We start from the raw sequence: 111,326 nt of genomic DNA, 5'->3' as shown, positions 1-111,326 counted from the left end.
AATTTATTATTACTTGAATTGTTTATTCGAGGATATTATTCAAAATTTGGCAATATTCTCATATAAGATTACTTGTAACCAAACATAATAATCTTTTTCTAATATCATTTTTTCCAAGTAATTTTTCCACCAACCAAAGATGATAAAATTTACTTTCCTCCACAATTATTTTTCCAGATAAATGATTCTCATGAATTGTCAAATTACCCTAACCAAATAAACCCTGAGATTCAGATAAAACCAATTTAACATGTACTATTGATCTTTATCATGTGATTAGGTGGAGATAAGGACATAGTATTGACCCAGTAAACTGGGTGATCAGAAGAAAACAATTAAAGCAATCCCAGTGATGTCTCTCAAAACTATATTAGTTTGTATTGCTTAATTATTTTTAAATTTGAAATAAATTCAAGGAAAACTCAACGGAACAAAAAAAAAAAAAAAAAATCCTCTTACTTGTTAAAAATATCTTGGATGTTCATCCGCCACCCCTTCCTCCACTACTGGCATGCTGCTTCACACCCTCTTCGCCGTACCGGTCATAGATACTCCTCTTCTCACGATCCGACAGCACCTCATATGCTAAAATTCGTAAATTTAGGCAAAAAGACTAGATTATGAATATAAAATCAATGAAATTTCGTCATCTATAAGGAACAAAGGAATGAAAAAAAGCTGAAATCCCCCGGCAAAAAACGATGAGATTTTGAGGGCAAGAAGAAAAAGGAACTGATCACATTGCAGTCCTTTAAACAAAAATCCTCGATCCATACCATTGTTGATCCTCCGTGAATCTCTTGTTAGCCTCCTCGTTTCCGGGGTTCTTATCGGGATGGTACCTTCAAAGCGAGCTTCCTGTAGGCCCTCTTGATCTGCTCCTCAGAGGCTCCCTTCGAAACTTGCAACACATCATAATAGTTTTCCTAAAATCCCAAAACCACAAATAAAGGAAAATTTATCAAAATCCAAAGCGATTCGAATCCAACTATTCAAGAAAAGTAGCCGAGTAGGATCGTAATGGTACCCCCCGAATGCGGCAAAAACGTGTGATACAAGGAAGACGAGGAGCAGAAGCCTCGTCCTCGGCAGCGCCATCGGAGTGTGGAAGAGCTCCGATCTCCGAAGGTTCGAATCAAGGCTTATGAATCGAGAAATTGGGGGCTTCTAGATCGAAATCAGGGTTCGGAGAGAGGTGGAAATCGCTCCTATCGGCCGCAAGCGCGCTCTCTTTCTCCCTCCCTCGCTCTTTCCCTCTCTCTCAAGAACGCCTTTGGAGGGCGAAGGCGTCAAACGAGTCGTCTCCGTGTAAGTGTATCTCTAGAGACGGACAATGAGAGGAAGCGATTTGGTGTCATACCAATTGGAACTGGACACGTGGAGAGAGTAGCCGCTGTTGTCCTTCTTCCGCCGTTAAGCTGCTCCAGCGGTGGAGATCGCGGGTCGCCCGGGGGTGCCCCTAGTGATGAACGTATCCAGTATGGGATTCCGCATGGGAAATAAGGATAACCAGTTTCGTGATCTACCCAGAACCCTGCTTGGCAGAATACGAATGGTATCGGTTGCACTAATAACCTAACCTAGAGGACGAGCATACGATGGAAAAAAATATCCGGGTCCATGCTTTTCTGTTTGGCCAAACAATTTTTGTTTTTGATCTCAAAATGTGTACCATTACCCATGAAGATTGAAGACCATCATTCAAAATTTTTTTATCTCCCGTACCGAGCTCTTTCCTTCACTGCTAAAAAAACAGAAACTCTTTGTCGTCCGAGATTCATTTTGTAGATACCATTCTATATAGAAATTATTGATATCTTTATAATAAGATTGAAAATTTTTTAAAGGAAATGCATTGGAAAATCTTCTAAAAACGTCTCAATCCAATCCTGAAGTTACTTAACTAATTCAATATGAACCGAGCTCCATCTAGCACCTAACACCATTAAAACACTGTCATAAAGGATGTTGTTACCTTCTCTATTGTATAAAAAGTTTCTATTAAGTTAATCAAAGTTGGGATAAGTTAATCACGTTAGAAATCATCCTTGAGATATGTTATCCCAATTTGGATAAATTCTAAAATTATCTCTCTTCGTGATCTATTAGTGGCCCGAGGATGGTGGTGAGCTCTCTAGCATTGGCCTTTACGAGGAATTGGCAGCACTCCACAATGTTCTAACAACTTCTATAAGGCCGGAGCAAAGTCGGGAGTACCCTCGGCTATGGAGACTAGAAGAGTGAAGTGAGGGAACATGGATGGGACTACACTGAGGTAATCATCCTAGAAGGCCATCTTGGTATCAGACTCTGTGGACTCGTATGGTTCGCGAAAAAAATTTTTCTTCTCAGGAAGAAGATGACTTATTATAAAATAGCTTATGTTTGGATGAACATCTATTTTTCTAAAAAACTATATAAAATATCTATTACACCCTTAGTAGATATAAAATCATACATTTTTACTCATAAACTTTATATAAATATTAATATTATATTTATATTAATATAAATATAATATTAATATATTATAATATAATATTAGATCATAATAATTTATTGTATTAATATAATACTAATATATTAATATTATATTAACATAATATAAATATTTTAATATAATAAATTTATTAATATAGATATAAATATGATATTATATTAGTATAAATATTATATTAATATAAATATTAAAATAATATTAAAATATAATAAATATTAATATTATATTTATATGAATATTAAGATAATATTAATATAAGCTTATATTACTATTCAGTATTTCATCCTAAACATCTATTGATATTTTACTAAATTTTAATTATGGATCTTAAAAGGATATTTTAGGAAAGAAAAAAATACTACCACTTCCCATGTCATGGGAAGTGTCAAAATCCATCTTCTCTATGAATTTCTACTCTCTATGAAATGTGAGAAGTGACTTCCCATGGAAAGTACTTTTTCCACTCTCTCTCTTCTTAAAACTCCAACCAAACAAGAGGCACCTTCTTTACTTCCCAGAAAGTACCTCTTCCCTCCCTCCACTTTTCGTCAACCAAACAAGTTCTGTATATTGGTGCCTCCGGTGTAACACCCCGGCCCAAAATCAGCCACAGCCCAAACAAAAAAAAAAAAAAAAAGGGAAAGAAACAAGGAAGAAGACTCCCGAAGGGAGTCTTCTTCCTCCGTTCAACGGCTTCCAATCGGAGTCGGAGACAAGCTCCCTCCGGCCCTATTTAAGGAGGAGATCCCTCCTCTCTCCTTTCCATCGAAAATCCCGGGGCAAAACGGCGGCAATCGCCGAAAATTTCTCACGGAGACCCATCACTGTGACGTCCAATTTCTCGTCGGAAAAGCTTCACCGGCGACGGAGGTAAGCCTCCTCCCCTTCCTCTCTTCCTCCCCTTCCTTTCCGTGCTGATGTGCATGCTCGCCGGCGACCGGAGTCGTCGGATTTTGTTACGGAAGAAATCCTTCTTTTTGCCGTTTTCCATCGCCGGTGGTCACCGCCGACCACCGGTTTGGCCGCCTCTTGCCGTCGGATCACCTCTCTTTCAACCGCCGACCATCCCCACGCCGGTTGCACCGCCGGTCGGCCAATCAGGGAGGGGATCAAAGATCTCCTGTTTCGGTCAAAAATAAGCCACGAGAAGAAAAGAAAAGAAGAAGGAAGAAGAAGAAGAAAAGAAAAGAAAAGAAAAGAAAAAGGAAAAAGAAAAGAAAAAGAAAAAGAAAAAAAAAGAAAAAAAAGAAAAGAAAAAAAAAAAGAAAAAAAGAAAGAGAAAAATAAAAATAAAATAAATAAGAAGAAGAAGAAGAGAGAAAAATTTTCTCTCTCTCCTCTCTCTACCTTCTCTCTCCAATTTCTCTCTCTAGATTCTCTCTCTATTTCTCTCTCTAGATCTTTCTCTCTTTTTGTAGATTTTATCTCTCTAGAATCTTTCTACCCTCTCTCTGATTGCATCACAGACCCTAGGATATATTTGAAATAAAAATATGATGAATTGAGATTACTCCGAAATTCGTGCAGTAGATCTGATCTCAGTCCGATCCTATTCGCAATTTGTAACACTTGATTCATATTGAGTCATCCTGATAGGATCTCTGATGGTCTCGACCATGATTGCCTCATCGGAAGGATACGAAGATTCTCTCTCTACTTTCTCTCTCTAAAATTTTCTCTCTCTTCATGAATTTTCTCTCTCTAAAAGTCTTATGGATCAGTGGAGGATCCTGATACATAGACAAATCCTAATTTTGATTAATCCTAAGAGAGATCCTCGATTTGTGTATTAGGATCAATTATCGATAATTTTTCTATATGTGATTTTTATATTGATCAGGGTTATGAAGAGATGATTGTCTGCATATGATATCGAGTGAAATATTTTGTTAAAAAAATTCATAAATCAAAGAAGAACATTGATTCTGTGCTTGGATCAGTCACCGGTAAAGGTAAGAGTTCCTGTACATGATCACCATTATAAATATGCTACTTTACTGTTGGTCTTGCATTATTGGTTTTGCATCGTCGGATTTGAAATCGATGAATTTATTATATCTGAGATATTGTTATTTGATTTTGATCATGAGTATATTATGTCAATATATATGTATCAGAGATTGATGGCATGATTATATGGATATGACATATTTGAATTGATCATAATGCAAGACAGAATTGATTTGATGAAATCAACACATAATGATTAAATGAAAAGAAAGAGATATATGGTATAGACTAGTCTTGTCATGTGGAACAGCCCGTCAGGAGCTTATGCCTAGGACAGCCCCCACTGGCTTACAGGTGGATCAGCCGGCCAGGAGCTCATGCCTGGGACAGCCCGCCAGGAGCTTATGCCTGGGACAGCCTCTCACGGGCTTTGGTACGTGGGACAGCCGGCCAGGAGCTCATCCTGGGACAGTCTTGAAAGACTTTTTAAGTGGATTCAATCCGGATGATGATTGAGGTATAGACTTGGATAGTCCAGAGCCAGAAGAAAACTGTTAAAAATCATGTGATTATAAAAGGAGAAATGAAAGATAAGACATGAAACAATTGTTGAACAAAAGTATTTCACCTGTTAATATATGATGATGCATCTATTTTAACAAGACAGAAAATTTATGAATGTTTGCATTATTCTGGACATTGAACATGAGATTTTATATTTTATTGCTTATTCTTATTTTCAGATTATATTACTATATCAGTGTGATATGAGAATTCTTACTGGACTGTAAAGCTCACACCCTTCATCTTTCTTTTTCTTCTCAGAGATACAGGACGTTCATGATTGGCTATGGCTTAGATTTATGGGTGAGCAGATGGATAGATAGAGTATCATAGTACCTGATCAGAGGATTGAAAAAATTTAATTTGTAATTATGCAAGATTTTACGAATTATTGTTGAAATTAATTGTGATGGATTTTAAGATTGTAATGATTTATTTTTGGCCTTGCATATTCTTTAGGGCTTGCTCTAAGGAGTGTGCGGCCATCACGTATCTGACTCGGGTGTTGGGTTCGGGACGTGACAGAATGGTATCAGAGCTTAGGATATGATCATTAGGGATTATGATATATGTGATAGGATATGATGGAATAATATCAGAGCTTAGGATATGATTATTAGGGATTATGATATACGTGATAGGATATGATGGAATGGTATCAGAGCTTAGGATATGATCATTAGGGATTATGATATATGTGATAGGATATGATGGAATAATATCAGAGCTTAGGATATGATCATTAGGGATTATGATATACGTGATAGGATATGATGGAATAATATCAGAGCTTAGGATATGATCATTAGGGATTATGATATACGTGATAGGATATGATGGAATAATATCAGAGCTTAGGTTTAAGATCACTAAGATTATGAAGTGATATCAAAACTTTATGTAAGATCAATAGGATGTGACAGAGTTATATCTGAGCTTAGAGCTTAGGTTACGTTCAATTGGAGATAATGATACAAGTGATTAGGATATGACAGAACAGTACTAGAGCCCAAGTTTAAGGTCACTAGGGATTGTCATATAAGTGATATCAAAACTTTGAGATTATAATCAATAGAGTATGATAGATAATATTAGAGTCTGAGGTTATAATCATTAAGGATGCGATAGAATGATATTACAATTTAGGTTATGATCATTAGAGAATATGATTTAAGCGGTATTTAAGCTTAAGATTATAATTATTTGAAATTATGACTTTAGTAATATTTAAACCTAGGTTATGATCATAAGGAACATGATTGACATAAAAGAAAGGAATCAATATTTGAAATTTGAATCAATAAATACTATGATGAAACTTTATGTATAAGTGGTATATGATGACTATAATAAAATTGATAAGTTATATCTTAGATTTCAATTAGTAAGGTTGACCTAAGTATGAAAAGAGTTGACCTTGGAATAAAGTGGGAGATATTGATAAGATATATTGAGTATACTAGAGGATTTTGGAATGTAAAATTTATATGATTGAAGATCATGATAATTTTTTTTAATTTCGATGATAATTGTCTGAGCATTATAAATTTTGGACTTATCAAAGAAAGTTAATTAGGGTATGGTCTAAGAAGAAATTACATCATATAAAAGAAAAATATTTTTGAACACTGAACCTATAAGAGGTCATATATGAAACTCAATCTTAGATGAAAAATATACTTAAATTTTATTATGAGAATATGAGATACACATTTTGGTGAAATCTTTGGTTACTCAAAATATCATATTTTGAATATGATTTCTTGATCTTTCAAGTTGTATTGAATTTCAAGTCAAAAGTTTACTTTTCTAAGTGGATCAAAAGTATTTTGATATTGTTGTTAAATTAAAGAAAAAAATTGATTTTATCAGAGTATGATATATAGGTTATGATGAAATCTTTAATAATTCGTATTACTATCTTTGGATTACATTTTAATTTTTCTTGTGATTGTTGAAGATGGTGAAGTGTATTAATTATTCAAGTCAAAGTTTGGATTATTTTTTTAAATTGAACTAAGACATTTTGTTAGTGTTAAATTTTGAATAACTTATACAAGAGACAAGATTTTGTATGAATTTATTGATTAATATTAAGGATTGTGATAAAGAGAGATCTACAAGAAATAATCAAGTTGATTCTACTTAAGGATGTTGGCTTGAATTCTTCTAGTTTGTCAAGTTAGAATTAATTCTTTTAAAAAAAAAGAAGATTGATTTAGGAATTATCTAAATGATTGTAAGGTAAATCTAAGGTTAACTCCAATTGATTCTAGATATGTTGGATTCTTGAAGAGTGATGAAACTTATACAATAATTTCAAACATAGAAAGTGGATCAAGATTTAATATGCTATACCCGAAGATAGTAAAGATAAAGAAACTTAAAATTTTGTCCTAAGTCTTATATGAAATTTGAAAGTTAGATCTATTCTGGATTGATCTAACGTATAAGGATATTTTTATCTTTGATAGACATATATAATTTGATAAATTAAGATCAGAGTGCGCAGCAAAGCATGATGGATTAAATTGATTAGAAATATTAATCTTTTAAATCAAAAGATATTATGATGAAATATATTAGTTGCAAATAAGGAAGGATTTTATTGATAATGAAAGGATGCTACAGATTTTGATCTAATCTGATCATAGCCGGATAATTTTTGTCAGTAGGTTGTTTCATTGTAGATAATGTTAAGAAACTTTAGATATTTCAAGATTATTAACAGCTTGATAGTTCTGATATTAGTTCAAACTTAGAATATCTTGACATAGATCTCATTTTTTTTTTTAATTTAATATTGTTATTTGAACTGATATAGAAGATTGAGATTTTTCTTAAGATGAGAGTCTATATATAAAATTTGTTGGAAGATCAAGTGAAGAAAGAAATCGATGATTGTGAAGAGTGCCCGATGTTTGATCTTTATTTATTTTTCTATCAAGGGTAGCCTGAGATAATTATGAATTTGAGTGGAATATATTAGACAAATAACGGTGGTATATTAATACAAGTCCAAAATGTTATAGTTCTTCAAAAAGTTGAGAAATCAATAAGAGGAGATGAATTTGAAGTTTCAAATAATTTTTGTTATAACAAGATCATGAGAAATAAATAATATATAAGACATTATTGTAAGCTTGAGAATGGTATGAAGAATGTATACCTTGAAATATATCTCAACAACATAACTTAATTTCGAGGACGAAATTATTTGAAGGGGGGAGAATGTAACACCCCGGCCCAAAATCAGCCACAGCCCAAACCAAAAAAAAAAAAGGGAAAGAAACAGGGGAGAAGACTCCCGAAGGGAGTCTTCTTCCTCCGTTCAACGGCTCCCAATCGGAGTCGGAGACAAGCTCCCTCCGGCCCTATTTAAGGAGGAGATCCCTCCTCTCTCCTTTCCATCGAAAATCCCGGGGCAAAACGGCGGCAATCACTGGAAATTTCTCACGGAGACCCATCACTGTGACGTCCAATTTCTCGCCGGAAAAGCTTCGCCGGCGATGGAGGTAAGCCTCCTCCCCTTCCTCTCTTCCTTCCCTTCCTTCCCGTGCTGATGTGCATGCTCGCCGGCGACCGGAGTCGCCAGATTTTGTTACGAAAGAAATTCTTCTTTTTGCCGTTTTCCATCGCCGGTGGTCACCGCCGACCACCGGTTTGGTCACCTCTTGCCGTCGGATCACCTCTCCTTCAGCCGCCAATCATCCCCACGCCGGTTGCACCGCCGGTCGGCCAACCAGGGAGGGGATCAAAGATCCTCTGTTTCGGTCAAAAATAAGCCACGGGAAGAAAAGAAAAGAAGAAGGAAGAAGAAGAAGAAAAGAAAAGAAAAGAAAAAGGAAAAAGAAAAAGAAAAGAAAAAAGAAAAAAAAAGAAAAGAAAAAAAAAAAAAAAGAGCAAGAGAAAAATAAAAATAAAATAAAATAAGAAGAAGAAGAAGAGAGAAAAATTTTTTCTCTCTCCTCTCTCTACCTTCTCTCTCCAGTTTCTCTCTCTAGATTCTCTCTCTATTTTCTCTCTCTAGATCTTTCTCTCTTTTTGTGAATTTTATCTCTCTAGAATCTTTCTACCCTCTCTCTGATTGCATCACAGACCCTAGGATATATTTGAAATAAAAATATGATGAATTGAGATTGCTCCGAAATTTGTGCAGTAGATCTGATCTCAGTCCGATCCTATTCACAATTTGTAACACTTGATTCATATTGAGTCATCCTGATAGGACCTCTGATGGTCTCGACCATGATTGCCTCATCGGAAGGATACGAAGATTTTCTCTCTACTTTCTCTCTCTACTTTCTCTCTCTAGAATTTTCTCTCTCTTCATGGATTTTCTCTCTCTAGAAGTCTTATGGATCAGTGGAGGATCCTGATACATAGACAAATCCTAATTTTGATTAATCCTAAGAGAGATCCTCGATTTGTGTATTAGGATCAATTATCGATAATTTCTCTATATGTGATTTTTATATTGATCAGGGTTATGAAGAGATGATTGTCTGCATATGATATCGAGTGAAATATTTTGTTAAAAAAATCATAAATCAAAGAAGAACATTGATTCTGTGCTTGGATCAGTCACCGGTAAAGGTAAGAGTTCCTGTACATGATCACCATTATAAATATGCTACTTTACTGTTGGTCTTGCATTATTGATTTTGCATCGTCGGATTTGAGATCGATGAATTTATTATATCTGAGATATTGTTATTTGATTTTGAGCATGAGTATATTATGTCAATATATATGTATCAGAGATTGATGGCATGATTATATGGATATGGCATATCTGAATTGATTATAATGCAAGACAGAATTAATTTGATGAAATCAACACATAATGATTAAATGACAAGAAAGAGATATATAGTATGGACTAGTCTTGTCATGTGGAACAGCCCGCCAGGAGCTTATGCCTGGGACAGCCCCCATTGGCTTACAGGTGGATCAGCCGACCAGGAGCTCATGCCTGGGACAGCCCGCCAGGAGCTTATGCCTGGGACAGCCTCTCACGGGCTCTGGTACGTGGGACAGCCGGCCAGGAGCTCATCCTGGGACAGTCTTGAAAGACTTTTTAAGTGGATTCGATCCGGATGATGATTGAGGTATAGACTTGGATAGTCCAGAGCCAGAAGAAAACTGTTAAAAATCATGTGATTATGAAAGGAGAAATGAAAGATAAGATATGAAACAATTGTTGAACAAAAGTGTTTCACCTGTTAATATATGATGATGCATCTATTTTAACAAGACAGAAAATTTATGAATATTTGCATTATTCTGGACATTGAACATGAGATTTTATATTTTATTGCTTATTCTTATTTTCAGATTATATTACTATATCAGTGTGATATGGGAATTCTTACTGGGCTGTAAAGCTCACACCCTTCATCTTTCTTTTTTTTCTCAGAGATACAGGACGTTTATGATTGGCTATGGCTTAGATTTATGGGTGAGCAGATGGATAGATAGAGTGTCATAGTACCTGATCAGAAGATTGAAGAAATTTAATTTGTAATTATGCAAGGTTTTACGAATTATTGTTGAAATTAATTGTTATGGATGTTAAGATTGTAATGATTTATTTTTGGCCTTGCATATTCTTTAGGGCTTGCTCTAAGGAGTGTGCGGCCATCACATATCCGACCCGGGTGTTGGGTTCGGGGCGTGACATCCGGTATGAGGGCCGGTTTGGCATACGGAGTGTCAATATATCCTCGGTGCCGTATATTGGTTTAATATCGATATGGTATAGTATATCCCGTGTCATTCGGTTAAATACCATTCGTTACGGCATGTTTTTTTGGCGGTATCATGAACTTCCACGGGTAGGCAAAGGATGCTATCCTGTAATCTTAACAAAATTAAGCAGAAACCCATATCGCATTTGAAATTACTTTGTGTTAGCCACCAACAGCTGCGCTTTTAGTTGTTTGGAATCTCATGATAAAGACTGAGATGCGGCATCATGACATCTCTATAAGTTCACATGTGAGAGCTCCTATCATTGATCTGTATAGGTTTCCAGATTTTGTTACCAATTTGACTTGGAAGATTATGTCATGATTTATTCTCCGGAGCTGGACTGAAATTTCTTAGGCTCAGATTATCAGATCATATTCATAATGGAGAAGGCTGCATTTAGTGCAGCATTGTGATCCACTGCATCCGGTGAATTCCATTGTAATATCTTTCACTTCAATGGTACTTCTGGGATGAGCATTTTTATGCTAAGTTTTATATTGTGGGAAGGGTTCTCAAAGTGTCAAATATAATGGATGAACTCTGCTATCAGCAGGATGAAAGTTTGGTTTGTGGAAGACCGAAGGCAAGAATGGTGTCAAAAGGCAACTCAACATCTTAGGCTCGGATATTGAAATTGCTGATTTCTTATTTCAATTTGTTTAGGATCCGACAAGTGTTTCTTTGGAAAAAGTTTTCGAGGAAAGTCAATCCTAGAAATTCGATGTAAGGTTACAAAATTGCTGCATTTAGCAACTTGGCTTTCGGCTTCTTGTTTTGGGTTTGGGGGTGTATGTAGGCATGGTACCATCTATTGTTTCAGCAATACTTTTAATTTCAGTGGATGTGGAATTGAAGGCTGAAAGCTCTTTTAGGAAAACTGTCTGCTGAGTTTCGTGAATGTTAATGCAAGTGGGGAATCAAGAGTTTTGAGATTTGTGATTCAGTAGAACATTTTGGCACGTGTCTATGTTTGATGATGAGCTTTTTTCTTTTCTCTTTCTTAGAGTAACCTTCTGGTTGTGAGCAAAAAAATATAGCTTGAAATAAGATCCAAAGAGACATGCGTAGAAGTTGCGAGAAAGGATACTAAAATGTTTGAATAGCATTAGAGAGAGCCCTAGATGGGAGTACTCTGTGAATGAGGATCAATATAATTGACCCCAGGTGGTTGGGATAAGGGTTAATGGTTGTTGTCATGGTTATGATATGGTTGTGAACACAATGCTTTGATACGAGGGAATATTTGGGAGGTTACGTAGTAAGCTTTCCCCCTTCTTGATTCTCAAAGAGGAACTTCTCTTTCATAGCAAGTTCCCAACTCAAAAGAGGAGCCTTGCTTTCATTTAATTTAATGTTGCTTGTGGCGGTGTTTCGGAGGAAATTGAAAATTTAAAATTTTTTCTAATCAATTTCGATCAAACCCCTAAGGCTTTGAGTTGTTTAGTCCCATGTTGGATAGGAAAAAATTTGAGAAAGAATTTATATTGAATATTTTTTTCTTGGGCTTTATAAAATTTTGGGTCAAATCATACGTGCGTACACAGCCCAGCACATGACGGGCCCATATTTTATTATTTTTTTCTTTTATGACCTTTTGATATCCTTTTTCTTTATTCAATTTGGGATAAATACCATACTTTAATGTTGCTTTTTTGCCCATTGATTTTCTACCCATTAGATCGATTAATGATTTTCTATCCGGTAGATCGGTTAATTACATGATTAATATTTTCAATGTTAGATTAGCCCAAGCAGTTAGTTCTTGGACCTATAAATTATGTCCTTTGTTAAAGTTAGGGGATGAAGAAAAAGTTCTCTCCTCTCCTAATCCAATCTCTTTCTTTGGTCATCTTTTTCTCTCCTAAACTTTCTTCTTCCAAAATTTTCTTTATCTATTTCTTTGTTTTCCATCTACTGGAATGAAGCTCTATCATTCTCTTCATAGTCGTGCCCCCACGAGGATCGAGAATCATCTTAGGACAGTACACTGCACACTTCCGGTTTATAAATTTTTAGTTTAATTCAATATTAATTTTATAATAGATTTTGATTGTTAGTAAAATTGAATCGTCATCAGTTCTCGTGGAAAACAAATTATATTGCATATTCCCAACAGGTTGAACTTCAAACGGGGTGGAAGCGATCTTGATCAATGCTTAAGGACATTCGATAAATCGTGTCACCTCTCATTTGTGAAGGAAATAAAATCAACTGTTTCCAGCCAGATATTTATTTTGGAACTTGAGGAAAGAAGCTATTCAGGAAAAAACTGAAGTAACTGTTTGCAGACTATTTTGCATTGTAGTTTTATCAATATATAAAGGCCAGTCTGTTTCATTATTGTGATAGCATAAAATCTTCCACAAAATCCTTTTTCTAATACTGAAAGTCATTTTGGTCATATTCTGTTTTTCCAGACTCATCGAACACAGACCTGCTGCATGTCATCAATTGATCTCAAAAACATGCAACTCTGCTTATTTGAGATTCTATTTCTGTTAATTTTGCTTCAAGTACTGTTCTTTGTAAAAACTTATTGTATATTGTCAAAGATCTTCTGGACTCTGCTGGTTCTTGACAGGTTATGTTAACTTCCAGCAACTGAAATTTTTATGGCACCAACCAACACATGTAGGTATGTTCTGTTTCTTACTCGATCAAGATTTTACTGACAGTGACATGTTGGTTGCTTCAAGGAAAAACAATTAATAAAGCTCTTAACAAATACTAATATTTCTGGGGGGTGGGCAGAGGAGGAATATGTGAAGAAAACTGCACCAAAATAAGGTATGCAATTCGACGGATATGTGAAGAATACCAGAAACATTCACATTCCTCTGCTACCGTCGCCCATTAAGTTGTTGGCCATCAAATAACATCGGTCGAGGACAGCTCAATGGACCAACAGGAGAATTTTCTTCTTATTTCCAAGTCCAACATCTATATTTGGATGACTATGCAAAGTGATGACTGTATTTTATGTTTTAATGCATTTTTTTTTTTTTTTGAGGTTTTTCTTTTTTTTTTTTTTTTTTTTTTTTTGAGCATGGTGAAATGGAGAATAATATTTTAACCATTTGGGAGAATTGCTCACAACTTGATCGGAAGTATGAATACAACTGTTTGTTTGTTTTTGACTGATTAATGGGAAATAAAGCATGAAAATATCCGCAATTTTGTCAACTTGGAATGTGATGTAACGGCATTTATTTTTGGTCGAAAGGATATTCAGAACATGTTTTCTCCATGCAGAACACATGGCATATACCATCTGACAGATCCAAATACTGTTTCTGTTATACGTAATTGTCAAGAACGTGGATTTCACCCTCATGAGGTGCCTTCTGATGATGGCATGGCAGCCGGATCTATGCACATTGTTTGCATGTCTACATGGAACCCAATCTTAAGTTTGATGTCATTGACCCTCATACCTCATAATCACCCATTGCACTGAAAGTTCTTGTTCACTTTCAGCAGGCAGGAGGGTCACAAGATAGCATATGGCATAGCATCAAACTTCCGGGATCTTGCTTTAGGTTTGCCCGGTTTATTTGGTAATTGACTGCTCGCAAGTGTTAAGAATTGCCGATCATTTCAATCCACCAAATTATATTCGGAGCCTCTGCTTCTGCTGAGGGTTCTATGAAGCTGAACATACTAGGATGCCTGGGTGGTTTCTTCAACTTCACAAATGGTTGGCATTATCGAACATATATAGGTCATCTAGTATTCATGTTTATTTGTGCAAAAGAAATGATGAATCACACCAAAAGTTCTGAATTATTTTGGGATTTTCAATTTCTTTTCAAACTTTAATTTAGTGCAATCAGGTCATCAAATTTTTAAATTTTTTTCAATTAGTACCTTGGCTATGAATTTCATTAGACTGCCATGATGGTGTGATTACATGCTGTCACTTGGCTTATTAAAAATTGCTGACTTAATCTTGACTGGTATGCAAAAAAAACTTTGAAATCCTTCCCTCCCCCTTTTCTCCCCTCTTTTGACTAGTATTTCACTTCTTAATTCCGTCCCTTCTTCTCATCCGGCAACTAGAGACTGACGATGGCTGTTGAGCGAGCAGCAAGAGTGAGAAAAAAAAAAGCAAAAAAAGAAAAAAGAGGGAATGAAGAAGCAAGTTACTAATTATTATAATGTTCTTGATCCCTGCAAATTGAAATCTTTCCTTCTTCTCACCCAAAACACAAACAATGGGTCAAGAGATTAAGAACAGAGAAAATAAAGGTCGAAAAAATTGACAATGGATTCTAATCTATTACCTGGGGGCTTTTGAAAGCTGATTTTTTTTTTTTTTTTTTTTTTTAAAAACTTGACAATCTATATGACAATATTTAGAGCATATGATGTAGTAACTCATTATAAACACTTCTATTTTCTCTTTCTTTTTTTTGGGGGGGGACAAGGGAACCTAAGAAACCCAAGATAAGAGATGAAGAACCTTACAAAGTAAATCTAAGAAAACCTCATACCTTAGTCCATAACATCCAACTTCTTGAACTTCCTGATGGAGAAAATGAAAGAAAAGAACTAATAACTAAATACGTACCATTCCTCCAAATCAAAATCATTCAATTTTTTTTCTTTAAATCAGAAACTATAACTTCAAGAAATTAAGAAACAAAGGAACAAAGATGGAAAAAAAAATATAAAAATGTTTGGATCCCATTATCTGAACTATCTTTTCTTACATAATCTATCTCATCCTTTCTCTTTTTTCTCACCATTGTCAATTGACTGTCGTTTGTCGTCCAAGGGAAACACCATAAGGAAAGTTGGGATTGGGACGGAAATAGAAATTCAAACCCTAATTGGAAAATAGGAGATAAAAACTTATCCATATCATCTTCTTCTGCCACATCAGCAAGTCATATAATATTGTATGATCTCTCTGCGACGGCAGCCAAACAGAATTCACGATCAAGATCTGAATTGAAAATTTTGAAAAGTTCGATGATCTAATTACATTAAATCAAAATTCAGGAGGAAATTGAAAACTCTCAAATAATTCAAGATTTTTGTGTGATTAATCCTAAAAGGAATATGGTTTTGTATGCCATTCGTACAGCTACAAGAGTTCATGCTAGATGTAGCCACTGTGGAAGAAGCCTCTTCACTGGTATTTAAATATTTCCAGTCATTTCTGGATGTGTAGTAGTTATTGTGGAATCAATCTCTTCTCTGTTGTTCATCATGTGCCTGTGGTTTATTGTGGTTTCTTTCTTAACAATCTTTTTGTTTGGTCATTTGGCATTTTCCTTTTCCAGCCATGTTTGGACTAGCTATTATTCCATATCAATCATAGGTTTTCTTTCTACCCTCATTTACTGGCTTGGGTTGGTGAACTCAATGATATCAATTGTAGACCACATAATTAACTGCTTATTTATGCTTGGCTGCCACTGACATGGAAATGACAGAATGGTTTGATTTAAAGAATGCAAAATGACTGTTCCTATATGTTTTGCATGCACATCTTTCTCTCTTCTTAATGCCTAGTGACCACCCACATGAAAATTCAGTTGATTGGCTCAAGGAAGGCAACAAAATGGTTCCTGTTTGTTTGTGGTCCGGAGGATCTCTTTGTCGGTTTATAAATGATGTCATGAATTGATGCATTTGGACGTAGCAGGCCAGTGACTAAAATGTCTATGGGTATGGATATTTATGCATAGATGCATACGGCTATGTGCTAGAACTACCAAACTTGGTGGAGGTTTTGATGGCGCGACCCTTTTAGACCCAATCATTCAAACCAAATGGCTTCTACCGATAAGATATTTCTGTTGGGAATTCTAAGATGATTTAAAAAATTAAATAAATTAATAAATTTTATTATAAAAAAATTATAATAAATTTATAGAATAATAAAAAATAAAAATAATTAAATTCAAAAGTACGTTGAATATTGCCCTAAGGCATATTCATGTCTCTTGTGCAGAAATATCTTATAAAACCATCTCAAGATATGATCGAAATCCTCCGATTGCGAACACGATCGTGGAAGAGATTGATTAAAACTCTTCCAGCATCAAAAAAAATATTGAAATAAATAAAAAAATATTAAAAAAAACTTATAAAGAAGAAGGGAAGGCTCTTAGAAGGCTTATAGAATTAGGTCACAAAAATATTTTTTTATAGACAACCAATTTGATCGTTTGTGGCCATTTATAACCATTGGGATTTTTATTGATTCATCAAGATCTTTGGGAAGGAACTCAATGGTTAGAATCTTTAAAACAAAATCCAACGATCATAAAATAAAATTAGATTAAATGCACATGATCATTGGTAATTAGGAGCTCGACAGTCAGAAATTAAAATCATGATAATAAAAAATTAAAATATTTAAATAATATAATTAAAAATAAGATTAAAAATGTTTGGAGAAAAATCTTTAAAAAAATTTGAGGTTTTTTTTGGATTCTCTCCAACAATTTCTACCTATTATTATTGCAAGTAGCAAGCCCATTGTTTTCTAAAATCTAATGATAATTTTCATTAAAATGATGTTTGGTTCGCAATTGAAATTAGAATTGGAATCGAAATGGCCAAATTTTTCAAAGTATTTGATTTGTGATCAAAATCGAAATCAGAATGGCCAAATTTCTCAAAGCATTTTATTCCTAATTGGAATCAGAATCGAAATGAAAATTTGAATTCTTAAAGAAGAATAGGGATTGAGTTTTAGATAAACTGAACCATTCTCATTTCAACCTAAAATTAAAATTAGAATGAAATTCTCTCCAACCAAATAATTAAAATAAAAATCATCTATTTCTATTCCGATTTTAAACCCCAAATTCCTTCAACCAAACGCTCTCTATAACTTAAGCTGCCATCTTCTGCTGTTCCGTCTTTCATATCTTAGCAGCTTCTCTTTTTCTTTGTGCTTAGTTTTTGGCGTTCAAGTATAACTACCAACTAACTCGGCCGCAGGCGTTAGTGTTCTTGGTGATTAAAGGTGGATCAAACAGGACAGATGGGCGAAGAGGTTTGTTATGTTGCTATGGTATATATATATTTTTAGGAAGAATTATAAAAACAAGAACAGGAGATCAAATTTAAGATGAACGCATAGTTTTTGAATGCTCAAAATACCCTTGTTATCAAAATACCCCGTCCATCTTTCTTTAGGGTTCTAATCTTTGGAAACCTTCCAGTCTGTTGATCCATGACCATGTTTAGGAGCTGTATGACCTGATTTTATCAGTCAAAAGTGCCAAATTTATTAGTCATTCGTCCTAAAGTTACCAGTCCTAAGTATCGAGTCCACTGACCATTTTTTTCCTCAAAATATATCAATGTTGAGTATTGGTGGTACTAGTACATCCTACTTTTATGAGTGCAGGGCATAAAGCTAAACTGACCTTTCATTGCAGTTTTACCAGTTTAAGGGTGCATATTTAGTAATTATTGATACCAATTATGTTCCTCTTGATTTTTTGAACATTTATTCACATATGGTATGATATGTCTGATTCATCGAAAAAGGGAAAAACTTGGTATTCCTAGACAAGCAAAAAAGAATTTGATGTTGACATCTCAACATCTTCCATTCACTACTTTATAGTACATTTCACCCATTTGAAATAAGGTTATGTTCCCCCCAGCTTGAATGAAATTTTAACCTATTCCATCTTGGTGACCAAAATCTGTCCTCCTCCGGTTCTCCTTTTTATTTTCGATAGTAGAAAGGTGAAAAGGGCACTTTATGTCCTTGAATGTGTAATTATCGTTAGAGGTAACTGGGCATTAATGGCTAGGAAGTCATGGATGATAAGGACCATCATACATTTCTATTTTTAGGAGAACAAAAGAAAAAAAACTCAAAAAGCCCCCCTCCAAACTTGCCTGTGTTGCTTCTTGATTGGTGGAAGCCCGGTGAAAACATGTCATGCTCAATTTTTTAAATTAGTTCGAACTTTTAAAAACAAATTGTTGAAGATGAAACCATCTTGAATCGAAGCTATAAATCTACATATTGAAGTCCAAATGGATACTAACCGATGTTGCATCACTTGATTGATAAAAATTATTATGGTATAAAATAAAGGACATTATTAGTCTCATATTGATTGGAATTAAAAAAAACTCTAATTTATATAAAAGAGAACTATCCTTTCTATATTATGCGTCTTTTAAGGGATAAAATCATGATGCTCTAAATGATCAAGATCTACTGAAGTCTAAAGATAATCATGAGTCAAAATGGACAATACTTCACGTGTCGAACCATGAGTCCTTATCTGCAACATTGGCGCTATAGGAATGGTGACTTGACTGCAACATTGGCACTATAGGAAAGGTATCATCCTCAATGGATTATGAGATTTTTTTTGCCTAAATATCACTCTCAATGGACTGTGGTGCTTCTTTCGTCTAAATATCACTTTATGAGAGTACACAGAAATGATCCGTAGAGTACACAGATTCTCTCTTGACTGGGAGACTATATTATGGTGTAGATCTACATAGCATCATTAGTTCTATATTGGTTGAAGTCTTTCAAGAAAATTTTTGATTTATATAGGAGAGGATCATCTTTTTCATATTAGGTATCTTTTAAGGGATAAAACAACTGATTGACGATTTGGCAACAAAAATTAAGCCGCCTCGGTTGGCACATGCATTAAATAAAATGACAAGAAACACATGCATTACGCAAAGTGTCGCACTAGAAAATGCATTCATTAGATAAAATGACAAGACAATGAGATGCTAACGAAGGCATTAAATGTTCACAGTTCCCGTGCAGCTAAAAAGAAAAAGGAGTTACAGCTCCGGGCCGTCCCTGCTTGCACACACAGTTTATGTGCTGCAGATGGTAACGCCAATCATATATATAGCACAGAAGAGGCGAAACACCATATTTTCTTTAAAAAAAAAAAGACGGCATTCCATAGTGCTTGCTGAGTCTTGGGATCGAGTCATATTAGTCAATGCAAATTGATCAGTTACATTCTTACCTTCAGCTTTCTACTTTCCTTTGTATGTTTTTCACCATGCTTGGTTGAATCGTGTCGGCACCACTGTTAGTTTTCAAAGGTGTTTTATTGTAGCAGCGCAGCATTTACCACCCCTTCCTCCCTATTTATTGGTGCACTGTGCAATAATTTCTCGCTTTATGTGAGAAAACTCTATTTGCTTTCTATTTTTCAGGATTATAATGGTCTGTAGTACACGAGGAATGTTCAGCTTTGCTCAGCCACAGTATGGGTCTGTACTGCCTGTTTTAATGTATTGGTGTTTGGGGTGGGGTTTCCTCTCTGGCGCTTTCACTGTTTCAACCTGCAGGATTTCTCATCTTTGTATTTGGCATTATCTCATGGAGCTTTTGTTTGTTGCTGGTCTCTAATCCATCTTGGCACTCTAGTTACGCTTTCATGGGGCTTGTTGTTCCCGCCCTGGTCCACAAGCACGTTTTTCTTGCGTGCAGTACTATTGTTTCAGGAGATGTAGCATCTGCTCACCTTACACTGCCCGGGGCCTCCTTGTCTTCTTGCAATATCCTCTAATTATCTTTACTCTATATACTTTGTTATTAACTCTCGTATGTATGGCCAGGGCTTCTTATCACTGTTGCGTTCTGTATGGCCCTGTCTCATCTTATTTACTGGGCTCGTCCTGGTGTCTTTTGCTGCGCTATAGGACTACTGTAATTTTATGTGAGTTGCACTATATACTGTGCTCTTTACAATTTAAAGCTTTCATTCCCACCAAAAAAAAAGTGGTGTTTTATTCTATTTTTTTTCAGTAGCTTGTATTTCCCTCCCTCTCCCTCTCTTCCCCCTCATATAAGTGTTTGTTTAGCAAGGATTTTTTTTTTAAATAAATGTCATGCTGTCTTTTATTATTTTTTTTCAAGACATGATGTAGGCTGCTGGAGTTTTTTTTTCTCCATTTTTTATGATTTTCAAAAGGTTCAAACTTTAAAAACCTTTATGTTTTGAATAACCTCATATTGGATAATTTAATGCAAACAAACATACGTTTCATAAAATCTAATAGTTCGAGGTCTAGGGTAGTTTGTGAGTTTTGGATCGATTTCACACAATCGCTTGGCTTGACCAGCCGGTTAGTCATGTTGTGCACGATGCAGATATACACGTGGTTAACATTTTGCCTACACTCCTATTTAATTCAAATTATAATAATTTTATATAATTTAAATTTTGAAATTTAAACTTGAGCTGCCTACCATTTCGATTTTAATTTATATTTTGCTCTTGCATCTGTGACACTGGCACTATTGGCCTTTATAAGGTGCATGCCGGCATAGATAGGCTTTTATGGCTTTAATGAATCTTGAGGTAGTCGTTAATAGCCCATGGAAGCCAACATTATTAGGCTTTGCAAGCCACCGCCATAGGCAGGTATTTATGGCCTTCATAAGGCAGTCTTGAGGCCTTTGTAAGTTTCTTTGGAGAGAACTTAGACTTGACGTCTTTACCTTCGAATAAAACAGTAAGCTTTGTACTTCTACAGAAATATTATTCTTCTCCCGTATTTCTCTGCTTTCCTTCTAGATAATTGAAGGAATCTTTTGGGTCAGATCTCCTTATTATACTTATGACAAGAGGATAAAACTAAGCTAAGTTTAATGTACCTCGAAGATGATATCATGAATACTTATACAAGGAAGCAAAATTCATTCCTAGAGCAATATTCCTACTTATCTTGATTCTAGCTACGCCTTAATATTAATTTTAATGAAGTTTTGGAATTAACTATTTTAATTATTGCAAAATTAGCATCATATTATTGACAGTCTAAGAAGAAAAATTCACTATTTAGTAGTTGCTAGAATTTGCATGCTTTGAAGTTCTAAAATAAATTCTATTGTCGATTTAAAATCTGAAATTCCAGTATACATCTGCTGCTCTGAAATCGGTGCATAAAGATGCTGTCGATGTTATATTTCCGTTATATAACTTATTTCTACTGTTATCGAGAATGGTACAGAATTTTTTAGAGCTCTCGTCTCATACCAGTATTGTCATTTAAATTTTCCCCACATGAAAACCTTTTCCAACTTTATATTCCGTTGCTCTGTAAACATATGAGAAAGTTCTGTTTTTTCAAAATAAAACACCTTCAGTATTTTGTTCTGGAAAACAGCACAGAAAATATCAGTTGGTTTTCAAATTAAATCTCTTTGATTCTTCTGTTCAGCAAACTTTCCCAAAAAAAGGTTGGTTTTAACTAAAATTCTTTGGATCTTGCTGGTCCATAAACTGTGCAGAAAACCTTAATTCAGTGTTCATGAATAAAATTCATTTTTAAAACCTGCTGTTCTGAAATGCTGTGCAGAAAAGTATAATCCAGTTTTCGCATCAAAGTTCCTTGAAAACTTCTGCTTTGAAACATGTGCTAGCATTATGTAGAATTAATTAATCTTTCTATGAAACCAACTTATCGAAAGACCATATTTCTTGAAAAAAAAATTATGGAGAAAATGAATCCCATAACCTAATGGTCCATTTGGTTAGAGTTATTTTGGCATAAAAAAATTAATTCCACATCAGATTACCATATTTAATATAAAAAATAGAAAAAAAAATAATAAAAAAATTGGTGGATCCCATGTTTATTTTTCAGAGAGAGAAGATAACAAATACCATGGGTTTGGTATTTAATAAATTTTCAAGTGCTGTCAATCTTTATTGACAAAAATACTTCGAATAAAACTATATATATAATTATTGAATTTGTTTGATATTTTTTAAATTTATTTAATAAAGAGTTTTTATAAAAAATTTAAGATGCAGATGGTATTATAAAAAAGGGTATGTGATTATAGTCATTATATAAAAACTGATGAGAAATGATAATGTTATTTTGATATTAAAAAATTATTTTATATTAAAAAGTATATTTATAAATTTCATCATATTCCTACGTAGGATTACACCCAACCAAATATAATAATATTTTTTTAGTATCATTTTTTGAAATAATTTCTGCACTAATCAAATATAATAAAAATTATTTCCTTCTATAACTATTTTTTTAAATAAATAATTCTCAAAAATTATTAGATTACTTCATAATCTGGCACAACCCAAGCAAACATATCCTCATTTTTTGTGTACAAGAAGAACAAAAAAGAGGGCCGTTTAATGGGAGCAGTGAGAGTGACAGTGACAATATCACATAAAGGAAGGACAGACAGTGGATTCAAGAGATGAGATAACTTCACCTCAATTCATTTACGCGTGATTGAGCTGGTCCCGGCACCCAACTTTCATCCCCTTCTCCTGGCCTTTCTCTCTTTATTAATGCCCTGTTCCATATCTCCAATAATTCTAACAGCCATAGATTTGAGCCATTAGTGATGGTTATAGGAGGTAGCAAATTGAGGTAAACTTGGAGGGCTCTCTTTGGTCCAACACTGTATAGCGCGATAAAATGTGAAAGTTGGACACTGACAAAGTGACTTTCCAAGTAAAATTGTGTTACCAAGTCATTCATAAAAAAAAAAGAAAAAAAAATAGCCTTTTCTGAATAATAAAATTAATATATTATGTTCATCCATTAATGGCTGAATGATTTATATGTCTTACTTTACTCAGGAAGAAAGGGTTTTATGTGCATAAAAGCCTTTTATAAAATTTCAATGTTGCTGCTAAAACTTCAGTTTATAAACAATTATACTCATCTTTAAATTGTTCAGAAAAAAAACCATCCACAAATTTTCCCCCTTTTTTCCCAACTAGGGATTGACCTTGGAGATAGAAATTTTTAGTATGACCCACTCATCAGTCCTCTATTTTCATCTTAGATAGAATGCTCCAGTATGAGTAGATTAAAAATTAGAAAAAAACTGAAAGGTGAAATGGCTCCTAACCCTAAAAGAGAAAAGGGGGCGTTGGGTGTGGGTGGGGGATCACTTTGGATAACAATTAATTAGCTATTTTATTACTATTCTTAATTCCTCTTAGCATACCCGGAATGAGCTGCCAAACCGGGTTTTCTGTGCCATACATCATGTAAGGAGTCCATGTAGGGTCTTATTACCTATTTTTTCGGGAAAAATCAGATTGGAGCAAGCTAGGAGGTATATAAAAGCATTTCCCCTTGGCAAATTAGTGAAAAAAATTGTAGCCATTCTCTTACATGAATACATAACATATGCATCATTCATGGCTAAATGATTGTTAAAAATGAGAGAGTATCCAACCCACATCCTGACGCATGTCATGCATCTTGCTGATGCACATGGCATCAACAAGTGCTGGGATAGCAACATGTTGATGCCAGTCCCTTCACACTCAAGTTGTTGCACGTAAAAAGGGCCGCAGCATGGTGCTGTTAGCCTAGTTCCATCTACCCCGCACTCACCCATAAGCATTATTATTTGGACCAGTCATAACTTAATGGCGTCTATTCTCCTTTTCCACTGCAATTCATATAAGTAGGAACCCAGTCCACGCCCTCGGTGTCAAGTCCCACGGAAAGCTTGGAAGGGAGGGAGAAATCTAAGCTCTAGAGGAGATGGGAAGAGCCCCATGCTGTGAGAAGGTGGGGCTAAAGAAAGGGAGGTGGTCGGCAGAAGAAGATGAGCTATTAATGAAGTACATCAAAGCTCATGGAGAAGGCTCTTGGAGATCACTGCCAAAGAATGCAGGTATCTCCTAAGAAACAGGATCGTTTCTTTCTTCTTTTATTGAGCAGCATCTTCTTTATTCTAGATCTGCATCTTTGCCTACTCTTCATATATGACTCATTGGGTGTGGCCATCTTTTTTTTACTTCGTATATGCCTGGAGATGTGCCATCCTAGAGCTTTTCTCTTGGTTTTCTGATATTTATGAAAGGCTTGCCAAGGTGTGGAAAGAGCTGCAGACTGAGATGGGTGAATTACTTGAAGACTGACTTGAAGAGGGGTAACATCACGCAAGAAGAAGAGGAAACCATCATTAAGCTTCGCTCTTCCTTGGGAAACAGGTAGTCGAAGGTTTTGTGAGTCTACTTTCTTCTTCCATCGATAGGTCATTGATTACTTTTTTTCCTTCTCTGTAGTTAGTATATCTATATAGCTTCTTTCTGAAAGTTCTCTTGCCTTATCTCTCCTCTGTTTTTTTTTTCCCTTCATGTTCTACTGGAAAATTGTTTCCTACATCGGTATGTAGAAGGAAAAGAGAATCTAGATGACTCTGTGTCCTTCAAAATGTGGCATGAAAGCAAGTTGCAGGAAGTTTTTACCTTTTTGTTCCTGGAGAATTTGCTGCCAATAGGTGTATCCACCTCTTTGGAATGGTTATGACAAGCTCTCTTTCTTAATTTCCCTTTTTTTCTTTTAGGTGTGAATATGTGTGTTTGGTAGTTGTGCAACTTCATGCCACCAGTCCAACAGTTATTGCATCTCAACTCAGGCACCTCAAAAATCTAGCTGTAATAACCTTAAAATCCTCTAAATTGGAGGATTCTAACTAGTTTTGTTGGTAAGGCTGATGAGTATTTACATCGATGACATGGGTTCCTATCCTTTCTCACCTAATTTTAGCATATTCTCACGTCCCAGTTTTTTTTAAAAAAAGAAAAAAAAAAATCTACGATGTCTCAATAAAACATGTGAACTAATGGTCACCTAAGACGAAAAGATGATCATCATTCAGACTAAGCCTAAATTTGATGAAAAGACAATGTTATGATAACATTTTACTTTCATAGAAATGTTCAAATATTTTTCCCATCAAACACAAGGTCCTATTCTTAAAAGCAAGCGGCCAAAGCCCTCAGCGTATGAGAGTTGTTGAGCCCCAAAAGAAACTTCGTGAATCATGAAGGTGCCCTTTTTGTTGGGTTTAGAGTGGTCACAGGTTTGACAGTAAACATTGCTGTCAAGATTTGTCCTGCTGTCATCACTATGTGTCCATATTGTCATATCAACAGCAACATCCCTTGTCTTGTGACAATATTAATTAAAATTTCATCAACATCTAGCTTAGGTGGAAAAATTCAAATTTTAAGAGAAAACGTCAAGGTCTATAGGAACTCGGAATATTATGTGCATACATTATCTATGAGAAAGCTGGTTAACAACGACTTTACTTACTACTAAATAAATGTACAATCAACGTAATATGCAATCCATCTCTACATAATTATGCACCATATGAGATGATAGACATGAAACACATAGATACATATTCATGTGATTTGTTTCAGAAATATGTTTCCACAATTTTTCATTATAATTTGTGTCTAAACTAACATTTTCGTATCTCATGAGTTTTGTAAGGTGATGATAAATTAAGTTAGCTCCATCGTGGAACGGAAAAAGAATGTTGCATTGAGTTTCTTCACTGTACACCTAGATTTAAATATGCTCCTAATATTGTGATGCCAAAGTTGTACCAAAGGTCATCGATTCACCATGATACATGCATGCTCCACCACCTATGTCAAAGTTTCAACTACATTGCATTTAATGCCAACTATCTAACTTACCCCAATTCAGGTAAATATTATTAGATAAATTTGTTCTTCTTGTTCCCCACCATATTAAATATTGCTTCAACATGAATTTGTGCATGTATGCAACTTTAGAGGTTATATTAAGCAAGCAATAATAAGAAGGTTCATGTGTCCCTTTTTGTTCTACTATAGGTGGTCGGTGATAGCCAAGCATCTCCCTGGGAGAACTGATAATGAGATAAAAAACTACTGGAATTCCCACCTTAGTAGGAAAATCCACTCCTTTCACGATGCCGATGGTACCCGAGTTATTGTTGGCCTCACCACGATCGGTAGCAGCGGTGGAAAGCAAAAGGGTGGTCGGACAAGGAGATCAGCAATGAAGATCGGCACCACTTGCTGGAGCAAGAGGAAGGGAAACCATGAGAGAAATGGTGAACATCCAATTTCCTTTGTCCATGACAGGGAAGGTGAGAGCATGGTTTGTAACTTGGACCATGACAAGAGAAGTTCTACAGAATTGGTTAATCTTGATGAAGGGGTGGTGTTTGAAAGTGGTTTAATTGACTTCAATGAGCAGATGAGCCCAAGCCTTTTTGTAGACAGCGGATTTCGTACAAATAATGAGATTGAGGGTGGGCTTTTTGGTGCAAGTCACGACAGTGGGACCATGAACTTAAGTGAAGAGAGAGATGCAAAGGACAATATCCTTAATGATGATGGGGAAGGTGTTAACCCTTGTTCAAAGGAAGGGAGGGAAGGGGAAGTGGTGGCCTTGGATTGGGAGGAGATGATGTGTCTGGAAGTGGATAATTTCTTGAATTGGGAGGGGATGTGGGATGGACCAAGAGAAATGTGGCCATGTTTATGGGAGTCTGATGGTGGGAAGTCTGATTGCCAAGAGGTGTGATCACGTGTGACAATTTTTTTGCTAGGAGGCTTCTTTCAAATGTCTCAAAAATGGCATGTGGACCAGAGACTGCTTAGGGAGCTTGAGAAGATTATTTCAAAACTTTTGCTTATGTCTTATTGTATGTTTTGTTCAAGTGGCCTGTCTGGTTGGTTCCATCTTCCAACCAGAAAGAGAATTGTAAATATCTAGTAATGCTAGAGACTAGGAACTTTTATATCTAGCAAGCATTGCAGCAATAATTGCATTATATTATTATTATTATTATTTTGGCTTAAATCTTTGGATGTCGTTAGTCCCAGTGACAATATATATTATTCCCTTAGGTATATCATTTAGTAATACTAGCCTCACTAACAATTAGGAATCATCATAAATACATTAACTGGTGTGCTTCTTAAACAAGTGATCTTGCTTCTCTATCTCTGAAATTATATACCAGCTGATCAAAGGATTATTCTACATCTGAAAAAAAAGAAAAGAAACATTGTTGATCTATTGCAAAAGTCTGTATGTACTATGAATCAATCAAAAGCAAGATGCTATGCAAAGATACTACACAGGTAGTGATATGACTGCTGCTTTATTTGCACCACAAATTGCAAGTGAATTATGCATGGTCACAACCCCACTTGATAATCTCAAGAATAGCTAGCACCTTACTTTAGGATTTTCTCCTACAAGAAATCATTAGATCAATAAAATTAGATAAGCATGTAGTGTTTGTTCAAGGCAAAAAATATCTACACACATGCAGTTTTTGACCATTGACATTTAATTATTAACCCTTGAACAATTAGCTTGCCCTTTTATGTTTGGTCATTAGATACTATTAGACCTATTCTTACATCTACCTGGAAGCACAAGAGACAGAAACAGAATAAACACAGCCCGAAATAATATTTCATTTAATCTTTTCTCTCTTAACTATATTACAGAGGACTCACTCTTTATATTCAACCTACAACTCAAAGCCAGCCACAAAAGGTCTTTCAAACTCAAACACCATGTGGGACTGGTACCCTTGTAGGACTTTGAACGCCTAATCTGCAAGCCAAATTCTCCAAACTTAACCTTTTCCATAATTAATCCCATGTTATGCATTCATAGCTGAACGGTTAATTCCTTTTAAAACTTAAAATACCAGTTCATGATAGGTTTCCAAAGAATTTTAATTAATCCGATGTTATCCTGTGCTTCGAACCCCCCCAAGAAAAAAAGCTCACGCTAACTTTTCTTATCCCCATAGTACTTCCAAAGAACATTCAGAAATTCTTTGTACACCACCTACAGTGTAAAAAATCTGATGTGGAGTCCGCTTCCTCCGATTGGACCACATAACCATCGCTTCCCGATGCACATTTAATATCTGCAGGTTGGTATTTTCATTTAAAAATTTTGTCCAATGAAAATATCCTTTATAACTTCCTGATATCTTATATGACTTCCTATTATATGACTTTCTGTGAATATATATGACTTCCTGTGAATATATATGACTTTCTGTCATATGACTTCATATGAATATATATGACTTCCTGTCATATGACTTTCTATGAATATATATGACTTCTTGTGAATATATATGACTTTCTGTGACTTTCTGTGAGTATATATGACTTCCTATGAATATATATAACTTTTTGTCATATGACTTCATGTGAATATATATGATTTCCTGTCATATGACTTTCTATGAATATATATGACTTCTTGTGAATATATATGATTTTTTGTGAGCATATATGACTTCTTATGAATATATATGACTTTCTGTCAATATATATGACTTTCTGTGAACATATATGGCTTCTTGTGAATATATATGACTTTCTGTCAATATATATGTTCACAAGAAGTCACATATGTTCACGAAAAATTATATATATTCATAAAAAATCATATATATTCACAGAAAGTCATATATATTTATAAAAAATTATATATATTTATAAAAAATTATATATATTCACAAAAAATTATATATATTCATAAAAAATCATATATGTTCATAGAAAATTATATATATTCACAGAAAGTTACAGAAAGTAATATATATTCACAAGAAGTCATATATATTCACAGAAAGTTATATATGTTTACAGAAAGTCATCGAAAGTTATATATATTCACAAGAAGTCATATATGTTCACAAGAAGTCAAAGAAAATCATATATGTTCACAAGAAGTCACAGAAAGTCATATATATTCACAAGAAGTCATATATATTCACAGAAAATCACTTACAGAAAGTTATATAAGATATCAGAAAGTCATAAAAGATTTTTTATGAAGAGATGTCATAATTTTAGATAGGGATATTTTTGTCATGCAAAATTTTTAAACGAAAATGTCAATCTGCAGACATTAAATGTGCATCACGAAGTGGTGGCTACGTGGTCCAATCAGAAGAGAGGTGCACTCCATGTCAGATTTTCTACACCGCAGGTGGTGCATAAAGAGTTACTCAAGAACATTACATCAAACTTAGATAAGATCCAATATCAATCTAGGGTTGGATTTTGATTTTCCCAAAATTCTAGTCCTATTTCTCCCTTATGTCTAGTGACAATAGCAAAAGCCTTCTGAATCCAACGTTGCATTTGGTAGTTGGCAATTTGGGGCCTACCATATTACTGCGTTTCGTATGTCTTTTAAGTGACAATCGGGATTGCCTCCCAAGAGGCAATCTAGATTGCCTTTAGGAGGGATGGCTATCCAGATTACCACATAGTTGGTAATCTTGTAATAATTTTTTGGACAAAAATATCTTAAAAAAATCCGAACGATCTTCTTCCTCACAATGGACAGCGAAAAGAGGGAGGCCAAAATCAGCGCCCTCCTCTACAAAATTCGACCGACGACAGTCAAAAACCAACCGATCGATGGACCGCCGTCGTCTCTTTGACGCTCTTCGTTGGGGAGCGGTGGGTGAGGTGACAGTGGAGCTGGATGAGATGCTCTTCGTCGTCGTCTCCTTGCTCGTACTGGCGGGCGACAGAGTTGGATGAGGCGGCAATGGGGTGCAAGCCTGAGGATGTGGTGACAGCTCTTTATCGGGGGGCCGGGGTGCGGTGCTGGAGGCACGACGTGTGGGGGGCCGCGGAGGGTGGGATGTGGGGGATTGGTGGGGTGGGTGAGAGTGGCGATGGAGGCAGCTGCGGGGGGACGCGGGGTGCGAGTTCGCCAGGGGACTAGGAGGTAGTGCAGGAGGGTGGGAGGAGGCGCAGACAGCCGGGGGGAGGTGCCAGAGGTGCAACGGACAGGGTGCTACAAGGGGTAGGGTGTGCAGAGCAGCTGGGGGCTGTCAGGAGTGGGGGGAGGGGGGTGTTGAGGTGTGGCGTGCGGGAGAAGGAGAAGAAAGAAAAATAATAATAAAAATAATAATAAGTATTAAAAAATAATATTTTTTTATATAATAATTTTTATCATTAAAAAAATTAAATAAATAGTTTAAAAAGTTAAACTAATAATTTGATTTAAAGATTTTTGAGAATTTGATGTTACATTATTAATAATCTAATTGTTATACCAAACATGTCAATTAAGATTTTCAATAATTTTACTGCAACATTATCTGCATGTACCAAATACAGTAATCAATATTACTAGCAATCTATCCAGATTGTAGGTAATCAAGATTACCAGATAATCTAGATTAAGATTATCCGGCAATGCACCAAATGCAACCTAGGAGCTTATATCCTCTGACCTGCGATACTCTAAACTTTTAATAAAATATTACACCAATTCATTGCAAAGCTTTTAAGATTCTTATATGATCTTTGATGAAGTATATGGAGAGAACTCGAATCTATCTTCTTGCTCCTAGGAAAGATTATGTTGGGTTGCATGTTATTGTTCGTGCAATTGATAAACCAAACAAACAAAATGCATGAATTGTTTGTCATTGGCTTCCAAATTTATAATTTTAAAAAATCATTGCATGATGTGTAATATATAAAAGGACAACAAAGCTATAAAATATATTATTATATTAACTAAAGGCAGATATTGACGGAGTCTATGACTTCATAGATATAGTTGGTTCATTAAAAGCAAAAGAGAGGCCAATGAATCAGATTTAAGAGCAATGCTTTAGACCTCCATAACCCACAGGGCAGGATGATTAGAGAATGTCATTCACCTCATCTCTAAGAGTTTATCTTATCACCCAAAGTGAGTAGTTGTAGTGTTACTGTAAATTTAATATGCGAAGAAAATAGAGGTAAAAATAGTATGGATAATATTTGTCCGGATCTATTTTCGTATCCGAATCAATCCGAATATGAACAGAAATTTGAGTATTTGATTAATATCTGTATCCATATCCATTAAACAAAAATGAATATAGATGGACAACTATCCGATCCATATCCAAATATCCGAATCTGTGTAACTTTATATAATTTTATATAACACTTATTAATTTTTAAAAAAATATACAACTATATGAACATGCTGTTAACTTGATTTATCATCTATTTAGTAATTTTTTTAATTCTATAGCTATAAAATTTAATTATTCAACTAATATTCATAATTATATCTATACTTTCGATATTTGAATTATATTGATATCTATTTAAAATGAATATGGATATGAATTTTTGTATCTAAATAATATCTATATTTATATTCATCTGACAAAACAAATATGAATATAAATAATTTCAATCCTAGAAGGAAAATATTCTAAAATTTTTAGCCTTCCTAGTTATTTGTTCACATATTTAATGCTATGCCCCATAAAAGTTGGAATGTCTCCTTTTTCCCTATTGAACATGACTACTTGAAATTGCGGTTCCTTGCATTGAATATTTCATAATTGGTGGAACATGAAACAGTTGAGAGCTTTCGACAACATCTCAAGTACAGAGAGCACTAACTCAATTGAGCTAAGCTTTGGCAATGCTTTCTTTAGATTGTTTTCTACTTACAAATGCTGGATGTTTCTTGGTTTGGTAGAACATAAGCAAAGATTCGGACTTCTTCTTTCCTATGAAGCCTTTCAGAACCATCCCCTTTGCTGCGAATCACCTCATCACTGGTAAACATCATTTGTCATTAATGTCTTTTTTTTGTTTTTTGAAGGGAGATCATTTGTTATTCATGTTGATCTTCCTGCGACTTAGTTTTTACCGCATCGAAAGTTTCTTGAATGGGAACCAAACCCATCACAAATAAATAAATAAATAAATAAATAAGTAAAGGGTGATTTCTCTTTAAATAAGCATAAAAAGACTTAGAGCTTTTTTTACTGCTTTTGGAAATAAGTTAGCATTAGATATGTTTATAAACCAAGAAGAAGGATACAAATTAGGATAATATCTAATTTATTTCCTTAGCCACGTTAAATCAAATGAGGATAGTATTTTTCACTATCTGATATAGATTTGATCAGCATTAAAATTAAAAAAAAAATTCTTTTAGTTTTGGTTTTATTTATTGTTATTATAATATGCATGTTACTTGGTCAAAAAACTAAATTTATTTTTCTCTCGTTGAGCAAGAATAAAATCAACATAAGAAACAATGATAGGATAACTGTATCTTTAAAATTAAAAAAATATTTTCTCAACTTTAATCCAATTTTACTTACACCTATGTACTTCAAAAAAAATATTAAATCGATCCTTTCAGTTATCGAAATATTTCAATATAGTCCAGTCATCTATCTCCGTTAATAAAATGGCATCATGTAACCATCACATGACACCATTATTTTATAAAATGATAAAAATATCCTTATTTCTACTTCCTCTTTCCTTCATTCTCCCTCCTCTCTGATTGATTCCCTCTTCCATTATCGGAGATCTTCTTTCTCTCTCCTCCCCTTTCTCGCCCATTTCTCCTCCTCCATAGTAGCTCCTTTCACCTTCACCCATTTTTCCACTGCCTCTCATTCCTCCTCCTCCTCCCTCTTCTCTAATTGATCTCCTCATCCTTTATTGTCAGCGTCCCTTTTCTCCCTCCTCCTTCCTTCTTCTCTTCCTCCTCATCCATTTTTTTTCTTCCACGATGATTCTCTCCACCTCCACCAATTCCTCCACCACCTCCTCTTTCTTCTCCTTCCTCCCTCTTTCCTCCTTTCTCCTCTCTAATTGATCCCCTTCTCCTCTATTGCGATATCCCTCTTTCTTCCTCTTTTTCCTCCTCACCCATTCTTCTCCATGGGAGCTTCCTCCACCTCCACCCATTCCTCTATCGCCTCCCCTTCCTCCTCCTCTTCCTCCCTTCTTCCTTCTTCCTCCTCTTCTATTGATCTCCTCCCTCCTCTTCCTCCAAACTGTCTATAAGCCATCTCCTTCCATGCAGCCCCCCTCCTCGTTCTCATCCTTTTCTTTTTCTCTCCCCCTTTCTCATCCTCTTCCTCCCTTCTCTCTGATTAATCACCTCCTCTCTTCCTCCTCTTCAAGCTATCCATTAACGATCTCCCTCCATGGTGGCTCTCTCTTCCTCTTCTTCTTCTTTCTCCTCCAAGTCTGTCCATGAGTAAAAGATATTTCTGTTCATTAAAAGAAAAAAATAATATCATTTATTGATAAGTGAATGATTAGATCATATTGAAACATATTGATGACTATGGTCAGTTTGATATTTTTTAAAGTATAAATGGTATATGTAAAATTAAGCTAAAGTTGAAAAGATGTTCCTATATTTTTTAAAAAAATTAAATAATTTTTTTAATTTAATTATATAATTTTATATTTAAAATATTTAAATAATTTTAAAATTTTTTAACATGTATATTCTTTCAAACATTCAAATTTGCATAAATACCCTTTCAAAATTGATATCTGCATGTATACCTTCATAAAATATCTTTTTTTGTATATATACCTATATCATCTAATACCATTAAAAATTAACGATTTAAAATTAAAATGACTAAAATATCCTTATGGATAGATGTGCAAAAAAAAATTTATAGAGATATATATGTAAATAGTAATTTATTAAAGTATTCACATAAATTTGAATATTTGGAAGGATATATATACAAAAAAATCTTTAACATAAATGCATCTCTCTTGGTTTGTTAATTTTTTTCTTATTCTAATAGAGAAAAATTAATATATAGAATTAAAATAATAAATTTATTTGATTTATTAATTTATATAGATAAACTGATCTTTTTATCAAATGATAGATTAAAATTATTTTATCTAAAAAATAGACATATCGTAACTATCCATGTTTCCTCTAATATATAATAATATGCTTCTAAGAAAAATATCTAAACCTAATATTAGATGAATAGCTTATATATTTGCATTGAATAGATATAGTTGTATATTTGGACATTATGTAATAATAAAAATTTATAATTTTATTATATTTTATTTTAAAAATTTTTATCAAAAATATCTTTGTGAAATATATAAGATATATCATGCTATTATAAGATAGACATAATCGTCCCATTTTACATAAAAATAAAATATAATATAGTATTTTAATATATAAAATATTATATAATATCATCATTATGTTGTTATATTATATAATATGTTACTATATTGTAGAGTAACAGGGTTTGAATCCATCTAGATAAAATAGATAAAAATTAAATTAAAAGTTTTTACGTGTATATCCTTCTAAATATTCGAATTTGCATGAATATCCTTATAAAATTACTATTTGTATATATATTCTTATAAATTTTTTTTGCACATTTATCCATAAAGATATTTTAGTCATTTAAATTTTAAACTGTTAATTTTTTAACAGTATTAAATGATGTGGGTATATTTATAAAAAAAAGATATATATACAAAATAAATATTTTATAAGGGTATACATATAAATTTAAATTTTGAAAGTATATTTACGCAAATTTGAGGGTGCATATAGTTACACTTTTTGATTTTTGTTTTTTAAAAAATATTTTTTATTTTTTATTTATTTTTACTATAGAATAAAAGTAAAAAATATGTTTGGTAACTACGTTGCTATAAAGCAAAAAGCAACCTTCAGGGATAGCAGGCGAAGAGCTTGATGAGGGAGAAAAGTTCAGAAAGAGAGGGAGAAGGGGGTGGGGAGGTGAAGAGCTCGACGAAGGAGAAGGATTCGGACACTTACTTTTTGATTTGGTATTTTAGACGTGAGGAAGAAAAAAAATATTTTAAAAAATAAAAAATTTTTACTTTACATATAAAATAATTATTTTGATTATTTTGATTTTGATTTTTTACTTTTCATAATATTATCAAATATTATTTTTTAATTTTTATTTTTTAAAAATTAAAAACTAAACAAATATTTTTTTAATAATTAATCGAACGTCTTCTCAATGTTTAGGAAGGTGTATACATAAAAAAAAATTAATTTTAGCTGTCAGAAGGTTGGAGACCGACCGTTATTTCCGTTATCACCTACGGTTTGTACAGAGGCCGTTATAACATCTGATAACGGCGTCACTAAAACCCTTGCTAAAACGCCCTCCTCCCTGGCATCTGCGGCTGGGCTTTTGCCGCCGCCGCTGAAAATGCTCAGGAGACTGGTCGGATTCAAAGCTTCGCCTCCTGGCCTCTCCTCCTCTGGTGAGAGACCTCCCAAAACCTAACGCTAACCCCAATCCTAATCTCACGGCTCGTAATCTCTTAAAACTCTCTGCTTTTCGAATCTTCGTAGGTAGGAGGAGGGGCGTTTCCGAAGTCGCGTCCAATTTCCCCTTCGCGAATGGTAGGGAGGGCTCCAAGACTCGGTAGGAACTCCTTTTAGGGTTTTTTTCCTGGCAAAATTTTCCGTCCTGGATCTTCTTTCCGGGCCTTAGTTCGGTGTTCTAGTTGGTTTCCCTACGAATTTGGTGAAGCACATCGGTTTTTGGCACTTGTTTTAGGGTTGTTGGGTGATGCAGAACTGAAATTTTGGGAGGAGATATTGGACGTTTCTGTTTACAATTTTATCACTATTAGCCCGGACTTCTAACAAGGATTTGGACCCTTTTTTCCCTCTCTCTCTCTCTCTCTCTTCTATTTCTGGGGTGTAATATAAGCAATCATATGGTTTCAAAATCTATACTTCATAGTTCCTCGTAGGTTGTTGCAAGGTTGTCAGAATATAAGGATGCTCGAAGGTGGTCTAGAGTTTTATCTGGCTTTTGTTTAGACAAGTAGCAATAGACCAGTCGAAGCCACCTGTTCTGAATGGTGGTAAGGAGATTGCATTTTGCAAAAACTGATCTATTAATCTCTGTTGAACCTGAGAACAACCGAGGTGCTAAAGAGCATGATTAAACACTGGTTGCTATCCATCAGTGGGATGGTTGTGTGATTATGTTCTTTAGCAGGTTTAACAGTATTTAAGGTGTTTATTTCTGGAATTATATTAACCTCCTCTGATAAGTGCCGCGGTAATATTTTGTGAAGAATGAGATTAGCATTAGGTGGAAGAAAAGGCGACAAGGAAATATTTGATATAATATGCACATGATTAATATGGGTCAAGGATGAATTCTGCAAAGGGTGGTGAAGAAGAGAGGAAACAAGGAAAGAAAATAAAATCTGACTTAATGTTGCATTTAGGGATGAACAAAAATCGAACCTGAACCAATCAAACGGTGAAACCGAACCAAACCGCAGGTTTCGTTTGGTTTAAAATTTTATTTGACTTAGTTTGGTTGATTCTTGACATATAAAAAATAGATTTGGATTGGTTCAGGTTTGTTAGTAAATAAAACCGTTCTCAAACCGAACCGGACTGGCTTAATAAAATGACATCATTTTGATTAGGGTGTTGTTTATGTTGGAGTATTAATGTATTAGAAAATAATTCTGGATTTATGGTGTTGTTTATCAATTTGGTGTTGTGTTGATTAGCCTTAAACCCTAAGTGTTTTACTTACTGGATTATTTATTTTTTTTGTAATGTGTTGGAGATCTTTATCTTAATCTTTAATGGTGGTATTTGTTTAAGAATTTCATTTTGTTAAGTGACAATATCTTATGTCAATTTAATTTATTTTACTTGATAAATTTTGTTGATGGTACTCTTATGTGAAAAGGAAACAAGTCTTCTTGAATCACAAAAATAATAATAATAATAATAATATAAATCGGTAAACCAAATCAAACCGGACCATTTAAATCATATTGGTTTGGTTTGGTTTCAATCTTCTATTAGTCCGATTTGGTTTTTAGAAATGTCAAACCATTTAGGACTGGTTGGGCTTAGGTTTGAGCATGAAATTGGTCCAAACCGGATCATGCTCACCCCTAGTTGCATTATTCAGAGGCATAGGCTTCACATAGAAACTTATGATGGAAAAGAAATCATAGAGCCAGCCTCCAAGATTTGCCTATATCATGGCTACCTTCCTTAAGATTTTGACTCTTGTTTACTGTATGATCAACAACACTATCCATTCACGTGAGTCGTTGCACCTGGTGGCATTGTTGGTCCCATATATGGTGCATTTGGATTTTCTTACATGACATTTATTTTGTCTCAGATGTTCCACTCTTATCTTGTGCTGATACTGATGCTATCAAGGGCCCGACAACAGTTATTTTTTACCTTTTTACTGTTGGCCTCATATATGATGCAGTTAGATTCTTTTACATTACAATCGTTTTGTCTCAGATTTTCCATAAAACATTGACGCTGTTATCTTGTGCTAATATTGATGCTATCAAGGGCTACCTTTGCATAAGCACACTGCACCATTTCATCCAATCTGAATCATATGCCTCATTGATGGCTCTTATTTGTAGTAAATGCAGATGTAGCCAATCCAATTTATATTGGTGTTGGTTCCTACATTTTCTTTATCATGGCTTTTAAATTCTCCCTTGCATAATAGTACTTTCTTTCCATTCATGTTAAGGATAAGCTTTTATTTCAAACATTTTCCCTTTACTGTCATTTTGCAAAAATCTCCACTTATTTGTTAAAGGAAAGTTTATCTCCTTGCTGATCTATGCTCAAGCTCACTTTTTATCCTATTTTTATTCTCTCCTTTGGTTTCTTATCCAAGCATCTTAGTTTCGATCAGTGTCATTCATGCTGTAAGTAAAATGCTTAACATGTAGTTGGTCTTTATTTGACCATGTAAAGTTTCACATTGGAAGTGCCAAATTTTTCTCCCTACACATTGAAAAGGCCTTCCACTTTGTTGGCTTTCTTATGAATGTTTTGTACATAATCATTTCTTTTTCTTCCAAGTTCTAATGTTTATACACATTCTGATGGTCATTTCAGTTGCAACATCTTGATCTCCTTGGAAACAATCTGAGGCTTTGATTTTTATCAGTAGTCACATGTTTCTGAGTTAGGTCCTGAAATTTATTACAATGGTGATTGTGGAGAATTTGCCATCAACTATTCTGAGTGTCTTGTTCACAACAAGACTGCACTGACTCTAATATCCCTATATATACCAAAAAACAACACTGCAGATGATATACAAAATGAGTGGATTCTAAATTAATGCTCCTTTTGATGGGATTACTTATTATGGTGGAGTTAACAATTTTGTCAGATCTTCTTCTGAGATGCATGATATGAGGCCATGGAGGAATTTGCACACCGCCATGTCTTCAACATATCAGTCATCTTCTCCAAAACATGAAGTTGAGGTGGCTGAAAATCTGAAGCCTTCACCACCAAATTCCATTGGAGATGCAGATGCCTTTGCTGAATTGGGTCCATCAATATCAGAAAGTGATGAGCTCAGCTTTGGATTGACAAAACAAATGCATGAGGTATCTTTAATATGCCTGCCACATTGGAAGGTCCATTTTGCCCCTTTTATCACGTTTCATCCCATGTATGTCTTACAAAGTGTATCGGCAAATGGTCATATCTATTGTGTGCAACAGCATAGACCGACTTCAATTCTCCTCTGGCATTGACTTTTCTCTATCAGAGGAGGTCGACTTGTTTTATGAACCACAGATTGTGAGATCCATTGAGATTTATGCATCGTGCTATGCATGTTTCACTTAGGGTGACTTCTGACTTCAGAATTGCCATATTATTCGATATGAAGGACCTCCAAGGATACCTAAATGCATGGATCCCAGAAATCCACTATGATAGTGTTTGGTGATCCAAATGGGATCACTGGTGATCTTACCAATCGTGTGGGAATATGATCATCAGTGATCTAAGATCACTAATTTGATAGGTCACCGTCCAATGATTAAAGATCCTCAGATATCCATGAGTAATTTGTTTGGTATTCTATGAGAATCCAAGATCACTAACTATATAATACCAAAATTATCCATAATATATTCATAAAAATATATTTATTAATCATATATAATATATTATAAATAAAATTTTATTATATTTATTAATATATTAATAATTAATAGATTCTATAAAAATATATTTATCAGTCCAAAAATAATATTTTTATTTATACTTATAATATATTATTTATTAATATGAATATTTATTTTGATTAGAAAAATAATGCAAATAGAAGTAATATATTAAAAATTTTTATTATATAAATACAAGGTACCATAAGATATTTTTATTTTAATTTAAAATTATCATTGAATCTTAATATGGCAAGAATAATATATATCATAAATATAATATATAATATCAATATAATATAATATATTTATATATAATTGATGTAATATATTAACGGTATATTGATATACCAATTTTTTTTCTAGATTGTGAGATATTTTTGTCCTTATATTTCAGCCTAAGATCACTGTCTGGGGGTGATATTGGATTTCCGATCTCAAGGCAGATACTCCATCACTAGGTTAGGGGGTGATTTGAGGAATGAGATTAATTTAAAATCACTGTTACATAAGATCATCATGGTGCAACCAAATGCGGTGATCTCATCATCTCCATCTACATCACTTTTGATCTTGGATGGATCATCCGATACCAAACGCCTCCTATAACTTCATAAAGACATGATATCCCTAGGAAAATGCCTCACATGATGACTTCCCTCACTAGGAAGCAGTCATCCAGGTACAATTTCCAACCTCGAAGATTGTAAGAATGTTTTAAGTACCAAAATTTAAGCTGAAAAGTGGAAATTTGCAGCTAACACTATTGAAAAACACGTGAGCTTTCCTCTATAATTGTTGATAAGATACCCTCAAATATCAGCCTCCTAGATTTGAGGGAAGCAGTCTCAATATGGAGAGGTTCTGAGCGCTTCTATGAGAACTGACGATCATCTTACCAGCTGCCATGTTAAATTTAAGGTTTATGCCTTTTTTTTTTTTTTTTTGCAATTTAACTGCCAAATCTTATTGATTTAGCTGCAGATTTGTTTTATATTAAAATATGAACCATCAAAATTTTTCAGAGTGTGGAATCAAAGGAGAGAGCACTTGGAGCTGAGCGGATTACTGTGAAGAACTGTCACTTACCAGTCCGAGGTGTTCGATCCCTAAAAATCCAAGGTGCTCAATCCCCAGAAAATGTTGCAGTTAGAATAACCAACATTCGCATTGAGATAACTGAGCCAGCATACACTCAATGTGCATGTCATGCGGGCATGTGTTGGGTCTTGCAAGGACAGAAGAGGGTGCTGTTGATGTCATGTTCAGAGTTAAGGATAGCTCGAGTGCACAAACGATAGTGAAGCGGTAGGAAACCTGATCATCATTTCTTTTTCTTTCCCCATTTGTGTTCAATGTCTCTTATTAGACCTTATTTTGTCGATGCATGTAATTTTCTATGGCGTACTGCTGTATTTTCTGCATCTCTTTTCTAGTTACACATATGGACACACGCAGAGACAATCACTTCCAGAACATACTTGTTTTTTATTCTGTTCTTCCTGAAAATTTGTGTTCATCTCCCTTTTATGCACACATATATAGATGTATGTAATTGCTACCCCAATTCACTGTTCATTTACCTTTTTTTTTTCTCCTTTTCCAGTCTGAATGATGTTTGCCTTGATCATTGTCAATGGTCGGCTCAGTTGCTACCAGAATTTGGCCAGAATTTAAGGAGCAAATTATCTGATTCTCAGTGGTCGACTGGGTCACAGATTAGCAATTTCATTGGGGCTTCTCAAAAGCATCTCCGCATGAAGCAGATCTATTTGGAAGACCTAGAAGAGCTTCACCATGCTATATTACACCTCAGGGATAAACCTGTTGACATGAATTCATAGATTTGTCAAATCTCTAATGTACTTTCTTCCACATTCGCTATCTGCTTACGGTTCTGCTCTCAGAATGGAGCACCCATCTAATTGAATTTACTTGAAGGAAAACAGGTACCAATTTTATACCCTTGAATTGAATCTACTTCGAACTCTTGATTCTTGCACTTTTAAGTTTAAAAGTATATCACTCTTTTTAAGTTTAAATCTCTGTTAAACCATGTTTGCGGAAAATTCAGGAATGAGACCCGCAGATTACTGTCATAATACAAGTTTAATATGACCGTTAAACTAACTTGCTAATCTTGACAAACTTTTCAAATTGAGGCCCAAAATTCTAGTTCTTAAGCATTTGTACATGGTACTGTCTCACTGTTGTGGTCATGTTATAAAGCTCCGTCTTTCCACAGCAGTACATCTTAATTTAAATCCTGTTACTGCAAAATATCAATCATGTGCGTATATTTGTCTGCCCGGTAATCTGAATGCCTCGATTGCACGCTTGCATGTATGTAATCATGCACGCATTTATATGTGTATGTAGGGCGTGTGTGTGGCATGTGTTTGGATGTGCATGTACCTTCCACATGCAATGCACATGCACATGTGAGAAATGCAAAATAAAAAAATAATAATAATAAAGTAGGGAAGATTGCATTTATTTATTTTATTTTACTTTTTGTCTTCTATGATGAGACCTGTTGGAGTCTAAAACTAGAGGAGTTTGAGGATGTGATTTTTCCCCCAGATTCTGATATCATCTGGTGGTGCATGCAATAATTTCTCCATCTGGTGATTCTCGGCACGTCTAGGAGAGAGGCTTCAGGCTCCCAGATTGGCTGCGCGGTGTCAATATTCGGTCAACAGACCTTAGCCATTCTCTGAAGGTGGCCAACAGGAACCCAGTGGTGTCCACTAATTGCAGCCTTGCACTATCGTGGCAGTTTCTTCATATAATAGATTTTGAGTGTTATATAACCAAAAGAATTTGTTTTTTAAAAAATAGTACCATCGGATCCTCATGTCACTAGAAAATTATGGAGAATCCAAACGTTGATTTATCTAACGATTTATATAAAAGCATAAGTTAGTTTAGTGTCTTTTTATTACCATCTTTGGTCTATTGCATGATCAAACTAGAGAGGATGGAATGAAAAGCAGATATATCTAAATAAACTATTAAGGATGTAAAAATTAAGAATAAAATATGGAGAATTGGTTGAGATAATATAGACATGTATAGCAAAAATCTGAATGAGTTCTGATAAGAACATATTTTCCGCTCTGTATAGAAGGACGTAGGAAGAGAAGAAAACGTGAGGTAATATGGTTAAAGGTTGTCAGAAAAGCAAAAACGAAATGTTTGAAATAATAGTAAAGATGATCTTACATGGAAATTCCGAGTAAATGAGGTTTCATAAGGATAGTCCTAAATAGATGTGATATGTTTTGATGGTTTATGGTGATGCTCTCGTCTAATCATCGTGGAGAATAAGAAGGGGGTTTTTGCACGTACATTATTGCAATGTTACATGAATACGTTTTCCATGATGCTAGTATGTATGGTATTCAAAACCTTTTATATGTGCATGTATACCTATCATGTCACAGACCCTGGGTCGTCTTTAAGTTAATTAGGGTTTACCTGAGTTAAAAAAATTTAATAAGCCTTGTGATTTGACTGTTGTGTCCTTAGTTAAATAAATTGTTAAGCACTCAAGTATTTTATCATTGGATCAAGGGTACATAAATCTTTTTATTCTTAAACATCGACTTTTTGACAATACCGGATGGTTGTGCGCGTTGTGCGCGCGCGCGCGCGCGTGTTTTGAAGATGTCGGATGGTTGGTCAACCATAGGTTTTGAAAGGTACACCTACAAATTGTGCTTTTGGAAAGATACCTGTGTAAAATTAGATACTTATGAGAGTATACATGTAAAAAATTTGAAACCTGATAAAACTTTACCTTTTGTTTTTGTGTGTGGGGGGGGGGGGGGTGGGTGTGGAGGGTTGTCGAAGAGTGTCAAGGAGAAGCAAATTTTGTGTCTTAAAGTCACATGCATTTTTGTGTGACCAGGTCGCTTAGCAATATTACAAAAAAAGAAAAGAAAAAAAAGGCTCATATATTAGCATATACTGAAGGAATGGTTTTGAAGTGCAATTCAGGGTAATTGAGTGCAGCTCGAGGGAGCATGACAGCTTAACATGTCTAAATTCTACGATATTTGAGCTCGTAAGTCCACATACCAGTCTCAGTTCCGGCAGTCAACTGGTGAGAAGGAGACCCATGGACCTTTCTCGCACCGGCACATTTTTTTGATTTTTTCTTATGCGGACGATCAAACCATTGTAATATGAGCAAAATCCAGAAAATCCGAATATAAAATATTTTTTTTATTTTAATTATTTAGTATATTGGACGTTTGTTGTATTGGCTGCGTTTAGGCCCACATGGTGTGGGTTGATACAAGAGAAACACTTAGTGCACCGCCCGCGGTGCAGCTCCGCACGCCCTGTTCGTGAAAAAAAAAAAATTTTTCTCATGCTGCACCCAGCCCCACGTGTGAGCCAATTACTGCGGGCCGCGGTACACTAAGTATTTCTTGTGGTACAGCGGCCGGGCAGTTTGCGCCTTTACGGCCGGTAATGTTTGGGGGCCGACCTGGGAAGAAAAGAAGTTCCTTGTATTGTCAAGATGCAATTGCTGGGGATTGGGCCAAAGGTTTGAGGCTTGACTGGCCCAGGCCTGGAAAGTAGACACATTGGATAAGTGTAATTTTTTGTACATCATGGATGGTATAAAAAATTCAATATAGAGTGTACCATCTCATCTAATTGATCTATGTAGTCATCATTTTCTAATGTATATTTAATATTTTATAGATCGACTTTTGTATGATGAAAATATTTCTACTTCGGATGTCATATTTTGACCTCGAATATCATAATATCACCTTGGATGTCATAATTTTTTTCCAAAAAACAAAAGTATTTTCATCATTCAAAATTTTCTATGACGAAAATATTTCGGTTTTTTATAAAAAATTATGATATTCGAGGTTATATTTTACCTCGGATGTTATAATATGAGAAGGATATTTTTGTCCAACCACTTTCCAATGCGTATTTAATGCCCACAGGTCGGTTTTTTCATTTGAAATTTTTGAATGACGAAAATATCCCTGTATTGTAGAAAAATTATGACATTCGATGTGAATATTATGATATCCTACAGGTCGGATGTCATAATTTTTTGCAAAAGATAGAATATTTTCGTCATATAAAATTTTTAAATGAAAAGGTCGATCTACAAATATTAAATATGCATTGAAAAATGGGGACTACGTGGGCCAATCGGACGAGGTGGTGCACTCCATGTTGCATTATCTTCACCGCCTATAGTGTAGAAAGAATTTCTCCATTTGATAAATTGGCTGTTCGAGGATCAAGGCCCGGCTCAAGCTTGGCCCAGTCAATTTTTTTTATTTTACTTATATTATTTGTTTATATTTGATGCGCGTGAAGATTTACTTGAAAATTATATATATATATATATATAGAGAGAGAGAGAGAGAGAGAGAGAGGAGCGTTGGGGTGTTGCCAACTGAGCTCCTTAAATGAGTTTGATTGAGGAGCATTGGGGTGTTGCCAACTCAACTTCTCAAATAAGTTTGATTGTGCCATCTGGATAGAAAAGCATTAAAAATCTCCATCGATTTAAGGAAGCACACTACGAAATGTCACGACTCGAGCCCTTGCGGCTCTGCACGAGCACGGTGAATCCCAGCCATCGTCCAAACTTTTCTATTCGGTCGCTCCAACTCGACGACCGCACGAGCACCGGCGACTACCCACAGCCGGAGTCGGGGAGGAGAGGCAAGGGGGTTGGTGGCACTAGAGCCGGGGGAGGAGAGGGACGGTCACTGGTGCTCACGCGGAGCCGCGGAGGCTCGGGTTCGTCAGAGTCGAAGGAGGGGACAGCGATGGGGCGGGGCCGCGAAGGGAAGGGGAGGGGGGTTGGTGGTGTCGAAGCCAGGGGAGGGGAGGAGGTTTGCTGATCGCGCGGAGCCGGATGTGGCACGAAAGGCAGGTACAGCACGGATGGCAGTGGGGTGGGGTCTAGGAAGGGGAGGGAGGTCGTCGATGCTCGTATGGAGCTGTGCGAGCTCGAGTTCGCTGGAGCCGAGGGAGGAACTAGGAGGGGATGATGATGGGGCGGGGCCGTAGAGGAGAGAGGCGGGGGTTTGGTGGCATCGAAGCTGGGGGACGTGGCAGGGGTGGGGGGTGGGGGCGAAGACGGCGGAAGGAAGGAAAGGGAAGGGAAAAAAAAGAAAAAAAGAAAAGAAAGAAAAAAAATATTTAGGGAGGGAGAAAAAAATATTATTATTTTATCACTAATAATAATTTAAAATATTATTTTTTGAAGATATTAATTTAAAAAATATTTGAGGAGGGAGAGCAAAAAAGAAAAAAGTAAAAAAAATATTATTTATTATTCAATCGAAGAAAAATATTAATTTTAAAATAATAATAAAAATATTATTTTTTAAAATATTATTTTAAAAATACTATTAATAATAATAACATATTTTTTAAAAAAATATTTCAAAAAATTAATAATAAAATATTATTTTAAAATAATAATTAAAATATTATTTTTTAAAATATATTTTTAAAAATAATATTTTTATTATTAATTTAAAAATACTATTTGTATAATAACATATTATTTTTAAAAAATTAATTCAAAAATTAATAATAAAATATTAATTTTTAAAAAAATATTTTTAAAAATAATAATATTATTTAAAAAAATATTATTTTTAAAATAATAATATATTATTATTTTTAAAATATTAATTTATTATTAATAATAATTTGAATAATAATAAAAATACAACAACATCTGAAAAATTGGACAACAATATGTTAAAAATTATCTTCGTGCATCCGACCCTGCACAATGCGTGGGTCTTCAACTAATTATTGTTGATATATAAAATTAATAAGGTAATAGATATATTGTAAATTATTGACCATATTTAATTATTTATATCTTTTATTTTTTATAAAATATTTTTTTGCTATGTTTTAATTTTTTAAAATAAAAATAGGTATGAGCTTTAGGCCCACCTCAATCTTGAAGCCTAAGTAGTAAGTAAGAGCTAGGTCTAGGCCTTAAAGTTAAGCCCAACAGCTAGGCTGGGCCAAGGCTTAAGTAAATTGTGATGATCTTTGAGTAACGCCGACTAGGCTCAACCCATGACAAGTCTAGTACATCTTAGCGTAGATGTGGCACATACGAACAGTTACCCATGCTATTCATATATATTTAAAATAGAGGCTCAACTCATGCATTATAGCCATTGGTACCGATGATACTAACATTAGTATGTTGGTAATCATTAAAATTCGTTGCTTAATATGCAATACATATTAATTTGATAATATTAATGTATTCAGATATCATTAAAATTTATTAGCAATAGAAGTTTGACTATTAAATATTTTATTTATTATAATTTATTATATTATTATATTATATTTTGAGATCTATTAAAAAATAAAAAAATATTTGGATGCTAATGGTGCAAATATTAATGACAAGACTCCCAAGCTGTGCAAAGTTGAAGACAATATTAAATGATGAAAATATTAATTCATTTAAATTTACTATTTAATATAAAATAAAAATTTAATTATATTATTATTATTATTATTATTATTATTATTATTATTATTATTATTATTATTTACATTGTCACATCATATTTTATGAGCAGTTGGAAAATTGAAGAAAAAAATTGTATTGTGTGCACCGTTCCAGCCACATGGCAACATCAAACCACATGCCAACATAGTTTGATGTTGCCATTAGCTTTTATCCAAGAACAAGCGTTTCCAGTAATAATATTTGTTTTTGTTCCAGATTTTTTTTTTTTTTTGATAAATTTGTTTCTTTCTTGCATTTCTCGAGAGACTGTATTCTGCATCCTATACCAAAACAAAAAATATTGCACTTGACAATTTCATAGAAATATTTTGTCAAAATAAAAGAAATGTCAATAGACCAATCAATTAAAATAATTGTTTATTTTGCCAATTAGAGTATCCAGGAGATCTATGAAAAGTCCAGCATTATTAGGTCATCATAAAAAATTCACGCAAATAATTACATAATAAATGCATAGCGTTCTGGCGGACCGCACGCTGCACGGTGTGCACACGTGCTGACTCATAATTTCAGATCATTTACTTTTCTTTTTCTCGATAACTATAATTAGCTCAAAATCCCTTGATCAAGTCATCAACCCTATCTAATCCAAGGAGGTAACCTGACCGGGTGCAGGGCTCGACAGTTGAATTTTATAGGCTCCAGTCATCGTCCTTCCTTGCCGTCCTCCTTTTCACACCCGATAAAAAAAATAAACAAACATTTGGAGAGAAGAAGAGATCCGAAAGAGAGAGCGAGAGATGGAGAGATCTCAGATTTCGGTATTGTTCTTCGGAGCCCTAACCCTAGCTTTCTTGTTTGTCTCCACTTTCGCCGACGACGATGTCTTCGTGCTCACCGAGACCAACTTCGAGAAGGAGGTCGGCCAAGATAGCGGTGCCCTCGTCGAGTTCTACGCCCCTTGGTATCCTCTGATCTCATCTTTGTTTCCAGAACATAGAAAGTATTGTCCGATCTCGTGAATCTGCTGTTGTTTTTGTTACTTTCCCCGCATACTGGTTCTTGATAATTGTGTGATTGGATTATTGGGTGGTTGGCATCAGGATTTGTAGATTTAGGGTTTCATGCGTAGATCTTGATGTCTTGGAGCTGTGGAGATGGTGTTGACTTGATTTGGATGTAAATTTTTTATTTTTCTTCTTTATGTAATTTATGTGAATGGATTATTTTTGGAACCGTTTGGAAGAAAACGTCGACTTATTGCGCCATCTAATTGGTGGGATTTCTGAAACTTAGGATTTGTATTTGTTGGATTTGTCGTTTTACTTGATTGGGATTTGTACTTGTACGAGACTGCTCGGTTAGAAAGTTGAATCTTTGAGATGGTTTTTATAACGACATGTTGTTTCATATCGAGTCTGTGGATACAGTTGAAATTCTCCAAGGTCTGATCTTTTAAATTTTCCAGGTGATGTGGCTAGAATTTGTGCTTGTTGTAGACAACTTGGTAAAAGGATTAAATCTCTGAGAAGGGTTTTTAGCTTTATGTTGTCTCATTTCTAGTCTGTGATGTTCAAGTCGCTCAAGGATCGAATCTTATATATTTAGCCTAAGCTTTTCACGGATTGGCGTGTCATTTATTACCATGTAAATGGGCGATGCAGATCCCTTGCCTGTCATAAATTACTATGTAAATGGGCTATGCAGACCCCTTGCCCGGCCAGTTGCATGCCGCCATGTCAGTGTAACTTCATGCACATGTGTAACCATAGCAGTACCCCTCTTTTAGTAAATTGTTGAAAAATGCCTTTTGTGGTTTGTTTATTAATCTTTCATCTTTGAATATTGGTTGTGAGGTATTACAATTTACAGGATAGTGTTGGGTTGGCAGTGGTATTGTAGTTTTCTTCTTCTCTTGTTCTTGATGTTTCAAACCACTTTTAAAAATATAAGGACAAAAGTAGCTGATTTTGGAAGTTTGCATAGCACAAATAATACTGATTTAGCCAGTGAAGACTCTTATTGTAATGCTCTCGGTCTAGTCCTTGTAATTTTTTCCCGGGCAGATGTCCTAACACAATTGCAGTCTTTTTTTGATGAGACTTTTCTGTATTCTTCACTCCGGAAGTTTTCACTGTTTATTTACCTGTTTCCTTAATGGCAGGTGTGGGCATTGTAAGAAGCTTGCCCCTGAGTATGAAAAGCTTGGTTCAAGTTTTAAAAAGGCTAAGTCCATTTTGATCGGAAAGGTCAGTCTTGTTTCTAATTGCATGTACATGTTGTTTCCATATCCAGTTGACAGTCTGTCAGATATGCTCGAATTAAACAAAAACAATATGACCATAGAAAAATTTAGCTTTTTCTTGATTAGATTGGACAAACAAAACTTGACCGCCCGAGCAGATCTTTATAAAATACTTCTGATTGATTATGAAATTGGTGTCACTTTAACTTCTCTTTATTGTTGTAGGTGGACTGTGATGAGCACAAGAGCCTATGTAGCAAATATGGGGTTTCAGGATACCCAACAATCCAATGGTTTGCAAAAGGCTCCTTGGAACCAAAAAAGTGAGTATAATATTTATTATTGCTCCTCTGCATTTCTTTCATTTAAGTATTTATGGATTCATATGTGACACTAACAAATTGATATGATTGTGGAGGTATGAAGGCCCACGGACTGCAGAAGCGCTTGCTGAATTTGTAAATAACGAAGGAGGTAATGTGTTATTTTGTGATGCGCAAGGGATGCATTATTGCAACTTATGGCTGTTGTATATGTTAATCTTTAGCATATCTGGAGTTGTGGTGTAGAGACTGATTAATATTAACAATCTTGCTCCTGTACAGAAGATTCGATGCTTTTGTCAAAAGGATGGTGATTAGGTCTCAGTGCCGGACCCTGTAGGTAGAGCTTACTGACATGGGTCAGGTTTGCATAGTACACCCTTGTACCAACGCATGATATGCTGCTGGAGGAGAAACTGCAGCTATACCATGCATCGTTATAGTATTGTATTGAGCCCTCATACCATACGGTACCTTATCAGGTCAGTGTGGTAGGCCTGGTACAGCACAAGTTGATATAGGTAATTTTGGGCTCATTATTGTTGAAATTGAATTAAAAGGGGCACAGGCACTTGGCAAAAATTTATGTGATGGAAACTCAAGATTGTGTCCCATTCTTCTTGTCCTATTGGCACAGTTGATGGGCTGTAAATTAGCAATTCTAGTTGGACTTCTGGGGAAAGGAGTCATGGTCAATGAAAGACTATTAATATGCTATCATTTGTTGCAGATGAAACTGAATGTGCCTTAGCTTATATATGAAACATTAAGCAGGAGAGAAAACTGCCAATCTGTTGTTCAATATATGAAATAACACACAATTATGCTCGAATATTAGTGATATGCTTAGTGACATTGGAAAAAGGTAGTATTTTGCACATGCATTACATGTGATGTATTTAAGATAGAAAAAAACATATGATGTTGGACATTGATCCCATTGATTATGATTTTTTTAGACTGTGTTGACAAGCATGCTCCCTGTTTACCCTCATGTGCTAAGTGATTTTCTCTTAATTATTTGAAAGGAAGTTTACAAAGGCATAGATGATAAAAAAGGTATCCATCTAAAATGAGGAAAGGAAGAAGAGAGGAACCCTAGGAGTGCGCTCATGAAATTTCTTGATGGAGATGGATATGTCAATGTGGAGGTGGACATGAATAAGCAAGGAGTAGAGACGTATGTGCCCCACCCAGAGTTTGAGTTATAACAGGGAATATAGTGGGACTTATAGATGGTAATGAGGTGGTATGATCGCTTCATAGTTTTTAAAGCTCTGAGAGATTTCTTTGATGCGAACAACTGGAATGTCGTAGACTGCTTTTTTGCTCAACATAGAAAGCTACTTGGTATCTGATCTTCCTTTGACAAATGAGGGCTCCCAAGTTATCTAACAACATCCGTTGTGTATATTATTAGAACTCTGTCAGCCAACATTCACCAGTAAGATTCAGTCACATCTGGAAGGATTTTTAGTTATCTTTCTGTTTCGATCTACAACAAACATCTGAAGCAGTCACATAAGGCTCAGAAGTCTATTGTCAAACTGGATCTGACTGGCTGTGTCTACAGACTTGCCAAATGACCTAGGCATGCTAGTGTTGACACTTGACCCTACATGAAAACTGAATATGGGTATGAAATATGACTCCAACTGGTTGCAAATACTCTTGGACATGGGTGCCTATCATCTGAGAGCACAGATGGAGAGCGAAGAGCAGAGATGGAGGGGAGGAAAGAGGAAGCAAAGATCTTTTTTTTTTTTGTGGGGGGGGGGGACGGGGGGGTAGGGGAAGAGAGAGAGATGGTGGCAGCTGGGGTTTCATATCACCCACCTCTGATGAGGCTGGCTGCCACTGGGCTCGATTAGGATGATTGTGTGGCTGGTGGATGGAGGAGAATGGCCCCTCTCAATTGTTCTGCTTGATGAACAGCTCATCCAAGGAGGCTGCAGGCAGGCCCAGTTTGAACCATCAAGAGAGATGAGAGAGGGAAAAATGCTTAAGGTTAGGGCACTTTATCGGTGGGCTGATGGCACTTTTATTTAATAATAGAAATAAGGTGAATAGCTGTAATGTCATCCATAAATTGAAAAATTTATGTCGCTGCTGCTGTTTCACATGCAGTTTACTATTTAGATCTACCCTTGTTTAGTGCAAATTTACTTTTTAATCCTGACTTATTTATAGACAAAAATAAATTTCTATAAATCAAATATAATTATATATGCTGCGACCAAAAGATTTCAAAATATGCATCATGTCTGAAACAATATTTGATTGAGATCACATTCCACATACTCCTATCCATATTTATTTCCCTTTTTAACTGAGTCCTCATTTCCTTAGATTTTGGAATATGATGGATCTGACCCCTAGACACATCCTGCACCTGATACCCATACCTGAACCTATTAACATAGCTGACTGGGGGCTGACTTGAATTTGATCATCAAAGCAGATCCATTCAACCTAATACACAAATCTAGTTAAGAAAACTTCAGTTGGTGCAAGCTGAGCTGCTCAAAATGTATATGTGCTAATGATTCAGATCAAATCCAACTTTGTGCTGTTCAGAGATTCAACAGCTTAAAACATGCCAAAAAAAAAAAGTGTGTCCAAAAACAAGCATATGTAAACATAACACCAAGAAAAAACACATAATCACAAGAAAAAGATACTAGCATGAAAAATATGGTTATGCTCCCATCTGACTTCATTTCATTATCTAAATCATACTTGCATTTAGTACATCAGTATTAATTTTGTATTGTTCTCGTTGTATGTTCATAAACTTAATCCAGAAGTATGCATAGGAAGTTATCTTATTACATAGTTTAGAGAGAAGTTATCTATCCATTACTGCTGCCCTGTTATAGGTAGTTGCTGAATGAGATACGACATTATTTGGTATGACTGTGTTTAGACATATTCATACTTTTTGTTTTCCTTCCATCTAACATTTGAAACAAGATGGTTCCCACGAGTTTGTACATTTAAATCACTCTTTTCCTATTTTCCAGTTTTATGAACTGGAAAGATCCCTATATCATCTTGTATTTCATGGGATAGTTCATGCATGCCAACAAGTGGATTAAAAAAGAGTTGATGTTAACCTAACAGATTTATTAGTCTATGATTACAGGGACCAATGTGAAGGTAGCAACTCTTCCTTCCAGTGTCATAGTGCTGACACCAGATAACTTCGACCAGGTTGTTCTTGATGAAACTAAGGATGTCCTTGTGGAGTTTTATGCACCATGGTTAGTTTACCTTAGCTACTGTTTGGGCCTAGCTATGTTCACTTCATTGGATTTTTCACTTGTTGACATGTAAAATTATGATTGTGTTCCAACAGGTGCGGTCACTGCAAAAACCTTGCTCCTGTAAGTAAATGAATATAACCTGTGAAAATTGGAAAAAGAATGGCCCTCTATGATAAGTAATAGCATATCATGTACTTTATGTTTTCTTTAGCTTTACTAGTTCTTAATCATGTTTTGTTTCTTTATAGACATATGAGAAGGTAGCTACTGCATACAAGTTGGAAGAGGATGTGGTAATTGCTAACATTGATGCGGACAAATACAGAGATTTGGCTGAAAAGTAAGTTCAGAATTTGCAATTATGTTTGCAAGTCACCAAAATTTTAAGACCAGCAGATATTGCAGGACTCGTTTGGTTTGCGGAAAAAATTTTCTTCTCAGAAAGTAATTTCTTGGGAAGTAACTTTTAAGAAGTTATTTTCTGAGAATAGGATTTTGGTATGTTTGGTTGACCATGGGAAGATGACTTATTATAAAATAACTTATGTTTGGATGAACACCTATTTTCCTAGAAAAATTGTGTAAAATACCTATTATATCCTTAGTAGATATAAAATCATACATTTTTACTCATGAACTTTATATAAATATTAATATTATATTTATATAAATATAATATAATATTAATATATTATAATATAACATTAGATCATAATAATTTATTGTATTAATATAATACTAATATATTAATATTATATTAACATAATATGAATATTTAATAAAATAAATTTATTAATATAGATATAAATATGATATTTTATTAGTATAAATATTATATTAATATTAATAAAAATATTATATTAATGTAAATATTAAAATAATATTAAAATATAATAAATATTAATATTATATTTATATGAATATTAAGGTAATATTAATATAAGATTATATTACTATTCGGTATTTCATCCTAACCATCTATTGATATTTTACTAAATTTTAATTATGGATCTTAAAAGGATATTTTAGGAAAGAAAAAAATACTACCACTTTCCATATCACGGGAAGTTCAAAATCCATCTTTTTCATGGGTTTCCACTTCCCATGGAATGTGTGAAGTGACTTCCCATGGGAAGTACTTTTTCCACTCTCTCTCCTCTTAAAATCTAACCAAATAAGAGGCACTTTCTTCACTTTCCAGGAAGTGCCTCTTCCCCCCTCCACTTCCCGTCAACCAAACGAGTCCGCAATTATTTTTTCTTGCTTCTTATCTTAGCATTTCAAAAATTAATTTGGTTCCTCAGTTCAGGTTTGTTACATTGTCAGTAATAAAGGAGCATGAGTTATACCTGCTGACTGTAGTCAGAAACAAATTTGCTAGCAAATATTGCATTTCAATGTTTTCATTGCAGCCCTACAGACTAGGATATGATCATGATTTACTATATTGTTGATTTGCCAATTCTCAATGTGATTTAGGTTCTTTCCCATGTGCCCATCAGGAGAGGTTCCTAATAAAATTTATGATACCTACTTTGCATTCAAAGGAAGCATGACTTCCACTTTATTTACTCCCCTTGAATGCAGCCATTGGATTTCATCTCTAATATATTATTTTTGTGGAGCTAACAAAAATCCTACAATGCACACCAAGAATTCTAACAAGCTTGATTCACTTAGCATTGATTTTGCACATCCTCATTTGCATTTCATTCAGTGTTTCCTTCATGTTTGTGTTTTAATGAAAGTTTTTTTTTTGGGGGGGGTGGGGTCCCCACCAGTTCCCCTTTTTCTGACACTATGATCCAAGATCTGTGCCCGTTTTTTCACTTTCATTTAGATGGCTAAACTATTTCATCTGGTTCCCTATTGTCTGATCTTTATTGTTCTTGGGGATGGGTTCCTTTGATTGTATTAATCTCTTGGTTGTTACTCCTGTTCTGCATCGATCTCCTTTTTTTTTTTTTTCCTTGGACAAAGCAATTCATGCAACAGCAATTGCATGTTAAATACTGTCATGGCATCTTTTTAAGTTCAGTACCTTAACATTTGATACAATTGATATTATTGCAGATAGAAATATAATCTGGTGTTATCGTACCATGGATTTCCGAATTCCATTTGTTGGTTCCTTTTCAATGCCATGGCCTCCAAAATATAAATATTAAAAGATAGGTCCTATATTTTCTTTTGAAATCTCAGTTGCCCCTGATTTTTAGACAACTGAGTATTCATTTATTTTTAAATTTCCAGCAGTTGTGGTACTGGACCTTGGGGATGTGTTTCTTTGTCATATTGTGAAGTGCAGAATTAAGAACCCTTGTTTTATACTTTTAGTTTATCATGGATCGTGTGGTTTTGCATCTTGTATTGGTGTATTATTGATGGATGCTGTTGGTCGATTTCTTGAAAATCCATACAGTGAAGCAATGATGCTTAGTTGCTAAAAAGTTTACCATATAATAGAGTTTATACTTAAATATTTCTCACATCATAATATGGCAATGTTGTCCTTTTTTTTATTTTTTATATTTCAATTTAAATTGTTAAGACTATTTTACCTTTTTTTTTTTCTTACACTGGTATGCATGCAATCTAATGTCAGATATGGAGTTAGTGGTTTTCCTACACTTAAGTTTTTCCCAAAGGGCAACAAAGCTGGTGAAGACTATGATGGTGGCCGGGACTTGGATGACTTTGTTAAGTTCATCAATGAGAAGTGTGGCACAAACCGTGATGCGAAAGGAAAACTGACTTCCCAGGTTTGTGGTAGATAAGAATTTGAAAACCTACATTTTTTATATTTTTTTAATGAATTTGCTTTAATAGTTAATTTTATTTCCTGCAGGCTGGTATTGTTGTGAGCTTAGATGCTTTGGTGAAGGAATTTGTGAGTGCCGGTAGTGATGAGCAGAAAGCAATCCTGTCTCGGATGGAAGAGGAGGTTGAGAAACTCAAGGGTTCATCTGCGAGGTAACATCTTTCTCCAGTTGAATCTTTGATACTAATTGGATTGATAACTATTATTAACAAATTTGAAATTTGTTCTCATATGGATTTTGCAACTGTGGTGCTGATTTTTTTTTTCTTTTGCTGTTCTTCCTGTAAATAGTCTATTACTGTCTCCATCTTGGCTGACCAAGCAATGAATACGCCATCACTGTTCTGACAAGCATGTTTATTATCAGATTTTTATGTGATCATTAAAAACAAAATAAGACCTTATTCATATGCTTGCATTGTTGTTGGAATGATGGATGTTCCACAAAATTGAGGGGTTGATACATTCTTGTCACTCTCAGTTTTCTTCTTCCATGTCCTTTGTATTCTAGTGCGAGTCAGATTTCTTGGGCTCCTTAGCCAGGCTGCTAAGCCTGTCATCACTAAGTCAAAAAAAGGTGTTTACTAAGAAATGATTTAACCCAATTAGTAAAGGAATGTATTCCACGGATGCTAAAATAAATCACTTGACGCAGAACAGTGTTTGTATCTTTTCTTCCTGCAAAAAGATGCATATTGTAGAAAAAACTGGTTTTTCGTAGGGATGGTCAATGGTAAAAGTTTTTACACAGAAGCTGACCTTGCGGGGCCCATTGGCTTGCATGATAGATGTCTTATGTCTAGGGCATCCCATTTCCTATTTTACTTGATAGCAGCAATGCCAATAGCAATTCACCAATTATTTGAATCTTACAATCCTTGTGTAAGGAATTCCTCATGAATGGTAGAAGTAAAAGTTGACCATCGGATTTTAGTTTGTGTTTTCTTTCTTATCATATGTGTGGTATGAACATCATTGGTCATCTCGAAGTACCTGAATCTCTGAAATCTGAATCTTCCAAAGCACAACCAGACCTCACCAAACTTAAAGCACTAGTTCATAAGAAGTCTTCACAAAATAATTGTCTTAAAGTTAGTTAAATATCTATCTATAACCGTAAATTTTGCTTGATAATTAATCTCCAAATTTCTACCAGAACACCCATTATTAAAATATGTAGAATCTGGTGGAAATTTCTTGATTATTAATCTCCAAATTTCTACCACAACACCCATTAAATTTCTTGATTATTAATAAGCAATTTCTTTTGACTTAAGCAGAAGGAAATTTGGAGATTAATAATCAAATTTCTTTTGACTTAATCTCCAAATCTCTACCAGACATCCACTAAATTCAGTTAAACCTTCTTTTTTTTTTTTGTTTTGCTTTTTTGTTCTGATATTTTCTTGACTTTTTCCCCCCACCGAAGCTTCTAAAATCAGAGTGGAAATTGAAACTCACCTAAAGGGCCGAATTGAAAATCGAAATAGTGCGGTGAAAACCTTGATTACAGCCATGTGTAGCTGTGTTTCCACATGCTTGCTAATTAGTTAAATCTTAGCGGACTTGATTTTTCAATTGCCATCAATGTCAGGTTCGGTAAGACCTATCTGAAGGCTGCAAAAAGCTGCATTGAAAAAGGTTCTGACTATGCCAAAAATGAAATCGAGCGGCTCCAACGCATGCTGGAAAAGGTGGGTGACACAGTTTTTCTTTTCCTTTTAGATTGTCCTGAAATGGATCTTAAACATATTAGATATTTCTAAGCTGTTATTTAGTGTTCTAATACGGAGAACTATTTATTATCTTTCTGTGGCAGTCGATCAGCCCGTCCAAGGCAGATGAGTTCATCATTAAGAAGAACATCCTATCAACTTTTGCCGCTTAGGGCCGTGCAGACTTCTTTTATGATTTAACGTTTTACAGAAACATTTTGAGGTCATATTATTGTAACCAAGTGAGTCATAATCGATCAGCCCATCCAAGGCAGATGAATTCATCCACTAAGAAGAACATTCTATCAACTTAGGGACATGCGGGCTTCTTTTACGATTTAATGCTTTAGAGAAACATTTTGAGGTTGATATTTACTTTAACCAAGTGAGTTCTGTGTAACAGGGCCTCATGTTGGACATTAAAGTCTGCATAATCATGGGCAATTACCAATGATCTCGATTACATTGTTTTTAAGTGATTTAATCATAATTTACAGAGATTGGCTTACCTTAAATCAAGCTTTTCTTGGGAGCTGTTTAAGTGATCCCCCTGGCATGTGGTGGCTTATGAAAGCATTTGATGTTTATCGGTTCGAATGAGAGAATGGTGTTCGGGCACTGGTTCTTTCTGGAGCGGAATATCCTGGCTATGCCGGTTGGTGCCGGCCTTGAAGGACCGGGACAGTTGCATCCAAAAATTTTTTCTCTCGACCAAACTGAAAAGTCCTACCACGCTGTCCGCTCGTTCCTCTCCATGCCTCGCCCCCCATGGCCTTCCGGTGCGTCTAGAAGGGATTAGGGTGATGCAGAGATTAACATGGAATTAGTGTCGTTCAGTTTGAGAAAAAGAAAAATATAAGAGATAGTTAACCGGTTGGGCACCAGTTGAAGCAATTTTTTCTTGATACTTTATGATCACCCGATCAAGGGTCAAAATTAATCTTAATATAAATAAGCAGCACGCCCATCCTCTAAAAGGGAAAGCGGTATTGAATGCTTGGAAAAGTTTGAAAGATTTTGGGAAAGTTACCTTTGCTTGGATATGCATCTAACTGGCCAGACCTAACAATTTATATCTGAAGCTTGTTTTACTAAAAAGAAAATATGTGATGCTTGTTTTACTCAGATTTCCAGATATTTTTGGTTTATCCATCTAACCTCGCATTTATTATCCTGGTCAACCATGGCCGAGTCATCCACTTACCACCTTACATGCTACTCTACCGGTTTAGCTATGTTATTTGTGGGTACTGTATGTCTGTGTGCAGTAAGATGACATTATTTGGGCTTCTAGGTTAAATCCATCTGGCATCTGCTGTTCGTTTTTGTTGGTTATCTACATGGGCTCTCTCAATATGGACCTTGCTTCCCAATTAGTTTCCGGTAAAGAGGTTACAGTCGCGGCGTTTAAGAAAGGAAGCAAGCGATAAGAAACTTGCCAAGCTATTACTCTCTTGATCCTATGGTTATAACAATGATGAATCGATGTAGAAATGGTGATTTCTGGTAACCTAAAAGAATTATTGGGATTCTTAGATCCAGGCACAGCTGTAATTGCACAATTTTTTTGTTCCTGTCATCTACATAAGTGTGATTTTTTGTAGGTTAGTTGGCTGGCCATTAGGGGCCCATAAATGAGATTAACCAATTTGAGTGACTGCTGAGGATTGTTGTTTTATAGTTTTTTTTTTTTCCTCCCGATAAACGATTTATATTCTTTTAACGGTGCTATTTGGCAAAGTGTTGTTGGAGAATCCTAAGTAATGATCGCTCCAACCGCAATCCTCGTGCAATATTATCGATCAGCTCTTACCATAGACAGAATTCATATTTAGAACCAAGCCATTATTTGCAAGATGTCTTCAGTTTGGAAAAAGATATTGAAAGGGTCGGAGCCTTTTTGGACTGGTCTCAGTTTTGGACATGGTAATGGCATTAAAATATGCTGTCCTAAAGAAAAAATGAAGCCGCCATTTTTGAGCTCTGGAATGCAGACATTGATTCTTGGAAACTTGGTAGGTTATAGTTGAAATGGAGCAGTTTCATGACCTCCTGCAGCATCTCAAAACACGAGAAACCACGAATAAACCAACCAGGAAATTTATTAAGTTCACTTTACGGATACGTAAAAAACACAGGACATTACCCCAAGTCAATCTCGAAGGCAGCAATTCATTAAAAAGATCCAAACCTCTGCCTGGTAAAAGCAGCCAAGACGCTGGATTCCTGAGCCTTACCCACTTCGTCACTGCTGCTGCTTTGAGTTGGTTTTTATTTCGTTTTGTCTCGCATGTTACATCTACTTTTTTTTTTTTTAATGGTTACTGTCATCTAATTATCTTTACCACTGTTAGATGTAACATTACCTTATTCTTATCATTGTTTTCATATGATATCCGCCTTGGGTGAGTCCCCCTCCCCGATCCCTTTTTCCCCCTTGAGGGATTGTTTTTTAAAGCTACCAGTAGGATATAGAACAGCATGGAAGATCACCGGATATTCCATGATATTTTTGTTAAGAAATCAATCTACATGATGTTATGTCCCTCATCCAGCTGCCATTTTCTGTAAGATAGAAGTGGTGCAACTGAAGTGCTGCTCTGCTTCAGGAATCTATTTAGAAAAGCTAAAACAGATCGAATACAGATGCTGGAAAAGTTTGGATAACCACTTTCTTGTTGAACAAAGCTAAAGGAATCGCAAGCCAGAGTGGGTGCTACATTATGGCAGCAAGTACAGTGGGCACATCACCGAGAGCTCAGGCTTCACTCTCCAAGCGGCAGGTACAAAAATAAGTTCAATTAGAGAACGGGGTCAGCTCCAGTGAGTTTTTGAATCTGAACCAATTAGAGATGAAGGCCCAGCCAAGTCTAATACCTCATAGCTTCTCACCGCATCAAGAAATATGAAATTTGGCAAGATATTGTTAAACGAAAAGGAAATTACAAACTAAAATTTAGTTTACATACCCGAGCACTTTGTCATTGTTTGGAACCAAGAGAGTCCCTGTGTAACAATAAGGCCCTCCAGAATTCATCAATTAATGGTGATTCAACAAACAATTCACATTTTCATATGATGAGCCCAAAAATATTCTATGGTAACTAACTATATAACACCTACATGATTCATCAATTATACGGTAATTCGAAAAATTCTTGTGTGGCTCCAGAATTATTCAGGGTTACTATGCGACAACTGAGATATGAAATTCAATGATAAGACCCAATGTCTGAATTATTAGATGGTGACTTAAAAATTAAAGGATATTTGGTTCACAACCAAAATCAGAATAGAAATAAAAATTGAAATAGGTTGGAATCAGTATCAAAATGGTCAAATTTTTTGAGGTATTTGGTTCGTGATCGGAATCGAAATCAGAATGGAAAATTGAATTCATAGAGGAGAGTAGGATTGAGTTCTTATAGATTGAGCCATTCCTATTGTATTCCGAAATCGGAATGAGACTTCTTCCAACCAAACGGTTGGAATGGGAGCCATCTATTCTGATTCTGATTCTAATTTCAGATCCTCATTCTTTCCGACTAAATATCTCTTTAGTATTTTCATATATTTATCATATAAAAATTGAGTAAAATTGCTAAAGTAACATATTATAACCTCAACTATAGCAAAAAAGGACCTTCCTCCCTTATTTCAGTCATCACGCAGCAGTTTAGAACTCAGGTAGCTTATGAACAATTTATTACATACAACTCGGTCTCCTCATTAGGAATAAAAAGAAAAAACACTCAGCCTTCCTCCCATCATCAAGCGATGGCGCATCGTGATGCGGTGGGTGGTTCTGATGGCCGGCCACGCGAAAAGCCAAATTATGGCGCGAAACCCGAACCCTAGGCTAACAAGCGGCGCCAAAGGGCGAAAACCTATCTATTAGAATCCCTGCCCACATCCTCGGCTCAAACCCCATGCCCTAACTTCATCGAAAACCTTGTCCGCTCTCTTCTTCCGATCGCTGCTGGAGGGTTTCGACCCATCTACAAGGTGTTGATCCGTTTCTCCTCCCATTTCAGCTTTCTAATATTGGTCGTCTATCGAAATTTGAGCATCTGTTCTTCTCTCCGTGAAAAAATTTAGAAGCCCTAAATTGTTCCTTTTAGAAGGAAAAAAGTTATTTTCTTGGTACCAAGTCATATCAATTTAGATCAGTTTCTTGGGATTTTTTTTTTCGTTGTTTTATCTTTGGATTGGAGTCATTTATATGTGCTATTATGCTCCTTAACCGCTCCTTTTTTTCTTACAGCACTTGTTGCTAACCATTTTGTTTTGTTGATTTTAGTATTTGCTGTTGTTTAAGAACAGGATATGTTACTGTTGCTTCATTGAATTAAAACTCTCTGAGGTCAAAAATTTGGATGAAAAGGATTTGCACGTTCTATTTGTCTTGATCATACTGTTTGAGGAAATTGTAAGTTGGCTATGAAACATGGTTTAGAATAACAGTAATTACGCATTACTTTGTATATAGACATGATGGGTAATAGAAATTGTAAGTTGTTTTCTTACATACAAATCATCATTTTTGGTTCTGCTCATCCTTTTCAAAAAATCACAATCAGTTCCAAACTAATATTTTATTTTATAATCAGGGAAATAATCAAATAATGTCATTATTTTGCTATCATTGTCCATCATTTGCTGTTATGAAAGCTTATGATGCATCCAAAAATTGCTCGTGGTTTGAATGGTTTTGGAGGGGTTTTTATCAGGTGAAGTCAAGTTATCACTGAAACCTTGCAGTAGTTGTTGATGCTGCCTGGTATTTCTAATATAAAATTTCATTTGGTTGTGGTTGAGCTTGCAATTACAAGAGCAACTAAATGCCTGAATAAGTGTATTCAACATGGTCACCCTATGTGATTTTAGGTTATCAAATTGCATGTGTAAAATGAATTCTATGAGCTTGTTGGAATGTTAAGGATATTTTAACTGCTCTTTCCAGTTTGTTCATACTGATAATATAGCTGTAAATTTGGCGAGGTGATGTCTCAAGTATAGTTTTATATGGTTACAATGATTAGTTATAATGTTTCATTGTTGTCTTCAGGATTCGGTCATTAGAGAGAAATTCTATTTAGAAGTACAGTGATCTTTAACTATTCTTGCAATAGTTCTCCTCTACAATTGGGTGACAATTACTGTATAGGTCTGTCAACTGTCCAGGTTTTCATATTCTGCAGTGATATGTCATGCATCGCAACTCAAGGGTCCGAATACTTTATCTGAGAATGAATAGGAGCATTAATCTAGTTCTTTCACAGAAGGAACGTTTATGACTAGCTTCTAATAATATCTGTGAAAAGCTATCAAACATCGGTTATTGGCTTGAATTCTTAGTGCTCATATAAGGATTTTTAACTGAGAGTGCCTTTTTATCAACAATGTGTTTTCTGTCTTTTGCTTTACCTATCTCTGCAAGCAAGCTTGTCTGTCTCAGTGATTTATTCTTTTTGTTACTTAACTGTTTGTAGAAATATTACAATAAGCAACTACCAACATAGAAGGATCAAGCATTTGGTATGCAATTGTTGAGCATCAAAATTTAACACCTGAATTGAAGCATTTTCAATTTTGCCTAACATGCTTTGCAGATAATGGATACATCTAGCCCTGCAGTTTTCGTGAATGCAGAGCTTCTGAAGATGTACCAGGGACGGAGAGTTCGGGCGGTGGTTCAAGTGATGCGAAATGAAGGTGGGTTGATTGTAGGGCAATCAACTGATGGGCATCAGTTAACTGTAAAGGTTTCTCAGGCCTTCCCTCTGTCACATTTTGTGGAGGTTATTGGTATTGCTGATGGCAATCAATCAATTCGTGCTGAAATTTGCACTGATTTTGGTGATACATATGGTAATTTATTTTGAGCTGCTCTTTTAATGTTTTATTTGCTTGTTCTATCCCTTGTTTTTTATCCCAATGCTCCTTAAACCTTCAAAATGTTGGTATGATAACATTGTCTGGTTACATTTTCCACATTATTCTGATTGGGATGAGAAATGACATCCATTGATTATTAAAGAGAAGGGAAAAAAAACAAAGAAATGATCAATTGTTAAACTTACTAGTTACCCTTGGTTCTATATATTGAATTCATTTCATGAAAACAACAAAGTGACATTCTTCCATGGTGACTGGGGAAACTTTTTCTTAGTCAACTTTTAACTGATATATGAAGGTCCTCTTTACATTGCATCTATCTTTTGAAATTAGACTTTTTAGTTAGTTCTCCAAATGAATTTTTGTATTGGTCTCAGTAGCATATCCCTTCTCCTATCTAAATTAGCAGCTGTTAGATCATTCTAACATCTTCATCCTTAACCAGAGCATAGATTTTCTTTTACTGTATCTTGTTCAATTTTTTTTCCTTTATAGAGATAGGCAAGGAGCTAAGTACTGCCGTAAGTTTACCATCAGATCTCTTATGTTAGTTGCAGCTACGATTAGATACTTTGGTCAGATCTATTTGGTTAAAAAACCATCTTGCTATAGTGGCAGTAGAAAATTCACCAAAATTTAAACTTGCCTTACAATACAACTCACCTTAATCCTCTTTTAAATAATTGAAAAAAAAAAAAAAACATTCTGCTGTTGTCTTGTTGTCTCTCTAAAAGGGTTTTTTCTTTTGCAGATACCTTAGCATACAATGGGCTATGCCAGCTTGCAAATGGCAAATTCAAGAACCTCTTCCTCTGATGCATTGGGGCTGGACCTGATCCAAGAAGATAGAAATATGTAGTCATTCTGGCCTCCTAATGATGTATATTTCCTGTTAAGAAGGGATGGTATCGACAGCCTGATTTTGCATGCAAGACCTTAGATAAATTGGTTTTTGAGGCCTCCAGCCATCTTACTCTTGCAAAGGTTGTGCACCGGGCCCAGCCTGTGCATACCGTGCAATGTATCTGTTTCTTATTAAAGTTTGATTGAGCTCTTTCTAGGTTTTCACTGAATCAAAAAGCTTGTTGATACTGAAAAGGTATGGAGATGGTGGCGTTGCTGAAAGAAAGTTTAGATGGCATCGTTGTTGATAACCAACTTCGTGGCATAATAATGGGGAAATTTGGTGGAATCAAGTGAAGGAAAACAAAAGGGAAATAATTCTCGCTGGATATATCCTATAGTGATTGAGCCAATTTGTTACTTGTGAGTGGTCTTAAAAGATTTTGATGTTGATAAAAAGGATTATAGAAGATTGTTGTCATCTTATATCTTGTTTACCAAGCATGGTGCTGTTAGCCTTTCAGTCAATATGAGTTGAATAAGTTATTTTGGAGAGAGGGTTAGAAAAAAAAAAAAAAAAAATCTCATTTAATCCAATGCTTTAGGAAAAAATTATAATATGCACTATAATCCATTTAGAAGTATAATCTGTTGTTGGGGCTTACGCCATGGGATTCCAAAACTTCACATGTACGCCAAAATATAGTTCCATCGATGACCTGAAATTATCATTATTGTAAGCTAGTATGACTTAGATGAGTCACCTGCCAGAAGCTCTCCTTGCCCACAATTCTCCAAGCCCTTTTTTTCATTTGCTCTGCATCTGAAGCCCTTGATAGGTTGGCATCCCTTTAAGCTAAACAAAACAAGCTTCTATAATCTTGAGCATTTCTAGACAACACCAATCTAATATCCTTCCCCATCTAAACCTTGGCTGCATGTAAATGAACTGAACAATTCATACCACCCAAGCATCATTGTTGCTCCAAAGATACCATGAACAGGAAACAAACCAACCAGGTGAGGAAAGATGATACGGCCAATAGTAGATGATACACTTCTAGACACAGCAGGTTTTCAGCTTATGCTAAATAGATTCTGCTATTTGCAAGCTTAAATGGACAAGAAAAACAAAATTTATAAAATACTGACAATAAATAAATGATATTGCCACCAAATTCACAAATAAAGAACCACTTGAGGACATTTGACAGTCATGCTTTAAAAACAGCAGAACCTACACAAGGCAAACCTGAAATTTTTGCACAAGTGATGTCAGAACTAACTTGCATGTGAGTTTTAAAGGACAGTGGCACTTCATAAAGGAATACCTGACCTCGTTCCTGCATGTGGAGCAATTTTAACAGTCAAGTTCAAGAACATTTCTTTGGCTCCAGAAGTTAGCATGTAGATTTGTACAAATAAAAAAGAAAAAGGATCAATGTGCCTTCAGATGTACAAGAGAATTCTGGCAATTCCATGAGTCCAAGAGAAATATCTGCATCATCTATTGGAACAAGCTGAACTGTTGATCCTATTTAACAATGCCATTTTCCTTCAGTGGCTTCTCTTCTGCAGACTCTCTAAACTTCCAATGCGTGAATAACACCATATGATATTTACTCTTGGCTAAGCTTCGACCCTGCAAGACCATCCACCGATGAGCAATCCTCAATGAAATCTGCTTCAGGTTCTGGGCTTTGATAACCAGTTTCATCATCTAGAGTTTTAATACATGAGAAGGACCGGTCTTCCCCATCTTCTACACTCTGAATATTCTCTTGCCCACCATTAAATGGCAACTCATATGCAGGTGGGCAGTGCGGCTGTGCTCTCATCTGCACCGATCTCAACAGTGCAGCCCGTCTGAGGTCTGCTGTATGGCACACATCATTTGGTGAAGATGGAAAGCGACCTTCTGAGTCTGACCCACGTTGGTGGCGTGGATGGGAGCAGACAACAGAGGCAAGAGTGCAGCTAGGAAGAGGATAGGGATTGGAAGATGAGAACACGGTCACTTTCTGATGCCTGTGGGGAGAAACTGGACTGGTAGGGCTACTCATGACCTCAGACTGGATAGTGGTGGTGTTTAATGGGGTTTCACAGTATCGGGAATCATCTGAATCTTCTGACATTGGAGAGTACTGCGAGGCAATCTCATCCCTGAAGTAGAGAATAAGTCAGTCATATGTGCAGTTCATATAAAGCTGCTGTAACCACAGTAGGCTGCTTGTGTTGAGGACTATCAAGACTAGATAACATAAAATTATCGGGGTCCAAATGTTCCATCATTGAAGATAGATTGAAGCTTTTCCTGGAAACCTTAGGATGCAACTTTTGACAGTAGATAACAAAAAATTAGCATAGTTCAAATGGTCCATCGTTGCATGTAAAATTGAAGCTTTTCATGAAAATCTTAGGACAAATACTTCAGCTATGGCATCTGCTTCAGCAAAATCATACGTTAACCCAGCTTAACCAAGTCTTATTCACAAAGAATTGTCCATAAAAGTATTAAGAACAAAAAGGAAAAAAATTGGCATGTTTACTGAGCATGGTATACAACATTCTACAATTAAAAATAACCCAAATTGACAAGTATACACTCAACAACTTCAGACAATAGGATCATTTAAAAGGCAATTAAATAAGAATTGTAACGAGAATATAATTGAAAGAAATACCAAAAAGCTAACAACCTCCATGATTTTGCAACCCTAGTATTCTTTTTGAAGATGAATGCAACCGCACAATTCCCAAAAACATCTTTTCCAGACAAACAAAATAGTGAATTGAAAAAAACTGATTGACCGGGACTGAACAATCAACATGATTATCTTAATTGTAACTAGAAACAAGCCTTCCATTTCAGGCCAGCATTACAGCTATAATCTATTCTGTTACAATAACTATGAATTTACTTTCTCTTACCCAAGGCATACAGAATAGGAGCGATTCCTCAATAAGTACTCCAGACTCTAATGCACAAAACATTTTCATCTGAAACAATCTCTCCATTAGATTGTTCTCTATTAGGATGACCATCAAACTGGAACCATGTGCTTCATTATCATCATAAATTCTAGTTTTACTGAATCAAGAAAAAAATCTATCTTAACGATGCCAAGATCACGTGCACAAGCCATCTTTATGGCTCATCCTTTGGTTCTGATTCATAAAACCAAGTGTCCTGTGAGACTTTACCTCATATTGTAGTAGCTCATCATAAAGCTACTAAAGCCTACATCTTATAAATGTCAACCAACATTGATATCGTTATGCAACCAATCCATGATCAAGAATTAATGACTTCTTCACATCATCATACCTTTCATTTTGCAAACACTAGGGATGATTAAAGTTATTTCATCTTTGTCAAAGGCTTTAGAAGTGACAAATAGTGAGGTGGTCCTCAGTACTAAAACAGAATCTTGAGAGAAATAATTATTTTTGTCAAGGCCTTCAATAAATATTTTTTTATGGCTAATGAAGTCGATCACCTTTCTTAACTATTCAAACAGCTAACCTGGTGGCATCCTTTACTATGATACCGCAATGCTTTAAATGAGAGCAATGCTCCCAAATCCATAGAGAAGAAACTAAAAACTGAGCAGCTCATCACCATGCCAAACTTTTAGACATTAGCTATTAATGTAAGTAATTCTGGATTCTGATTCCACAATGCTTATACTATTCTTAAGTAACTCCATATAATTATTAATCATACATTGTTGTTCCATTCTTTTAACCTACTTCCTAGGTACTCTTGCCAAATGTCTTACTTTGGGTATTTAACCACAATTGGCAAAGCCATCCAACTTCTCATTAAATGCAAAAGAATCCATAATATTGAAAATACATTCCGGTAGGATATCCAAGCAACCCGAACATGCACACGACCAATAAATTGTTTCTTGAAATAGTCATACAGACTTTCCTACAATACCTAAAATCAAATGCAGATATCATATGAGATCATCAATTTCGTTGAAGGAAATTTGTACCTAAAATGAAAGAACATATAAATACATACAGAGCAAAAAAAAAAAAAAAAGCCTAACTTAGGATTATATAAGATGCAGATCAGTTCGTATTGTATTGCAAAAGAGCTATATATAATAAAGAATTAAAAGAAAATAGTAAAATTGAAAAATACTAATGCTGCTCCATAGGATAGGAAGAAGCAGGGGAAAGGGGGGCCTTAATTTGCAGCTAGCGCTCTCAAGGCTGAAGAAAAAAGCGGTGCACTGGTTAGAATTTGATAAATCCATCCCTCTGTGGGGTGCATATTGTCGGCATTGAGCCAAGAATGAATTTATTAGCTGTGCAAATCAATGGCTCCTATAATGTAATAAAAACATGTCTGCTGGAAAAAATTTTAAATTATACATCAGAAGTAATGGCTCTTCTATAATGGAGAAGAAATAAATTATACATCAGAAGTGGAAAAAGAAAAAAGAAAAAAAAATATAGGACAGTACTTGTTCATGTGATGGAAAAAAAGATGAGGATGAAAGCCTATATTTTATCTCTGTACATTTGTTTACCATGTTGTGTACAATACCAATCAAGAAGAGATTGAACAACAGCTTCCATAAAATTAAAGTAAATATTCTTGCTGTACACTTATATATTCTGACTTTACGACACTGTTCATAAAGTAAGGGATAATGTTTCGATATTCTTTTTATATCTTCTTGGGCTTGGAAGACTTATTTTAAAGAATATACAATAGCAAACTCAATATATAAAAAGGATAAAATAAAAAGCATACCTGGGGTAACAGATGCTTTCAGATCTTGCTGGGGATTCCATGAGATTCTCAGGAAGGGAATCCCCCACTGACAATCCATTCATACTGGAAGCCATTATCTAAACCACAATAAAATAGCCAATCATCACCAACCAATTATACGGTAACGAGTCCAAAAGATGATCGCTTGGAAGTAAAAGGAGAAAACTCTAATTAAAAATAAAATATAATTAGATAGTTAATTAAGCTCATCAACTTATCTCTCTTATTTCCTTCAGATAATATATTCTACATTGAGTGAAATAAAAGAGGGGCAAAAGACAATGAAGAAAACTAAAATGTTCAAGCAAACACAGTCGATATACCACGGTCGACAGGGAACTAAGAACAAACCTAGCAGCACTGAAAGCATCAATTTTATACCCTACCAAAGATCATTTTTTTTTAACACATTCGCTGATAATCCGTCAACCAAACAAAACTCAAAATCACATAAGATTAATTTATTTTTTTTATAGAAAAAAAGCTTCCTGGGTGTAGAATAATAGATATCCAAGCAAAGAAGATAATTTTGTTTTGTATTGATTTCAGCTATACAAACAAAATCCGACATCCTTGAAGGAGAAGAACAAAAACCAAGAATCTATTTTCGTTCATCACTTCGATAAAAATTTGGGCAACAGTTAGATGTTAATTTTTCTTCACAAATAGATCACTGAAGAATAGAAACCCAAAAAACAAACAAGATAGATTTTTTACTATTGTTTTCATCAAATAAACAAAATTCCACCCCATTTAAAGAAGAACGAAAACCATATCCAAGCGCGAGCTCCAAGACCATTACGTATATCGTTTTTTTGTTTTTTTCCTTAAACAGAAAAAGACGAAGAAGAAGATTCGGCCACGAAATACAAACCTCACTAAGATAACGCTTGTGGGAATGGAAGTTGTCGAGGTAGACCTCATCCTCCGGATCTCTCCCCCTCTTCCCGTTCGGCGACGCCGCTGCCGCCGACGATGACGAACACGCGCTCGCCGCTGCCGACGACGACGCCTCGCCACCGCCACCGCCCATCTCGCCACTCCTCTCTCTCTCTCTCTCTCTCTCGTGACTCAGTACCAAAATATACGGAGGAGGAGAAAAAGGGAAAAAATTGAGAGGAAAAGCATCGGTCGTGGGACGCTCCCTGTTACATCTATAACGGTAAAAGAGGTTTAGGTTTAATCAACTTAATTTACCACCGATGCCATTATTTTTCCGTTAATTAGCCTAATAACATTCACTATTAAAGCTATGAGGGAAAAAATTTCCGGCCAGAATGCAGGATGGCCAATTACAACGTTGAGTTAATGGGGTTTTCTATTTCACCTCTGGACGGCGTTATGGATGATGGTGTTCTCGCTGACAGGGGTTGTATCTTTGGGGCGAAAGAAGGAATTCGCCATCCTTCGCGCGAATCCACCGTTGGATTGCGCAGTGGGCGCTTCGAGATCCGCGCAGCTGCTGAAGGAAAGATGTTCGGCTTGCTTTGCGAGCTGTGCAGAGTGGGATCCAACGGTCGACATTGCGAAGGATGATCGATCATTCTTTCTCTTGAAAGAAACAACTCGAACCAGTAGTTGACAGGCCAAGGAGGACACGTCATCAGCAAAGATCGATGCTGTTTGAGGGCATTCAGCGACCGGCTTCGGAAAATAAGGATCCAGGGGAACCTTTTTCCTGTCTACGGACATCCACGCGTGGCGCGCCGGCGCCGAATGAGTGGAAAAAAGAGACGCAGATTCCGATCGGACGGCCACAGTTTTTTGAAGGCCACATGATGCTTTCGAACGGCACCGGAATTAGTAGGTGCCCCACGGAAGTTTTAATTTAGCCGCAGCAAGAGGAGGAGGAGGAGGAGGAGGTATCCAACGAAGCAAAGAAATGCATGGGTGGTCAGAATGAGCAGGGGCACTCCGGTGCCTTTACTGTACAATTGAACCAGCTTCATGTGTTGCCCTTCAAAATTCTTGTGCAAGGGGAATAGCTTTTGGAGAGACTTCATCAGCTTGTGTTAGTTTCCGTTTGGACAATCTTTTATCTTTCATTCCTTGTGCTCAGACTGGGGCCACCAGCATAACATAAAGCTCTCCTGCAGTCATCAGTGAGTCCAGTTGCTAGCAGTGACAATAAATTCATCAAATGATCGTGCTGGGGTGCAGTGGACTACAAGTGATCTCCCAAACAGATTTAGCAAAACAGCAGTCGAACATGACGAGTTCCGCATCCTCTGAACAAAGAGCAGGTTGCAAGGGTTCCTTTTCCAAGTAACTTTCCCCCATAAGTAGCAGACCCTAGGGGCCATGGTACAACTCGCGTTGTATCATGGTTCTTGGATTAGGAGTATAAATTTCTCTCTGCTTCAAGTCGCATGTAAAGCTACTTCCCCCGCATGGTATAACATGTTGATTAAATCCAGGAATGATAGAGAACATGACAAAATGAGCGAAAAGAAGCCGAGTCCCAAGCCTCATTCCTAGTGAGCCAGACGCATTCTTGTCCTTCTGAAAGCTTGGTCACATTAAACCAGGCTTTGGTCATCAAAACTAGTAAAAGGATTGATTTCTGCATATGGAGAACTTTACATGAATATTAATATAAGTATGAAAAAACAAAGATTAATATGCAAATACAAAAAAAAAAAAAAAAAAAGGATGGGACTAATGTGCAACAAATAAAAAAACATGCCAAGAAAAATTGAAAATACCAACTATAAACAAATAAGAAAAAAATACGAGAAAATATTTTTCGTTTTAGCGAAATCATACCAAAATTCCTTTTTAGTGAGAGAAAACTATAATAAAAAAAATTATAAAATAAATAAATTAGAAAAATTATAAATATCAATCATAAATAAAAAAGAAAATATCTGACTATGATGTTTGTACGAATAGATAAATATGGGTAACAGTACCAAACGTCTATAAAGAAACAAGAAAAAATAATCTATCTGCGCACATTATTTTTCCTAATTTACATATTATAGCTTCAAATACTATATTATTTTTTTACATGCGTTGCACACTCCCGGGAGCTAATAAGATAAAAATCTGAATTCAATAAGAAAAATTCACTCAATTAAAAAAAAAAAAAGCCTTAAGATCCATTTATATTTATATTTTATTATTTTCTTAAATATGTTCTGCAATGTGCTCCATTATCACCATATGTTAAAAGTTCGGCAAGGATTAACCATGACCAAAAGCCTTTGTCCCGACCAACTTTTGGCATCAGTTAAGAAAATCACGAATCTAGCATTCCTCCCAACACCTACCTAAACAACCGATAATGGCAAGAATTAGGCCTACCAGCGTAGTCTCATTTCCCAATCGCTCTTCCAGATCAATAGAATAATGTTTAAATTTGACTAACTAACTTCAATAATTTAACCACACTTCACCCTTCTACCAAAACAAAGGAAAAGATCCTGATTACATGGGTTATGCAACTCTAGCACTCGACCTAATCACAAAAAGTTTACATTACCAATTCTGCATCAATTACAGATGAAACTATGCAACACACTTGCAGTTGGAAAGGAAAAGGTCATCAAGAAAGACCATGGTGATCTACCACAGTGGCACCGCATCCACCCAAGCTGAAGCTGAGCTGAAGTCTAAGCATGTTAGCAATAAGCCTCTTTACAATAACCAGCTTATAACTACAAAAACCTTGCAGGGGAACAGAAGACGAGATAAAATTATTTTGAAAGGAAAAAATTGTTCAGCAGAATTACTTGCACATGGTGCCTTCTAAAAGCCCTTCCAACGTGTGTCCATTGTTCATGGAAACATTGAAGTTATTCTAGAGCCATGTCAATGCATCCTTGAAACAAGTTCATTCATCCAGACTCAAGGGGGAAAAGGAAAAGAATTATTGAGGTCCTTGCAAAACAAATAAGCATAAATGGAGATGTTATTCCATGCATGTGGGTACACCACGGCAGGGTGTTCTAATGCAATTTGTCATCAAGAAGTCATACTGGGGAGAAAAGGCTAAAGCCACAATGAAGAAACCATTCATAGATCAACATATCCAGCAAAGGCAATTAAAAATGAGGTCAATAGTCACTCGACAATAAGAAGTGACATTATCCTGGGAGTATATAAAACTGAGAACAGCTGAGATCATTGGATTGTGGCCTAATATATCAACAACCGAAGATTGCCCCTGGCTGGCTCTGAGAATGTGGACGTAGAAAACAAATAACCATAGCCAAAGACAAGGGCTCATCTCCCATGAGTTTCCTATGCTTCTGCATTGGAGACTTTTTAGTCGGTATCCCATATAAATGCAGAAGAGAACGATCCACTGGTCATAAGGTTTAAGATTGCAATGCTAAAACCTAAGCTCCCCTTTTCTCCCTGCAAAAGACATCATGCGGAATAATGCAACGCATTAGACTGCATTAAGGTATGCATGTTATGACAGACAGCAGAACAGATTTTAAAGTAACTATGATTCAACAATATAGCTAACTCCTAGGAAATACTAGATGATCAAATACTTAAAATTTCAATCTCTACAATTGACTGCCACATGACTACCATCCATCATAGTAACAAGCATAAATGCTTGACCAACAAAGACATCAGTCCAAATTCAGATGTAGCTTTACCAGAATCAAGCCAACAAATTAACTGAATTTATTACTAAAGAAAACTACATCAGTAATGCCATCTACTGAAGCAAGGTCCATAAAAATATCAAGAGGAGGATCTAATTAAGTTCAGAGAAAAATCAACTTAACATGGCTAATAGGAAATTGATATTCTCCTTCAACTCAAACATCAAAGATCCTATAAGGGAAAGGTGCTTTTGTGTAGTTGAACTACATGTGATGTTTAAACTCGGATAATGATAGATTTGGCCCGATGGTAGGAAAATCAGATGGCTTCATGTTCTAATAGGTTTTCTAGAATTCTCCAACATAACCCCTGATTCTGAATAGTTTGTTGTTATTGATTCAAGCAAGAGAGAAGGAAGACAAATATTATGCAGATGCAATCTTTAGACGCGGCCTGTGTAAATGAGAAATAATTGAAGTTTTTTGCTCTTTTCCATCACCAGGATTGACATGGAGGATCATCAAATACTTGATTTGAGATGTGCAACAGTTCTTTCTCTGTCCAGGTTTGTCATAAATGTAATGCTTTTGCAGAGTCTGTGTAATCAACCCAAAAATGTTACAATATAACGATGCCATGCAAGAATCAAACATAATGCAAACAGTGGTCATGTAAAATATCCTCCATGAGAATCTTCCTCAATTATAAGAGACAATGAGGAAAAAGTGAACCACTTCTTGCAGTGGACAAAATCATGGGCATGGTACTCTCATATTCTGCCTTTATTTAAAGAGGTTTGGCCTTGATTACTTTGGTTAAGTGGTTGATCCCCCTAGGTTGTGAAGTGGAACATGATTTACTAGCTTTCGAATTTTGAAATTGACCACATGAAGCTGATTTTTTAAAAAAACAATATGGTGCTTGGTATCCATGTGATTTAGCAGGAAAACTGCAAGGAGAGGAACTTGAGGGACTTTAGAACACAATTTATTTTGTGGACACTGTGTGGCGCAATGTAACCATCCACCATTTGTAATTGTGCACTATAGAACTTTTGAACTTTTTTTTTCTGTTTTTTTTTCTTTCATTGTTCTTCACTTTCCTCTTACTCTCTTTGTCAGGAACAGAGGAGGAATTTTTGTTCTTCACCTTGATAATGAATGCTTTTGACACAAACAGACACAGAGGATAAAAATGAAGCACAAATGTGTCATTGGATTTCAAACATGTTAAAATTTCCCCCCAATTCCCTCACAATGACAATCCCAACTGGTGCCTCACAACCCATCATAGGATGAGAGTTCTTAAAAGTTAATCTCATCCATCCATGTGGAACTACACATGGCACCTCATAGTCACAGATCATCTCATGCCATTTCCTAGATCCACCCAAAAAAAAAAAAAACACCCACAACAGGTAAAAAAAAAAACCACTTCCAAGGAAAAAAAAATTAGAAACTATAGGAAGCTCTAACTACTATTCTTTTGGAAGACCTTTACACTCTTTTGCAAGTGATTTCAAGGAAAAAGAGCCATCATCACCTCCTTGGTTAGGAATAAATGTAGATCCAATATGAAGGAGGCTTGGGTGGAGGAAGCAATAAAGGAGTAAATGATTATCATGATTGCAAAATCTCTACAATGCTTCCTCCTCTCTCCTTTCATCATTTTTTATATTTTCTTTCTCATTTCTTTTCTCATTGAAAACATAAGAAAATCTATTTAGGGACCCATCTTTGCCGGTAGAGGGATGTTCCATAAGACCTTTCCTCGGCTAATCTGAGAATATCAAAGAATCTAAACCTAATGGGGGAAACCTGTGAAACTATTGTGAACATCAAATATCTCGAAGGTCTTTCAAAACAGTGAAGTAGCTAATCCCCCACCTGCAAAGATGGGTCTCTAAATAGGTTTTTTCAGGCATTCTATGTTTAAAGTAAAGATAACAGAGATAGAGAGCATGGGAAAACAAGAAAGGAGAGGGGAGGAGAGACATCACATTCACTTCCTCCTTCCAAACCTCCTAGCTATTAGGTCTCTATATAGTAGACCCCTAACCAAGGAGGTGAAGTCTTTTCTTTCAAGTTGCTCTCAGAGGAACCACGAGGTCCTTGATTGTGTAAGGTCCCAGGTAGAGAAGGGTGGAGGCAATGGGTGAAACTAAGAAAAAGGTAGTGAAAAGGGTCGAGAAAATCCTCCATTAGAGAAGTATAGCATATGGTAACCTCCTTGAATTTCTAAGCTTCACCTTATTTTCTGTCTTAAAAGGGGAGGGGGATACTTCCAGAGGCAGCTAGGGCAGTTCAAGGATTAGAATGATATTGCAGAAACTTACTGGGTAGAAGGACAGCTAGGATTGCTTAAAGGGGTGGCATGAGATGATTAAGGATAGGGAATGCCATAAAATTTGCTCCATGGATGGTCGCATTAGCTTCTAGAGACTTCTCATCCAATGATGGAGAATGAAAGGTGTTTTGGAACATGCAGGTGTTTGCTCCACAAAGTTTACACCTACATGGAATTCAGAATATTTGGTTATTAAGACGAAAGATGTTTTCTTGTGGGTTAAAACAAAGGGCTAACCCCATAGTAGCTAGCACTGAAAGGCATCCATTCGCACTACAATGTCCCTTATAAGTTGCCCTTGTCTCAGCCAACAGAACACTAACATCCCACAATGGAGTAAGGGTAGCACAAGAAGTTGGCCCATGTGATCATAATAGTAAAATATCCACCAGTAAATACAAGACTCATGCCAAAACCATTAAAATACGTTTTCAATCAAGTAGCAGGGTTGGCCAAAAAATAAGAAGGTTGTTCAAAAGGCCTTTGGTAGAAAAGGCACCCTGAAGGCCCATGCTAGACCATATCAACATGCACCAAGCATATGGTACCATACCAGTTGTGAGCCAATACTTTGTACAGGCATTTACAGGCTCACTACCACAAATCAGCCAGTACCAATTCTGTAGCAGAATGATACCAATACTGGTACTGTAACCATTACTGCAAATCATAGGCCTGACCAAGTTCACAAGGGGAGAAGGAGATAATCAAGCCAATACTCATTGACAAAGACAAGTGCCATCCTAAGCATTCCTTCAACCATTAACAACACACCCTGAAAGAACTTTATATTTATACCCTTCCAAAATTGCCATAATATATAAATCAGCCTAGTCCAATTACAATCTTCATCCCTGTCAGCAGTTGTTTGATTAAGGAAAGCCCAAATCTGATCATAATCAATCAGCCGAGCCCACATCTCAAATGAGTAACCAAGTAAAGCCTCCACATAACATCAGCTCGAGCACAATGGGAGGAAGTTTTTTTTGTGAGGCTTCAATGTTAAAAGGACCACATGCAACCACATATGTGGAGGTAATCTCTTGACTGCACATCCAATATGTGGTTACCATATGCCATCGAGCTACAAATAGGCAGTATAAGAAACCAACTCAGCATTATGGGCCAAGTATGCTTAACATCATATACGGCCACATATGCAGCTCACTTAATATTATGCTGCCACACACGCAGCCTCTCATAAGCATTGTTAATAATATCAATTCATCAATAATATTAAATAACTGCTATTAAATATTAAATACAAAGTTGGTCATAAGCATTGTAAATGATAGTTGTTATTGTAATTGATGCGACCATCATTATGATTTTTATTTTTCTATATCTGTATTTTATTTATTTAAAATATTTACATATGCATCTTCGCATATATGACATGTAGCCCCCTAACTGCATGCATATTGTAGCTTCCTTTTAAAACCATGCATGACGTGATGGGAATTTTCAAGAGAGATAAGGATATTGGAAGCAAAAGCAAACAGAAGGCAAAACATAAGACATTGCAAATGGGAAATCCATGTATTGTTTATGCAGAGAATGTTGTTAGCAGAAATGGAAGTTCATTAAAGAAAATCTTAGGTTTATTCTCTAACAAGTGGCACGGATATGTGGGGAGACAGTCAAAAGAAAAAAAATTAGGGCACGAGGGTAAGATGGTACATCGGGAGAAGTAGTGAAGCTCGGCTGTTGAAATCAGCTAACACCTAAAATCTAGATTAAGGAGGGTTACGTGGTGTATTCCTACAATCAAGTTGGTGGGTAGACGGGAGCAATCTTGGGTGGAATAGATATGGTTTGAGGTGAATTGATTAGTATGAATGGGTGAATTAATAGGTGACAATGGGTGAATTAGAACATGGATGAATAAATTAGTGGGTGCAGATGGGTGACTAGCGAGCCTAAATGGAACCATAGATACATGAAGCCTCTATAGATATTTATGGTGACTGTAATCTCCTAAAATACATGTCGATGCTGAGAACATAGGGATTAAATCTGTCTGGGATTAGCTTCAGAGTCCATTAGATACCATTTATAACAAATAATGATAAGTTGTTCCTAAACTTTTAATGATCGAAAGTCACGGAAAAAAATCAACAATCACGTGAGATGGCTTCAACAAGCTAATTTTGTAAATCTACATAAATGTTTAGCTTCCTTGTGGTTTAGATAAATCTAAAACAAGAGTAAGAAGAAAGCTAGAAAACTAATAGTCTAATACATTTCTGGAGTTTGCACCTGGTAAGAAATATAACCAATGCAAATCAAATAACAGTCTTTTTATGTTGTTTACATTGTTTTATTACCTTATCTCCAATCTAAAGGTTAAAAGATTTGCACATAATGTGCTCACATAACCAGTACACTATCCAAACTACTGAATTTTATTATTTATAACATATAAATAAAAAAGTACCTTGATGTCCTATCTGAGGCAGAAGAAGATTATATGAATTGTTCTTGTGCTTAATTAAAATATTATTGAAGCAAGGAAAAAAAAGAGCTACTCACCCAGCTACTATGTTTGCAGCACTATACTAAGGCCTGGCTCTGCACTCTTGTTTCTCAATTTTATGATAGGATATTGAATCACCAGACAAGATAATGTTGCAATTAAACTAAGAACCACTATTCTATTTTGCCAGCTCAAGCCTCCTAATGTCTGGCCTCTATATAGACATAAAAGTTTACCAACCAACTTACATACATTGAGACATTAGTCCAAAGAAAAAAAAAATACCCACATAACACCACTTCCAGTAAGAGACATCAAGGCATCAAGATTCATAAGCCAATGGGTTTTTAATAGGCACTGTCGGGAATAATCTCATAAGACATGTGGCAAAGAAAATGTCAAGGTCTAGAAAATGCACCTGCTGCGAACTAAGAATTAGATAATGCCATCTAGAAGAGCCTCAAACAATGACGATAATAAAACAGTAAGTATAACAACTGATAAACAGGCAAACAGAAAGAAAACTGCACGGAACCAAAGAAAGAAGATAGTTCTGGTGGAAATACCATCTGAATAGGAACCTGAGTCTCCTATGGCTCAACTGTTGTCACCTGCTGCCACTCACCATCCACCGCCTCTTTCCACAGTGTAACATTGTTATTGCCATCAGCCACAGCCAATATATTCCCAGTCAATGACCATGACACCCTCCAGACAGGGTTCTTGAAATCATTTAGAACCTTACCCTCCCACTGCTCCCCCTCCTTTGCCAATGTCCATATGACCACTGTACCGTCCTGTGAAGCACTTGCCATGGTCGACTTTGGAAGGCCTAAATTTGGGGCCCAGGCCACATCCCTCACCCAATCCGTGTGCATCTGAAGGGCAGGAGAACAGTCCAGTTTCCAGCTCCCATTGTACAATCTCCAAACCTTAACTGTGTTGTCACAACCACCAGATGCAAGCTTATATGTAAGCTCCCCCAACCCAATAAGTGAGCCAGGGGGTGTTGCTGGCGCCCACGAGACAGAGGTGACGCCAACTGGATGTGCCATTTCAATCCTTGTTGTATCCCAACCGCCATCAGATCGAGCAGTAAAGACTGATATAGACCCATCTGAGGACCCACAGGCAAGGCAAAGGCCGAGCTCATAAGGAGCCCAGGCAATCGAATTGACTGACGATTTGTGGTCAGTGAACACATGGGCCTGCACCCACTGGTTTGGGGTGGTGCCTTCCTTCCAGATGATCACACGGCTATCATAGCTGCAGGAGGCAAGAATGGAGCCGAACTTGGGATGGGCCCATACAACCTGCCACACAGGTCCTTGGTGGCCACTCAGAGTGGCTAGAAGCTGAGATGGGGAGGAGGCGTTACCAACAGTGATGACCTTGATGGTAGAGTCAGAGGAGGCAGTGGCAAGGCACTTGCCATAGTAATCCATGGCAACATCATGGACCATGTCCTGATGACCAGTCTCGATCTTCTGAGAAGGCATGATTCTGACTTATACTAGCAACTGTATAATCTCTGCTTCTGTATTCTGCTCATGGTAAGAAAATCAGTGATTAATTTCCCAAAATGAATTTTCATTTTTAATGTCTAACAATTCAAATCCATAAAGAATTGCAACCTACAAACCAAAGATAGATATATATGACTGATTTCACATAAATTTTGTGTTATTAAAATAAAAGCCTGTCACCTTGATCAGTCAAGAGATATAATCTATGTCTCAGCTCACTCTCTTTTGCCAGTTTCAACCAGATCAAGACTACTTCTCTGCAAGCAAAATTTGTCTTTTTTATGTCCTTTTTTTTAATTTCTAACAAATCAGTCCCACTTAGTGTTTCAATTTACACCCACCAAAAAAAAAAAAAAGGAATAAAAATGATTGATTTCACGTACGTTTTTGTTTTTTTTTTTGAAAAAAAATCCGTTATTTTGACCAAACAACAGATTCAACCTGTGAGATGGCATGACACTAGCTATTACTTCCAAGATACCTGGGCCTCTGCTCACCTTCCTCGACTGTGGTGATCATATCAAACATTGTTTTCAAGAAAAACATATCAGTATCAGGTTCCACCATTCAGATGGGCAAATAAATTCAGGAAGCGATCAGAAAAAGATGGATCAGACCATTAATTTCATGCAAATTTCGTTTTTCTCCTGAACAAAAGGTGTACCATTCTCATAAAGCAACTAAATCCCAAATTTAGAAATCATTAAACAATAGAGAAATTCGGCCGAAATATGGCACGGTGGACCGTAACATCTCACTCAAAATACGAGATACAAATCCGAATCCGTCTGCCTTGCGTCGCCCTTGGATCAATCAGAGAAATTCGGCAGCTTCCCTAATAATCCAAGAAAATGGCACGGCGGATCGTAAAATCTCACTCAAAATACGAGATACAAATCCGAATCCGTCTGCCTTGCGTCGCCCTTGGATCAATCAGGGAAATCCCGTGGCTTCCCTGATAATCCAAGAAAAATGGCACGGCGGATCGTAAAATCTCACTCAAAATACGAGATACAAATCCAAATCCGTCTGCCATGCGTCTTCCTTGGATCGATCAAACATGCGCTTCTTTAGGGCTTTTTGGCTCAGGGAAACCCTAAAGCGATCCAGAAGCAGCTGGATTCTGATAAAACGGAAAGAGATTCCTCTCACAACCCCTAACGCTAGATCCTACTGAATCGAATCAAGAAAGAGAAAGAGAGAGAGAGAGAGAGAGAGAGAGAGAGAGAGCTACCTCGCGAGATCGAGATGGAGATCGAGCAGAGCTCTCTGATCCCAGAACTGGAAAACGCTTTGGACATTTAGGCCTTCTTCCGCCTTGATATGTTAGCGACTTAGCACGGTTCCGAAAACGGTGCCCAAAGCGGGTCCGGTAGCAGCCACTTGATCAGACCCGGACTTTAGGGTTTGGACCCATTTGTTGGGTTTGGTTGATAGACATGACACGGTCCAACGTTTCAAAAATAGTTCAAAAATGTGAGCATGGTTGCAGACAGTAATGACGGCTTTTGTGCACCCTACTTAGGTTATAAGCTTATTGGTGATACAATTATTTAACAACTATCATAACCAAGTCATTATTATTATAATGGTATCATGTAACAGAATTTATTTATTTTCTCTAGCTATTTCATTGATTATTTATGTTATAATTTTTGCAATGGAAATAGTTTTGTTCTTTGGAGAGATTGGTGCAGTAATATCATCCTGAATTAGCACTTGTGGTCAGGGTACAATGATATTGTCTATTGCAGTGACAATTGACAATAATTCATGTGATAATGAAAATTTGGGACAACAATTCTGATTTTTCCGATCAAAACATGATCTATTACATCATTATAAGGATCCACACTGATTTTAGACTTGGTCATCGAACAACCGGATAGCATTATTTGTGGTCCCAAAGTTTAGATATGATGTGGACTTTGCAAGATTGTGTATCATATGTATCCAAATATTAGATGAGGCATCAATTGAAGGCAAGTCATTCAATTTCACTCCTCCAAACTCTAGGATCAGATCCAATTCAAGGTGGGTCAGCTTAATAAAGTCCGTTCCAAGACAACTATTTGCGTGGGACACCCTCTCTCAGATGAGCTGAATGGGATCACCTCCCATTTGTTATGTCATGGTCAGATGAAGATGTTTTTTCTTTCTTTTCTTTTCTTTTCTTTTCCTTTTTTTTTTTTTGTTTTTGTTTTTGTTTTTGTTTTTGGGTGTCTTGGGAGCTCTTTTGGTTGTTGAAAGCAATGCTCTATCAAGTGATGAAGCTGGACTTCCTCCAAATGTACTTGTCCATCTAAGGTACCATAAATTCATGAAAGGATGGCCTAGTTTTTTTAAGTGCAAACTTGTTACAATTTGGCCCTTTGGATAGGATTTCTATGAAGGTTTCAGCAAAGATCCTTCTCTCCAAAAATAAGGGGTGTATATTATTAAATTCTCCAATTTTATTTATTGATGCAACACTTGTTTTTTCCATCTTCAAGTTGTCCGTACTACATGCTATTGAGGTGGCATTCCAGCGAAACGGATCTTTACTTCCAACAAAGTGATCTGGATTCGAGTCTCGATAGATATCGAGCTACGACTAAATATTAGGGTACAAATAACTGCTAATAGAGCATATCCTGATGGTCCGGACATGACATCTCGAAGCGATATTTGATTCATTGGCCTTTGATGCTATTGAAGTGGCGTACTCATCCATTGGGTTCGCCCATATGGTGAAGAGAAGGCCGCTTATTCACTTAGACTCAGTTTCGAATCAAACATTCTCCAATGAGGTTTGAGGCTCTGTGGTCGCATCCAGAGAAGGTAGATGCGTCGGGTTGCCCTCCTCCAACTCCCGTTTCTCTTATTTTTAATAAATTTCTAAAGTAGCGAGAGGGTGAATTAAATATATCATTATAAAGATAATAAGGATAATTGATCTCATTTGAATATGAGTAACATAGTTAATATCTAAAACCCCTATACAAAGGAGTAATGATGTTAAAATAAAAAAAACTCCCATTCATTCACATTCCCTCTACTATCTCAAAATTTATTAAAAGTATTTATTTTTATTTTGATAATAAATTGCATCAATATTAAGATTTCCATGCCTTGGCTTGAGTAGTGCCATCATTTTTGAAAAAAAAATTTATTAAAAAAATTCTTATTCTCTATTGTACTTTTGCTCCAGGTATATACTTTGCACCAACATGTTCCATTAGTCATAATTGCATATAGAGAGCATTAGATTACTTTGAAGAGGTCAAGACATGAATATTGAGTTGACCTGGAAGGTCATGAGAATAATGGATTGGACCTAAAAGTAGATGAGGATGGATATACTGTAGGTAAGCAAATCAACGGTCAAATTGTATGTTCTGTATGGGATACTCATTAAGAAAAATGTTTTTTTTTTCTTGCCCTTTTCTTGTTTGAAAGTATCGAAATAAGTTATACCTGGATATTATTTTGTTTATAGAGAAACTGCTAGTTACTTTTCTTTTTCCATATAACCTTGCATTTTGAAGCATGATGATAATAATGTTGACAAATATTTATTGGTATTTCAATGCAAATACTAAGTTTTCTTTTTGTTTCTAAAAATTGGAACGAGGAATGATATAATTTTTCCTTGTAATATTATATTAAAAAAATATTAAGGAAGGGTTGATGATCTTTCCTTGAAAACCCATATTTACACAAACAGGAAACCCAACAATATTATAATACCCTACGCCTATCAAATGTTCTTTTACCAAAACACAACTAACCAACTCCAAACATATAAAAAATTTTTACGTAGATCAGTAGCAAATATGTTTTTATAAAATCTAGAAATAAAAGATATTTTGTGAAGATCATGAATATGCGAAACTCTTGAACGAAGCAGCCTTTACAGGAAAAGGAAGTAAGAAATAAGTCTTTCATTTTGTTCTACAGCAATGTCAACTTCAAGGATGCTGGGTTTTACATGAAGAACACCATGAAAAATCTCACCTTTTGCCTTTTGGGTAAGCTGAATGTCAGCACCTTGTTCACCCTTTCAGGTTCACTCCATGGAAAGATGAACTACCTTTCTTTCAATATACATTGTCTATATTTACTATAGTAGTATGTACAATAGGATATTGCTACAACTTTTTTGAGCCAAAGTTATAGTAATTTATTTGATCTTTAACTTACTTATGGCAGTTTTGTTCCTCTTCCACGACTTCCAAATTCCCACCAGCAAATATTGCTGATTTCTTCTAAGTTTAAAGGCCTCGAGGCCTACGAGGAGCTTGGTATTTTGTATTTAATCTTATCATTTGATGTTAAAGTTTTCTTTGCTTTGTTTTTTTTGGGTAAAAGTTTTCTTTGCCTTTGCGGAAGAATGAATTCAGTGATCACGGTCACGTGAAAGTATTCCTTTCTGCTGATTCAACTTGGCTGGAGAAAACCATTACATTATTTCATAGACTCATTAGTTCATAGACGGGTACACCTAGGATACAAATTAGTCTAACTTGTTTAGATTGCAACAAAACAGTGAAAAAAAAAAAATTAATTTTAAAATAATAATAAAAATATTATTTTTTTTCAAAATATTATTTTTTTTAAAAAATTGTTATTAATTTAAAAATACTATTTATATAATAACATATTATTTTTTAAAAAATAAATTTAAAAATTAATAATAAAATATTATTTTTTAAAAAAATAATAAAAATATTATTTTTAAAATATTAATTTATTAATAATAATTTGAATAATAATAAGAATACAGTCATATTTGAAAAATAGGATAACAATATCTGAAAAATTATTTTCGTGTATCCGATCTCATGCAACGCGCAGATCTTCGACTAGTTATCTAATAAGTCAAGTGGGAAGCCACGGTGTCACTATTGCATCATTTTTTAATTTTTATATTATTTAAAATAAGAAAAAAATATTTTTTTATTTAAAAATATAAATATATTTGATATAATTAATTATTTTTAAAATATAAGTATATTAATCTTGACAAGGATTAGAGCAATAGCAGCTAAGATGGAGGAGACGGTGATGGTATTGATGATAGGGGCAGTAGCAATACGACGGAGGCGACAACAGCGATTATAAAAATGATAGTGAAGGATGACTATAATATGATAGTGATAGTAACGGTAGTAGTGATAATATGGAATGCTGGTATTAGATGATGCGATGTAATAGAGATGATGGTAATAATGATTTCGATGGTTATAATTGATGTGGTGGCAGTAACGGTGCAGACGACCACAATAATTATGTTGCAATTGAAAATATGATGATGGCGGCAAGAATACTAATTTAATATTTTTATAATGATAAAAATAAAAGTTAAGTGATTTTATTATTTAGAAAAAATAAAAATATTTTTGAAAAACAAAAATAATAGGAATATTTTTTTCAATTTCTATATTTTTTTAAAAAATAAAAATAAAAAAATACATGGAGTATGTCTCATATTATTATTATTATTATAAATCTAATCTGGTCGGTCAGCCTCCCATTATTGTTTGCTATTTGACCCATTCCGTATGGTGGGTGTGGAGCTCACTTGTTTACTATGATAATGGTGATAGGTGTTGACTTTGTTATAACGCAGCTCAAAATAAATAAAATGTGAAGGAAAGAAGAGAGCCACCCCCACTAGAGATCAAGAGGCATCTAGCCATATTCTGCACCATTGTGTACTGCTCATCGGAGCTGAGCATAATAGACTCGTTAATGAAATATTTAACCACCCATCAAGGTTGTGAGTCAAGTTCGACATTCATTGGACCGCTTGGAGCTTGTTTGGACATTCCTATAAATATTGAATCTATTCGCTCTTCTAAAAACTCATCCATCCCAGCATGTCATTAACTGAAATGGAACCAAAAAAATCCATAGAGATTTTTCCCTCCCACAAAATTCGAGCTGGAAAGGAGTTGGGTTGACATGAATCATTCTTAAATGGACTTTGCACAAACGAAGCCCTCAATGTCTGATACGCTGCTGAGTGTTGGATCGAGTCCTCCTCCCATCCAAGCACGTCGTCGACGACCTCATCGCGGCCGTATGCCCTTTACCTCCTCGTTGCTTCTCGCAGTTGCAGTCCCCATCGTCAAAACCCTGAACGTGAAAACATCTTCCCGTCTCACCAGAGCATCATCCCAGGGGCACAGAATCCAGAATATATATTTCTCAGGTACATATAGAATATATGTTCATACGGTCATTTAGTGACTCCTGGTTATTATGTTTTGTGTCCGTCTGGTAGCAGTTGGGCAGAAAAATCCCTTAAATCGAGCTTGGCACGGCGCAAATTGATTGGATCAAGCTTCAACTCAAATTTTGTGGCTTGGCTCCGATCAACATCCAACCCAACCACCTACATGGACCTACAGTCCACAAGTCTAATAATTAGCTAACCTGTTTACATCTACGCATAGGATCAAGGTTGGGTCCGCATCAGAGAGTAACGTAACACAGTGTCGCTGTCGAGAAAAGGATGGTCCCTCGTAAACTTCAATAGGAAGGCGACAATTATTAGCATCTCATAGCCAAACACAAAATTCAACGGTCCCCATCAATGACATGCGCTTTAACTCATCCCAAACCCAACCCTATACTCGTTTCCCGATCGGATCTTCCTATTGCCCACGCGATTCGCATACGTTTCAAAGTTTCGACCGTTTCCATCAGGTTACGCTACGGAAATATAAATGACCATTACTCATTAGTGAAAGCGTCTAATTACGTAATATAATGCGCCTATATAGTATATACCGCCTCCCAACATATCACGTGGATGGCGTCCTTTTATCATTAATTTTTTTAAAAAATGAATTCATAACGCTTAATCACCAAGCTGGCACCGTTTGCATCCTAAACAGCTCTTCTTAACGGAAAAAGACAGCGTTTACTTCTAACCAATATTAATATATTATCAACAAAAAAAAAAATCTAAAAAGACCTGCAATTACCAAATCATTGCCAAAAATAAAAAAATAAAAATAAAAACGAACATTAATCTCTCTTTTTTTTTTTTTTTTTGAACCATCGAGATTTGGGATTACAGCAGTAATTCCACTGATAAAAGAAAAAAGAAAAAGAAACTATACACCTCATTTAGTGGATTTATTAGGGGAAACGGAAGAGAGCCGGCGTCGATTACCTGGAGGAGACCGGATGAAGGGTACGGGCGAAGCCGTTAATGGCGCCGTAGCTGCGGGAGCTGAAGCCCAAGCAACCGAGAAGTCCCTGGCGGTAGGGCAAGAACGTCTTCCGCCGCATCTCCTCCGCCTGCGCCCGGTTCGCCGTGTAGTGCCGCTCGTGCGGCGACGGCACCAGGCCCCTCCGCCGCCCCGCCCCGTTCACCGGCTTCGCCGTGGTCCTTTTCGAAGACCCAACCGTCGCCGAAGGCGGGTTCTTCGATGTGATCTTCTCCGCCTCCGCGACCTCAGTGGCTGGCGGAGGATTGTTGGAAGAAGAGGCCGCAGCGGAGGAAGGTCTGGATTTCTCTTTGGATTGGGAGAAAGAGATCGAGTGCCAGAACTTCTCTAGGGTCTTACCTCTCTCTCTTCCCTCGCTCTTGCTTCTATAGAGGAGATCTTTGAGGAAGATCCACTTCTTGGAGGTTCTTCCGGAAGAGGAGGAGGAGGACGTGGAGGAGGACCGGGAGGACGAAGCCGAGACGGAGGGCGTGGCAGCCTCCGCCTCGATCTGCTTCGGATCTAGATCTTTGGCTCTCTCCTCTCGTTCTTCGACCTCCATTTGCCAATGGAGCGGCGCGTTCCGAAGCGGGGAATGGGATCTGGCCCGCCGGTGGATCGATCGGCTCCGGAGCTTCAGATCTCGGCCCCTGGGGGCGATTTCGGGCGGGTGACAATCGGACTTGTCGTCGTCGTCGTCTTCTTCGTTGAGATCGAGGAGTGGGGCGAGGACCTGGGGCCGCTGGAGGTGGGAGGAGAGCTTCATGGGGCGGATCTGGCCGTTGAGGAAAAGCTCGTCGGCGGAGGCGGCGGAGGATGGGAAGCGGGCGGAGAATTCAAACTCGAAGGAGCTGCCGACGGACGCGTCAGGGAAGTCGAAGTCGAAGGAGGGGGAGCCGCCGGCGGAGGTGGCGGGTGGGGAGGAAAGGACGTAGTGCATGGGGCTGGTGGGGGCGCTGAAGAAGTAACAGCCGGAGACGCCGCCGCGGCCGGGGCTGGAGGGGGCGCTGACGTAGGGGGTGGAGCAGGCGCTGTCGATGTCGTCGGGGGGGAACCCCGGGGGGTCGAGGTGGGGTTCCCCATGGCCGGAGTTTGCGAGGTCGGAGCTCGGGGGGTCGCTGTTGCTAGGGTTTTGGAGCTCCATTCTCGCTCAAACAGTCAAACTCTCTTCCTCTTTCTCACTCCAGAGACTATGGCTTCTCGGAGAAGATAGAGAGAGAGAGAGAGGACGGACGCGGAGAGCGTCGGCTTCTTGTTGGACACGTAATAATTGGGGAAGGCGGGGGATGGAGTTTATAAGAGAGGAAGAGGAGAGAGACAGAGAGAGAGATCGAAACGTCTTTGGGTTAATAGCCTTATATGTGCATTAATTATCAAAAGAGCCACTAAAGATTTGTTTATTATTTTATGAAAAGCTGGATATACTTTGGATTCCCTTTAAACCGACTTTGTTAAGTTACCAAAATATGCTCTCTCTCTCTCTCTCTCTCTCTCTCTTTTTTTTTTTGGTAAAACCCAAAATATGCCGCAGTTACAGCAATGGGAATTGGGATCCGCTAAGCAAGAAGTTTTGCAGATGAGCCCTTTAATTCTTTATTATTCAGGATAGCTACTTGTTCTAATCACACAGTAAATAAATACTAATTTTAGAAAAATTACTAGCCATCACATGTTTCCATCGCCACTGACGGGCTGAATGATGTGGTCCATAGGAAAAAGAAAAGGGAGATAAAAGGATGAGAAAACCCGGACGCCACTAATTATTGAGGGATATAATGTTGGACTTTAAAGATAAATCCCGTGGACCATCGCTATTATTTGTCTCGTACTTGGTATCAAACAAAATCAAGTTTAATATAGGGCAATGTATGGGTAATGGTACGTAGGGCACGAAGGATATAAGTTTAAGATCATATTTATGACGCGTACTGACACGATAGTGGCCCCGAAGGACAGCCAGTAGGGGCCTCAACGTCAGCTGACAAGGCTAAGTTGCCGTCCCGAGACCAGATTCCTGAATGGATCCGCTGCGTGACCTCTCAGTCAATTCGGCGTTTCACGTTCGACACGTCACCGTGTATTTCGATGGTCTAGGCCAAGCCTTACGAACGTGCGAAGCGCTAATGCGAGGCCGTTAATTCATCGTTCAGGCAACCGTCACGTGACAAGCGGCTGCGGTTCGACCACGTTGGCCTGGAGTCGTCCGATCTGGATCGTACAGTTGGATGTTCACCATATCTTATTGGAAAGGACAGTTGTAATCATTCAGTTCGCCCCTTCAACCACATAAGCAGGCCTCGAAGGTCACGACGCCACCAGCAGAGCTATGGAAACCAGCGTTCCCAGCTCGCGCATAGAAACTTCCATGCGTTTACAGATCTGCCACTGTTAACGGATTACACGCATCTGCCCCTGCCTCAGCTTCTGTGACTCTTTTACAGATATATATATAAACGCTTCTTTGGTCATAGTTTATGCTAGCTTATTTTGCCCTCTTATATTAAACCACAAAGGGCTCGAGTTGTATCCATCGTGCGAAAAAATGATCGGTCTTTTCTCACAACATCACCGATGCATCACATTTTATATAGCTTTTAAAATCTTTCGATCTCTTTCTCCTATCATCTACATAGGTCATAAAGTAAATATTATATTTTAAAAATTATATAAACATGATACAATGATTAATGCTATGAACGAAGATCAATTATTCTTTTATATGAAAGATACAATCTGCTCTTAATAAAAAAAATATTATATTATAATAATATAACTAAAAATAATAAGTTATTTTTTATTCATAATTTTATTTTTATTTTTATTTTTTATCATATGATATTAAAATATTATTGATCATCGGAGTCAGATTGTTATGATCTAAAAAAAACTATTCAAATGTTAGAGTCAGACTATATATATATATAAAAGATTTGTTGTATTTGCCTTTAATACAATATTATATTTATTTTTTAGGAATGGTTCTCAACAAGCACTCATATAACATTCAGAAACATTATTAACAAGTAGATCAGTAATGACTATTATTTGACCATCATATCATTATAATAGATACTATAATAATTTTATTTGTTTTATCTATCTCAAAAATATATTTATATCTTTTTGGATAGAAATGATCCGTGACTTACGTAACAGGGTAGCCTCCTGGTTAAGGCGAGATTGGACTCTTTATCATTTTAATAATTACCAAAAATTTTATTGGATTGGAAGTTGTTAGCTTCCATTTATGTTAAAAATTTATGCTGAATTTTTCAACGACATGCTACCCATAGATGGTCAAAACACAGCATATATTTGTCGTTGCTTTTTTTATTTATCTTCCATTAGCAACAACTTTTACACCTATATATTATTGATGAATGGACAAATATAGAGTGATTCGGGTTGTATATTTGATGATAAAGAATAATCATTCTTCTTTCATGACATCAACCATACGGTTGTGTAATATTCACTTTGAGATATATATAGATTGATAGAAGAAAAAGATTGGAGTACTTTGCAAGCTATAAAAGCATGATCCAACAAGTGATATACTTTTAGGTGAAAACAGTGGCAGAACGTAAGAGGGACTAGGACGGCCACTGTCTCCTCAAAATTTTAAAATATTTATTATCTACATATTTATATATATGATGGTCCTCTTCATATTTTAATCTTTCATATATTATGAATCCATCAGTTTGGAAAAAAGTAATATAATTAATTTATATATTAATTTTTTATTTAAAATAATAATTTTTTAAAGAAAAAATAGTTGTTTATTTATTTTTTAGTATTTTATTTATTCTTCAACCTTTAATGTGGAAGAGATTATTGAGATTTTTATACAATCAAAATCATTTTATAGATGGCATAAGATAATATTTTTTACTTATTATTTATACATAAAATTAAATATTTATTGATATTTTTATAATATTTTTAAATATATATTTTTATTTTATAATTTTATTATAAAATATTTTATTTTAAAAATTATTAATAAATTATTACTTTGTTCTTCCAACATTTGATGTCAGGCTCCGCCGCTGGGTGAAAGATACAACTCCAATCTAATATAGAGCCATAAATGAATCAAATAATTTGAGTCCAAGTTTAAACTAACAAGAGCTTGAATAGTCTAAATTAAACAAATTAAGCTAATTTGATAAAACAAGTTTGAAACTAATTTTAAGCTGAGCCAAAAATCAATTTGGCCTTGACTCTGTATTAGCAATAATTTTTACGACTACAATTTGCGTTGGCTCTACATTAATATAGGCGATGAAATGGACTGACATAGAGAGATGTGGGGTGTATATTTCATACGAAACAATGATTCTTTTTCTTTCATAATATTAACCATTTGATCATGTAATATCCCCTTTAAAATGTATGCATTTCGATAGAAGAAATAGATAAAAAAATTTATTAAAAATTATGTAAAGTACGATCCAACAAATGGCATGCTTTAACATGAAAGATACAATTCAGATTTAATATAGCATCATAAATGAATTGAATAGTTTGAGCTAAAGCTTGAGCCGATGAGAGCTTGAATAGTTCGAGTTAAACAAATTCAACTGATTCGGCAAAACAAACTTGAAATTAATATCAAGTTGAGCCAAAAATCAACTTGGTTTTGTCAATCTCCACTCATTAAAACTCTTGGATATTTATATGAAATTACACACAATGGACCACCCAATAAAGATTTCAAATTACGTACAAATTGAACTCAAAACAATGGTTAGTAAATTTGGTCTCGGAGTTTTAGCTAGGCTTGGCAATGGGTTGGGTTGGGTGAGGGTTTAGGTTGATCCGAATCCGATCCAAATTTGAATCCGACCTGATATCCCAACATTTTAATTCAAACTCGATCCGTGATCAAGCGGGTCAATATTTTCTTTACCCATACTCTATTCGATTGGGTATCGGACTATTCGATTGGATATCCATCTCGTCTAAATAAGATTTTTTAAATAAAAATAGAGACATTGAAAAATAGTCCACTACTATTCTTCAGCCCTCGAGATCTCAATCAAATTTAAAGGTCATAAGGCCCATATTTCATATAATATATATACATAAGATCAAATTGGGTTCGAATTTGAATCCGATCCGATATCCCAATATTTTTGATCCGAACCTGACTTGTGACCCGGTGGATCAATACTTACCCATACACTATCCGATTGGATATTGGGTTATCCGTCGGATATCTATCGCACCTAAATGATATTTTTTAAATAAAAATAAAAGTATTGAATAATAGTCTACTATAACTCTTCAATTTTTAAAGTCGTAGATAAGTCTAAAAATTATAAGGCCCATATTATATATATATAAATATATAAAAGATCGGATTGGATAATGGATTTGGATGATCATTATCCGAATTTGATCCGATCTAATTTAAAATATAAATTTATTAAATTTAAATTTAATTAAATTAAAATTTGATCAATATATTGATCAATCGATCTATTAGAATAGGATCGGATTGGGATCTGTCTGAATCACATGTAATTTGCCGAGCATAGTTTTACTTCTGAATTAATGCAGATGTGGAAGTTTTTTCAATATCCGCATAAAAGAAATTATGCGTGCATCTGTACTCTAATTTCATCCACTGGAAAAGAGGTGCACCCCCACACGAAGCCCAAAGAACTTTCGGCATTCCCAAAACGGGCCGGTGTGGACCCGAGCAAAAGAGAGGAGGAGAGAGAAAGGTTCGGCGGTGGGAGAGAGAGAGAGAGAAGAACGTGGGAAGGAGTTGGCTTCCCCAGGCCAGGCCGGAGGGCAGCAGCATATGATGCTGACTCTGTGCTCGCCTATCCATGCAGTGCCACCTTTTCCCCCCACCACGAATACATCATCTCACACTATTTTATTAATTATCAAGAATACACCTCCACCTTGCTGAAAATATAAAATTTGTTTAGGGATTAATGTAACAAATCCATAACACAATGTGTTCTTTGTTTAATCTAATTAAGTATTAGTAGGGTGCCAGGGGCTGTGGATTTTGTAGTTTTCAGTGCAGGATCCATGAATTACTAGTTGGATAGGCATAGACCTAGGCAGTATAATTGACACGGGACGTAAGCTGTCTTTTATTTATTTGGAATCAATCTAAGCATCCATAAAATTTTGTAGGAAGGTTATCCTCACCGCATTTTATTTTATTTTATGGTATATATCATGGCCAAGTAATTGATGTGAGGAAAGGATTAGTTTTAGACATTATATGCAGATAAGGATGGAGAGTCATCAGCATGATCCCATATTTTGAGATGATTTATTGAGTCTCCACTAGAATTTTCTAAAGATTTAGGATGGTTCTAAGTTTGGATGAGATATTAGCTCCAGTGACAAATGACAAGCTAGGTTTTAATAGACGTGTCATTGGGCATTGTTCATATCCTTGTCACAAATGTTAATATTTTGTAAGCTTCCTTGGCCTACCAGCGTGATGTGTTAGAGCACCTACAAGTACATACAATGTGCAGTTGGCGTCATTGAAGAAGTTAATGTTAGGCATGTTACTTGGATAGTCTCAATGATTGAGATGCATGGCAAACTAATTTGAGAGATCAAAGGTAGGTTGGCGAAAGAAAAAGTTGTTACCATGAGTAGGTGACCAACAATCATCTCAAAAAGAATTGTATCATACAAATAGGGACTTTGGGATTCATTCTAGAAACAATATCGATGTCCAAAGACATGTCAAGCTCCATGTTTGTAATGCAATGCTCATTGGAATTATCCAAACTAGTAAATTGCCAAGTACAAAACATTTGATGGGTTCAAGAGGAAGAAGTACCTGTTGAATGGATGTGATTCCATCATATTTCTCACCAAAAGTCCTCTTTAAATCACTGTAAATTGATAGATTCAATCATCATTTCAGTGAGATTGGTCTCAGTGCATGTCTCACAAGCATGCTGAATTGTCACCATCATACATGGCAACATATGCCCTCTAAGTATTACAATAATTGAAGGTGGCTAAAGATGCCAGCTAGCTTGTAGGTGAAAACACTTGATTGTTGTACCAGAGAATTAAGATGAAGTCCCACCTTCATTAGAACAAGGAGAACAAGGAGTACTGGGGGTGGACTCACCCTTTGTGTAGCACAAAATGACATGTGGGCCTCTACCATCCAAAGAGCGTACAAAAGTATAGACATACATGAAATCCTCTGCTCATATACCATATGATGACAAATGAAGTCCCCTCAAAGTTGAAGGATGATTTGATATAGGGGATTTAGTGTCACTGAGGATGGGCCGGGGAGCCTGATATCCACAGTAACACCTAACCAATTTTCAATATAATTTATCTCCATATGTCAGGATCAATTAGTTTATTGATATACTTGGAGGAGAAGTCAAGTGGGAAACACAAGAATAGGGTCAAAAATATAGTTTATATAAGTTTAGAGACTCTCTCTCTCTCTCTCTCTATATATATATATTCCATGATGTGAGACAGTTGAGCTTTAAGTCGGGTCTGTTCCTTACCCCAAAAAAAAAAGAAAAAAAAGTCAGGTCTGTTGAGTGGATGCTCAGGGACTCAGAATATCCAAGTCCAATCCAAGCTATTGTGATTCCTCTGTTTACTTCTGTTGAAAATTAAATTCTACCGTAATAACAAGAGTAGAAAACATATTTCACTTATGGCAGCCCTATTGGAGAGTAATTCTGTATTTAGTTGGAGTCGTGGAAGAGTGAATAGAAAAGATTAAAAAAATAGATGACTTTTATTCATTATTTAATTCAAAAAATTATAATAAAAATAAATAAAAAAAAATTATTCATTCATCTTGATCTACTAATTTAGATCTTCCAAATTTGTATCTTCGTAAATTGAAAAGATACAAGCAAGAATAGATAGAGCATTGATGGATGAAATTTTATAATGATTAAATTATCTTTCATTAATTTTTTTAATAAAATAATAATATTACTTCATATTTTCATTCAAATTATATATATATATATATATATATATATATTATTAATTATTTTAATTTTAATATATAATTTTAATAATTATAATTAAATAATTAAAAATATCTTCTATTTTTTATTTTTATTTTTATTTTTAATTAACTATTTATATAGTATTAATTGACTATTTAAATCAAATTATAAATTAATTAATTATTTATAAAATTATATACATAATTAATTCATTAATAATTTATTTCTAAAATCATATATTAAATTAAATTAAAATTAAATATTGATATATTATTTATATAATTATAGATTATAAATTTATACATCGATTATTTTTTTAAATATAAATAAATATTATAAAATAATAATAATATTTTTATTTAAATAATTTAGTAAAAATATTATGTAAATATTACTCATTCTTTTTTTTTATCCTTTGTATACCAAACAGAGAAGGATATTATTTTTATTTATTTTTTTATATTTTATCAAATATATGAAAAAGTAGATGAATCATCTTCTTCCCTATCCACCATTTCTTCTCCATCTTTCTTTTTTTTCAATCCATCTTACCTGCCAAATAAAGAAAAATATTATTTTTGCCTTCTTATACCACGAGCGGCCATAAAACCACTGGTAGAAAACATCCGTATCCAACCTTCAACGACTCTATCCATCGAATAAAATACAAGGAAGTGGTTTACCAAAAAAAAAAAAACGATTGAGAACCACAAAAATATAGATTAAGCTGAGAATTTCTTCCCTTTGAGATTCACAAACGAACGTAAAAGGTAAAAGACGAACGAAGATGACATGACTAAATCTCTCATTTTTTTTTAGATGCAAAATCCCAATAAAATTGCTCTCTCTCTCGCCTGGAAATACTCTTGAACAGAAGCCTTTTGGTCCTATCTCAATGTATGGAGCAATTTGATGTTGACACGGCAAAAGAGATTGACCAAGAACAACGTAATAAGAATAGCCAATATATATGGAGACCATATTTTGATTGGAAAAAAGAAAAAAGAAAAATATCTTAAGTGGATAGCTTACAGTTGAGTGGAAACATAGCCATGCTACAATTGAACTTCTATCATTAAATCAGCAACTACTTCATCAACCAAGGAGTTTAATATCCCCATCTCAATCTCCACTCCTGCTTCAAATGCTTCAATTTCGAAGTCAACCCACCTACCTAAGCGACTACTCATATCTCTCTCAACAAGCTCATCCACCATCCACTCTCCCATGCTCCTCCATCCTGAGATCTCCCTGTATAGTTCTTCGGTCAAATCCTTCATGACAACTGCCATTCCTTTAGCCCACATCCGATATCCCGCATGGAAGTAGTGACTACATTTCAAATCCAGGCATTCATTCACACAATCAAATAACATTTTCCTTCTCATCCTGAAGTCCCTTTCCTCTCCTTCCTGCGCAATCGAGCTTCTACTGGTTTCCAACTTGTCAAAAAGAAGCGGATCAAGGATCCTGCCGTCATGATCCATTTGACACAAGTCTAAATTCTTGAACAGAGATTTCGCGTTGCTTAATATCTTTCTCACATATTCCTGTTCCTCATTGCATGCATCTTTATGGGCTGTCCTGCTGATTTCTGCGGATGAAGAGGAGACTGAGTCGGATAATTCTATCTCTGCGTCCACTGAAGAAGTTTTGTTGAGGCAAGTCAAATCAACAAGACGTCGAGCCTGAATTGAAGAATCATGCATCTTGCTTCCTGGAAAAAGAAGCATCATTGCATATGCCAAAATATCAAACTAAAGGATCAAGTAACATTATAAATTATCTGCTTAATTTTTACCATTTGAACTTTCCCAGCTCTCTGATGAGCTGCAACTTTCATTTGAAAAAGGAGCTTCAAAAATGGAAACAGGGCTCTGATGTTGATGCTTCGGTACCTTTTGGTCCTCACTGTTGCTGCTACATTCCATCCTTTCCGCATCCTGATAACAGAAATGGTGCCATCAGAAGTAGTCAATCAGCCAAGCCATTCAGCAACCAAGTAAAAATAGCTAGAAATAATCGTTAACACTAACAATCATCCTAAACCAGTGATGGAGTAAGAATATTTGAGAGACATGACATGCTAGAGGAGACAATGGTTAAATCCGAAAGATCTATGGCTTGAGAATCAAACAAAGAGATAGTTGACCAATAGATGCAGTATTGCATCTTCAAAAAGTTTCATTAGCAAGGTTGCAGGCATCCAGAACTTTCAAGTTGTAAAAAGCCACCAGTATAAGTTTGAAATGGGGAGGGAAAAAAAGGATAGCTGAGGCAGAATAATGTATAAAACTCCAAATATAAATAAATTGATTGCACAAAGAGAAAATATTTGCTCGAACCAGAAGCATTTCGAAAAGATCTATAGATATACAGAACTATACACTAGCTAGCATGAATGAACTATGCGAGAGAGAAGTAGACAGTAAAACTACACCAGATTCAGTCCAGTAATCAAACACATTGACATGAACAAGCATCGTGCGTGTTCCTGCTGAAAGACTAAAGTAAATAGAACTGTTCTAGGCTCTTTGGTTCCATATAATCTTAAAGTCTGAAAAAATATGACATGAAAAGTTAAATGCTCACCCACTGATTAGCATCAAAATACTCAGCAGACCTGGGATTTATTATGATAAATGACAAGCTGTCATTTTGCAGTTCAATGAATTGATTTTTTTGGTTCTCTACTTGTGTCTTAGACCCAAAATTTGATCATTTGCTAACTATCAAACCCACATAATCTACCCAGGTGTAACTTCCAGCGAATGATTATCGTGTAAGCTGCATGGTAACAGCACAAATGTGGAAATTGACCACATAAGGGAGTTGGAGTCTCTTGAAATGCCAGATGGAGTAGCTTAAATTGACTAACATATTGCATAAAAACATCTAGTAAATATTATCAATCATAACCTATCAAAAACAAGGTACAGAATTTGACATTTTACCTGAAGCCAGCTTTTTCAATTTTATCTCAAAATTTGTTCACATCCAACATGTGCTTCTCTGAATTGAAAAGTAACTTTTCAAAAATTAATCCCACAATTTCAACATGATTATTCTTATTCATTTCATCCTCAGTTCTTCAATCAACCATCCAGATGCACTTTAATGTAACACTTCGATTTGTATGCTTGCGTGTTTGCTATTACCAAGTTTAGCTTTCCCTTTCATTTCTTAGGTTATGATAGATTTCGGTCCAAATTTCCATTCAATTTGAAAATAATTGGGTCTTCCCATCCTAAGTATTCAAAGAAAAACAGTTGAATTCTTTACGCTCTCCCTGGTGATTAGCAAGATTAGAGGATGTCTGCATTAGTGCTCAAAAGAAGCTCTCAGTGATATTGGATTCAAGTGCATCTGTCACACAACACATCTTATATTATGATCATCTGCTACATGCTATGGTCATTTCTTTGTGACACTAGAAAGAGGAGTAATCAGTAAAAATGGCATGCATTTTTAGTGAACATAAAAAATGAGATCCTTAGAGGATTTGAAGGACAGATATATAATTGATCTGAGTCAGGGCATGCATCTAGACTCTGTGTTTTATTTCATTACAAGCTTATATCAACAACTTAAACAGTCTTCTTAAACTAAATATTTAAGTTTAGTTTAATCTTACAGAGACATATCAAAATAAATTTGCAGACATCTGTATGACGTACTAAGATCTAGTGCCAGCTGCATTATATATTGTCTGTCTGCTTCTTCTTAGTATAGTTTTTACCTATTTGAACAATGCAATATTAACTTTCTGGTAAAATGACTACAGGCAGCGGTTTAGGAAAAACAGAGCATTAAAGCCATCCTAAATAAGTATCAATAAGGGCAACATACCAGCATATGATGGCTCATACTAAACATCTGATCAATTGGTAACGAGAAGCTAGCCTCAATAATTTCACTTGGTTCATCTTTATGTGAGCTGACAATAGGATCCCTTTCATGTTCAGTGGGTGCAATTTCGGGGATATTGACAGCAGATATTGAATCTTGTGAAACAGGTGCAGTAGCTGTGAAGCTACCTCTGATTAATCTACAGTAGGGCGAGTCAGCTCCAGATGTTAATTCTCTCAACTTCTGTTCCAAAAGAAGACCCAAAAAATCACCTCCTATCACATCCGATCTGAGACATGATAGGTTTCTGTTGTCTGAATCAAAAACATTCTTCTCACAATCAGTATCAATACAGTGCTCATTATGCTTGTCTTCTTTTTCCACCACATTACTGGAGAACTGAGATCCAGGCAATGATTTTATCATGGGGGAGGTAAATGTAAAGGATACAACATCTGTACCATTTCTTCTTTTATCCCCACTACATCTTGGCTGTTCATCTATCACAACAGTATGCTGAATATGCTTTACATGCCTATCCACTAAAATACCATCAGAAGCCTCAGAAGAGGAGCCCCGCTCTATCAATCTCTTCTTGCGAGGTAAGCTTTTGCTATCTGATGACAACCCTTTCTCTGTGTAGTCAGGAGTGACTAAACCTTCCTTCTTGAATCCAATTCTGGTGTTTACTGAAAGCTTGTTCACAATCTTCTTCTTTCCACAAGAAGCATCTCCAGAGAGAACTTTTCTTCCCTGCTGGTCAGAAACCAATGGCTTTGAAGCTAACTTGTTTTTACCTGCCAGGCAGTTCTGTTTCTGATTATTTTGCCTAAGCACACTGGAAACATTGGTTGCTGCCCTTTTCTGCAGGTTATTCTTTGGATTATTTGGTTGACTTTTCCATGGTTTGTTCGATTTACATTCATTATTGTCCATATTCACTGATGTACTCCTATTGCTGATGCTTAAGCCCTCCCTTTTCTGGACATTCACCTTAGCCTGAACCGCAAGTGAGAGAGATTTTCCCTTGCTTTTTAAACAAGCTGGATTGGTTTCAGCTGTACTTAGAGAGGGCCCATAAACAATAGTTTCATCTGAACCACTGCAACTCCTGTTCCCAGGTTGTCCTCTAAGAGACCTCATGACAGCAGATTCAACATGTCTTCTGGATGATTCTGCAAGCTTTCTTGTCCTCCAAGAAGCTGCCATTATCTCTTGCGAATTGCGAGCTTTTATAGGATTTGCAAGTGATACCAAAGACTGAAATCTACAGTTTGTACTGGTCTGAACCTCAGGCTCAAGAATCTTTGCTGCTGCTTCCATGATATGAGCTGCATCCTTTGCTGAGATGAAACCAGGATTTTTTGTCGGTGACAGTAATTTGTGGTGTGTAATTGGGACAGACTTTGCTAATCTAGGAGGCAATGCTTCTGTTTGGAACCTCTCAATTGGACTGCTTGGCATCTTTTGGGACCTCAGTTCCACTGGCTTCCTTGAATAGGCCTCAGCTCTCTTAATTGCATGATTGAATTGATCATTAATGTAGATTTCAGGACCTCTTTGCTGACTATGGTTATCTCGAAGGGATTGCGAGTCATGTAGGGGGGTGGAATAGGGTACGGAAGTGCCTGATATGGGCATGGAATCCAAACCCATAAGTCTTGCTACCACTCCTGGGGCCCGACCTACATTTCCTTCTTCATCAGTCACTGAAGAAGTACCACTATAGTCGCTGCTTCCCTTTGCACTAGATTCTCCAATCATCTCATCCTCATCAATCTGATAAGTCGATCTAGTAAAATTAGCAAAGGTAGGATACAGCTGGTACAAACAAAAAGCATATAAATCTCACCAGGCGAAGCCGTGAGGTTAACATATTATCATCAATTTTCTTCCGTTGTATCATCCCTTCTTTAGAGAAAACAAAAGGACAGTGTGAGATGTAATTTTCCTATTAGGAAAAAAAAAAAAAAAGAAAAAGAGAAAACTTCCTCTATATCTTTCTGAACAGAAGAAAGCAGACTTACCAGACGAAGCACTTCCATTAGGGAACAATTTCTTCCTTGACTTCCTATTCCAATCAAACAAATTAAAGAAACCACTCGAAACTCCCTTTTCTGCCCCCATTTTATCACTCAAAGATCAACAATATCCACTGCTACGTTACTAATTACAATAAACCAGCTGCATCACAAAAATTGAAAAACAAAAGATCAATTTGCCATACCATCAACACCTCTCAAACACAGATGAACTAAACACGGCTAGCTGATCATGTATAAATTAGATACGGATCCAGATTCTTCAAAGCGACTAATTTCCGGGGGTAAAGTAATGGTTATCAAAGAAAAAAAAAGAAACTTTTTAACGAAAAATAAATTGCCATCTGACCAATAGTTAAAATCCAGTGAGACGTATAATGGCACTGCACTAAAAAAAAACCCTTAATAGAAACCAATTTAACTTTACATTGAAACGCCTCAATCAATACCCAGATCATTCAATACCATGAGACAGAAACCTCCATAAAGGCAACAACAAAGAGCATTTTGACCAACCAAAAGGAACAAAACTAGATTAATTGCAGCGAATCAACCCACATTCCACTCAAATTTCCCCAAAGCCCTAACCTCCAAGCCCCAAACGAGATATTCAGAAGCGACAAGACCAAATCGAACTGATCCATAAAAACTCGGTTGCAACAGCGAAACTTAAACCGTAAATCGAGAGAGAGAGAGGGCTCACGACGTCTGAAACGATGCAAGCGCTTCCGCAATCACTGGTCTCACCTCCAATGTGGCTCCTACGAGACGATTCGCTTAGCCTTGGTAACAAGGTTAGGGTTAGGGTTACGATTTCAGTAAAGGGGAACCAAGGAAGGAGCCGCGAAGGCAAAAGCAGACGAAAAGAAGCGAGACGACCGAAGCCATTAATGGCGCTCAGAGGAAGAGTAATAAATTTTAAACACAGGGGACCGTACGACTCGCCGAATTACGCCGATAGTCAGAATAGTGGAGGGGGGACAAGGGCGAAAGCGATATCCCGACTTGTTTAGTTTTTGAAGAGGAATGAGGAAGGAGGGATTTCGAATTCCGAAGAGTGACGTACTAGAAATTTGGGACGATCAAACAGAAAGGTTATCCAACTTAGGAAGGCCTGAGATATATTTTGGGCCTACTTAGCCGTTTCACTTTAAAGTGGGACCCGTGAATGTTATCAGTCTCATGCATCCACCAGGACACTGGGATAGGAGAAACATGACATTGTTACTGTAATTCGGAACTAGCTATCCTCGCCCTGGTCCACCTGCAGCAAAAATCCCAATAATTTAGGAGAGTAGCAGCTTATTTTACGGACTACAAGATCACATGTGAGCTTAACATGGTTGGGGAGTCGAGGTTAAACCTTCTTATCCAGAGGTGTTAATTATCTAACACGGTTATTGCACTTACTGTGTTTTTTATGGATTGTACCTCAAATAATCTTTCATACCCGGGTTGTATATTTCATGCCAAAAAATGCTTCACATTTTTTCTTCTTTTTTCCACGATGTACGTCATTAGATAATTGCATGATAACCGCTATAGGATATGTACCGTCAGATATAAAAGAGGATTCCAAGTATTTTATGATCTGTGCAAAATATGATTCAATATTTAATGTTGCGAAGAAAAAAAAAAAAAAAAAGATCCATCATCCTTTGCCAAGGCTTAAAAAACCAATGATGTATGAATAATCAAATACTTCCAAAAATACTTTGATAAACTAATTACTGTACCAAAAATTGAAGGTGGTTCCCATTTATTTGGATGGATACAGTCCAGAAGAAGACATCATAGTGGTAAACCGGCATATGTGTTGATAGGGACAGAACAACCGTGAGACAATAAAATCAGTATTCAGTGGTTAAACGGCATGAATGCGGACAAGGACAGAGCAGAACCACACCACCTCTTTGGCTTTCATTGCTGCAAAGGCGGTCACACACAGCTCAAATCATGGGTTCACATGCCATATGGCGCAAGCTATGGTTGGTTGATATCTACATCACAAGAAAGGGGACTGTTAATTGTTTTATTACATCAACTTGGTGATTGCCAGGTGGAAATCTCCTAAATTATTCTCCTGCTCGCTTGCTTGGCACACGATACTTGTTTGTTCTTTAAAAAGCAATAGATGTGTGAGATCTTTGACTGTGCTTAAAATAGGCATTGTTTGTGGCCCACCTGTTATTGATTGCTTAATATTATGTCTTTGTGCTCTTGAAGTCAAAAGTCTCAGGTTCCATGCAACTCATAAGATCCAATGAATTAAATGTGCTAGGTTAGCTTGGCAGGAAGCTTCAGCAGGTAAATAAATATATGGAGTACTTTGGGAGCACATTCTCATGTGGGCCTGTTTCAGACTGTGGAGGAGGTGTGTAACTGTGTTCCCATTGAACAATGGTGGAGATGACACTTCCAACAAGCCCAGACATGTGGACAATATGATAGATTTCTGATGGTTGAAATCGGGAACTGATGAAATAGAAAGATGTGGTGGTCTTAGACTTGGTTTTTTTCTTTTTTTCTTTCTTTCTTTTTTTTAAAGGGTGGTGGGGCGCTATTTGGATCTTTAGTGACCCATTCCATGTGGGAAGCAGGGTGGGTGTGGCAGCCAGCCAAAAATGTAAGTTTTTGTTGGCCCAACATGTTTTCCAATCAGTCTGAAGATGCATGCTCTATCATGTAGACAAATTTTGCATTGATAGACACACTTTATTCTGGTTGACTGCTTAAACCATCCTGCATCATGTCTGTGTTACAAGGGTGGAAGTGGTTGAGGAGAGACAGAAAGATCACAGAAAGAATGAAAGAAAGAGAGAAGCATGAGAAATTGGTGGTGTTCAGATTGTATCTTTCATACAAAAGAATGGTTGATCTTTTTTCACTACGATCAACCATTGGATTAATTATATCTCTCACTGCTTTCAAAGCACTCCAAACTCTCCCTTTCATCTACCTTCATAGATTATATATACTGGGGGTATTGTGTGATCCAACAGTATATGCCACGAAAAAAAATGAATCACTCTTTCATGTGAAAGATACAACCTGAAATCATTTTCACAAGACTTTTTCAACCTCAGGTTTGTTGGATAATGAGCTTCATTGTAATTTTTTGCACCATGAAAACTGCTAAATCATCGCTCTTATTAAATTCATCTTGTTGTTGTTGTGGGCCGGAGATCACAAGAATAAGCTGGCTGCTATTGATATACGCCCAAAAACATGTAGCATTTTTTTTTATTTTTTGTTTTAAACATTGCAAAACTATAGTACAATTGATCCTTTGAAAAATAGATAAAATTCCGGTAAGATTGCTAATCATTTGTAGATGAGAGATGGATATACATTGATGTTACAGGTTACCAGCTCATTGACAGAACATTCCTCATTGGTTCCTATAGCTAGCTTGTTTTCTGGGGTTGGGCAACATTTCAGTAGCGATTGTCATTAGCTTTTGGAAGAGTAATCTAATGCAGCAACTTGAGCTGAAGTATTCAAATGCAAAATCTGCTGGTATAAGGTGTCAAAAATCACCATAAAAGATATGAGCATGCAGAAGTATGCTAGAAAAACGTTCAGCCAAAATTATTGTACTTATTCTATTAAAATGATTTTTGATGGAATTTTTTTTTTTTAATTCTATAAAAAGATATGCTGCAAATTTAGTTTGTATTGTTGATGGAATGGATGAGATAAACCTAACTTGAAAGAGAGATATTTTCCCTTCTTTTTCTTTCAAATAAAAGAGAAAACGTGAAAAAGCAAAAATAATACTCTCCACATTTTTCATCCTTGCCATTTGATCCATTCCAAGGTAGATGATGGACAGGATTATGAAACATGATCATCCGAGCATGTCCTTTTCTTTCGTATTGCCACATTGTCAATCTCATAGGTAGTTGTATGGACAAGAAATTTTGTTTTATACTGCTATTGTAATCATCAAATCTTAGTCATCATCGTTTTGGTTAATTGACCAAGCACTATCCATTTTTGAATGAAAATAATAGACTTAATTATACAAGTTAAATATTCTAGAACTTGTCGACAACTAAAATTGTTTTATCCACACAAGCATGGTGACGTGAGACTCTCCCTTCAACATCGTCTTGTTATGTGGATCTGAGTTGGTTTAGGTAGCCAGCAAGAATGACCATGCAGACGACCACCCTTTTTTATGAATATATATATATATATATATATATATATATATATATATATATATATATATATATATATATATATATATATATATATATATATATATATATAGGTAGCCAGCAAGAATGACCATGCAGACGACCACCCTTTTTTATGAATATATATATATATATATATATATATATATATATATATATATATATATATATATATATATATATATATAAGTTTTCATTAGACTCCATTATGACCCTTTAACTCCAATATTGTAGCCAATGCATCTTGATGCTCTCAACACGTACTTTTAGACCAAAACTATGTGGCTAAAGTTCAAGCCAACTTGAATACCATATGCTTGTGGGCTCCCACACCTTGTAGATAGCAGGCACCTGAGCAGCATATGAGAGAGAAACAGGTCATTATCTAATATATAGTAAAACAACAGAGAGAGCCATTTTGTTGAATTATCAAGAATATTACAAGGACCAATTATAAAACTACTGAATGTTTCAAAAATAGATGGATATTAAGTTGAATGAAGCAAAGCAAGAATTTACATATAAGCAGCAGAAGAACAAATTTTAGGTCATATAGTATTGAAAGACTGTTTATTGAGGAGGAACACATGGTTTTATAGTAAACGAAACCCACTGCAGCTGTATTTAAGAATGCGGTGCAGCTGAATCTTTCTCCAAAATTGACCTAGGATTTCTTTGAACAGATGGAACAGCCAATGCATCATATCGCCTAGGCTGTTACAATAAAAACAATAATACTACCAATGAAAGAACAAGTTATGGGATAATCAAGTATCTCTCGATCCACATGGTACATAAGTACAGTAGAAATAAGATCATTTTGTAGAGAAAAGATAACTAAAATAAACATAAAATGCAAAATAGAGAAGATAAGCAATAAAAATAAGAGAAAAGAAAGCACATCAGATTTACGTGATTCGATCTGATTGTTAGCCTATGTCCATGGACAACACCTCCTTAATATTCTTCTATTAATAATCTACGGCACAATGAAGTACAAAATTGGAGAAGAAGAAGAAAAATAAAAAAATTCACACAGACTCTCTTTTATAAAAAAAAAATATTTTTATTTTTCTCTCAAAAAAGTCTCACATCTCTCTTATTTTTCCTCTCCTCTTGGACCCCTTTTTTTTATTTTTTAAAATTTTTGCATATATACCCTTCTGAACATCCAAATTTGCGTAGATACCCTTTCAAAATTGATATTTGTATGTATATCCTTATAAAATACTTGATTTGTATGTATATCCTTCTTTTTCTTTATTTTTTTGTATATATACCCATGTCATCTAACGCCGTTAAAAAATTAATGGTTTAAAATTTAAATAACTGAAATACCCTAATGGGTATATATGCAAAAAAAAATTATAAGGGTATATATACAATTAGTAATTTATGAGGGTATACAAATAAATATTAATTTTGAAAGAATATTCATGCAAATTTTGATGTTTAGGAGAATATACAGACAAAAATTTTTAATTTAATTTTTTTCTATTGTATATTATTTTAACAAGATAGAAAGAATTTAAACGCATTAATTAATATCATAGCAAAGATGATTCAAGTACATTAATTTTTATCTATTGCTTCTTTGTTAGATATGATTTTTATTTTTATTTTTATATCATATTAATTTTTATTTCATATATGATTTATCATGAATAGTTACTTATTCTATGTCCAGGCTTATTAGAATGGAGCAACTGCTTTTCAAGTTGAAGATGAAATTTAGAGGTTATTTTAAGAAGATTAAGAATTCTACAAGAATAACATATTATTTTGGGAGATAAAAAAATTGGTTAGTTGATGTTGACCGCTATTCTTACATAGATCTATATGATGATATAGTATACATATTCAATTGAAGCTTGAAAAGACCATAAAGATTTGTTCTGTCGTTAGACATTGATCACCTAAGTCTTATATGATTCTAGATATAGATCATAAACTAATGAGTTTGTTTGAAGAATATAAAAATTTGATGGAGTGCTTCTTATTTGTCATAAAAGAGGCTAATAATATACAATTTTCTCAATCAACACTAGGTAGCCAAGACCAAAGTAGAGGTGAAGTAGCTGCAATAGGAGAGGTTCGAGTAGATGACCAAAGGGAGAACCAAAGACAGAATAAAATTGAGCGTCGAACTACATTAGGGACTGATATCTCAGCTATTGCTATTGAGAATAATAACAATAGATGAATAAAATATTTAAACAAGTGAACCATCCCTACTATAAACACCAACAAAGAAGCAATAGATAAAAATTAATGTACTTGAATCACCCTTACTATGACATTAATTAATGTGTTTAAATTCTTTCCATCTCGTTAAAATAACATATAATAGAAAAAAATTAAATTAAATTTTTTTGCCTTTATACCCTCCTAAATATCAAAATTTACATGAATATCATTTCAAAATTAATATTTATTTGCATACCCTCGTAAATTGCTAATTACATATATATCCTTATAATTTTTTTTTTCATATATACCCATAAAGGCATTTCAGTCATTTAAATTTTAAATCGTTAATTTTTTAACGGCGTTAGATGATGTGGGTATATATATAAAAAATAAAAAAAAAGAAGGGTATACATGCAAATCAAGTTTTTTATAAGGATATACAAGTAAATATCAATTTTGAAAAGATATCCACATAAATTTGAATTTTTAGAAGGGTATACATGCAAAAATCTCTTATTTTTTTCATTGCTCTCATACTACTAAACCTTCTCTCAAGTCCTTCTTTTAAATAGAGCTCGTCACTAGATGAATCTAGATCCAAACTATGTCAAAAATAGACTCCTATTTGCTACAAAATTGAAGAAACAAAATTCACGATTGGATCTGCATCGCACGGTCTAAATCAGAGATCAAAATCATCTGGATCACGCCCAAATCAGTTTAGATAAGCCCTTAGCCGTCGTATCATCATGGGAGAAAGAAAAACTATTTGATCGCACGTTCGGTCCACCAAAATTCGCATGGACTGCGAGAAACTCTAGAAAAACGGACGCTCGGTCCACACACTCGTCGTGGACTGTGAGACCGTGGTAGACCTTGTACACCGTGCCCGCAAGAGGGAACCGGGCCTGGGCCGGCATTTTCGCATGCGCGCCCGCACGCATGGGCCTGGACTGCTATTCTGGGTCTGGGTCGGCCGGGTAGGGCTTCAAATCTGTCAACCAATACAGAGTTAATTAACTGCAATAAAAGAATATTTAAGATTAATAACGTAAAAAATATGCATGCATTACGGGAAGTCTTGGATAAACACAGCGAAGAATGGCATGCTTCTTTTGGTGGACTTCTTTCGGGCCTGATTATGGATTGGCTATATCTGTGTTCATTTTTTCCCCATCTCTTCGATAGTTACTCTTCTTTTCTGAATGGAAAGTGCATGGAGAAAGAAACCTCCCCCAATTTATTATAGAAGTATTAAAAAATTATGATGATCTTTTACAAGGGAATATGGAAAAGTAAACATAAAGTAACTAGAGAAAGGAAGATAACGTGATAGAAAGGATCTCGTGATTTTGAGATGATTTAACCAAACATAAGGAGGAGCGAAGGATTTTATGAAGAATAGAAGAAGTTGAAGACTTTCGTCTATGAAAGATCTTGGAATTCCTTTCATGTACCAAATGTGCCACATTAGAGCCATAAACAATTGATCCCATCCTTTCAGTAGTTACTCTTTTGCCATCGTAAGGATTGATTGAAGGAGCTGATAGTTATCACCTTTACAAAGATTTTGCGTACTTGGAAGGAAATTCATAAGAGATCCAAGATATAAATCCCATGAGGTGGCAAATTATTTTATTGTTATGGTAAGATCAAATGTAAAGCCAATGGCTCCTAAATCTGAAGTTCTCAAAAAGCTGTGATATTCTTTTTAATACCGGCTAGTTTTGTTGACTCGTAGCTTATGGAAGGAAGAATAGGTCATGGAACTTCGGAATCCATATCCACGAGAACGCACGTAATAGAGGGTAATAATGAAACGATGGTTTTTTTTTAATGTGCCTTTGATAATTACCTTTTTGTCTATATGAAATAATGTATATTAATAGAGAATTGTATATATAGTGGAAAGTTATAACAGTAAACGATAGAGAAATACATTACCTTTTGTCTATATGAAATAAATGTCCAACACTTCTCTTCTAGTCGTCCAGAATCTGCTAAGAAGCAGGTAATAAACCAAGTCACACTATCCCTATTATTAACTTCTATATTAACTTCTACCATACATACTATTGTTATCTCCATCCTTACCAACTACTATCATTAGCAATCCAATAGTTGTTCCTTTTAAGTGGCATTTATCCAAGCCAACGATGGATCTGCATGCTGCTACATCATGCTATAAATCTGTTTTTGCAAGTTGCAAGGCACACTAATCTTTAAAAAATGATGACCTACTCTTTCTTGGTAAGCACTTGCATGGTGCTACCAGGGGTTGACTATTTAATGACTTGACAATACTCCTAGAACTTGCAGTATTGACCTTTGTGACCTAAATATAATTGCCAGTGTCTTTCTTTTTGCCCAGTATGCTTATGTCTCTGATGTGCATTTCTTGTGTTCACTCTCAACTCTCTTCTTCAGCTCTTTACCACTCCATTTTGTTGCTATACTTGATGTCCTTCGTATATTTTTGAGCTAGCCATCTTGAATTGTTATTGTGATCATGAAACCACTTGCCATAGTTGTGAATAGGATGGTAACTTTCTAACCTGGAAAGAGTCTTCTCTCTTTATTGGAGATGCATAGATCCTCCATCTGCACTCCTTTATACAAGCAACTGTCACCCATGTCCTCCTATTCTTCTTGTAGTAGAAGTCAAAACCCTCCTAGATTGCAAAGTGCTTAACATCTTGTGATCATTGAAGATCATCCCAACTTAAAACTCTATAGGCTTCTCCAATCAAGCAACTCATTGAACTCATGGTATCTTTCACCTTAGCGGACTCTCTCTCTTAGAATACTAAGAGCCATCCAAGCTGCTCAACTCACTATTGTTATGTGATTCGATCTCCTTACCTACTAACCCAGCATAGTCGACAACATTCTTCTTCACTATGATCTCAGGTAGCTACAATCGCTTTCTTATATCTTCCACAATGACTACTCTATCAATATACTTATCAAATGGATCATCATTATTATCATTACGACTCTCCTTGAAATGACCTAGAGCCACACCATTGTTGTCACAGTCACCGTCCTTGTCTATGCCATCTTCATCTCCACAGGCCTCTACCCTTCACCTTTCTTTCTCCACATGTTCAGCAGCATCTTTTGAAGGTTGGAGACCTCCCTTTCACCATCCTCTTGAGAGCAAATATTGGTACCATGATCACTAAAGTCCACATGTTGCGCACCATTCTTGGCACTAAAAGCTGCCCATCAAGCGCGCTCTGCTCTCCTATGTAAGAATTCCTTCCAACATTGTCTTCTAAGTAAAAAATGCCTCCTGATCATATTGCTCCCCCACCCTATGCTCCACATGCATTGGCACATTATCTTGTTTCCATGTAAGGTACCTCGAACATATGGGATACATTCTCGTCACCTTGCAATTGTTTCAAACCATCTACATTATCTTGCCCAGGCACCATACAATAAAACTTGGCCCAGTTTCTATACCCCAAAACGTTGTCCAATTCCTTAAATCTCAATCGGGCACATTTCATCTAGATCATGTTTATGATAATGGTCCACAGAGTCCCCAAAATAGTGCAGTTGTGGCAGGTTTTTAAAACACACATCAGCCATCAGGGTACAATTGTGAACGAAACAACCAGTTCATGCATGCAGAATTAGAAGTGCAAGTCATAGAGAAAGGTTAAGACAACAGAGACCACTTATCACTCATGCCCCTAACAATTAACATAAAGTATTCAATAAAATGTGCAATAAATAAACTCTGATTAATTAGTGCATTACTTGATATTTAAGAGGTATTTGGTGGGGGGGGGGGGGGGGGGGGAGGAGTGAGGATCTGGAATCGGAATCAGAATCGATGATGCGTCCATTACAACCATTTTGGTTGGGAGGAGTCCCACTCCAATTTCGATTTCAGGATAGAATAAGAATGGCTCAATCTATATAGAACTCAATCCCTACTCTGCTCTATAGATTCAAATTTTCATTCCAATTTCGATTTCGGTTCCGATTTCGATTCCAGTCATAAATCAAATGCTTTGAAGGATTTGGCTATTCTAATTTTGATTCCAAATTATTTCGATTCTCATTTTTATTTTGATTTCGATTGAGAACTAAATACTCTCTTGGTGGAA

At 35.8% G+C, this 111,326-nt stretch overlaps 8 protein-coding genes across 15 annotated transcripts; 4 read left to right on the top strand and 4 right to left on the bottom strand.

The window, feature by feature from the left end:
• The first annotated feature begins 24,154 nt into the window (after window positions 1-24,154).
• On the top strand, window positions 24,155-27,379 carry LOC105039918 (uncharacterized). The gene is given in 4 exon segments (XM_010916238.4): window positions 24,155-24,419; window positions 24,609-24,738; window positions 26,404-27,062; window positions 27,065-27,379. Coding segments are annotated over 4 exon segments (948 nt in total). The 5' UTR covers window positions 24,155-24,286; the 3' UTR covers window positions 27,091-27,379.
• Window positions 27,380-30,139: 2,760 nt separating this feature from the next.
• LOC105039917 (uncharacterized) lies at window positions 30,140-41,361 on the top strand. Its single transcript, XM_073256603.1, is given in 11 exon segments — window positions 30,140-30,302; window positions 35,515-35,667; window positions 35,759-35,831; window positions 38,607-38,923; window positions 39,910-40,063; window positions 40,065-40,177; window positions 40,180-40,246; window positions 40,248-40,317; window positions 40,422-40,581; window positions 40,584-40,704; window positions 41,003-41,361. Coding segments are annotated over 11 exon segments (1,629 nt in total). The 3' UTR covers window positions 41,241-41,361.
• Window positions 41,362-47,607: 6,246 nt separating this feature from the next.
• LOC105039915 (probable protein disulfide-isomerase A6) lies at window positions 47,608-57,791 on the top strand. The gene is made up of 11 exons (XM_010916236.4): window positions 47,608-47,870; window positions 49,071-49,155; window positions 49,377-49,474; window positions 49,570-49,625; window positions 52,620-52,737; window positions 52,833-52,860; window positions 52,989-53,080; window positions 55,346-55,502; window positions 55,589-55,713; window positions 57,156-57,255; window positions 57,381-57,791. The coding sequence occupies exons 1-11, from the start codon at window positions 47,707-47,709 to the stop codon at window positions 57,447-57,449; spliced, it is 1,092 nt and encodes a 363-aa protein (XP_010914538.1). The 5' UTR covers window positions 47,608-47,706; the 3' UTR covers window positions 57,450-57,791.
• Window positions 57,792-60,978: 3,187 nt separating this feature from the next.
• LOC105039914 (replication protein A 14 kDa subunit) lies at window positions 60,979-64,228 on the top strand. 2 transcript variants are annotated; one of them, XM_073250586.1, is made up of 4 exons: window positions 60,979-61,281; window positions 62,769-62,814; window positions 62,889-63,147; window positions 63,926-64,228. In XM_073250586.1, exons 3-4 carry the CDS (start codon window positions 62,892-62,894, stop codon window positions 63,988-63,990), a joined length of 321 nt encoding a protein of 106 aa, XP_073106687.1. In that variant the 5' UTR covers window positions 60,979-61,281; window positions 62,769-62,814; window positions 62,889-62,891; the 3' UTR covers window positions 63,991-64,228. The 2 variants fall into 2 exon arrangements, with proteins under 2 accessions (XP_073106687.1, XP_010914537.2); XM_010916235.4 differs by lacking the exon at window positions 62,769-62,814 and having other exon boundaries at window positions 60,994-61,281.
• A 1,082-nt stretch (window positions 64,229-65,310) lies between these two features.
• LOC105039913 (uncharacterized) lies at window positions 65,311-71,341 on the bottom strand. Its single transcript, XM_010916234.4, has 4 exons — window positions 70,140-71,341; window positions 69,687-69,966; window positions 68,792-68,889; window positions 65,311-66,180 (listed from the first exon to the last, which is right to left on the bottom strand). Exons 1-4 carry the CDS (start codon window positions 70,502-70,504, stop codon window positions 65,637-65,639), a joined length of 1,287 nt encoding a protein of 428 aa, XP_010914536.2. The 5' UTR covers window positions 70,505-71,341; the 3' UTR covers window positions 65,311-65,636.
• Window positions 71,342-72,152: 811 nt separating this feature from the next.
• On the bottom strand, window positions 72,153-81,109 carry LOC105039912 (protein transport protein SEC13 homolog B). 4 transcript variants are annotated; one of them, XR_012137802.1, is made up of 4 exons: window positions 80,961-81,109; window positions 78,767-79,744; window positions 72,547-72,694; window positions 72,153-72,419 (listed from the first exon to the last, which is right to left on the bottom strand). XR_012137802.1 is itself a non-coding variant. In XM_029262958.2 (3 exons), the coding sequence occupies exon 2, from the start codon at window positions 79,697-79,699 to the stop codon at window positions 78,791-78,793; it is 909 nt and encodes a 302-aa protein (XP_029118791.1). In that variant the 5' UTR covers window positions 79,700-79,744; window positions 80,961-81,109; the 3' UTR covers window positions 72,153-72,694; window positions 78,767-78,790. The 4 variants fall into 4 exon arrangements, 3 of the variants coding, with proteins under 3 accessions (XP_029118791.1, XP_019704016.1, XP_010914535.1); XM_029262958.2 differs by having other exon boundaries at window positions 72,153-72,694; XM_019848457.3 differs by lacking the exons at window positions 72,153-72,419; window positions 72,547-72,694 and adding an exon at window positions 72,708-73,213.
• A 5,622-nt stretch (window positions 81,110-86,731) lies between these two features.
• LOC105039911 (uncharacterized) lies at window positions 86,732-88,208 on the bottom strand. Its single transcript, XM_010916232.4, has one exon. The coding sequence runs from the start codon at window positions 88,070-88,072 to the stop codon at window positions 86,888-86,890; it is 1,185 nt and encodes a 394-aa protein (XP_010914534.1). The 5' UTR covers window positions 88,073-88,208; the 3' UTR covers window positions 86,732-86,887.
• A 7,644-nt stretch (window positions 88,209-95,852) lies between these two features.
• On the bottom strand, window positions 95,853-101,890 carry LOC105039910 (uncharacterized). Of its 4 annotated transcripts, none has more exons than XM_073250584.1 (6): window positions 101,514-101,890; window positions 100,796-100,952; window positions 100,621-100,679; window positions 98,769-100,538; window positions 96,721-96,862; window positions 95,853-96,636 (listed from the first exon to the last, which is right to left on the bottom strand). In XM_073250584.1, exons 2-6 carry the CDS (start codon window positions 100,893-100,895, stop codon window positions 95,975-95,977), a joined length of 2,733 nt encoding a protein of 910 aa, XP_073106685.1. In that variant the 5' UTR covers window positions 100,896-100,952; window positions 101,514-101,890; the 3' UTR covers window positions 95,853-95,974. The 4 variants fall into 4 exon arrangements, with proteins under 4 accessions (XP_073106685.1, XP_019703498.2, XP_073106686.1 ...); XM_019847939.3 differs by having other exon boundaries at window positions 98,769-100,547; window positions 100,621-100,676; XM_073250585.1 differs by having other exon boundaries at window positions 100,621-100,676.
• Between the last annotated feature and the right edge of the window lie 9,436 nt (window positions 101,891-111,326).

Source organism: Elaeis guineensis, chromosome 1, assembly GCF_000442705.2.
Source record: "Elaeis guineensis isolate ETL-2024a chromosome 1, EG11, whole genome shotgun sequence".
Classification (NCBI taxonomy): Eukaryota; Viridiplantae; Streptophyta; class Magnoliopsida; order Arecales; family Arecaceae; genus Elaeis; species Elaeis guineensis.
This window is presented reverse-complemented; position numbering and strand designations above follow the sequence as displayed.

Excerpts from the sequence above, each read along its gene's own strand:
- LOC105039910 (XM_010916230.4), bottom strand. The coding sequence starts at position 100,895 with ATGGGGGCAGAAAAGGGAGTTTCGAGTGGTTTCTTTAATTTGTTTGAT. Across the intron at positions 96,863-98,768 it reads GTATGAGCCATCATATGCTG|GATGCGGAAAGGATGGAATG; the intron begins GTATGTTGCCCT and ends TTCTGTTATCAG. Across the intron at positions 96,637-96,720 it reads GAGCTGGGAAAGTTCAAATG|GAAGCAAGATGCATGATTCT; the intron begins GTAAAAATTAAG and ends TTCTTTTTCCAG.
- LOC105039915 (XM_010916236.4), top strand. The coding sequence starts at position 47,707 with ATGGAGAGATCTCAGATTTCGGTATTGTTCTTCGGAGCCCTAACCCTA. Across the intron at positions 52,738-52,832 it reads GTGGAGTTTTATGCACCATG|GTGCGGTCACTGCAAAAACC; the intron begins GTTAGTTTACCT and ends GTGTTCCAACAG. Across the intron at positions 53,081-55,345 it reads TACAGAGATTTGGCTGAAAA|ATATGGAGTTAGTGGTTTTC; the intron begins GTAAGTTCAGAA and ends ATCTAATGTCAG.
- LOC105039911 (XM_010916232.4), bottom strand. The coding sequence starts at position 88,072 with ATGGAGCTCCAAAACCCTAGCAACAGCGACCCCCCGAGCTCCGACCTC.
- LOC105039913 (XM_010916234.4), bottom strand. The coding sequence starts at position 70,504 with ATGTCCGTAGACAGGAAAAAGGTTCCCCTGGATCCTTATTTTCCGAAG. Across the intron at positions 69,967-70,139 it reads ATCCATAACGCCGTCCAGAG|ATGTAACAGGGAGCGTCCCA; the intron begins GTGAAATAGAAA and ends TTACCGTTATAG. Across the intron at positions 66,181-68,791 it reads GAAAGCATCTGTTACCCCAG|GGATGAGATTGCCTCGCAGT; the intron begins GTATGCTTTTTA and ends TCTCTACTTCAG.
- LOC105039912 (XM_029262958.2), bottom strand. The coding sequence starts at position 79,699 with ATGCCTTCTCAGAAGATCGAGACTGGTCATCAGGACATGGTCCATGAT.
- LOC105039914 (XM_073250586.1), top strand. The coding sequence starts at position 62,892 with ATGGATACATCTAGCCCTGCAGTTTTCGTGAATGCAGAGCTTCTGAAG. Across the intron at positions 63,148-63,925 it reads TGATTTTGGTGATACATATG|ATACCTTAGCATACAATGGG; the intron begins GTAATTTATTTT and ends TTTCTTTTGCAG.